We start from the raw sequence: 136,200 nt of genomic DNA on the forward strand, positions 1-136,200 counted from the left end.
ATGGTAGAGGGGAGCTCAGCTCCCATTTGTTTGTGGGGCACAAGGGACCCGCCTGAGCATAGCCCTCTTAAGTCACTCGTGAACAGTCCTTTATGAAACATGGGCTATGGGAACATTGCTCTGATCTGACATCTCTGACTGCGGAAGGATTCCTACTCATTGTGATGAATGCAATTAAAAGCTGCATGGGGTCGATGCTTGTAAATAGTCAATAATCATATTATCAATTATTAAGTAATACAACTGGACACAACATTTCACAGTTTGGACACACCTACTCATTCAAGGATTCTTCTTTATTTCAATGTTTTTCTACATTGTATAATAATAGTGAAGACATCAAAACTATGAAATAACACATATGGAATCATGTAGTAACCAAAACAGTGCTAAACAAATTTAAATATGTTTTAGATTTTTAGATTCTTTAAAGTAGCCACCCTTTGCCTTGATGACAGCTTTGCACACTCTTGGCATTCTCTCAACCAGCTTCATGAGGAATGCTTTTCCAACAGTCTTGAAGGAGTTCCCACATATGCTGAGTACTTGTTGGCGGCTTTTCCTTCACTCTGCGGTCCAACTCATCTCAAACCATCTCAATTGGGTTGAGGTCGGGTAATTGTGGAGGCTAGGTCATCTGATGCAGAACTCCATCACTCTCCTTCTTGGTCAGATAGCCCTTACACAGCCTGGAGGTGTGTTGAGTGATTGTCCTCTTGAAAATCATATGATAGTCCCCCTAAGCGCAAACCAGATGGGATAGTGCATTGCCGCAGAATGCTGTGGTAGCCATGCTGGTTAAGTGTGCCTTGAATTCTAAATGAATCACCAACAGTGTCACCAGCAAAGCACCCCCACACCATCACTCCTCCTCCATGCTTCACGGTGGGAACCACACGTGGAGATCATCCATTCACCTACCCGTCTCACAAAGACACAGCGGTTAGAACCAAAAATCTCAAATCTTGACTCATCAGACAAATTTCCACCAGTCTAATGTCCATTGCTCGTGTTTCTTGGCCCAAGCAAGTCTCTTCTTCTTATTGGTGTCCTTTAGTAGTGGTTTCATTGCAGCAATTTGACCATTAAGGCCTGATTCACGCAGTCTCCTCTGAACAGTTGATGTTGAGATGTGTCTGTTACTTGAACTCTGTGAAGCATTTATTTGGGCTGCAATCTGAGGCTGGTAACTCTAATGAATTTATCCTCTGCAGCAGAGGTACCTCTGGGTCTTCCTTTCCTGTGGCGGTCCTCATGAGAGCCAGTTTCATCATAGCGCTTGATGGGTTTTCGCTACTGCACAAATGTACGTATTGACTGACCTTCATGTCTTAAAGTAATGATGGACTGTAATTTCTCTTTGCTTATTTGAGCTGTTAATATGGATTTGGTCTTTTACCAAATAGGGCTATCTTCTGTGTACCACCACTACCTTGTCACAACACAACTGATTGGCTCAAACACATTAAGAAGGAAAGAAATTCCACAAATGAACTTTTAACAAGGCACACCTGCTAATTTAAATGCATTCCAGGTGACTACCTCATGAAGCTGGTTGAGATAATGCCAAGAGTGTGCCAAGCTGTCATCAAGGCAAAGGATGGCTACTTTGAAGAATCTCAAATCTAAATCATATTTTGATTTGTTCCTAACACTTTTTTGGTTGATACATGATTCCATATGTGTTATTTCATAGTTTTTATGTCTTCACTTTTACTCTACAATGTACAAAATAGCAAAAATAAAGAAAAACCCTTGAATGAGTGGATGTGTCTAAACTTTTGACTGGTACTGTACATGTATTTAAACAAATGTTTTATTAGTTACACTATTTTGATATTGGATTTACTGCCCTGTTGGGAAGAGCAAGTTAAGCATTTCCCTGTACGTGTGCAGGTGACAATAAAACTTGAACTTGATTCCAAGATGGGATGCCTGTGGACAGCTACTCGCTCTTTCATTATGTGATAGCAGAACCCCTGGAGAGGATGACTGTGGACAGCTACTCGCTCTTTCATTATGTGATAGCAGAACCCCTGGAGAGGATGCCTGTGGACAGCTACTCACTCTTTCATTATGTGATAGCAGAACCCCTGGAGAGGATGACTGTGGACAGCTACTCGCTCTTTCATTATGTGATAGCAGAACCCCTGGAGAGGATGCCTGTGGACAGCTACTCACTCTTTCATTATGTGATAGCAGAACCCCTGGAGAGGATGCCTGTGGACAGCTACTCGCTCTTTCATTATGTGATAGCAGAACCCCTGGAGAGGATGCCTGTGGACAGCTACTCGCTCTTTCATTATGTGATAGCAGAACCCCTGGAGAGGATGACTGTGGACAGCTACTCACTCTTTCATTATGTGATAGCAGAACCCCTGGAGAGGATGACTGTGGACAGCTACTCGCTCTTTCATTATGTGATAGCAGAACCCCTGGAGAGGATGAGTGTGGACAATGACATGATGATCAGAGGTCTCACAGGAAAAGGGATGTGTGCCAGCTGGGCGACTCCTTCCTTTGTAAGATAACAACCCTCACAGCTCAACGAGGAGAGCGAGCGAAAGAGGAGCTAGCTAATTAAAACGGCAGTTTATCATGTAGCTCACCCTCGTTTTCCTACTTATTCCAGTCCACATCTCACACTAGACACAAGCACAGTAATGGACACAGCAACAAGATGGCAGTTGCTGCCAGTTCAAATTGCATGACTATTGGATATGTTGTTTTCATTGCCATGGGAAACCTATAAACCACCTTCATCGCTTGAGCAAATACTATAAAATGCTCAGCTCAATGGTATAATGGCTGAGTAGGGACCTTTGTACTGGCAGGTGCTGTAAACGGCTTGTCTTATTGAATTGATAAATCAAGATGATGTTCTATCTCGGCTTGTCTTTCAATGAATATTGCAGTGGTATGCTGCTCCTTAACACTATGCGTATCTAAACCATTTCCCCTGCTCTGTTGCCATACTCCTAACCCTCCTCTCTATGCAACACATTTCTATAACAAAGAGAGAGAATTTGATTATATTCCACTAATAATGCAGCTTTAAAAGGCTTGAAGCCTGAGTCAATGTGCTGATTAGTTTAATTAAACCTGAGAATCTTTAAGGGACAAGAAAGATTTACACTCTCAACCCATTCCAATGAACCCCCCTCCCATTGATTATATATTAGCAACACACTAGGCGCTTCTGAGTGTGTACGTGTGCGATGGAGAGCTGTGTCTCTGTCTCTGTCTCTGTCTCTCTCTGTCTCTCTCTCTCTCTCTCTCTCTCTCTCTCTATCTCTCTCTTTCTCTCTCTCTCGCTTCTCTCTCTCTCTCTCTCTCTCTCTCTCTCTCTCTATCTCTCTCTTCTCTTCTCTCTCTCTCTCTCTCTCTCTATCCTCTCTCTCTCTCTCTCTCTCTCTCTCTCTCTCTCTCTCTCTCTCTCTCTCTCTCTCTCTCTCTCTCTCTCTCTCTCTCTCTCTCTCTCTCTCTCTCTCTCTCTCTCTCTCTCTCTCTCTCTCTCTCTCTCTCTCTCTCTCTCTCTCTCTCTCTCTCTCTCTCTCTCTCTCTCTCTCTCTCTCTCTCTCTCTCTCTCTCTCTCTCTCTCTCTCTCTCTCTCTCTCTCTCTCTCTCTCTCTCTCTCTCTCTCTCTCTCTCTCTCTCTGGGAGCTGGAGCCTTCATTTATTAAAGTCACTTTCCAAAATCGATCCCTCTCATTCTTATCCTCTCTCCACAAGTTAATGATTAACCTTCCCCAACCACTTCATCCCTCATGCCTCCTCCTCCGCTGCCCAGGCCTACCCTCAGCCTGAATGGGGGATGAGTGATTTCCTGCCTCCGCTTCCTTTTCTGCCAAGCCAAGCACAGATGCTAATTTCCACGTGCAATGTCAATCTCTCTCTGTGCATTGCATCACCCAGGCATTTAGCACCTGCCTGATTGCTACATGCGTGGGGGGAGAGTGGAGGGAGGGAGTGAGGGGGAAAGGAAGGAAGGCCCCATCGTACAGACACAACTGTATTTATTGCTACGGTTGAATCCCGAACTGAATGTTGAATCAGCAACTGATGAGGCAGGGTAATAGGGCACATTTCAAAAGAGATGGCCAAGCCAACAACAACAACACACCCTCTCCTCTCACCACTTCTACCTGCCCCAGCATGCCCTCTGTTTCACGCCAGTTCACGGTGCCATGACACAGACCTGCCTTCCCTGGCTGGGTTTTAAAGGCCAACATGTACACTGCTGCCCTGCCCAACTGCCTGAGCTCTGAGCCCTCTGAGGAGAGGAGAGTGTTGGCCTGGCTGGAGCCTGGCGCTGCGCCACCCTTGGATCAGGGAGGGCATCTGGCCGTCCCAGCCTCACACAGGGCAGAGGGACACTGCAATGCAAGTAGGGTGGTCGGGGGTAGAGGAGAGGGGGAGAGAAAGAGGGATAGAGAGAGAGAGAGGACAAGAGAGAAAGAGGGAGATAAAGAGAGTAGTTAAAGAGGAAGAGAGAGGGGATTCTCTCTACATAGTGACAGGCTGGTCAGCTGGTCATCCCAGCGATGCCCTGACCGGCCGGCCGGCCGGCTCCATCGGAGACAGAGAGAGAGCGAGAGGACAGAGGGAGAGAGTTCCCCCGTCCACTGTGCTGCATGCGGTCGGTCAGATAACAGCCAGAGGATTACAGAGCCATAATCCTGCCCACAGGATCAGCGACACCATCCAGAGGGTCCTGACTCAGAGAGCTACTGTACTGGAGCCATATGGAGTTTTAGCATGGCAGCAGGCAGGCACACACCTTTAAGCTTAAGGATGACATGCTGTAGTAGCTACAATTGATTCCTCAGACAATCAGTCGGCCGACTGACCACGGTGGATAGTGGTGTCTTTCATTCAATCCAGAGATGCGCTCTAGTGGATATCCTCCATCCAATGTAGTGTGAAGCCACAGGCTCACTTCAGTGTGAAGGAACGATGGGTTCAAATACTATTCTAAATCTTTCAAATATTTTAAGCGTTTGCTTTAGCCTGCCTGGAGTGCCAGATGGGCGGGGTCTGCAGCCTTTACGACTATTCTATTAGTTCCATGGCACCAGGCAAGCTCAATCCAACCCAGCTAAAGCATTTCATATAACTACAATACTACTTAAATCCAGGTCTGCTAGATTAGCACCTGGCAGCACTCAGAATGTATAATGCATTGTACAAATCCAGTGGTTGTAAATTTAACATAACACTGTATTACACAAGCACAGCACCCCCCGCCCCATGCTGTTCCTCCTCCTGTGTAGTCGTGTCTCTGTTGCCGTGTGGTTTTGTCCAGAACATCTGTATTCTCCCCCAAGCCAACCGCATTAGCATCACCACATCAGCTACTCCAACTCTCTGAGGAACTTTGTCTAGGTAGAGAATAAATCAGCAGAAAAATGACCGTCTATCTTCCATCCTTAACTCTACCTAAACTCTAGCCTGTCTAGGTCGATCATCTGCACAGAACTTTGTCACAGTCGGATGAAATGACCATCGCATCATCAATCATGGTGACTGTTCGTCTTGTAATGGTAAACGACGTCTCAACTGTGACAGTATTCACACTGCTGGACTATTTACACATTGTGTTGCGTTACAGCCTGAATGTAGATTTTGTGTCACTGAATTTGTTAGATTTGGTGTCATTACACACAATACCCCATAATGCCAGCGGAATTTTTTGGGGTGGGGACAACCGAATAGAAAATGAAAAGTATTCAACCACGTTGTTAGGGCAAAGCCTAAATCAGTTCAGGAGTACAAATGTGCTTAACAAGTCACATAATAAGTTGCACGGACTCATTCTGTGTTCAATAATAGTGGTAACATTTTTTGGGACGACTACCCCACTCTGTACCCCAAACATTTACAGAGTTTAATGGTTGTGATATGAGAAAACTGAGGATGGATCAACAACATTGTAGTTACTCCACAATAATAAAAGTGAAAAGAAAGAAGCCTGTACAGAATAACAAATGTTCCAAAACATGCATCCTGTTTGCAACAAGTTGGAAAATAAATGCATTTTTTGTCCTTAATACAAAGCGTTAAGTTTGGGGCAACTCCAACACAACACTTCACTGAGTACCACTCTTCATATTTTCAAGCATGGTGGTGGCTGCATCATGTTATGGGTATGCTTGTCACCGGCAAGGGAGTTTTGTTGGATAAAAATAAATGCAATACAGCTAAGCTCAGGAAAAAGTCTATAGGAAAACCTGTTTCAGTCTGCTTTCCAACAGACACTGGGAGACTAATTGATCTTTCAGCAGTACAAGAACCTAAATCACAAGGCCAGATCTACACTGGAGCTACTTACCAAGAGGACTGTGAATGTTCCTGAGTGGCCAAGTTACAGTTCAGATATAAATCTGCTTGATAATCTATGGCAAGACTTGAAAATGGCTATCTAGCAATGATCAACAAACAACTTGACAGAGCTCTTAGAGACTTACCCAAAAAGACTCACAGTTGTAATCGCTGCCAAAGGTGTTTCTAACATGTATTGACTCAAGGGGTTGATCAAGACATCGTAGTGTTTTATTTGAATTATTTTATCATCATTGTTCTTCTTTTTTTCTTCCACTGACATTACAGAGTATTATGTGTAGAACGATGACAACAAATCCATTTGAATTCCAATTTGTAACAACAAAATGTGGGAAAAGTCAAGGGGTGTGAACCCTTTCTGAACTGTGAGTATGTTGGAGTAACCAATGTTAGAAACCATCTGTGAAAATAGGCAGCTACTGCATGTATAAATGACTCACCTACGTTCATTCGTCAATGGATGATGAATATGCATGTACACTCAACCAGCCCCATGACATCAGCTGTGCCAATATAATGACTATGGTGGGAAGCAACTATAAAGCACATTTGAACCTGCAACCACTGAATTGAATCATCTCTATCCTATCTCACTGTAAGGCTACAAAACCCCACTATTACCAGTATAAATGTACATCAGCAGCACTGCATAGCGCAGTCCTTCTGTGTTGCCGATCAGTGTTGGACCGTGTGTTTTTGTGCATGTATGTGTGTGCGTTGGGTATATATTGTGTGTGTGTTGGGTATATATTGTGTGTGTGTTGGGTATATATTGTGTATGTGTTGGGTATATGTGTGTGTGTGTTGGGTATATATGTATGTGTGTGTGTGTGTGTATGTATGTGTGTGTGTGTGTGTGTGTGTGTAGCTCTGGCCCACAGTCTACTGAATCAGTGTCCCAGCCAGTGGGTCCCAGGAGGCCCGGCCCCATAGGCCCCATGCTGCCTTTAACCTGACTAATTACAGCTGACTGACACACCCACCACAGTTATTAGACACTCTCCCTCTCTCTCTTTCACACAGTCCTCCGCTCGCTCCACTAAGCTTCCTAACCTTTTTTTATGTAAATTATCCCTGTGGAACCAGGGGCTGTTTAGTGTAAAAGGGAAACTGTTTAAAACCGTGTCTCAAACATCCACATATTTTAGCCAGCATTACTGAACTGGAATGTCAGGGGGAGCCTGAACAAGTGTTTGGTTTAATGAGGGTTGCCTTCTTCAGAGAGAGCGAGAGAGAGAGAGGGGAAGAGAGGAAGAGAGGGGCAGAGAGAGAGAGTGAGGGGGGAGGAGAGAGAAACTGAGAGAGAGAGAGAGGGGGAGAGAGAAGGAGAGCAGCGTGTCTCTGTGTTTGGTGTGTTTGGGGAGAGGAGCGGGGTTACCATTGTGCCTTGTTGTTTTGGAGCCTCAGTTAAACAGATGGGTAGAGTGACATGGAAACCGGTCCAGAGAGAAGACAGATGGAGGAACGTTTTCAATTGGTGTTTCTAATTCATTTGTGCCAGCCGCATCTAAACAAATTAGGAGTTGTAAAATTGTAATGACTTGCACTCAGCGCACAGAGATATGTCTCCAGAGAAATAAATGTTCTGGCATACAGAGGGCTAGAGGCTTATTTTGCAGCGATATTGATTTGCTCACAATGGCTAACGGAGTTCATCTCTCTCTGTGATGCACTGAGACATGCACTTCCAGGGGTGTGGGTGGGCACAACATGGAGACTGGTGGATAATTGGATCAAGAATCAGGGGGATTCAACTCAATGAAGTGAATGGCATCAGCACAAATAGTTGAACACAGCCGACTGACCAGAAGCAGCTCTCCTGGAAAGTGGATTCAGAGAGAACAAGTCCAAAACAGGCATTAACCCAGAGGCTCGATCTTGATCCTGACCATATGTTGCATCTGATATATTTGTACTTCCGGCACAGTAAATGTCAGTCATGTGTAAAGCAGCCATCCGCCCCGCTGTATGCAGCCATCCGCCCCGCTGTATGCAGCCATCCGCCCCGCTGTATGCAGCCCACACAAGGAGGGGTATTTTTAGCGTATCACCCTGTCTTTGAGATGGAGCGCGTAACTCCCTCTCTGCAGGCTGAGGCTGCTGGGCTCTTTTATTTACATCCAAACTGGAAAGAGAGAGAGAGAGAGGGAGAGATGGAAGGAGAGATGGAGTGAGAGAGAGAGACGGAGGGAGGAAGACAGAGAGTGTGAGTCATCAAGAGCTACCTTTGTGTCACTGTCACTCTGTTTCTCTTCTTCACCATCTCTCCCTCAATTCATTCCTCCCTCATCTAACCATCTCTCCTTTCTCCGCTACTCTCTCTCTCTCTCTATCTCACATCTCTTATCTTAACCACCTCAATGCCGTCACATCAAAGTGAGATGCACACTAATACGACAATCTTAGCAATCGTCTAGTTAAACATATTTCATACCATGAAGGTGGATTCTAGGGTGCTAAGCTGAAGGTGGATTCTAGGGTGCTAAGCTGAAGGTGGATTCTAGGGTGCTAAGCTGAAGGTGGATTCTAGGGTGCTAAGCTGAAGGTGGATTCTAGGGTGCTAAGCTGATATTACAGATAATGACTGATATAATGTGACATAATAAGAAGCACCGGATAAGAAGCTGTAGGAAGATGATATTGATGGTTCCGCTCTCTATTTGCTCTTGGAGGAATACAAATTGCGGAACACCTCAAATGTGTATAAATATCTCTTCCTTACATCAAGATGTTGGTATTGCTTAACAGTATAGTAGACCTACATTCATTTAACAGGTACAGCCAAACAATATCATATTACAAATAGTCATAACTAAACCAGTAATAGCAGAACAATAGTGAGAACACAGTAACTATCCTTGATCGAGGTAAAACAGTCATTAGAGAAGGTAAAACTGGATTATCTGGTGGAATCATGTCCCTTTAAACTGCCTGGGAGCCACTCACACTGCACTCTCACAGGCTGAGACAGAGAGAGGAGAGAGAGGAGAGAGGAGAGAGAAGAGAGGAGCGAGAGAGGAGAGAGAAGAGAGAGAAGAGAGAGGAGAGAGAGAAGAGAGAGGAGAGAGAGGAGAGAGAGAGGAGAGAGGAGAGGAGAGAGGAGAGGAGAGAGAAGAGAGAGAAGAGAGGAGCGAGAAGAGAGAGAAGAGAGGAGAGAGAGGAGAGAGAGGAGAGAGGAGAGGAGAGAGGAGAGGAGAGGAGAGAGGAGAGAGAGAGAGAGGAGAGAGAGAGAGGAGAGAGAGAGAGAGAGGCGAGAGAGGAGAGAGAAGAGAGGAGAGAGGAGAGAGGAGAGGAGAGAGGAGAGAGAGAGAGAGGAGAGAGAGAGAGGAGAGAGAGAGAGAGAGAAGAGAGAGGAGAGAGAAGAGAGAGGAGAGAGAAGAGAGAGTAGAGAGAGGAGAGAGAAGAGAGAAGAGAGAGTAGAGAGAGGAGAGAGGAGAGAGAGAGAGAGGTGGGGATTGGCTGGTGTGGTAAGTGGGCCTCACCTGTCTGTCATTCTTATCACCGTTTTAATTAGTATATTTTCAATCTTAAGGTTTTTCTCCCTTTTTAGAAAAACAACAACAACTAATTTTAGACTTCAAATGTTTCCTAAATTGGACCAACATCAGAGCTGGTTGTTTTGAGCAGCAGGTGTCCTACTTCAACAAATAATAATGTTGTCCCTACACCTGTCCATAGTCAGGACCCGTCACTCACCTCTGTTTGACAAAGGCTAAGAAGCTCTAAAAGTCTGAATTCCTCAAGTGTTATTTTGGTATCGTCTTCCTGTCTGAAAGAAGACACAAATATAGTTTTTAGGGCTTGCTGTATATTTTGGCTTTGAAGAAACTGGCGGTGGTTTATATGCCGCAGCCGGTGAATCTACCATTTCATTTATCTGTGTTCTTGGTAAAACTTCTACATCTGTTTCCACAATCTCTCTTTAACAGTTGTCTCCTTCTCAACCACCATCCTGTCCCTCAAGTTCCCTCTTCCTCTTTCTCCTCCGTCTATCTTGTCTGCCATACAACCACACCTCTTTCACTATCATCATACCGTCCAGATTTCTCCTTGCTGCGATTGATGGATGTCCTTTCAATAGAGTTCAGCTGTGTGCTACATTCATGTAGAGAGACATCATATTTCTGGTCATCTGTAATGAGAAGGGGATGAAGGAGACAGATAGCTTATGCTGACTGGCCCGTGCTTAATGTCTGGCTGGCTGACTGGCAGGCTGGCTGAGAGCAGATCAGACTGGAACCAGGGAGCAGAGAGCACTGGTAATTAATGTTGAAATGAAGGGATGATGAGAGGCGATTTGCTCATGAGACCTGAGGTATGGTCGGAGGAGGAGGAGGAGCTTCAGTTCAACTAGAGACTCCACAAGTATAGTAACACCCAGGCAGGCGGGCGGGTAGGCAGGCAGGCGGGCAGGCAGGCAGACGGGCAAGCAGGCAGAATACATGGAAGTGGGTGTGGACTGCATGGTGTTGTGAATGAGCAGTATGTCCAAAACAGACTGGATGTCTCCCACACTACATGTCCCCAGACAGTCTCACAATAGCATGGCTCAAACACACAGGAACACAGACACTCAGCCAACATGGCTGTGCCATCGAGGAACTTACCCTGCATGGCATTCATAGTTTATGATTTAACAATAACATGACAAATGCCTTTACACTGAGGTATTTGTTACCTACCTCATACTAAAGACAGAATACAATCAAATAGAATCACTTTTCACAGAGGGAATTTGGTTGAACAAAGGCCAGTCCCATAGCGCTGACTGAGTACAACACACACCGGGGGAAATGTGAGAGCCTGTCGACAGTTTCATCTCTGAGGTTGCAAATACAACATCCCGATGGCAGAATGCTATAGTGACAAATGCTTTACCCTCATGACAAACATCTTTAGAAGATGTGCCATGCCCAGAGGGCTGCAAAATGAGGACATTACACACACATACACACACACACACACACACACTCTTTCTAATGCATATAGAGCACACACACACACGCATCAGCACACTCACTGACACACAAACAGATGATCCAAACGCAAATGATCAATCCACAATCTTCCTCCACTCATGCAACCGCAGCAGCCGACACAGTCAATATCTTGCGTGCACACATTGAAAAGCAGAAAGGAAGCAGAAATAAAGCTCAACCAACACTGGAAGCTGAAGCTGGTTGGGTTTAATCTCATTACAGTTGGAGCCTTGGGCCTCCTGTCTCCTCCTTCTATTTATAGCCCCCTCACAGAGAGGAGGGTGGGCCCTGACAAACTATGCTCCACTGGCTGGGGCTGATGTGGCCGGATTACTGACGGGCAACACAACCAATCACAGCTGGCTTGAGGTTCGGCTTCCTCTAATTTGAAGTGACAAAACGTGAGAGAGCCCCCGAAATCATTCATGACAACTGGGCCATGGTCTCCAGCCACGATCTCCTCCTCTCACCCTCTGTTAACCTCTCAGCTGGGCCATGGTCTCCAGCCACGATCTCCTCCTCTCACCCTCTGTTAACTTCTCAGCTGGGCCACGGTCTCCAGCCACGATCTCCTCCTCTCACCCTCTCTAGTCTGCCTATGCTCCCTCTCCCTGAGAGTCTCCGGTCCTCATCCCACCTGCCCTCCACAAAAGGCTGGGCTCCAGTGTCACCTTGGATGACAGCAAACAGGGTCTAAACACACAACGACATGTCCCTTCATCTGTCACTGGGAATAAAACTCTCAGGAGCAGAACTAGAGGAAGAAGGGGTGTGTGTGAGAGAGAGAGAGAGCGTGCGCATGGTGTTAACGTCACCCTCAAAGACACCTCATTAGGTTGTTACTGTAGGTTATGTTACTCAGCATGGCCAGAATTACACTGGAATATACTGTAGACTCCCCACCCGGACTGTTTTCACACTAAGTGTATGTGCATAAACTACATAAATCTCCAGCGTATTTGCATATGTGTGAGTCTGTGTGTGAGAGATGGGGGCAAGAGATATTTATGTAGTAGGATGGAGCTGAGAATGGACTGATAAAGGTCGAGAGATAGAGAGATAGAGAGATAGAGAGATAGATAGATAGATAGATAGAGAGAGAGAGAGAGAGAGAGAGAGAGAGAGAGAGAGAGAGAGAGAGAGAGAGAGAGAAAGAGAGAAAGAGAGAGAGAGAGAGAGAGAGGGAGAGCGAGAGAGAGAAAGAGATAGAGATAGAGAGAGAAAGAGTCAAGGCCAGGACGGCTCATCACTGTTATTAATTAATTTGCCAGTATAAAACCCAGCCTCTGGCCTCCCTCCGCCCTCCATGAATCCCATTCCAGCTTCGTGCTGATGACCTGCACTGACCGCCACTCACAGTGCACTGCAGCATATGGCCACAGCCCAAGAAACAGTCATGGTATTTTAAAGAGGATCCGGCTCTCAGACTGACAAGTCCAGTATCCACCGGGAATACCAGGTCCAGTCCGCAGGGACCCTTTGGCCAGCTAATGGCCTGGATGGTGATGAGCAGGATTTCTTATATTTTAGTCATTTAGCATACGCTCTTATCCAGAGCGATTTAGAGTAGTGAGTGCCTACATTTTCATACTTTCTTTCTGGATAAGTCTCTAAAATCTTTACAGACCTGGATTGTGCAACATATGCCCATTATTCTTTTCAAACTTGTTCAAGCTCTGTCAAATTGGTTGTTGATCAATTGGTTGTTGATCATTGCTAGACAACCATTTTCAGGTCTTGCCATAGATCTTCTAAGCAGATTTAAGAGAAAACTGTAACTCGGCCCACTCAGGAACATTCGGTGTCTTCTTGGTACGTGTAGATTTGGCCTTGGGTTTTAGCTTATTGCCCCGAATTCATCTCCCAGTGTCTGGTGGAAAGCAGACTGAACCAGGTTTTACTCTGACTTTCCCTGTGCTTAGCTAGATTCTGTTTCTTTTTTATCCTGAAAAACTCACCAGTCCTTAACGATTACAAGCATAACATGATGCAGCCACAGCAATGCTTGACAATATGATGATTGGTATTAAGTAATGTGTTGTATTGGACAACAAAAAATGTATTGCTTTTCCACATTTTTTGCAGTATTACTTTAGTGCCTTGTTGCAAAGAGGATGGTTGTTTTGGAATATTTTTATTCTGGTTCCTTCTTTCAAATAAGTTGGTATTGTGGAGTAAATACAAAGTTGATGATCCATTCTTAGTTTTCTCCCATCACAGCCATTAAAGTCTGTTTTAAAGTCACCATTGGCCTCATGGTGAAATCCCTGAGTGATTTCATTCCTCACCGGCACAGAGTAAGGAAGGATACCTGTATCTTTGTAGTGACTTTGGTGTATTGATACACAATCCAAAGTCTAATTAATTCTCAAAAGGATATTCAATTTCTGCTTCTTTTTAAAATCTTCTTTTTTGGACCAATCTACCAATAGGTGCCCTTCTTTGTGAGGCATTGGAAAACCTCCCTGGTCTTTGTGGTTGAATCTGTGTTTGAAATTCACTGAGGGCACATTTTTACTCCTAAACGTATTTAGGCTTGACATAACAAATGGTTTGAATACTTATTGACTCAACATTTCAACTTGTCCTTTTTATGAATTTGTAAAAAGAAATTAAAAACATTATTCCACTTTGACATTATCGGGTATTGTGTGTTGGCCAGTGACAACAACAAAAAATCTCAGTTTAATCCATTTTTAATTCAGGCTATAACAGGGGTGTGAACTTTCTGAAGGCACAGAACAGATAGACAGGGCACTGTGACAAAACAAGCTGTGTACCCACTTCCTGACCTCTGATCGAACAGAGGTCAGGAACTGTATAAATGAATCCTCTCTCCTGAGGCTGAGGGAGAGACCAAGCAGAATAGTGGTGTGCATTGCCAGGTTCCACTGTACACCCAACAGTGGGCTGTATGGCTATACATCACGACTTCTCATACATTATGTAGAAACCTTGAGTGTTTTCAATAACCTCGTCTTGGAAAATGCTGCTCTATATTCCAAAGCCATACATTGTGGTTTGTGCTTGGACGCCTTTTGCGGTAGAATTTCTCAGAATCATGCCTATGCTTTAGCAATAGCAATGACTTGTTTTGCTTGCTATGGATGTGGGATCTTAATTTGATCAGAGAAGCAAACACTAACTTGTAGCGTATTCAAGGTTTAAAAAGGCTTCTAAAGTTTGTAATTTACACTTTAAAATGTCAGACTTGATTTGCCCTGATGAAAAATGTATCAACCTCAACAAAAATAAATGTCTATTAATTATAATCCACATAATAATTCACATGTTCTGTTGGTGCAGGATTATTTTCCTGCTGTAGCAAACTGGCTCATATTAAGATCCTACATCTGTAGATGCTGCACTCATATATGCGTGCACATCCACCCACACAAACACTTACACACACACCAAACCCACAGACAGCCATCGACACTCAAAGTTGAAATATGATGAAAAAAAAGTACAATCAAATTCATGAAGCATTTCAATCCAGTCAGTGTTTCTACGTCAAACATCATTCAATTAAAAATACTAATATCTGCAAAAATCTCAAGTTCAGACACATCTATCTATAAATACCATAGCAAGTAGCACACTTCAACATTTCCTGGTGCCATCAACAAAATATATATTTGTGAACAAAATGTTATTTGTCTGGTGGTTATGTAAAGATGGTGAGTCAGAAACAGTTGCTTCCAGTTCAATTCCCATACAACCACAGCAGAGCAGAGCCAAGCAAGACAATTCCCATACAACCACAGCAGAGCAGAGCCAAGCAAGACAATTCCCATACAACCACAGCAGAGCAGAGCCAAGCAAGACAATTCCCATACAACCACAGCAGAGCAGAGCCAAGCAAGACAATTCCCATACAACCACAGCAGAGCAGAGCCAAGCAAGACAATTCCCATACAACCACAGCAGAGCAGAGCCAAGCAAGACAATTCCCATACAACCACAGCAGAGCAGAGCCAAGCAAGACAATTCCCATACAACCACAGCAGAGCAGAGCCAAGCAAGACAATTCCCATACAACCACAGCAGAGCAGAGCCAAGCAAGACAATTCCCATACAACCACGTAGAGCAGAGCCAAGCAAGACAATTCCCATACAACCACGCAGAGCAGAGCCAAGCAAGACAATTCCCATACAACCACAGCAGAGCAGAGCCAAGCAAGAAAATTCCCATACAACCACAGCAGAGCATAGCCAAGCAAGACAATTCCCATACAACCACAGCAGAGCAGAGCCAAGCAAGACAATTCCCATACAACCACAGCAGAGCAGAGCCAAGCAAGACAATTCCCATACAACCACAGCAGAGCAGAGCCAAGCAAGACAATTCCCATACAACCACGCAGAGCAGAGCCAAGCAAGACCATTCCCATACAACCACAGCAGAGCAGAGCCAAGCAAGACAATTCCCATACAACCACAGCAGAGCAGAGCCAAGCAAGACAATTCCCATACAACCACGCAGAGCAGAGCCAAGCAAGACAATTCCCATACAACCACGCAGAGCAGAGCCAAGCAAGACAATTCCCATACAACCACAGCAGAGCAGAGCCAAGCAAGACAATTCCCATACAACCACAGCAGAGCAGTGCCAAGCAAGACAATTCCCATACAACCACAGCAGAGCAGAGCCAAGCAAGACAATTCCCATACAACCACAGCAGAGCAGAGCCAAGCAAGACAATTCCCATACAACCACAGCAGAGCAGAGCCAAGTAAGACAATTCCCATACAACCACGCAGAGCAGAGCCAAGCAAGACCATTCCCATACAACCACAGCAGAGCAGAGCCAAGCAAGACAATTCCCATACAACCACAGCAGAGCAGAGCCAAGCAAGACAATTCCCATACAACCACAGCAGAGCAGAGCCAAGCAAGACAATTCCCATACAACCACAGCAGAGCAGAGCCAAGCAAGACAATTCCCATACAACCACAGGAGAGCAGAGCTAAGCAAGACAATTCCGATACAACCACAGCAGAGCAGAGGCAAGCAAGACCAAGACAGGCCAATTTCTCCTCCATCTCTACACACACACTCACCATCTCTCTCTCTGACTCGCTCTCTGACTCGCTCTCTCTCTCCCTAGAGAACACAACCTCTCCGTCATTTCGAAATCAACACATTAATCATGTCATAAGTCAGACGTGTTCTATTTTCTCAATCAGAATGTATTGCTAAATACTGTACATGGTGATATTATGGCAAAATGATCAACATGTATTATTTCCAATCCCATAGGGAAAAGAGGACATATAGACAAGGCACGGCTATGTATTGGCTCTGATGTACATTATGACAGTACAGTATGACAGTCAGTCAGTGACATATTCTGCTGCTTGCGATGGCTGCCATCTGTCCTTCCTCCCGGGACCCGGGTTTGCCACCTTCTTCTAATTATCCACTGAATTGGGAGTTTGAGATCCTGCCAGTAATTCTGGGAAAGATGTATCCCATGGGGCCTGGTGTATTAGGCAGGAGAACGACAGGAAGTAAAACTGCCGTTGCCTCAGCCTGCATACTCTATACAGATACACACAGGACTGACTCTCTCATGTCTGGCTGCATTCGCTGTGCTGTGGCTAGCCACATTCCATTCCCATGTGATGTCATTCACTCGGTTCTGCCCTGATTCGTGGCGAGTTGCTGACCTAAACGAGGTACTTTCTCCGCCTGTGTGTGTCTGGGTGTGTATGTGTGATCCCTGTTGTACCTTGCATTAGTTCTCCATTCTGCTCTGCTTCTTTCCCGTCTCCAGTATGACTACTAGGTTATTGATGGATGGGAGATGTGCTGTGACATCCAGTCTCTCCTCTTCAGTCAGGCAGCCTCTCCTCTGAGAGAGAGCAGCAGACTCCTAAAGCACCCTCCAGTGGATTGTCCTCTCGCCAAGCTGCTGTTGCATCTCTGCCCCCCCCCCCCCCCCCCCCCCCTGCCCACCCACCCGCCGCACCAGCATCACAATTTGACAATGGGATTGTGGGCCGCTGCGCTTCTGCTGGGATTAGAGTGGTCTCTCTAAAGTGTAGAGTCTAGTAGTTCACTGGGCAACATGGGGGAGAAAGAACTCTTCACACCTCTAAATTGCTGTGGAGTTTCTAAGATTGGGTGCTTGGCAGTGTCACACAAGGGAATCGAAATGATGAAATAATACTACAGGTCTCTCTCGGGAATATGACTTGGTCTCAGTAATAATACTACAGGTCTCTCTCAATAATATGACTTGGTCAAGTAATAATACTACAGGTCTCTCTCAGGAATATGACTTAGTCTCAGTAATAATACTACAGGTCTCTCTCAATAATATGACTTGGTCTCAGTAATAATACTACAGGTCTCTCTCAGGAATATGACTTGGTCTCAGTAATAATACTACAGGTCTCTCTCAATAATATGACTTGGTCTCAGTAATAATACTACAGGTCTCTCTCAATAATATGACTTGGTCTCAGTAATAATACTACAGGTCTCTCTCAATAATATGACTTGGTCTCAGTAATAATACTACAGGTCTCTCTCAATAATATGACTTGGTCTCAGTAATAATACTACAGGTCTCTCTCAGGAATATGACTTGGTCTCAGTAATAATACTACAGGTCTCTCTCAATAATATGACTTGGTCTCAGTAATAATACTACAGATCTCTCTCGGGAATATGACTTGGTCTCAGTAATAATACTACAGGTCTCTCTCGGGAATATGACTTGGTCTCAGTAATAATACTACAGGTCTCTCTCAATAATATGACTTGGTCTCAGTAATAATACTACAGGTCTCTCTCAATAATATGACTTGGTCTCAGTAATAATACTACAGGTCTCTCTCAGGAATATGACTTGGTCTCAATAATAATACTACAGGTCTCTCTCAGGAATATGACTTGGTCTCAGTAATAATACTACAGGTCTCTCTCAATAATATGACTTGGTCTCAGTAATAATACTACAGGTCTCTCTCAATAATATGACTTGGTCTCAGTAATAATACTACAGGTCTCTCTCAATAATATGACTTGGTCTCAGTAATAATACTACAGGTCTCTCTCAGGAATATGACTTGGTCTCAATAATAATACTACAGGTCTCTCTCAGGAATATGATTTGGTCTCAGTAATAATACTACAGGTCTCTCTCGGGAATATGACTTGGTCTCAGTAATAATACTACAGGTCTCTCTCAGGAATATGACTTGGTCTCAGTAATAATACTACAGGTCTCTCTCAGGAATATGACTTGGTCTCAGTAATAATACTACAGGTCTCTCTCAATAATATGACTTGGTCTCAGTAATAATACTACAGGTCTCTCTCAGGAATATGACTTGGTCTCAGTAATAATACTACAGGTCTCTCTCAATAATATGACTTGGTCTCAGTAATAATACTACAGGTCTCTCTCAATAATATGACTTGGTCTCAGTAATAATACTACAGGTCTCTCTCAATAATATGACTTGGTCTCAGTAATAATACTACAGGTCTCTCTCAGGAATATGACTTGGTCTCAGTAATAATACTACAGGTCTCTCTCAATAATATGACTTGGTCTCAGTAATAATACTACAGGTCTCTCTCAGGAATATGACTTGGTCTCAGTAATAATACTACAGGTCTCTCTCAGGAATATGACTTGGTCTCAGTAATAATACTACAGGTCTCTCTCAATAATATGACTTGGTCTCAGTAATAATACTACAGGTCTCTCTCAGGAATATGACTTGGTCTCAGTAATAAAAGGTACATGTTACTTACCAAGAAATCTAGAAAGTCAGGGACTGTAATGAATTTTAAAATATAAATATATTTTAAGGGTACACAAATATCACCCTGGCTGTGCTCGTCTAGACAGCAATTCTGTGACTCGAGTCCTGAATGGTACTGTCAAAGCATCATATTTCTGTGTCAGGAGATTAGATAAGATAATGCAGAGCACAATGTTAGTGGTGGGCAGCTCATCTCACCTGGGGAGATGGAGCGATGGAGAGGAGAGCGAGAGACATTGAGATTCAGAAAATGCACGGTGAACAGAAGAGATAGTCTGCTATCTAGATCACGGTGAACAGAAGAGATAGTCTGCTATCTAGATCACGGTGAACAGAAGAGATAGTCTGCTATCTATATCACGGTGAACAGAAGAGATAGTCCGCTATCTAGATCACGGTGAACAGAAGAGATAGTCTGCTATCTATATCACGGTGAACAGAAGAGATAGTCCGCTATCTAGATCACGGTGAACAGAAGAGATAGTCTGCTATCTAGATCACGGTGAACAGAAGAGATAGTCCGCTATCTAGATCACGGTGAACAGAAGAGATAGTCTGCTATCTAGATCACGGTGAACAGAAGAGATAGTCTGCTATCTATATCACGGTGAACAGAAGAGATAATCTGCTATCTAGATCACGGTGAACTTGGTGGACAAGAGGAGAGGGGGAGTGGGAAGGAGAAGAAATGAGAGAGTTAAGATAAAAGGGAGGGAACCGCCATGTGATTAACACAGCAGTTGGCAAGAGAGAGAACCTGAGAGGCATCAGGGATCTTATAAAGAGGACAGAACCACAGAATTGGGAGAGAAAGAGAGGAGAGAAAAGCCAATATTTCTACCATTTAACAGAGCTGATGGGAGAGTAGACCAGTGCTGGGAGACTTGCTGTGATCGAAGTTAGTCATTACAGTAGACAAGGAGTCCTATTAACAATATTATTATATAAGGAGAAATAGAAGAGTCGACAGGGCTTATCAAGAATAGCAAGCCAGCTGAGAGGATGATGGGGTGTGGAACACCTGATATTCTGGAGAGAGAGAGAGAGAGAGAGAGAGAGAGAGAGAGAGAGAGAGAGAGAGAGAGAGAGAGAAGGGGGAGAGGTATGGAAGGGGGAGAGAGAACGAGAGAAAAGGACAGTGAGAGAGAAATCACTGGAGACAGCTAAGTGGATTCAAGGCGCTTGAAGATAAAAGACGACGACTAACTGGAGGTCAAGTGTAAAACGCTGAATATCATAAAAGAAAAAATGTATTGAGAGTCATGCAGACTAAAGAAGATAACCAAACAGCAAGGTTATAAATAGCCGATATGCAGCAGAACGTCCAATAGACAGACAGCAGGGGAGATGGAGGCTCTGGTTAGCAGAGATGATGGATCTAGACTAGAGAGAGAGGGGGAACATGGAGGAAGCCAAAACAGAGCCTGCAGGTACTTGAGCAGAGGACATAGTAATGAGCAGGGAAAGCTACATCTGGAGGGGCCCTGAAGGACCCCTGTTTTACTCACTGGTCTGAGGTGGTGTGTAAAACAACCTGTTAGGTGTCAGTGGAGAACGCCTGAACGTCTGGCTTTTCTGGATCAGCCTGAGTGAACACTGAACAGATAGAGAACTCCGGATGTATGAGCAGCCATCAGACATGAATTAGTACCAAATGTTAACACGGAAACACACTGTATGTGCAGAGAAAAGACTAACCTGCATCTGAACCTAACCGTTGACACCACGTAAATGAAAAAGGACAAATTGTGGTTATCATACATTATGTATTGTTAGTATAATTCATGCACAGTACATGAACCGTATGTGGATATTTAGAGTATACGGTATGTGTTGCTGAGGCTGTATATCGACATTATGGGAACCTCACAATGCAGCTGGATGTGATCAACTGCAGGTCTATCTAATTAGGTGCTAAACGATTATGTCAGCGAGCCAATCAGCAGTTACAAGAGCAACCACAGAGTTTGACGCTCACTCCTGGATAGCGGCGGCATGGGAGGCGTAGGCGTAGGGAATGCCTCAAGCCGTAGGGGAGGGAGGGAGGGGTGGAAATGGTTGGAGACTCAGGCGAGTGAAAAAGATACTTTCAGAGCACTGTGGTTCAAAGGGCAAGGCTACAGAAAATCGTGATTCAGTTTCCACCACATCCCAACAGCACTCATAATGTATGTGTGGAGGTCATGTGCCGAAACATCACCCAGTAATACCCATCAGAGGCTGAGACTTTTTAGGTAAATGTAGCTGTTATACACATCCTTAAAACAAGTAACCATAGCAACAGGTTCCTCTTTCAGCATCTGTCATTCTTCTGGTAACTAACTTTCCAGAGTGTATTGGGCTTGGGACAGTGACTGATAGACTGAAAGACTGTCATACAAAGATGCAGAGAGAGAGAGAGAGAGAGAGAGAGAGAGAGAGAGAAAGAGAGAGAGAGAGAGAGAAAGAGAAAGAGAAAGAGAGAGAGAAAAAGAGAGAGAGAGAGAGAGAGAGAGAGAGAGAGAGAGAGAGAGAGAGAGAGAGAGAGAGAGAGAGAGAGGATGAACCGTCTGATACACATGGGGAGACACAGTCAGCCACTCAGACTCTGTTACAGGTTACATTATACAGCAAGGACAAGATAACTAGTTGAATTTGTAAAACATTTATGAAAGCAGTCTCTACTCAGGTTGACTGGCTGTTATAAAAATCTAACTTCCACACACGGCTGGTTTCCTCCACAGGTTGCTTACCTCAACATGTCGCCTGTATGCCACCCATGCACTAGGCTGGGCTACTCCCCACAGTGACGCTGTTTCTGTTAAACTAACCAATGTGATTCAAGCAAGCTATGACACAACGGTAATAGGGTCACCTTTGGGATCACAGTCCCATCTCATCTGACAAGAGGTCAGAGGGAATTGATTTTTGTCCTGAGCTGTCTCCAGGCTGGCCGATAGGTGAGAGGGCTGTCTGTCTGTGTGATGTTGATACACACACAAGAGTCAGCAGTACACTGATCCAGTCATGACCATACATTATCGACAGGAGGCTGGGGCCCCCAGGGGACCATGATGATCGACTGATGTGGTTTCCGTTCACTATCACGGACATCTAAGCTATAGCGTATGTATTTGAATTTTGCAGCACTATTTACTTATTAGTGTTGATGACCCCTAAGTAAAGTACTCTTGATGAGGAAGTAAAGTGCTTGTTCAAGCCACAGAGATGCCAAAAAGCAGGAAGTAAAAAGTATTACAGCCCCGATCTTTCCTGCATCTGATAGATGGAAAATAAGATAAGGGCAGAGGGATCCAACAATATAACTACATGTAAACATCCATTTACCAGTAAAGGTCTAAGCCTTTCAAGGGGGGTTCTACTAAGTTAACAAATGGAATTGTTTTAAGATGGTTATAACATGGATCGTTTTTCTATTTGATTTTCAATTTTAGTACCCCTGTAAGAACATTTCTTTGTTATTTTATTAAACATTGAATTTGGTCTTACTGCTGTTAGCCCACAGAAACGGATTGAATAACATGTTCATATTCACGCGTACAGCACCCGATGTCACAGGAAGTCCAAAAAGATCATCAAGGACATCAACCACCTGAGCCACTGCCTGTTCACCCCGCTATCATCCAGAAGGCGAGGTCAGTACAGGTGCATCAAAGCTGGGATCGAGAAACTGAAAAACAGCTTCTATCTCAAGGTCATTAGACTGTTAAACAGCCATCACTAGCCGGCTACCACCCAGTTACTCAATCCTGCACCTTAGAGGCTGCTGCCCTATATACATAGACATGGAATCACTGGTCACTTTAATAATGGAACACTAGTCACTTTAATAATGTTAACATAATGCTTTACTCATTTCATATGTATATACTGGATTCTATTCTACTGGGTTTTAGTCAATGCCACTCTGATATTGCTCATCCTAATATTTATATATTTCTTAACTCCATTCTTTTACTTTAGATCTCGCAATAACATCTGCTAAATATGTGTATGTGACCAATACAATTTTATTTTATTTGATACATGACAAAGCAGACAGTCCAAAAATAAATCAAAAGGAAGTTTGTTTTAAAGTCTGTTTCTTAGAGCTTTAAGAAATGTTTATGCATAATTAACCCTTTTCTTTGACACGGAACTACTTCCATATACGTATATCTCCATCCAGTTGTTCAACTGATACCGGGCTACATTCAGACGAGTCTTGTGGGCATCCTAGAGCTAAACAACCAACACGTATGTGTTTGTGAGTCTCACCTTTCGACAGTAGGGGTGCGTGGGTAAAATCGCTGGGGAAGCCAAGCCAGGAAAAAAAAGCCATATTACCACATATGTGCTGTGATAATTAACCTGTTAGTTCATATGCCTTGCCACCGTGATATGTAGGCCTAACAGCTGAGACAATAAGAAGACACAGTGGCAAAATTCAAACACACCTTTGTTTCATCACAAAACCGGAGAGCAACACCTGCCTGGGCGGAGTCCACAAAGCATATTGCATGTAACAAACAGTTACATGACCTACAGCATTCAGAAACAAGTTCATGTTTCTGAAATATTCGGACAACTAAACAACTACTGATTTAGAACACTGGAGAGTTCCCACAAGTCTCAAAGAAAACAGGCGCTGCCTCCACTATTCCAGCACCATTTCAACTTCAACATCATTAAATCAACTATGTTAATTCTAAAACAGTGACAACTAAAAGATTCCAAAAACAATTTAGTCCAATCAATGTAAGCTAAATATCATGTGGCTGTCCATGGTACTGATTTCTGTGTGTGTGTGCGTGCGTAAGTAGAAAAAACATGTTAACATGTAGAGAAACACCAATACCATTCTCCTCTCTTTCATGTTGCTGAAACAGTCTATGACGCTGTCATACATTACACACTTTTAGTTTTTGTTGTCCTAGGCTACCTGGCTCAAATGCTTGCTCACTAGCCTAACTTCCTTTCATGGGCAACAATTAGTCAGCTAGTTAACATTAGCCTACTACATCTAGCAACATATTAAACTTCCCTCCTCTCAGGCCAAAAACACAATGTGTTAATCTATGATTGGATCAGAATCCCCGTTACAATCAATGGCCAGTACAGAGAATTAAGTAAGTCCAAATCCCTATCTCCGTCCATGGCTAATTTAGGAAAGGGCCGCTAGCTAGCCAGAGGAGCACAACAACACAGTGAGATGCAACAATTCAAGTTTGTTTCTGTTAATGGCATTTGGCTTGATGTGATTGGTGTGAAGACAAATCCAAGCTGGCTTCACCAGGACCATTCACAGTTGAGCTCACTCAGTTTATCAAGGCCAAATGCTCGCTGGCTTCCTTTGCCTTCAATGCTACAGGCGGCAACAATATCATACACTTTTTGACCAGACAGCATCAGATAGATGGACGACACATAGAGAGACAGACGGGCGCTGTTTCGTTCGCTCGGGTGCTTTCTCCGGTGAAATACATTCAGCCTCTTGTGAATTGAAGGGAAATTATGAAACACAGAGAGACGAAAGAAACATTATTTTATATTTTTGGGAAGCCTGGCTTCCCTTGGCACCCATGGATACACGCCACTGCCTTTCAATGGTGTGGTCATATTAGTGTGCAGCCCCAATGTTCAGACTCTACAGACAGAAGTTGGCTCTTGGGGGGGTCAAATGGTCAAAGCGATAATTTTGCTAGGACTGTAGGAGTGGTCTGAGTGAGGGACCTAATGGGAGGGGCCTCATAGGATGGATATGTAACCTGAAAACTAGCTGTTGGTAGAGGGGTTTGGACCTCTCTTTGTGATTGGTCTATTAACTTATACCGCCTGGTGATGTTACCAAGCAAGCCAAAACTTAAGCCATGCAAAACCTGCTGATTAGAAGGTCCTGCAAAGATTGTATTTTCAACGAGCAGCTATCAGGAAATAACACATTTACAGTGTTAGAGTCATCAGCTGTTGTACAATATTTTATTAAAAAAATGGAAAAATTGATTTTTGACTGCACAGGGCCTTTAAAATGCTAGCATGTGTCATCAGCAGGACATCAGTAAGGGAAGGAGCAGATGTGTGTGAAGCTGTGTCCCCTTAGATACCATGGGCCTGAAGGAAGCTACACTAACCCTGGGTTACAGAGAGGGAGAGCTGCCTGCTAGAGACAAACTGTTAGTAATAAAGCTTGATAAATCCAGAGGGGGCCCAGGCACCTATCTCACAACTTTCATTATTATTCTGATGTCATATATGAAAAGAATGAAAATGGTGTGACCCCCCATCCCAACCCCCCTACGATATGAATGTAGATAAAACAAGCCTTATTACCATCCAGACACAGCTACCACACCATCCTGCCACCGACACAAACACACACAGCCACACATGCACAAACACAATTGATTAAACACACACCACTCCCATAATATTTATTCATACAAACTTATGCATATTCATACATACGCTGCCCTAATTGCAGACACCCACAAACAGATGCACACCATTTCACTAATGACCTAAAGTGCACACTTAGACACAGAGATATTTCTGACCTCACAAACACACTGTTGTGTACACACAAAATGTACACAGACACAGACACACACACACACACACACTCTACTTATCAGCCACCACTCACAAACCCCCTTATGCTGTGGCCAATTTTGCTGTGGCCAATTTTGTAACTAATTTGTATTTTTATATTTTGTATTATTATTATTATTATTATTATTATATATTTATGTATTTAATTGGGGGGGGGGGGGGGGTTCAGGTATATTATCCATTTAAAATTATATTTTTATAAAACATGTATCTGTAGGCAGCCACTCAAGCGAGGGAAAAAAAAGTATGAAATACATACAGAGTTTAAGCTATAATAGAACAGGAAAAGAAAGCAAAACATTTTTGGGCCTTCACCCTCAACCTCCCACCCCATTCCCCCAACCCCACTCAGCCAACACCCCAACCCAACTCCACCCAGCCAACACCCCAACCCAGCCCCACACAGCCAACACCCCAACACCCCAACCCCACCCCACCCAGCCAACACCCCAACCAACCCCACCCAGCCAAAACCCCAGCCCCACCCAGCCAACACCCCAACCCCACCCCACCCAGCCAACACCCCAACCCAACCCCACCCAGCCAAAACCCCAGCCCCACCCAGCCAACATACCACCCAGCCAACACCCCAACCCAACCCCACCCAGCCAACACCCCAACCCAACCCCACTCAGCCAACACCCCAACCCAACTCCACCCAGCCAACACCCCAACCCAGCCCCACACAGCCAACACCCCAACAGCCCAACCCAACTCCACTCAGCCAACACCCCAACCCAGCCCCACACAGCCAACACCCCAACCCAGCCCCACACAGCCAACACCCCAACACCCCAACCCAACTCCACCCAGCCAACACCCCAACCCAGCCCCACACAGCCAACACCCCAACACCCCAACCCCACCCCCACCCAGCCAACACCCCAACCCAACCCCACCCAGCCAAAACCCCAGCCCCACCCAGCCAACATACCACCCAGCCAACATGTCTCCACATAACCACCCCACCCAGCCAACACCCCAACCCCACCCAGCCAACACCTCCACACAACCACCCCACCCAGCCAACATGTCTCCACACAACCACCCCAATCCCACCCAGCCAACACCCCACCCAGCCAACATGTCTCCACATAACCACCCCACCCAGCCAACATGTCTCCATAAAACCACCCCAACCCCACCCAGCCAACATGTCTCCACACAAACACCCCAACCCCACCCAGCCAACATGTCTACACAAAACCATCCCAACCCCACCCAGCCAACATTTCTCCAAAAAACCATCCCAACCCCACCCAGCCAACATTTCTCCACAAAACCATCCAAACCCACCCAGCCAACATTTCTCCACAAAACCATCCCAACCCCACCCAGCCAACATTTCTCCACAAAACCATCCCAACCCCACCCAGCCAACATGTCTCCATACAACCACCCCAACCCCACCCAGCCAACATGTCTCCATACAACCACCCCAACCCCACCCAGGTTGCTCGTCAGTCACCCAGCAGTAATCGTCTATGATTGATTGAGAGATTCAAGGAGCTATCATTGTTAAGTAACATAATAGATGCAAAGCATTGAATATTTACATTCATGCACTTCAAAACGAATGTTGTAACTTTGCCCCAGAGGCATTTAACTGCAGGGCAGTTTTTACCAAAAAACATCTGATCTTTTCACATCAGATCTTTTTCAGAGCTGATCTGATTGGTCAAAAGACCAATTAGTGAAAAAAAAAATCTGAATTGGGCTGCCTGTCTAAACGCAGCCTTACACTCCGAACCGCCTGGGCTCACTCCCCCTCTCTCTCCATCTCTTTCTCTGCGCCTTGCCACCCACAGTAAGGGAGTAGGGTCAGACAGAGTTAGCCCTGCTGCACTAATGCTTGGACTGGCTGTGAGCATGTCCTGGAGACTTGAATACAAATCAGGCTATTCCACTCCAGTCAGTGTTGAGCTGGCCTTATTCCCAGGAGCCTGCCGTGCCGGCAGTCTGTGGCCCAGAAGAAACATGACAGGAAGGAAGCTAGGACAGGGCTCCCGGCTCCCCGCAGCCCGCAGGGGCCCACGACACTCACAGGACTCTGTTATTATTACTGTAATAATCACTGTCTTTACTGGACTACTGTTCTGGAAACCACCGATTTGGAGAGGGAGAGAGAGAGAGAGAGACAGAGAGACAGAGAGAGGGGGGCAGAGAGAGAGAGAGAGAGGGGGGGGCAGAGAGAGAGAGGGAGGGAGAAACCGAGAGAGAGGGAGGGAGAAACAAAGAGAGAGAGGGAGGGAGAAACAGAGAGGGGGGGGGCAGAGAGAGAGAGAGAGAGAGTGAGAAAGAGGGGGGGAAACAGAGAGAGGGGGGGGGACAGAGAGAGAGAGGGAGAGAGAGGGGGGGACAGAGAGAGAGAGAGAGGGGGGGGGGACAGAGAGAGAGAGAGAGGGAGGGAGAAACAGAGAGGGAGGGAGAAACAGAGAGAGAGAGAGAGAGGGGGGGACGACAGAGAGAGCGAGGGAGGGAGAAACAGAGAGAGAGAAAGGGAGGGAGAAACAGAGAGAGAGGGGGGGCAGAGAGAGAGGGAGGGAGAAACAGAGAGAGAGAGAGAGAGGGGGGGGGACAGAGAGAGCGAGGGAGGGAGAAACAGAGAGAGAGAGGGAGGGAGAAACAGAGAGAGAGAGGGGGGCAGAGAGAGAGAGGGGGGCAGAGAGAGAGGGGGGCAGAGAGAGAGGGAGGGAGAAACAGAGAGAGAGAGAGAGGGGGGGGCAGAGAGAGAGGGAGGGGGAAACAGAGAGAGAGGGAGGGAGAAACAGAGAGAGAGAGGGAGGGAGAAACAGAGAGAGGGAGGGAGAAACAGAGAGAGGGGGGCAGAGAGAGAGAGAGAGAAACAGAGAGAGGGGGCAGAGAGAGAGAGAGAGAAACAGAGAGAGGGAGGGGGGACAGAGAGAGAGAGGGAGGGAGAAACAGAGAGAGGGAGAAACAGAGGGAGGGAGAAACAGAGGGAGAGAGGGAGAAACAGAGGGAGGGAGAAACAGAGGGAGGGAGGGAGGGAGAAACAGAGAGAGAGAGGGAGAAACAGAGGGAGGGAGGGAGAAACAGAGGGAGGGAGAAACAGAGGGAGGGAGGGAGAAACAGAGGGAGGGAGGGAGGGAGAAACAGAGAGAGGGAGAAAACAGAGGGAGGGAGAAACAGAGGGAGGGAGGGAGAAACAGAGGGAGGGAGGGAGAAACAGAGGGAGGGAGGGAGAAACAGAGAGAGGGAGAAACAGAGGGAGGGAGAAACAGAGGGAGGGAGGGAGAAACAGAGGGAGGGAGGGAGAAAGAGCGAGAGAGGGAGGGAGAAACAGAGAAAGGGAGGGAGAAACAGAGAGAGGGAGAAACAGAGGGAGAGAGGGAGAAACAGAGGGAGAGAGGGAGAAACAGAGGGAGGGAGGGAGAAACAGAGGGAGGGAGGGAGAAACAGAGGGAGGGAGGGAGAAACAGAGGGAGGGAGGGAGGGAGAAACAGAGAGAGGGAGAAACAGAGGGAGGGAGAAACAGAGGGAGAGAGGGAGAAACAGAGGGAGGGAGGGAGGGAGAAAGAGCGAGAGAGGGAGAGAGGGAAGGAGAAACAGAGAGAGGGAGGGAGAAACAGAGAGAGGGAGGGAGAAACAGAGAGAGGGAGAAACAGAGGGAGGGAGGGAGAAAGAGCGAGAGAGGGAGTGAGAGAGAACCACAAACACCCCAACACACTCTTTCACGCCCACACACACACATTCAGGAGAAACATCTGGGGGTATCAGCATGTCACATGGGAGGAACAGCTTGGAATAACAGCATGAAGGCCTGTCTCTTTTTCTCACTCTAGCTTTCCTACACATAAACACAAACAGTACAAAGACACACACACACACACACATTATCTCTTATGCTTCTGTGTTGAATATGTGAAAATACAATTATACAACATGTGAGTCAGTCAAACAGAGGTGGTGTTCAGTTCTCCTTATTTTCCCCGTCCTTTAAACATTTGGGAAATAGCAGCTCAAAAGTTGCCAAAGAAGCCATAGTCATATTGATGAAGTTTAACATTGATATTGGACTGGGAGGACTTTTAATTGTTGTGAGAGAAACAACAGTCAGATATAGATTTTTGTCTGACTTGGCTCATCCAATTACAATGGTTCATTAGGAAAGCTTCAACAGAGTATAGCTTTCAACCCTGATGACGCTTTCCTGTGCAACTGTTACTATCTAGAAAAAAACCGAATGAATTATGTGGTAATTCTATCGCCATATTGGATTGAAGCATAATGCATCACTATTTCATAACCTGTGGGCTATATCTCTGTGCCACTGTGACAATCATAAAATGAAGCATTGTCAGTAATACCCAACCTAGCCTTGTCCAGAACCAAGCTTCCCGAATCAGAAAGCCTGTTGATGTCAATGGCCGTAATCGAGAGCGTCAAAACCGTGATGTATCATGGGTAAATTGTGACGGACTGACTGACTGATATCCAAAATAATATTGACTAGTTATTTAGGATGCAAGGTGATTTGTAGATCAGTCCGTCTGACCTCGCCTTTAACGTCAGCTCAAGTCACATTGTGTTTGTCACATTCTTTGTAAACAACAGGTGTAGACTAACAGTGAAATGCTTTCTAACGGCCACTTCCCTACAACGCAGAGAGAACAGAGAAATACTAGAAAGATAAGAACACAAGGAATAAATACACAATGAGTCGCGATAACTTGGCTATATACACTGAGTACCAGGACTGACTGGATGTGCAGGGGTACGATGTAATTGAGGTTGATTCTGTATGTACATGCAGGTAGGGGTAATGTGACGAGGCTACCGGATACACAATAAGTAGAAGCAATAGCGTATGTGATGAGTCAAAAGAGTTGGTGCTAAATGGGGTCAATGCAGACAGTTAGTTAACTATTTAGCAGAGGCATTGTCGTGCCTTCGTTCACCACTGTGTTGTTTGTTGTGTGTGGATCATGTTAATTCCTTAGTGATGTGGACACCGAAGAACTTGATGCTCTCGATCCCCTCCACTACAGCCCCGTCGATGTGGATGGGGGGGTGCTCGGCCCCGTCGATGTGGATGGGGGGGTGCTCGGCCCCGTCGATGTGGATGGGGGGGTGCTCGACCCCGTCGATGTGGATGGGGGGGGTGTTCGGCCCCGTCGATGTGGATGGGGGGAGGTGCTCGGCCCCGTCGATGTGGATGGGGGGGGTGCTCGGCCCCGTCTATGTGGATGGGGGGGGTGCTCAGCCCCGTCGATGTGGATGGGGGGAGGTGCTCGGCCCCGTCGATGTGGATGGGGGGGGGGGCTCTGCCCCGTCGATGTGGATGGGGGGGGGGGGGGGGGGTGCTCGGCCCCGTCGATGTGGATGGGGGGTGGGTGCTCGGCTCCGTCAATGTGGATGGGGGGGGGTGCTCGGCCCCGTCGATGTGGGTGGGGGGGGTGCTCGGCCCCGTCGATGTGGATGGGGGGGTGCTCGGCTCCGTCAATGTGGATGGGGGGGTGCTCGGCCCCGTCGATGTGGATGGGGGTGGGTGCTCGGCCCAGTCGATGTGGATGGGGGTGGGTGCTCGGCCCCGACGATGTGGATGGGGGTGGGTGCTCGGCCCCGTCGATGTGGATGGGGGGGGTGCTCGGCCCCGTCGATGTGGATGGGGGTGGGTGCTCGGCCCCGTCGATGTGGATGGGGGTGGGTGCTCGGCCCCGTCGATGTGGATGGGGGTGGGTGCTCGGCCCCGTCGATGTGGATGGGGGGGTGCTCGGCCCCGTCGATGTGGATGGGGGTGGGTGCTCGGCCCCGTCGATGTGGATGGGGGTGGGTGCTCGGCCCCGTCGATGTGGATGGGGGGGTGCTCGGCCCAGTCGATGTGGATGGGGGTGGGTGCTCGGCCCCGTCGATGTGGATGGTGGGGGTGCTCGGCCCCGTCGATGTGGATGGGGGGGAGGGGTGCTCGGCCTTCCATTTCCTGTAGTCCGTGATAAGCTTCTTTGTCTTACTGACATTGAGGGAAAGGTTGTTGTCCAGTCACCAAATTGCCAGGTCACTGACCTCTTCCCTATAGGCTGTCTCATCGTCATTGGTGATCAGGTCTATATATATATATATATATATATATATTTTTTTTTTTTTTATAAATATATATTTTTTTTAACATTCTGATGTTTCAGGGGATGCTGCAGCACCCTCAACACCCCTACTTCCTGCGGCTATGACGGTTTGTGTCAAGAACTGCAACGCTGCTGGGTTTTTCACGCTCAACAGTTTTCCGTGTATATCAAGAATGGTGCACCACCCAAAGGACATCCAGCCAACTTGACACAACTGTGGGAAGCATTGGAGTCAACATGGGCCAGCATCCCTGTGGACAGCTTCCGACACCTTGAGTCCATTCCCCGACAAATTGAGGATGTTTTGAGGGCGACTCAATATTAGCAAAGTGTTCCTAATGTTTGGTATAGTCAGTGTATGTGCATACTGTATTCTCGACATAGCTCATCCTATATAACTCCTGCAGTACATACCTTTTTCTTATTTATACAGTGAGCTCCAAAAGTATTAGAATAGGTTTTTTTCATTTTTTTAACTATGCAAGTCAATTAAGAACAAATTGTTATTTTCAATGACGGCTTAGGAACAGTGGGTTAACTGCCTTGTTCAGGGGCAGAAGGACAGATTTTTACCTTGGCAGCTCAGGGATTCGATCTTGCAATCTTTCGTTTACTAGTCCAACGCTCTAACCACTAGGCTACCTGCCACCCCAGTGACTTTTTCTGGGCTCCGTACTCCAGCACTTTTAATTTGAGGGTATTTTCATCCATATCGGTGAACAGTTTCAAAAGGTCAGCACTCTTATACATAGTCCCTCCATTTCAGGAGACCAAAAGTATTGGGACAAATTCACTTATGTGTTTATTAAAGTAGTCAAAATAGAAGTATTTGGTCCCATATTAATAGTACACAATGACTACATCAAACTTCTGACTCCACACATTTTCTGGATGCATTTGCTGTTTGTTTTGGATGTGTTTCAGATTATTTTGGGCCAAATTTAAATGAATGATACATAATGTATTGTGTCATTTTGGAATCACTTTTATTGTAAATAAGAATAGAATATGTTTATAAACACTTCTACATCCTCGAGGATCCTACAGATTATGCATAATCCTGAATGAATAATGAATAATGATGAGTGAGTAAATTCACCATTACAATTGCATAGGAGTACATGACAAATACACTTTTATATGATTTCTTGAAATGTAACATCCAATAAAAATGTAGCAGCTGGAAGCCAGCGTAACATTTGAGCCGTTTCGACTAATACAAAATTCCCCAGCCCTCCAAGGAGTCGTGACAACAGCGTGATTTTGAGGTATGGCTAAACTACCGCGACTATAGCCAACCCAAGCCAGGTCAGTTCCACCCTCCAGGGAAACAGAATCTGCTGGTTCTCATTTTAACCTTTAATTTGATTCAATTCAATAAGAAAGATGATATCATACTGAGGCACTCAAGCCCTGAAATGAGAACCACTGCCTGTAGGTGATGCACCTGACCTGTCCAGGTATGTTACATGGAGATGACCTCTATGTGAACTCTACCCATGGATAGCGTTTCAGCTATGCCAACATTGCCAAAAGCCGAACGCTTCAGCGGAAGATTATCTGAGTCAAGTATGCACGCACGAACGCACCCACTAGACCTTTGAAACCATTAGAAACGCGCAAAACAGATGTATTTCTGTTATCTATATGATATGTTTGTCATGGTCATATGTCAGGCCTAGGCTACTCTTAAAGCGTTATTGATATTCCCCTTGTTATTCCTGTTTTTGTGTGGGCGGGCGGGTTTACAGACAGTGCCAATCCGAGTGCTTAAACTCATGTTCTCTGACATGCCCAAGACGCATACAGCATCACCACCGAGAACCCACGCGTCCCGCCTCCCAATACCAAACACCTCATATCAGTTAACCCTTCCGGCATACTTTAACACAGAGCACCACCCACTCATTATTAGTGGCTCTATTTATGCATATGTGCTTCGATTATAATGTTTGGACATGTTTGTTGGATGCACGTCATACCGTCTATTTCCAACACAATTGCCGATGGAGGGGTTCGTGGTTCCTTGGAACGAGGATGGCCAGGACATCCGACACTTCCTAAGCCCCGGTCTGTCGCTCGTGTCCATGGCATTAGAGCGCTCTATCCCTCGGTGGTGTTTGCGGTCGGTGTCGGAGTATCCCCGGTGTTTGATTTTGATGGGGGTCCGTGGCTGCCTCCAAAGATGTTGCGGAGGCTTTAGGGTCGCCTGCTCCCGGGGAACGGGGAGCGAGAGAGAAAGGCTCTTTTTCGAGCATGGTGGTGGTACTTCCATCATAGTGCAAATTAAAATATCCCTTTTATATCTCAACTTATTGACACAAATAATAATATGGCTATATATTCTTTGACTTCAAATTACTAACCTATTAATGTCCATCATTGCCACTTAATCGTAGCCTACCCTGTGTACTTGGGTAGACAAAAGTGACCAAGTCAAGTGCAGTCCGATGTTATATGTAATATTCTAAATAATAACATGTAAACCTTTCGACAATTATCACAGTGGTACTGTCAGGCAGAGAATGTGACTAATTTCACCCAGAAAGTGTCTTTCTTTTTCCTACCGTTATCCAATTAAATTCCCAACCAAAAGTTAATCTCTCTTCTAAATGTAAAACGCTTCCCTTCTTTTTTGCTTAGAGCTTCGCCAATCGTTAATGTATCCGTCTGGTAGGTGACGATAGCCACTCGCCGGTGCTTCAACCTGAAGTTTGACGCCTTGTCGCCCATTGCGCACTGGATCACTTTAGTTACAGAACAATGTATTGCTTTTATCAGCTCCTTGTTGCAAAATCACAGACCGCTGGCTCCTGTGCGATGCGGGGTATTTTTGCTGCTCCCGACTGCACATGTCTGTTAAAGCTCGCTCGTAACCGCTCGGTCTCCAACTGTAGCCATAAAAAGTAACAATACCGTTGTGCATCTGGAACTACATAGGTTGAGCCGCACGCGCGGAGCCCACTGTCTCGACTTTCCCCTCAATTCAAATGTTTGATCCAATTATTTCAGTTTGAGAATAAATTAGACTTCGAACACTAGAACATCTCCATTAATTACATAATTTCGGTTGCCTTTGGAGTTGTGGTTGTGCCTGTATCCAAACCCCACGCGATGTTATTTTCTTTGCCGCTCTTCTTCGCACAATGCATTATCAAAATAAAAGGCTACCAGAAAAGCATTGACTGTCGAAGTCCTGTAGTCGCTGCTTCCATTATCTGTCCATTGTCACGTCTGAACTCCAGATAGACAAATGTTACATTAACCATAACGCATCATCAACCCCTCCAGTCCACCGCTCTCTCTCTCTCTTCTTTCTCGCTCGCTTTTTTCACTCCAGCAAGCCCACACCCGCCGCTCGGGTCCAGTTGGTTTATCTCTTTGGATTGAAAGGAATTTAATAATGAATTATTATTTCCCTCATGTTGCTTTCTTTTCTCGACAGTCAATTTTGTGCAAAGCGCATTTGACGGTATTCTCCTGAAAAGCCCTCGACATAAAATCAAAATAACTGATGTATTTTAATAGGGTACTAAATCGTTTTTCACCACTGTCTGCTTTTAGTGCACTGCCGACGTGGTCAAAAGTGTAAGCCGTAGTAAATGGATAACCACCTCTCACAAAACGCGCTATTTGTTGTATCCGTTTTAGCTATTTGTCGCAGTCGTTCCACTGATGCGAGCTGTCACTTAGATTTCTCTGACCGTTTTCAGCATAATTGGATCATATCTGGACACGCAGGGTTGAAACCAAGAGCAGTCTCAATGCAAGATGCGTTTGTAGAGCGCTTTCACAACTGCATTTCTACAACCTTCCGTTAATCATATTATCGTCTCATCTGCTGATGCATAATGATAAGGGATTCTCAGCTCCACTTTTTATACACAATCTCCGGGCAATGCTATGGCACCGTGAGCAATAGCATTAAGTATTTGTAATATCACATATGAGCACGTCTACTTACCCATAAAGGCATTAAACAATTAGATTTTTAATCTGCAGAAATTCTCTCACGTCAAACATCTTTTTTTGCTTATCAGTTAGATATTCTACAGCTATGGAGAGATGACTATAGGCTACGGGAATAATTTAAAGTCCCAGTGCAGTCAAAAACCGGATTTTCTGTGTTTCATATATATACAACATGACCAAAAGTATGTAGACACCTGTTTGTCAAACATCTCATTCCAAAATCATGGGTTATTAATATGGAGTTAGTTCGTTGCTGCTATAACAGCCTCCACTCCTCTGGGAAGGCTTTCCACTAAATATTGGACATTTGCTGAGGGGACTTGCTTCCATTCAGCTACAAGAGCATTTGTAAGGTCAGGCACTGATGTTGGGACTGATGTTGGGCGAATAGGCCTGGCTTGCAGTCAGCGTTTCAATTCAGACCATTGTTCCTCCCACCAAACATTACAGATGGCACTATGCATTGGGGCAGGTAGCGTTCTCCTGGCATCCGCCAAACCTACATTAATCTGTCAGACTGCCAGATGGTGAAGCGTGATTCATCACTCCAGAGAATACATTTCCACTGCTCCAGAGTCCAATGGCGGTGAGCTTTACACCACTCCAGCCAACGTTTGGCATTGCACATGGCGATCGTAGGCTTGTGTGCGCGGCTGCACGGCCATGGAAACCCATTTCATGAAGCTCCCGACGAACAGTTATTGTGCTGACGTTGCTTCCAGAGGCAGTTTGGAACTTGATAGTGAGTTTTGCAACTGAAGACAGCCAATTTTTACGAGTGTCAGCACTCGCCTGTCCCATTCTGTGAGCTTCTGTGGCTTACCACTTCGCGGCTGAACAGTTGTTGCTCCTAGACAATTCCACTACACAATAACAGCATTTACAGATTCAGATAACTTTTAATGTCCTCAGAGGCAATTCATCTTGCAGTAGTCATAACACATATCACATCTAAAAATGATAATAACTAGCAAAGGATATTTACAAACAAATAGGCAGGGTAAGTGCAGTTTCATAGTGCAAGTGCTAAGTGCAATTAGTCCAACATTTTCCGGGCCCGAAATTTGATGAACTGACTTGTTGGAAAGGTGGCATCCTATGACGTTGCCACATTGAAAGTCACTGAGCTCTTCAGTAAGGCCATTCTACTGCCAATGTTTGTCCATGGAGATTGCTCGGCTCTGTGCTCTAATTTATACACCTGTCAGCAACAGGTGTGGCTGAAATAGCCAAATCCACTAATTTGAAGGGGTATCCACATACTTTTGCATATATAGTGTATTTCCACACTGTGAGGATGGAATAGTACAGTGAAATTGTGAAAATGATGAAAATGCAGTTTAGTGTAAGAGCTGTTTGAAAAGAACACCTGAAATGTCTGCCTGTTTTGTTGAGATGAAGTTTTGGCCTGCAGTATAAGTTAATAGATCAATAACAAATGGAGTTTCAAACCTTTCAGGTTACATACCCCTCCCATTAGGCTTGTCCAATTAGGCCCCTCACTCAAACCACTCCCAGACAGTCCTAGCAAAATTCTTGCTTGAGAAATTGTTCTTTGCTAAGAAGATATTTTAGTTTATTTTTGTCTATAATTTTTAAATGTTTTATTAAACAGTAAGGTACTTAAATTGTTACCCAGAAATTATTTGATATTGAGATCAGTGGCAACTTGTCATTCAGGGCTGGTGGGACATATTTTTTGGGGGCGGGGAGCTTGACTGTTTTGCATGTTACTTTGGCATTAATACGAGTCAAACATCAGTTTGCAAACAATGTAAATATATATATTATATATAATTGAGTTAATAAAGCCGCATACAATCATGGTCTCTTTTTTGTTTTCTTGAGTAAGGCAGCTCCAAAATGCAGGTGTTTCAACCTAGCTCAGTGCTTTCTGTTGTGGTGGGGCAAGCCAGCAGAAAATAGGAGTGCTGTGCCGTGATTGGCTCAGTGTTCTGTCACTCATGGGGGAAACTAAGTCACCAGTCCTTAGTAAGAGTAAACATTGAAAATTCTAGCCCTATGCGTCCTGCCATATATGTACATTAGTAGTTCCCTTCCAAGAAGGCTCAAGGTCATTGGCCATAGATAAAATTACATCAAATTACGTTATATGTACAGCAGCTTTGATTGGACTGATCATGTCAACATCTTACTTTCAAAATCTTATCTAGCAGTCATCATCACGAATCAAGTTGACAATCTACTGGCAAATCCTGTTTAATCCTTGTCATATGAAGATAAAATGTATCGCTGCTCATCCACTGGACATAAACATTACACAACAAGTTGGAAATTGCAAATTCCACAATGAGTGGTTTGGAAGGAACCGGTGACCGTGGCTAACCGCATGCATTGCAACTGGGAAGTCGGGAATAAATTAGTTCTAACTGGGAAAATATGTTTTGAACAGTCATCCAACTCGGAATTGTCAATCTTTCTCTTTCTTTGATGACAAAATTTCCCCAAGAAGAACCCCTGCGCCATCTTCCTGTTTAAGTGAGCACATCACCACAACGTGCGTCCAAAAATGTCTTATATGCTGCTGCATAAATGATGTAACATGCCAGGGAGACATGTATACTGTAGCTAAGAAAGTAACACTAAGTATATGTTGTGTAGTAAGCTGTTAGTTTCCCATGTGCCTCACCCTAATAATTTGGTCTATTTTCACCTCTTAATTTCCCCTAACATTACCGTTCTGACTCAGTGGTGCACATATAGCCTATAATCTGTTTATGAGAAATATCATCATCTAATATTGTAAGAGCTTTCATTGTCTTCTTATTTGCCCCCTTTATTTATCCTATGGTTCTGACTTGGTGTACAGAGAAAATACTTTACGAGCAGCCCATGTTCTGCATTCTGTCGCTGTACATTTCAAAAGTGATGAACACATAGTTATATTTTTTATTTAACTAGGCAAGTCAGTCAAGAACAAATTCTTATTTACAATGACGGCCTACACCGGCCAAACCCGGACAAAGCTGGGCCAATTGTGTGCCGCCTTATGGGACTCCCAATCACGACCGGTTGTGATATATCCTGGAGGCTGTCTGTAGTGACGCCTCTAGCACAGAGATGCAGTGCCTTAGACCGATGTGCCATGTCCGTTTTAGCTCGCTTGTTAGTCTTAATTGAAAATACGGAATGCCTCTTATCCACTCATTGTTCCTTCGATTGTCAGTAGAAACCACATTTGTTTAAGCAAGTTAGCCATATCAGCTATGTTTAAAAAAAAGGCTGTAAACGAGGCTGAATTAATTGTTTCACTGCCAGACAAGGCTCCGCTGACAGCCAGGTGTAGCGGTGGTAAGGATTCACTCCATTGTGCTGGAAAGAAAGCTCTGCTATAGGGACAGCTTTATGTAGGCACTACCAGTTTGTGGGCACCGATTGTTGCCGTTATAGTGAAATTCATGTATTGTTTAGTGTTGTGTTGTGTAGTGGCTTTGCTGGCAAGCATCTAAAAAATGTGGGAGGAGTTTGCCCCACCAAGATTTACATGCTAAAATCGCCACTGATTGATATAAAAACAGCTGCATTGGGCCTTTAATACAAAAATAATGGAACTTTGTATATTCACAATTTACAAGTCTAAATGCATTCTCCAAATCATAACCAAGATACCTGAGCCCTGTAACCACAGGACAAGGAACCTACACAGAGTCAAAATAATTACCCAGGGATGCTAACCCAGATTGACTCCAATGCTTCCTACCGTTGCTGGATGTCCTTTGTGTGATGGACCATTCTTGATACACATAGGAAACTGTTAAGCAGTCATTGAACGCGAAGAACCCATCAGTGTTGCAGTTTAGTAATTTAGCAGACACTCTTATCCAGAGTAACTTACAGTAGTGAGTGAATACATTTTTCATACTTATCCCCCATGGGAATCGAACCCACAACCCTGGCGTTGCAAGTGCCATTCTCTACCAACTGACCCACACAGTACCAGGTCTTCACACAAACTGGTGCTTCTGGCACCTACTACCATAACCTGTTTACAGGCACTTAAATATTTTGTCTTGCCCATTCACCCTCTGAATGGCACACACACAATCCATGTCTCAATTGTCTTAAGGCTTAACAATCCTTCTTTAACTTGTCTCCTCCCCTTCATCTACACTGATTGAAGTGGATTCAATAAGGGACATCAATAAGGGATCATAGCTTTCACCTGGAAAGAGCAGGTGTTCTTAATGTTTTGAGTACTCAGTTTAAATACTATACCTGCTATGCTGATGAGGTAACATTATGAACACTACCATAGATACCTGATATACTTATGTCATGACGTTGCCCTCTTTGGGTACAGCAAGCACCATCCCCCGCTCTCTGCTTCTACAACCAGATGGCTGTGGTCAGAGTGAGGTCGTAAATTCCTAGGGAAGACCCTGCCATATAGTATAGAGAGAGTGAAGTTTCATAGAGAACAAAGGAATTTCTTCCACCTCACAGAACTTGAGGTCCGAACAACATTTACGTTCCGGAGAAGGTATAAAAGATCGGTGAAGAATCCAGCTACAAACTGGTCCATTTGTTACAACTTGGGGAAGCTCATGGGAGACGGTGCGACCACATTACCATAATGCTGTTTATATAATAGCCTCAGATATGAGGTTTACATCTAATTGTTGTATAAGATGAATGAGTGAGGATGATCCTGTTTGTAAAATGGTGTAATGTGATTTTGGACTGTTTAATGAAGGAAACTCCAATTCCCTTTTGAGTTGAACTAAATCAGAGGACCGCCCATGAGCCCAGTTGGGTTCAGGCATCCTGGGACAGCCCCTTTTCTGCAATTCCGAGTAAAACCCAACTTTGAGAAATTCTCAGTAGACCATGTTTCTCTCAATCACGGGAGGACAAAGGTTGCAGACCATTGCTGAATCTTTTAACCACCATACCACGTGGTTAAACTCTTAAGACTATCGATACCAACAGAATAAGAACAAGTCTTTGATATTAATTACTAGTCTACAGCTAGGAATTCGGTATCATTGAACGCGAAGAACGACAACCGCCGAAACACCCATTCTACAACAACATGAATGTCGCTCTGAAGTATCCCCTCTAACAGACAGAGAGAGATGGACAATTCTACAAAAGAAACAAACTTCTCAACAGCGATCAAGACAACACACTGAGCGTATATATATATATATATTGATTGCGATTGTTCCCGAATGAGTGAGCGTTCATGTGCAAAGGATTGGCATTTCAATTGTTATAATTATTAACTCTGTATTGACTTCTCAGTCGACCCCACTTCCCTTTTGTCTAACAAGCCGCCATGCCAGTTTAGCCCACTAGGGCACATTTCCCAATAATTTCTTGTAACTATATTGACTTTGTTTGTTTGTTTATGCATTTCTGTGAATTACTTAGTTAGTAATAAATACATGATTTAAGACAACTGATGTATGGACTCAGTGAAGACTGAGTTCGTGCAGATAACCAACAATTTACGACGTTTGGAATGAGACTAAGGTGAGGTAAAATAAATAAAATCAATCATTCGAAGACTAATTGATCAGATATAAAATATCTGAAAAGTTATTTAAGGAAATTATAACTTTGTAATCTGAATATTTTCCTTGGTGCCCCGACTTCCTATTTAATTAGTTACATGATTAAATCAGTTTAATCGCGTAATACTAATTACAGAGAATCTTTGATAAAAAAACTAAGTCTTCAATTTAATGATAGTAAAGACACGACACTTATGAGGAAATGTTATAATCATTACCATATAAATACCTGTTAAACTGATGAGGTGTCCTTATAAAAGCTAGCATATAAATGCTGGATGTGCTAATGAGGTACCATTATAAACACTACCCTATGAATACCGGCTATACTGATGAGGTAACGTTATATGAGGACACTACCGTATCGATAAATAACCTGCTGGTAAGTGAGATAGGAAGCCATGGGAATTATATGAGTTTACTAGATTAATGATAAGTGACGATCCATCCAGACCAGCCTTACTGACTGAACTTTCGTAAACTATATTACCTGCTGCTGGCGAAATACCATGAAGGTTATTCACATTTAGCCCCCTGTAGAAATCTCACATTAGTCCTCTGAATATAGTGTATGCATGTCTGTCTCTCTGTCTCTCTCTCTGTGAGAGTGAGCTCTCAACATAAACCTGTGCCTGCTGGGTATTTGATGTTTTGGAATATTGATATTAAGATGATTCCGGTAAAGGAGCGCTCTCTCTCTCTCTTTGATCACCAACACATGAAAGTCTCCTCTATTTATATCATGCCAAGAAAAGCCCTGTGTCTGTCTGGCCTCTGTCCCAAGCTGTGTGTAGTGTAACATAGTGTAGTGTGAGCACCAGGGAATTCTGGGAATTGGACCTCCTCTTATGGAGGACAATGAAACATTAATCCACACCACTTTTCTGACAGTGAAGAATAATCTTGCCTGGCCACTAACATTGTGTGTATCAGTAAATATGTGGTTGTTCATTTGTACTGTAGGACAATGGGTGGTGGAAGGTAGTCCATACATGCTCATATACCACCATGTCAATGCAGCCATGCATAACAATGTAATAATGGATTTTGGTGGAAGGTAAGTCCATACATGCTCATATACCACCATGTCAATGCAGCCATGCATAACGTAATAATGGATTTTGGTGGAAGGTAAGTCCATACATGCTCATATACCACCATGTCAATGCAGCCATGCATAACAATGTAATAATGGATTTTGGTGGAAGGTAAGTCCATACATGCTCAAATACCATGTCAATGCAGCCATGCATAACAATGTAATAATGGATTTTGGTGGAAGGTAAGTCCATACATGCTCATATACCACCATGTCAATGCAGCCATGCATAACAATGTAATAATGGATTTTGGTGGAAGGTGAGTCCATACATGCTCATATACCACCATGTCAATGCAGCCATGCATAACAATGTAATAATGGATTTTCTTCCAGCGGGGTATCTGATGTCATTTGTATAAACCTAGAAATAACCTCAGTGTCTACATTTTCTTTTTCTGCAGTGGTGGTGAAGGAGCGTGTTCATATTGGCTATGAGCCCGTTACTGACCGGCATCCTCCTTTAAACTCCATTTGAAACTGCACTGCAGTGTCCCTGTGTGTGTTTGTGTTCCAGGGCCGAGGTGGGAGAGAGAGAGAGAGATGACGTTATCTAATGTATTAGGAATGGGAGACCTTGAGACTGGTTTACTTTGGGGACCAGCAGAGCAACATTTATGACTTTAAAGTCCAGATAAGTAGATTTAGAAGCTTCTTAAGACCATATTGATGAGGCTGAGGGGCTGGAGAGGATATCTGAGAGCAAGATCCAGTAGCTGACCCTTCCGCAAGGCTGTCCAATTTCCTCACTGCCGCTCTCCCATCTCCCCATCCACTGCCATGGCTTCTGTTTCAAACACAATTAGTAGTGATGCTGATACTGCTTCTGTATGGAACATGGGCATTGGACACCACAGATGTGGCACCACTAAAATGGAGAGTACATGGCAAAGCAGTTGCTTATTTTAACTTAGGAACCAGAGGGGCTGGACCCATTGGCCACCACATAGATTCCTGATTAATAAAACATTGCAGGCAGCCTTACATTTTTCACATCGCCTACCAAAGCTTTTATACAGTCAGCGATGCAAGTGGAAAGGGTGGTTTAAGAGGTATTCATGCTAAAAACAGCTCCATTATTTGAACCCCCCCCCCCCCAAAAGTCTCTGGTTGATTAGGTGTTCAATTGTCATTTCACTATACTGATTATAAACCAAATTGATCCTGCAGAATAGGCACACTTCATGTCTAAGTGTAGCACAGGGAGAACATCTCTCTGCTGCTGATATTTACAGTGCAGTCCTCATAGCGCTTCTCCCACCCTCCTGTATTTTGGAAAATCACAGGTTTCTGCAGCAACTGTGTGCAGGGTGACTGCGTGGGTGGAAATATGACAGGCAGAAATCTAAATGTGTCTGACACACCGTCCACTGAGCCGCGTTTGGTGGTTCCCCCAGAGCGCTCTGGTTACAGACAGCAGGCACCACAAGAGAGATTAAAGGCACTAAAAGTATCAAATACACAAAATGGAGGTGTGCAGATTTGTTTCCAATATGCTAAAATGATGCAACCATCTGAGCAATGTTCCATTTCTATGGTAACATTTGTTTCCGTTGCATTAAAATTGATATGAACATTCCATTTAAACCATATGATAATGGTATTCAGCCAACATTCCCTGCCTAAATATAACAAACATTTCCTCTACATAGCATCTAATTGGTTTCATCTCAGTGCCCCAGTCATGAACACTGCTACTTCTAGCAGTTGTAACCAGGAGACAGTAACAGCCAATCAAAGTCACCTTGTAGCCTGATTACAGGATGGAGGAGGACCGGCCTCTTCAGTCCCCCTCGTTTCTTACAGTAGAGGAGCTGAGGGGGTGAAGGGCACCAACAGTAAAACATTTGACCACGGTGTGCCCTAAGACCACGGTGTGCCCGAACCCAACGGTTTCCACAAAAATCCCAGTGCTGGTGCCCTGGACCTCATCAGCACTTTTTCAGCTATAAGATGCAAAGGAAACAAAACTTTTATTTTTTATTTTTTTTTATGTGACAAGTTCAGGTAGTCATACGTCCATTTCGAAACATTTTCACCCTACTGAACACAACCATGTACCCTAAACACCAGTCAACTTCCCCTCCTATTAACCACTGACTACTCAGTTTTGTCCAGTTCTCACTCTAAGAGTTAACATTTTCACTCATGTCAGTCTCTCCATTTGAATTTCTCTCCATTTCATAATTGACATTTATCCTCCTCGCCACAAATGGCCATGGCTTTGGAGTCAAGCGGTGTCAGCCAGTATCAATTGCCAGCGCCACGTTCACAGAGTCTAAAGTAGACTAACATCTTTTCCATGTCTAACTCTGGGACTGTATTGTGCATGTGCGAGAGCTGCCTTGGGCCATAAAGCATAACAGACCCAGAAACAAGACAAACAACCATCCTCCCCCCTAACAGCAGAAGCCATACTTGGTCAGTTTGTATCTGTATTCTGAAGCCATCTATTGTATCATTGATTCACCTTGACAGTGGTTTCAAAGGCAGCCAACGAAAATTTCAGTTGATGAATATCAAAATATGTGGTTTACGAAAGACTATTGAAATGCAGTCCTTGTGGAGACCTACAACCAAAAATGAGTGATAGTTTGCATGCCAACTAATTGGTATTACGGGGTTGCTTTTGGCCAGTTATTATAACCCATTTGCATGAGTACAGGACTCCAAATGTATTCATTTTACAGTTAAGGTTTATGGAGGTATTGTTATAAATAACATGAACAACCCAAAAGGGGGACTGTAGAGAGCCATAAGAGTAACAATCATTTACTTATACGTTTGATCTGTGTTCCTCACTTATGAGAGGAGGCAGGGAGTCTCAGGTGTGGTGGCTGCATCCATGGCAACCGAACTTCGCAAGTCAGTGTTGTCCTGAGTTAACAGCATCAAAATATAACAACTGCTGTCTAACACAGCCAGCGTATTGACCATAGAAATGAATTGACCACAAAAAGATGAATTAAATAACATTTACTTGCTCCAAAACAGACATATGGCAGAACAGATGACAGAAGAGATGAGCTTCTTGTATGAGGAAAAACAAAAGCAATCTTCAGTCATGTCATACAGCAGCACATCTGGGTCTATACAGAACATGGGGAAATCTGCCATTGTGGCTGCACTTGATAAGTCACTAAAATATACACTAAGTATTGAGCAGCAGTTTCAATCTTAAAACAGACCAGAAGCCAAAGATATGATTGAGAAAACAAGAGTTTAGGACTCCGAGGAAATGTTCAAGCTTTAAAGTATGTACACGGCAAAAACAAAGGGGGGGGGGGGGGGGGGTAGTCAAAAAGCCCAGAGGGGGAAGATGAGATGACAGGGAAAAACTGTTAAGGCGCAAGTGTAATTGCAGTTCCCATCAGAAGTCAAGAGGTAATGGTGATCACAATCAAAATGTCAACCAGATTATTCTTCACAGACTAAGAACCCAATCACTGACCAATCATAAGCTTAATATCCATGCAAACCTCAGAGGAAGACAGAGTAAACACCGGTTAAGAGTCACTGGACACTCCCATCACAGTAACACTTCAGATAGGAAGTCAATTTCTCCTGGACTGGTACACTGGATGAAAATTCTACAACTGCCAAGCTTGATTAAATATCAGTTTAGCCCCTGAGGATAAACAGCCCCCCCTGCTGGTCTACAGGAGAGGGACAGCCACATGGGAGCCAACCTAGCCATGGCTCATTAATAAATGACAGTAGTTAATTCATGTTTAGGCTCTGAGTGGATAGAGGCCACAGGTGTCCCTGCTTACTGTTATAATCTCTAGATATTAAAGTCGGGATAAGGCACAGCAACCATCCCCTCCGAACAAATGAGCGCAAGTGCCATGGTGGTTGAGATGCAAATACTAACTCAGACAAAGAGCTCGTCAACACAGAATACACCGATTTGGCAGAGCACAGGTTGAAAAAAAAAATGAAAAAAGTGAGAACAGAAATTCAACAAAGCTGGAGAATTGTGACCCACCTGTGTCCTCCAAGTGCAACACTAAAACACTCAGTGCAGAGAACAGGCTCCCAAATGAGAAGGAGGGGTGGAAGAGTGAAGGGTTGAAAACAGCATATTCCAGACTAGTTTTTGGTAAGGCGACAGTTCTTCCAAAGGACGAAAGACAGAAAGGCAGTACTGCTACACAGATCTAAGTGAAGCCAAGTAAAGGCCTGAATCCTGTCCAGACAGTCAGTACATAACCCCTGTAGAAGGAAGGAGCGGGAAAAACACCATCCAAACAAACTAATGAACTATATACAAAAATATTGGGAGGCAAAACATTTTAAAATAAAAACCTGTTGACACCATCACAACAGGAAGAAAAAGCTCACGCAAAAAGATTTAAAAAACTAAAATTAAAATAGTGTTCAGCCAACCAATGAAGAGAATACACAGAAGAAAAAAAGACCTGAAATCAGATTTTACAATTATTTTCTTATAGTACAAGGTAACTCCCAGTTTTTAAACAAAAGGATTTCCTGAATGAAAAAAATACATTAAAAAAGATAAAACTTCATTTACAAGCACACTGAAATCATATTCACAAACTCCCATACACTGGCACGCATTGTTATGTCCTGATTAGCGACAGGCTGCACCCCCAGCGCCCTCCAGGGGTCGCTGGCAGGAACACAAGTGAGAGACCACTGGACCACCAAGCCCAAACCTAAAAGCTGATTGGAGGAGCTCCGGGGTGAAATGGAGCCATGAGCCACATCCTGGCTGTTAATTGGCAACTCATACAAGAAGCTTTGATTGGTTTACATTAGAAGATACGCTTGCGTTTCAGGTAGGAGTCAGCATAGTGGCCCCCAAGGCCCTGGGAGTGTTGTCCCACGTAGCCCCCTTCTGGGCTGGGCTCTGGAGACGGGATCAGACGCTTGTGACCACCAACGGGAGTCTACAGGGGGCAGAGACATAACCACTGTCAATGCGATGGTGAGAAATGGGGACAGAACAGGAAATGGCAGACAAACTTACAATGACAAAGAGGCACACTGACCTTCATCCCCAGACCAGATGGGTGTGTGTTAGAGTGGCTCACCGGAGGCATGCCCACAGCCTGAACAGACAAACAGTGTTCAGTGATCAAAACAGAACCACAAAGCATTGGTCTCATCTAAAAGGCACAATATGATTTCCAGTGAAGACGGCCAGCTTGGGTCTTTGTGAGTGTAAAACTAAAAAAAGGAACAAACAGGCACAGTAAAGCCTGATCTATCCTTTCAACTTTGACAGTCCACTCAAACAAAAATATGCAATATCGAATATCCGCATCTTCCTTCACAGGATTTCGCTACAAAATCTCTGCAGGGCAATTCTCCACCATTTTGTTTGTCATTGTTCTGCCAGCATGGCTACTGTGGTTATGCAACAATGCGCGGCTTCAAGCATATCAGATAATGTGTTGTCCGCATTCGTCTGAGTGGACCAAGGACACGCAGACTAAGTAAATCATTTCATTTAACATTTGCATCCCAACTGTTTCATATCGTTTAGAACTTAGATTGTCCCCAACATGATGGGTGCTACGAGCCAACAGCCGTCAAGACTAGAGGTCGACCGATTAGGATTTTTCAACGCCGATACCGATTATTGGAGGACCAAAAAGCCGATACGATTAATCAGCCGATTTAATATTTATTTTGTAATAATGACAATTACAACATTACTGAATGAACACTTATTTTAACTTAATATAAATCAATAAAATCAATTTAGCCTCAAATAAATAATGTAAAAACAAAGTGTTGGAGAAGAAAGTAATATGTGCCATATAAGAATATGTGCCATATAAGAATGTGTGCCATGTAAAAATGTGTGCCATGTAAAAAAAGCTAACATTTAAGTTCCTTGCTCAGAACATATGAAAGTTGGTGGTTCCTTTTAACATGAGACTTCAATATTCCAAGGTAAGAGATTTTAGGTTGTAGTTAATACAGTATTTATAGGACTATTTCTCTATACCATGTGTATTTCATATACCTTTGACTATTGGATGTTCTTATAGGCACTATAGTTTTGCCAGTGTAACAGTATAGCTTCCGTACCCCTCCTCGCCCCTACCTGGGGTCAAACCAGGAACACGTCGACAACAGCCACACTCAAAGCATCGTTACCCATCGCTCCACAAAAGCCACGGCCCTTGCAGCGCAAGGGGAATAACTACTCCAAATCTAAAAGCGAGTGACGTTTGAAACCGTATTAGCAGACACCCAGCTAACTAGCTAGCCATTTCACATTGGTTACACCAGCCATTAGGCTGATAGCGCTGTTTATGACTTCAAGCCTGTGCTTGCGAAGAGCTGCTTGAATGAATGATTACAGGCCTGCTGCTGCTCAGTCAGACTGCTCTATCAAATCAGACTTAATTATAACATAATAACACAGAAATACAAGCCTTTGGTCATTAATATGATCAAATCCAAAAACTAATTTCGAAAACAAAACGTTTATTTCAGTGAAATACGGAACCGGTCGGTATTTTATCTAACGGGTGGCAACCCTAAGTATAAATATTCTTCTTACATTGCACAACCTTCAATGTAGGTCATAATTACATAAAATTCTGGCAAATTAGTTCACAATGAGCCAGGCAGCCCAAACGGTTGCATATACCCTGACTCTGCGTGCAATGAACGCAAGACAAATGACACAATTTCACCTGGTTAATATTGCCTGCTAAACTGGATTAGTATTTTTACTAGTGATTATGATAGATTTTTTTTTATAAGATACATTTAATGCTAGCTAGCAATTTAGCTTGGCTTCTACTGCATTCACGCAACAGGCAGGCTACTCGTGGAGTGTAATGGTTAGAGCGTTGGACTAGTTAACTGTGCGGTTGCAAGATTGAAATCCCTGAGCTGACAAGGTGAAAATCTGTCGTTCTGGCCATGAACAAGGCAGTTAATCAACAGTTCCTAGGCAGTCATTGAAAATAAGAATGTGTTAACTGACTTGCCTAGTTAAATAAAAAAGGTATATAATAAAAAATCTATATATATAATTTGGAAATCGGAACCCAAAAATCGGCCTTTCCGATTAATCGGTCGAACGCTAGTCAAGACATCTCCGCTAAGTCTAAATAACAGAGGTCAACCTTTATATTTTGATCACACAATCATTAGATCGGTTGATTACATTGGGAAGAGGCAGAGAGAAAGTCTAAGCAGCATTGGGGGTGGGCATCAGTGTGGGCCTACCTTGTTGAGATGGCTGGAGGGGAGGCTGCCGGGGCCGGGTGCCACCGAGCTGTAGTAGGAAGATGAGGGCGGGCTGGGGGGGTAACTATAGTGGGAGGAGGCCTGCTCACTGTAGCCGGGGTGGCCAAACCGCTACAGAGACATTAATCATGTTATTCTATGCTGCATGTACAGTTCTACATGCATATATATATATTTTTTTTTAAAGACTACAAAGGGGAGTAGAGATTGAAAAGGCAAGAGATGCCTCAGTTTGAAGGCTGGATGTGAATAGTGGAGATGGTTTAGTGTCTTACCTGCTGTCCGAACCCTGCCAGAGCTCCAGTGTCCAGAGCCTCCTGCTGTTCATACAGATGGCCCAGAGGATCCTGGGGAGAAAGGAGCCATATGCCATTAAACCTACTGCTCATATAACCAAGTTAAGACTGTACCGTACACTTAAACCACAGCTTCAAGCTTTTTGGTGGCGCATCTGGCTAGTACATTGTCAAGAGGGCAGTCCCGTGTTTGTGAGGCAGAAGACCCTAGGTTCAAACCATTGTGAGGACAGGGTTGCTAGACAGGGAGAAAGTGGTGCTGATAAGCAGGCCCACTGTGTTCCATCACACTAGAAAAGTCCATGCACTGACCACTGGGCAGCCAGAGCTAGAAAACCCACCGGTGGCCACAATGACCTTAACCAAGACAGCAGTGTTCTCGGATATCAAATAAACATCAATGACCAGGCATTCTATCACAACATCAGATCAGCCATGCCAGGCAGTAGGCCTGGACAGTAAAGGTTAGAGGATAAGGGGGACCTACCTGGTGTATTGGGGGGTAGTCTGGGGTGTAGGACTCCTGGTAGCGCAGCCTGTAGTTACAGTGGATGTTCTGTGTGCGCTGGTTGGATGAGTTGCCTAGCGCTGGTCTCTTCCTGTAAGGGTGGGGCCTGCAGTTGGTGCCTGAGTGAATGACGGCAGGAATGGAAAATGTCAAAAACCCTACGGGTCAATACCGGGAAGGAATCAGTCAAACTTCACAGTATGCAGACAGTAGGAGGGGCAGCTCACCTGATGGGAACAGGCTGTGGACATTGAAGGGGTTCTGGGGAAGATTCACATCATTGGGAGGGTGTCCTAGTATGGACAACTATTGGAGAAGACAAAAATAAAACAAATATTAAATTAAAAATCCAGGGACTTGATGTTATGTAATGAGGCACAATGACTTGAGCATCCCTCCTAGTAGGGACAATATTAGAAAAGTATACAGAGTATTTTAATCATACCCCAGGTGCTGTAGGCCCCTCTGCCCCCATCACTCCACCCAGGTGGGAGATGGACATGCCCTGGAGAGTGGGGGAGGGGTTCTGGGAGAAGCTGGTGGGAGACTCTCTGCCCAGGGGTCGACCCATAGAGTGGGGGTTTATGGGTCCCATAAGGTCTGACTGGAGGCCCAGGGATGGAACCACAGCGCCTGGGGACAGGAGACAAACACCTTATTAATATAACAAACACCCCATCACTACACTGTAGAGAGCCCTGAGATCACAAAATCAATACACTGAAAATCAACACAACACAGTAAATAACCTAGATGTAATAAGTACTGCCCAAATCCACTACATGTGTAAAGAAGCTGTAATGTAAATCACTAACAGACCAGCAGGGCTAGCATAGCATGCATATGCTCAGCATCAATATAGAGCATTGCTGTATGTGATAAATAAATCAAACTAGAGAAACGGCCACTAGTGAGTTGTATTGGCAATACAAAATAGACTTGTCATGCCAATAAAGTCTTTTAAAATGAGATGAATGGAAGGTCAAACCTTGAGGCAGGTCTCCCAGCAGATGGACTCCCTGCTGGAGAGGCATAGCAGCCAGAAGGGTGTCCCCCATCAGTCCTGCCTGTAGGAGACACGAGTTAGACACACACACCTCAGTGACCCACAAGATGATAAAAACAGTCTACATACCAGATATTTACTGAACCAAAAATGTAATCACATTTAAGAATTGTCAGTCAACAGAATTCACAGTAAAACACTTAAAAACCAAACCATTAATATGACTAGAAAATCACCTCAAAAAGAACAGCAGAAAGAAACACTTTCCAGAGGAAGAGCATTTACCAGCTTTGGTTTAGGGAGCAGCCCCTTCACAACAAACCTATACCACACACACACTCAGTGATCACTCACACAGGGAAGTAGTCCATTCTCTTTACTGTGCAGCACCTGAGCCCAGAGAAGATGATTTCCCAATAAGGCTTGCTGATAGTAGAGGAGAGAATAAAGTAGGAGAAGTGTGGATGAGAGACTAATGAACCAACATAAGAGGGGAGAGGAGCTAGAGGAGAGAGGTGGTGAGTATGCAGGGCATGGTATGCAGGGTACCTGTTGAACTTGGGCCTGGTTCTGGAGGAGGAGCTGGAGCAGAGCAGCAGAGAGGGCGGGGTTAGCCAGCAGCGGCATGGTGGGAGCAGCACCAAGGAGACCTGCAGAGAGACCAATTGACCTTAGGACCTGACAACCTATTATTTCACCACGCATTAAAGGTGCAATATGCATCCTTTTTGCTAAAATTCTAATAATTTGCCTAATTTCAGTTTGTCACAAAACAAGCAAGTGTAGAGAATCATTGTGTGACCTAAACCGCTGTGAAATATATTTTCAGCTGGTGTACAAAACCGTAAGTGACAGACAAAAAAAAAAAACGATTGAGAAGCATAGAAATTGCGCACATAGAAAAAAAAATCTTTTCCCAGCCTTGCTTACAATGAGAATGACAGATCTTTAACTGACATTCTATGTGAATTTGGTCGGGTCCCCGAAAAAGTTAACCATTGCAGCTTAAAAACACGTGTCAATCTCATTCCACAGAATTTCTACAGGGTTTGGCTCCTTTGTACTTGCATGATGAATTAAAGTCACTAATTAGTAAGGAACTCCCCTCACCTGGTTGTCTAAGTCTTAATTGAAAGGAAAAACAGACACTATGCCCACCATTAAATTAGTTTGACACCCCTGCTTTAAATCATTAACACCAGGGTAAGAGACTCATACCATACATTGTCATCCTTTAGGAAATGGCCTGATCTTACTCACCTTGTTTCCTGCCCTGGGTGAGGGGGTTGAGCAGCATCTTGAGGGTGGCAGGGTTACTGAGGCCTGTGAGGATCTGCATGGCTGTGGGCTCAGGGAGGAGACCTTTCCCTCGGTTCAGGGCCTGTGGAGAGGGAAGAGGAGGACAGCCATTCAGAACAGTTGTTTTACCACAGTAACATAAGGGAGTAATAGTTCAAACGTCTGGTATGGCAACCAAGAAGTCTTTACCATGGTCTGGGCAGCGATGAGGGCAGCCAGCATGCTCCTTCCCGGGGGTCCAGGGGCACAGAAGGAGACCCGGATGTGGGTCCCACCTAGCGCCCTGCCGTCAGCCTCTCTCTGCACCTGCTCAGCCATCTCTGCCGAGGAGAACTCCAACACGGCAAACCGCCGGAAACTGTCATCCTGGCCCTGAGCCAACTGAATAAAGGAAAATTAAGTTAAATATGCATTTCTTATGCAATCAGTCCAAAACTAATGACTAAGCCTTGGTTCTGCCAAATCCACTACATTGTTTGCCATTGAAATAAGTTTACGCAGAGAATTCAGTAATATTAAACTTCTTGACATTGTTAAAAACACCATCCACCCAATGATAACTTTCCATACAGCAATTAGTAGAAAGGAGTATTTGATACGATGGTAGAGACAGTAGGTGGGATTAAACTGAATCTGCCCAGTGGCATTCTGTAATATAAAGAAGAAAATACTTCAGACTTCATGTCCAAATTTTTTCTCTAGTTTGCCACAGCTACGACTGGAGTCTCAACTTTTAAAAGCAATTACCAATCAATGATAAAAAATTTAAAAAGTAATAAACAATGCATCAAGCCCAAGTGAGCTATGGAAAAAAATCACGAGCTTCATATTCCTGAGTTGACCTGTTCAATAGTTAAATTACACAAGTGTTCTGCCAGACCTCAAACTACTGTGCCCTATAGGTATATGAATGAGTGTATGTGGTGCCAAAAGGACAGTGCTGTCTCATTCCAGAAAGGCCTGTAGGGCCAGAGGCCTGCTGACTGACACCACCTGGGAGTCAGGTGGTCATCACCATAGAAACCAGCAATGCTCATTGCTAAAGAAACAGAGTGGCCACAGGAAAAGCAGGTCAAAAGGTGAGGGCTCGAAAGACAGATTCATACAAAAATACTCAATCCATATCCACTCCTTTATGTGAACTTCCCAACACCCTGTCATCACTACAGATGCCCCATGTTACATGATAACACAGCTCTGCTACAAAGTTCAGATGGTTACCTCAAACAGATGTGTCAAACACACTTGCTCAGTGTAAAACAAAAGCAGTTGCCAGTGTTTCCCCTACATGAACTTAGCAGCAGTCCACCACCATTTTTAAATCATGGCCACCACTGAAGAAACGGAATATATAATACATAAAAATAATTCAGGACGGTAAAACATTCAGTGTAAACTTAAACCAGACAAAGTATGTAGACAAGACAATGGAGCTAATTTACACTGCTCAAAAAACACTAAAACATCCTAGATCTGAATGAAATAAATATTCTTATTAAATACTTTCTTTACATAGTTGAATGTGCTGACAACAAAATCACACAAATTATCAATGGAAATCAAATTTATCAACCCATTGAGGTCTGGATTTGGAGTCACACTCAAAATGAAAGTGGAAAACCACACTACAGGCTGATCCAACTGATGTAATGTCCTTAAAACAAGTCAAAATGAGGCTCAGTAGTGTGTGTGTGTGGCCTCCACGTGCCTGTATGACCTCCCTACAACGCCTGGGCATGCTCCTGATGAGGTGGCAGATGGTCTCCTGAGGGATCTCCTCCCAGACCTGGACTAAAGCATCCTCCAACTCCTGGACAGTGTGGTGCAACGTGGCGTTGGTGGATGGAGCGAGACATGATGTCCCAGATGTGCTCAATGGGATTCAGGTCTGGGGAACGGGCGGGCCAGTCCATAGCATCAATGCCTTCCTCTTGCAGGAACTGCTGACACACCAGCCACATGAGGTCTAGCATTAGGAGGAACCCAGGGCCAACCGCACCAGCATATGGTCTCACAACGGTTCTGAGGAGCTCATCTCGGTAACTAATGGCAGTCAGGCTACCTCTGGCGAGCACATGGAGGGCTGTGCGGCCCGCCAAAGAACCTGCTTTAATCAGTGAAGAGCACAGGGCGCCAGTGGCGAATTTGCCAATCTTGGTGTTCTCTGGCAAATGCCAAACGTCCTGCACGGTGTTGGGCTGTAAGCACAAACCCCACCTGTGGACGTCGGGCCCTCATACCACCCTCATGGAGTCTGTTTCTGACCGTTTGAGCAGACACATGCACATTTGTGGCCTGTTGAAGGTCATTTTGCAGGGCTCCTCCTTGCACAAAGGCGGAGGTAGCGGTCCTGCTGCTGGGTTGTTGCCCTCCTACGGCCTCCTCCACGTCTCCCGATGTACTGGCCTGTCGCCAGGTAGCGCCTCCATGCTCTGGACACTACGCTGACAGACACAGCAAATCTTGCCACAGCTCGCATTGATGTGCCATCCTGGATGAGCTGCACCACCTGAGCCACTTGTGTGGGTTGTAGACTCAGTCTCACGCTACCACTAGAGTGAAAACACCGCCAGCATTCAAAAGTGACCAAAACAGCCAGGAAGCATAGGAACTGAGAAGTGGTCTGTGGTCCCCACCTGCAGAACCACTCCTTTATTGGGGGTGTCTTGCTAATTGCCTATAATTTCCACCTGTTGTCTATTCCATTTGCACAACAGCATGTGAAATGTATTGTCAATCTGTGTTGCTTCCTAAGTGGACAGTTTGATTTCACAGAAGTGTGACTGACTTGGAGTTACATTGGGTTGTTTAAGTGTTCCCTTTATTTTTTTGAGCAGTGGGGCAAAAAAGTATTTAGTCATCCACCAATTGTGCAAGTTCTACCACTTAAAAAGATGAGGCCTGTAATATTCATCATAGGTACACTTCAACTATGACAGAGAAAATGAGAAAAAAAATACAGAAAATCACATTGTAGGATTTTTTATGAATTTAATTGCAAATTATGGTGGAAAATAAGTATTTGGTCACCTACAAACAAGATTTCTGGCTCTCACAGACCTGTAACAACTTCTTTAAGAGGCTCCTCTGTCCTCCACTCGTTACCTGTATTAATGGCACCTGTTTGAACTTGTTATCAGTATAAAAGACACCTGTCCACAACCTCAAACAGTCACACTCCAAACTCCACTATGGCCAAGACCAAAGAGCTGTCAAAGGACACCAGAAACAAAATTGTAGACCTGCACCAGGCTGGGAAGACGGAATCTGCAATAGGTAAGCAGCTTGGTTTGAAGAAATTAACTGTGGGAGCAATTATTAGGAAATGGAAGACATACAAGACCACTGATAATCTCCCTCGATCTGGGGCTCCACGCAAGATCTCACCCCGTGGGGTCAAAATGATCACCAGAACGGTGAGCAAAAATCCCAGATCCACACGGGGGGACCTAGTGAATGACCTGCAGAGAGCTGGGACCAAAGTAACAAAGCCTACCATCAGTAAACCACTACGCCGCCAGTGAATCAAATCCTGCAGTGCCAGACGTGTCCCCCTGCTTAAGCCAGTACATGTCCAGGCCCGTCTGAAGTTTGCTAGTGAGCATTTGGATGAGCCAGAAGAAGATTGTCATATGGTCAGATGAAACTTTTTTGGTAAAACTCAACTCATCATGTTTGAAGGACAAAGAATGATGAGTTGCATCCAAAGAACACCATACCTACTGTGAAGCATGGGGGTGGAAACATCATGCTTTGGGGCTGTTTTTCTGCAAAGGGACCAGGACGACTGATCCGTGTAAAGGAAAGAATGAATGGGGCCATGTATCGTGAGATTTTGAGTGAAAACCTCCTTCCATCAGCAAGGGCATTGAAGATGAAACGTGGCTGGGTCTTTCCGCATGACAATGATCCCAAACACACCGCCCGGGCAACGAAGGAGTGGCTTCATAAGAAGCATTTCAAGGTCCTGGAGTGGCCTAGTCAGTCTCCAGATCTCAACCCCATAGAAAATCTTTGGAGGGAGTTGAAAGTCCATGTTGCCCAGCAACAGCCCCAAAACATCACTTTACTAGAGGAGATCTGCATGGAGGAATGGGCCAAAATACCAGCAACAGTGTGTGAAAACCTTGTGAAGACTTACAGAAAACATTTGACCTCTGTCATTGCCAACAAAGGGTATATATATATATATATATATAAATAAAGTATTGAGAAACTTTTGCAGGTGACCAAATACTTATTTTCCACCATCATTTGCAAATAAATTCATTAAAAATCCTACAATGTGATTCTGGATTTTTTTCTTCTCATTTTGTCTGTCCTAGTTGAAGTGTACCTATGATAACTTACAGGCCTCATCTTTTTAAGTGGGAGAACTTGTACAATTGGTGGCTGACTAAATACTTTTTTGCCCCACTGTATATAAAACCAAGATCTTTAAGAACTAACAAGCAAAGTAAAAACAGTCCAGGACAATCTAAAACTCAATGTCATGGCGTTGGCCATCCATTGATTTTGTTATACGTTTGAGTCATCCAGATAGCATAAGAAAATTGTATAAGCAATGGCAAAGTGTATAATAGCTCTAAAACTGCTAATTTTCTCTGCCCAATGGCAGAATGTGTAGAACTGCAGGACATTAGCTTAAAACAAAATGGTGTTTGAGGCCAAGAGGGCATCTAATACCGTGCCATTAGCCATGCCCACACTAACTCTGTCACCACTGCTTTAAAAAAAACCTAGAGGTAAACAGTTGGAACAGCTTTCATAACAAAAGTAAAAGGTAGTGTCAAAAGTAAAGCAGGCATGTTCTGCTTGCTACTAGAGTATACTGGAGCCACAGATACAAATTGAACTGAGAAAAGCTACTAGATATATACTATTCATGAGAGCCAGATACACTGATATTTTCAGAGGATTTAACATGTGTAAGTTTGTGAGAGGGTGTTGCGTTCCTGTCCGCATGTGACTGACCTGGCAGAAGATGGGTGTGTGTGTGTCGGCCAGGGCATTGTTGAGGTCCTGGGCGGTCAGCAGGCTGGGGGGCAGACGGTCCACACAGAGACACCTGGAGTGCAGGAGGGGGTAGGTGAGGGAGCCCACCTCAGTCCAGTGGACGTACAGCATCCTTGAGCCCAGCTGCTTCCCCAGCAGCTCAGACTTAGCCCTAGCCGCAGAGTCCTTCTTCATGTACTCCACAAAGCCGTAGCCCTTGGAGTGGCCAGTGGAGGCACTGTGGACCAGGAAGCAGCGCTCTAGGTTGCCGAAGGGTCTCACCAGCTCCTCAAACTGCTGCTGGGAGAAAGCGTGGGGCAGGTTGGCGATGCACAGCAGCGCGTCGGTGGGCTGCAGCTGCACAGAGATCTCCCTCTCCCGGAGCATGTGCTGGTGGAACTCTTTGATGGCACATTGTGCCTGCTCCCCATGGAGCAGTGTGATGAAAGCTGAGGGAAGAGAACATGAGCTAAGACCTTGAAGAAATATGTGGAAGGTTACATTGCTCAAAATAGGAAGAGAGTTGAAGAATCTGTCTAGCTCAGTCAGAGAGCCTGCTGCATCCAATTAGTCTTACTGGGATTTATATTTTAGTCTTTGCTTTACTTACCTGTTCCCTTGTATTTGTCCACAAAGCAGTACTTCAAGTCATAGTTGCGCAACAGCTCATGAACCTCCTGAAAGGGAGAAAGTGTGGTTAGCTACAGTCAGTGTTTCCCCTATATCTTTTGCCACAGCATTCTCCAGCCAACATTTTTAAAAGCACTCCTTGGCCAGAGATAATTTTGCTTTTTTTTCTCCCCCCTGCAATTGTACACATCTTGCCTGGGCTTATGCGGTGTTATGCCATCTGAGTGACTCAAACATAATGCCATTTTAGATTCGCCCCATCTAGTTTTTAACTTTTGTGATTGTTGGTTCAATCACATTTTTGGGCATGGAAGCAACGATTTAGCAGTGATAGCCCACCGCTGCTAAACTAATAACTTAACCTAAATGAATACCATTACCTTGATACATTAATGTGTTATTCTTCTCCAACTACCACAGAACACTTAAAATGTGATATTCCCAGATTAGTACAGGTCTACTTTTTACCATACAATGGTGTAGTATTGTAGGCATAAATTAAGCTTAAAATTAAGTGTTAAACACTACAATCACTTGAGAGCATGACAAACTAATGTGATGTGTTAACATCCCTAATCTAAAGCATCTGTTGTGTAGCTCCATCTACATGTCTACTTTTATTCACTGACCAGCTTTCCATTATTTTTTTGAGGGGGTGGTCGAAACATGTTGCTATCAGTTTTTCTTAATGTCCAATTAGGGACAGTGTGATATTGGCAAGTGCTTTCCACAACAATATATGAGTATACACCATCTGTAGTGCCTGAATGCTCATCAGTATTGATTAAAAAATATATAGAATGATTGCTTGTATCAACATGTGTCTTTGCCAACATGTAACAAAAGCAAAGTCATCCCTAGCTATTGGGCAATGGTGGAAAACAGTTGCCCAGTCACTGTGATAGGAGAAATGGTTGTTCCACAACGCTTTGCCTGTTCCACAAACGAATCGCAATGCTGTCTAGCATTTTCTGAAAGCGGCTACGTTGCCTCTACACCTTCAACCCTTTGTCACTGCTACTCACGTTCCCATCTCGAACTCCCAATATGCACCCAGGCAAACAATGAAACGCGCACAGGCCACAGTTCCCCACGAGTCAAGCATGTTCCAACTTTTTTTTTCTCCAAAATGTTCCAGGGACATTAAGTTTGTTTCAATGCGGGAAATTAACTGAAAATATTTTTAAACGACACTTTTGAACCAGTCACATACAATGCATGTCAATCCATAGCCTGACAATGACTGGTCAAAACAAAACAAACAGTTTTGCTAACGTTAGCAACTAGCATTGCCTTTCCGCACGAGGATTTTAATTCTGCACTTTCAACTTGTCCAACAACCACGCGTGATGCTGGAGTGGGCAATTGCAGCCAGGCCGTGAATAACCACCAAACATCACCTACCACGTCCCAGATACGTTGAGACCTCAAAATGTATTCGCGACATAATTAGGAAAGATAATTAGTCAGCAAAGCATTGTTAGTTACTAGGAAACTATGCTAGCTAACTGTAAGAGAAGCTAGCTAGAATATAGAAATCACCAAAAGCCAGCGAACCCAGTTAAATTACTGGTTAAAAAAAAGCTAGATGTCAATTTCATGGCAAGGGTATGGTAATGTGTTTTTAATATTTATTAGATTCAACAGCTGCAGCCTGGGCTTGATGTGATCTGATGCAATTACTGACCCGCGTTAGCTTTCTAACGCTTGTGAAAACTAAAAGAAAGTTAAGGAAACTTACCTGATTGCTAACATCGGATGGCAGGTTTTTAATTATGATTTTCCGGCGATTGTAAAACTCTCGACGAGTTCTGTCCAAGCGACTCTCAATCTCTTCAGGGCTAAGCGTTGTCAACTCTTCATCGACCCTTCGCTGACACTTGTTGTCCGATGATGCATCCCCATCACTGGGCTCGAGTTCGGGATCCCTGGACACCCAATTATCGTGTTCGACTGCGGGGTCATAGTTTTCGTGAAATGGACGGCTAGCGAAATTGGGCCCTGCATTTGGATTTTCTTCTCTGGCAACTGCGCTAACGGACGCCGCGGCCTCCATCACTTTTGCTTGGGAAGTTTTCTGAAACTGACAACACCGTCAGATTTGAGCAGTTTAAACAATACACACATGGGCGCAACTCGGTTTCTAATTGGACGAGAGGATGCATTTTTTATAACACGTCATGAGCGGGGCGGGTAGTTGTACTGTAGCTTGCCTGTCATATATCAAAACCAGTGATGCCCACTGCAAGTTCAACAAACCCACATGATCCAGTATATTGAATTGAATTACCGGTATGAAAATATGGAGAAAATCAAATCACTAGATCATTTTTGATTCAATAGAAGTTGAGGTATTTTCATTATATTCAGCTGTGTATGTCCATGATTGACAGAGAAAAATGTACTTTATTTTAGAAAAGCTCAACTAATTGGGAAAATATTTAGGCATAAAATCAAATTAGCTTTCGCCTCTAGGCACACTGGACCTTAGCATTTTTATCTTATCCGACCTGAGTAGGCAGTTTGCTCAAGTTGACAAACACAAGAAAACTTCCCTTTGCTTTGCACTCAACACCCTTTTTTAAAATAAATACACAATTGGTCATTTACATTCAGTGAAAGTGTTATAAATGATGAGCTAACAATTTACAACCTGCATTTTTTGGACTTTGGTCAAATTGATTCAACACAGTGATACACAGGGATACAAATGCTTAATTTTCAACATTCGCCCACTCAAACATTTAATACATACAGACATAAGGAAAAACATATGATACAATAAAAACAGCAAATGTTGTGTAATATTTACATCAATACAGAAATAAAGAGAAACGGTTGGTAATATACATGCCTCAATTGAAGTGTTATATTAATCATGTGAACATTATGAGTGACAAATCATATTTCATATGATAGGGATCCTCCAACTCGGGCTAAAATGTAGCACCTAATTGGATCAGTCATGGAACATGGACCCGGTTCTCCTCCCGAGACAGCACTATAGCTGCCATTCAGGGAATTTCACACCTAAAAAAATACTATCTGTTGCATCAAAATAAAACAAGTGCCATCACTAAGGGCTCATCTATATGAATGAATAGATGGGAATTACTAAAAACCTGAGTTCCAATTTATTAATACAAAGAGCAGTCTACTCCTTCAGAACAGACAGAGGGCACTATGGTGCAGGGTGTGGTGTAGACTCTAGAGTAGACTTGTAGCAAAGTGCTGAGGCATACAGGAGTAAGGCCAGCTGGCCTGTGAAAAAGTACGGTTCTCATTGGCTCATTTGGGCCAGCCACATATTGGGTTGCCGTTCGTATGTCTTGCGAATCTCTTCGATGGACTCAATGAGGGATTTGAAAGATGGCCGTCTCGCGGGGTCAAAGTCCCAACAATGCTGCATCAACATGTGGACCTGTTGAAAACAAGACAGGTTCGTTTCCCTAGGTGCATTTGGCTTACAGAAATAATGAAGACTGTGTGAGAGTGTTTAGCTGTATGCTTGACCTCGCTAGGACAGTCTCGGGGGCAGGGCAACCTATTATGTTTCTCCAGCAGCTTGATCAGCACCATCACCGTCATCTGACCCTGCACGTTACCCATCATCTGAACAAACTTCTATAAAAAAACACATAAAAAAAGCACACATCACAATTAATACACTCAGCAAACCACACACTGACTGTCTCAGTATTATGCAAAAGGTTGGTGTCCTTGATTAAGTGGATCATGCAGATTTAGACTGAGCTAGTTTGAGAGAGATGGAGGGTGTCGTTTCGTACCACTGGAGGGCTCTGACGATGGTCACCGTGGGTCAGGACCTCATAGAGCGTCACGCCAAAGGACCAAATGTCTGAAGAGAAGGAAAACTTGCTCTCCTTCAGACACTCAATCGCATACCTGTAAAATAAGTCAAACACCTTTTTAATGCACACATCTGGACTCTAAATTAGCAGCCCAGAGTCCAGCAGGGAAGTAATGGCTCCAGGACTCACCAGTACACAGGACTGTCTCCATCCTCACGCACGCGGTAGTAAACATCTCCCTCTGGGATGTATTTGGTTAGGCCAAAGTCCCCGATCTTCACCAGATGCTCATTCTCCACCAGTACGTTCCGGGCAGCCAAGTCCCGGTGGATGTATCGCTTCGAGTGCAGGTAATCCATCCCCTTAAAAGGAAAAAAAGCAGAAGGAGCAGGAGGAGAGATGAGGGAGACCAAGGTGAAAGAGAGTAGTGGTTAGAGAAGAAAATAGAGTACTTTAATCTATTGTTGTATAAAACAATATTCCAATATTGGATAGCAAATCTTCAACTTGAACCCAAGCAGTGTACCAGCTACAGAACTAAACAGAACCCTAGAAATAATCTAGATTACATATACAGTTGAAGTTGGAAGTTAACATACACTTAGGTTGGAGTTATTAAAACTAATTTTTCAACCACTCCACAAATTTCTTGTTAACAAAACTATAGTTTTGTCAAGTCGGTTAGGACATCTACTTCGTGCATGGCAAGTAATTATTCCAACAATTGTTTACAGACAAGATTATTTCACTTATAATTCACTGTATCACAATTCCAGTGGGCCAGAAGTTTACATACACTAAGTTAACTGTGCCTTCAAACAACATGGAAAATTCCAGAAAATTATGTCATGGCTTTAGAAGCTTCTGATAGGCTAATTTACATAATTTTAGTCAATTGGAGGTGTACCCACGGATGTATTTCAAGGCCTACCTTCAAATTCAGTGCCTCTTTGCTTGACATCATGAGACAATCAAAAGAAATCAGCCAAGACCTCAGAAAAAATTGTAGACCTCCACAAGTCTGGATCATCCTTAGGAGCAATTTCCAAACGCCTGAAGGTACCATGTTCATCCGTACAAACAATAGTGAGCAAGTATAAACACCATGGGACCACGCAGCCGTGGGAAGGAGATGCGTTCTGTCTCCTAGAGATGAAAGTACTTTGATGCGAAACGTTACAATCAATCCCAGAACAACAGCAAAGGACCTTGTGAAGATGCTGGAGGAAACTGGTACAAAAGTATCTATATCCACAGTAAAACGAGTCCTATATCGACATAATCTGAATGGCCCCTAAGCAAGGAAGAAGCCACTGCTCCAAAACCGCCATAAAAAAAGCCGGACTGCGGTTTGCAACTGCACATGGGGACAAATATCATACTTTTTGGAGAAATGTCCTCTGGTCTGATGAAACGAAAATAGAACTGTTTGGCCATAATGACCATTGTTATGTTTGGAGGAAAAAGGGGGGTGCTTGCAAGCCGAAGAAAACCATCCCAACCGTGAAGCACGGGGGGTGGCAGCATCATGTTGTGGGGATGCTTTGCTGCAGGACGGACTAGTGCAACTTCACAAAATAGATGACATCATGAGGCAGGAAAATTATGTGGATATATTGAAGCAACATCTCAAGACATCAGTTAATGCTTGGTCACAAATGGGTCTTCCAAATGGACAATGACCCTAAGCATACTTCCACATTTGTGGCAAAATGGCTTAAGGACAACAAAGACAAGGTATTGGAGTGGCCATCACAAAGCCCTGAACCTCAACCCTATAGAAAATGTGTGGGCAGAACCGAAAAAGCATGTGTGAGCAAGGAGGCCTACAAACCTGACTCAGTTACACCAGCTCTGTCAGGAGGAATGGGCCAAAATTCATCCAACTTATTGTGGGAAGCTTGTGGAAGGCTACCCAAAACATTTGACCCAGGTTAAACAATTTAAAGGCAATGCTACCAAATACTAATTGAGTGTATGTAAACTTCTGACCCACTGGGAATGTGATGAAAGAAATAAAAGCTGAAATAAATGTAAATAAATTATCTTTCTTTCTCTCTCTTGGGGGACCTGAGCCCTACAACCATGCCTCAGGACTACCTGACATGATGACTCCTTGCTGTCCCCAGTCCACCTGGCCGTGCTGCTGCTCCAGTTTCAACTGTTCTGCCTTATTATTATTGGACCATGCTGGTCATTTATGAACATTTGAACACCTTGGCCATGTTCTGTTATAATCTCCACCCGGCACAGCCAGAAGAGGACTGGCCACCCCACATAGCCTGGTTCCTCTCTAGGTTTCTTCCTAGGTTTTGGCCTTTCTAGGGAGTTTTTCCTAGCCACCGTGCTTCTACACCTGCATTGCTTGCTGTTTGGGGTTTTAGGCTGGGTTTCTGTACAGCACTTTGAGATATCAGCTGAAGGGCTATATAAATACATTTTGATTTGATTTGATTTGAATAAATCATTCTCTACTATTATTCTGACATTTCACATACTTAAAATAAATGGGTGATCCTAACTGACCTAAGACAGGGAATTTTTACTAGGATTAAATGTAAGGAATTGTGAAAAACTGAGTTTAAATGTATTTGTCTAAGATGTATGTAAACTTCCGACTTCAACTGTATCTTTATATTACCAGCCCCCCGTGCAGTGCTCCTGTCTCACCTGGCAGATCTGCTGTGCAAAGAGGAGGCTGTGAGCCACGCCCAGGCGGTGTTTGGCTAGGTACTCTCTAAGGCTGCCCAGCGGTAGGAACTCCATAATCAGCTGCACCGTCTGCCCTCCTGTGGAGACAACGAAACAGGCATTTACAGCAGTCACTCATACATACAGACGCTACCCTACACATGTATATGTGAACAGATGCTGGAAAACCCACACACACGAACATGTAGGAAGGAGCCAAGCAAGAAACGTAATAAACAAGCATTGTATGAAAATGAGACAGCTAGTCATATACAGCAGGTGGATGACAGACAGGTGAGCTTGGCTGGATCACATGCCACTCACCCAGCTCAGAGCAGCAGCCCTTGTACTTGACTATGTTGCTGTGGTAAAGAGACTTGAGGATCTCAATCTCCTTCATCCAGCCTTCACGGAGATGGCTGCCTCCCTCATGCTTCAGGGCCTTCACTGCCACATAGTCCCCTGTCCCGTCGTTGACTGGGTCATACACATAGAGCATCACCTTCCCAAAGTGACCCTGGAGACAGAGCACAAAGCATTCTCTCAGTTAGAGGGAGGCCAGGGAATAATGTTTTACATAACGCCAGTAGATCACAAAGCACAACAGAAGATGAAGAGCACAGAGGGGTTTATAAGAGTCATGTTGTCCTGCGGGGAAATTAACTCACCTCCCCTAAGTCCCGGATCTTTTTCAAGTAGCGTTTGAGGAAAACGTTGGGGTCAGCGTCCGGGAGAGACTCCAGGGGGGATATGTCAGGATCTGATCAGAAACCAGGAGAGCAACATTAAAGCAACACTAATCAATCACGAAAATGTGGTCAATCTAAATGCTAGAAGAGGAAACGGAGAGGAACAGACTGATCCAAATAATAAAAGGAGAGGACATACTCTTGATCTGTAGTTCAGTGAGCTCTCGAAGCACAGTGCGGAAGGACGGCCTCTCCCGGGGTTCGTAGGTCAAACACATGCTAATGAAGCTGGCCAGTTCCTGCGACGAGGGCTCGGTGAGGCGACTCCGCGTCTCATAGAAACGCTCTTTCTGTTGGCAGGGTAGACGTCAGGGTTCAGTATGAATCACAGGCATGGTAAGAGGATGGCAGAAAAATGAGTTATGATTAGAGGGAGGAGAATTGAAGGGCAGTGACGATAGGACTGTAGGTACCTCAGTGAGCGTGCTGCCACTCATGGGCAAATCTCCATTGTTGCAGATCTCCAGCAGTGTGGCTCCAAAGCTCCACTGGTCAGCAGCTCTGCCGAATGGGGCACTGCTTGGCACACACTCCGGGGCGATCCATGGAATTCGCTCGACACGCTCTGTAGGGCATACAGACAGTCTAAGTCAGACCAGGCTATATAATACCACTACATTCAGTAGGTTCATGAATCACATGGTCTCACAGCACAAACTAAATAACCTCTATAGCCTTCCTGCTAAGTGTCAATATGATGATAAGTACAAGACAGCCAAAAAGTGGGCCTCACAGCAACCAGGAAGTGGTTTACACAGGGCTTCCTGTGACTCAATCTGATCTAAAAGAATGAAGATCAAACAAAATCACCAGAGACGGAAATTGAGGGTTGACAAAATAACTCACTGTGGAGAGATTCTATTTCTCATGTAGTGAGTGTTGCCCAAGATGGAAGTGGTCTGGTAGGAACCAACTGTTTTATTGGTCAAGTAGGAACTAACCTTCTCTGGACAGCACGTTGAGGGCAATGCCTGGATCGCTCAGCTTGACGAAGGGAAAGGTGCCCTCCTCCAGACCACGGCGAGCCACCAGAATGTTTTTGGCACAGACGTTACCATGTACCAGTTGTTTAGTCTCCTGTAGTAACCAGGTGGTAGAGGTAACAACATAAAGTACATTCAGGACACTCAATAGTGGGAGATGAGGGTTGGCAATACATTAACTATGGACACAAGGGTTTAGAGTTTGAAACGGAGGGACTATCACAGAAGACAAGAGATCAACATCCTAAAAGATCATTGTTTCATACAATGAGTGAGGAGTAATCTTAGTTTGTTGTGATGTGAGGGTATCAGGCTGACTTACAAGGTAGCTCAGGGCACTGGCCAGCTGTTTGGCTACAGTAAATTTCCACTGAGGGGTGACCAGCGCCCTTTCCCTTCGCAGGAACACATCCAGAGGCCCAAACTCCACAAACTCCTCCACCATGATGTCTGCACAGGTCAAAGACAAGGATTATTATCAAGGATCACACCACTTACTGTTAGAGATGAGCGACACTTCAATGTATTGATTCTAATAAAAGGGCTATGGTTTGGCTGAGAGTCAGGCTTGTGATTGCACTGTACACCAGTCCCGTTGCCTAGTAATTCAAACAACCAATACAATTAACCTTCTGAGAGGGAAGTGTCAGTGCTGAAGAAGGAAGTTGCACAGCTGAATGAGGAAGTGTGAGGTTGAGTAGTGCCATGGTGACTTACTCTCAGATCCTTTGACAGACACGCCGTGTACAAAGACCAGGTGACTGTGAGATACTTGGCTCATCAGACTGGCTGTTTCAAAGAACGCCTATGAGAGGACAGGAAAGAGGAAGGAATATCATGACATTGTAAACAAAGGTTCACATTCAACAGAGTTGAATTGGTGAAAACGGTAGTTTAGAACCAACAAGGTACTTAAGAAACCGTTGTGTGATTGTGGCAAACTGGGTTGGAACCTGGGATGGTGTTATCGCACAGAGCTAAAGTCCAGGCATTATCACACAGAGCTAAAGTCTTCAGGTCTCAGGTAAGGTTACTCATCACGCAATCAATTCCTGTAAGAGGATAATGATACAGTAATGGTAACTCACTAATGCTATGTCCTTGTGGCTCTGGTCCAAGATCTTAAGAACCACTCGGATCTCTTTGCGATCAGTAAGATTGTTGTTCCACTTGTCCTCCTCATCCTCCTCCTCTGCTCCGCCCCACACCAACAGACTGCCCGAGTAGATGTTGGTCCTGGTCCCACGGCCCAGATGCTGCTCCTAAGCACAGGGACAAACAGCCATTTTAGAAGTACTGGGTACAAACCGGACAAAGATAGAGAAGAACATCAGTGTTCAGTAGGGAAAAATGTATTGGAATTTAGTGAAACTGGGAGGTACTGTTGCAAAATGTTTCTCTACGGTGTGCCCTACTGAATATAACCCAGGTGAAACCTACACAAAGGAGGGCGCTGACAGAGAGATGTATAGAAGAGAAGAATGCCCTCTCTCTCACCTGGGTGATCTCCTTGTCTTTGATCTGATGGAACCTCAGCTGAGTCAGACAGAGGGCCACAGAGTCAGGTTGAACACACTGGTCCGCACCCTGCCTCATCACCAAGAGGTTGGACAGTTCTGCAGCACACAAACACTCATTTAAATACAGCATAGGAAAACATGGACACACAACACGACACTTCCTTACAGAATAACATCTCTGTACATATGTTGAGCTGTGGTATGTTAGGGGCAGAACAACACCAATGCACATCTATTAAAAAAAAACACATTACACACAAACTACCTGCAGGTCGGGGTAGGCAGCATTTCTTCACAGTGAAATTGTCCGTGCCAGACTTGAGCACAAAGGTCTTGAGACTGTCGGTGAGCTCCTTGACACTGGAGAACTCCCGGTCCCAGCCTTCCAGAGCAAACACTGAACCACTATGCAGGATCCTGAACTGCTTGTGGATTGCAGCTTGTCCATTCTATAGGAAGCCAGCAAAGACACACACATGCGTCCAAATATATAACTTCTAATGACATTGTATTGCTTTTTATATTTTTGGACTCAACATTTTCCATGTTCCTCGTCCTTCAGGGCTTGGTGCGGAGGCACGTTTACCTGACTCTTGTTTAGAACAGCTAATATGATGCGGTGGTAGTCGAGGACGCTCCAGCGCACAAGAAAGGCTCCCTCTTCAACTGCTTCCTTCCTCAGTCTCTGCAGCACAAAGTCATCACTGAAAAAGACAGTCAGATTTGCAGTGGGAGCCAGGGAAGTGTGTGTGTGTGTGTGTGTGTGTGTGTGTTACTCACTTCATTGGTCCATGGAGGCCATTGGTGGCACTAAGCACTACTCTGGGCGGAGCCACCTCGTGACACAGGTAGTGGTGTGCGTCTGCAGTAAGCCGGAAGTACCCGTCCAGCAGGGAGACGAAAGACAGAGCCTCAAGGCTGGAATTCATTTGAACCTCCTACACACATAAACATATCATCCTCGGAAAGCACCACCTACACGCATTTTGCAGTCAGATACTCCGCTTCCATACAGACATACATCATATAGTAAGATGCAACTTCACACACAAACCTAACTTGAGATCCGCACACTTGACTTAGGTTTTTGCATAAATCATGCACTATTGTCATTGGGGGATTTGCACAAAACATGGAGCTACGTGTGTGTATCTCAAGATAAGTTTGGAGCCCAACAGAAAGCAGTTGAGAGGCAGGTGCTCGAACCATAGAGAAGTTGTCCTGTTTAATGATGCTGACGTTGGCTCCAGTGATGGTGATGTGGGAGATTTCAGGGAAGTCGCAGAAAGATGTCCATGTGTCAGAGGATTTGGGTTCTTGCTGGAGGGGCGATTGCTTCACACTTTTCCGATTCCCTAAGTAATCGTTCCCAAAGTAACTGTTGGCCTGAGGCTAGAACAGATAGACACAACTTACAGAGCATCCTACAGAAGGCATACTACGAGAAACACACAAAGGCACAGTTCTAACTAGCAGTCAAAGAGCCTGATAAACATCCAATGGGACAGACATACGTTCTGCACTGTCATCTTCCTCCACTGAATCCCCTTGGTACCAGACACCATGACCTCATGCATGACCCGAGGGCCAACGTTCTCAGGGTCAGAGGCCCCGTGGGCGTGGCTGGTGTTGAGGTAGGAGCCGCTCCCGTCGCCCCCGTCCTTCCTCAGCTCCAGTTGGGCTGCGAGGAAGGTCTCGGTACCGAAATGGGGGGCTAGGTGCTCCAGAGTAGACAGGTATTTATACATGACCTCCTGGGAGCCCAGGCGTCCTACGTCCACAGTGTGCTCCTGGAAGGTCTTCACGAAGTCAGCAAACACACGCCGGATACGGATCTTGGTCAGGAAGTTGTCCCTCGCTATATGTTTGGAGAAGGATCTCGGAATGCAGCGCAGGAAGCTACAGTATGGCAAGGGGAATATGGAAGTCAATCAAAACATTACGGCTGCGTTTGTAAAGGCACTAGTTTCCCTCTATAATGCACTAGTTTTGATAGTGAATAAGGTGTCATTTTCAACACAGCCTCAACCTATAGTACTGTCTGAAACCTTGTCAAAGACCTTCCTGAAGCAATGCACCCATCCCCTCTGACTCATGGCTTACCTGACAGACTTGGCCACTTCCTGTAGCGTGCAGCCTGAGCGCAGGGCCTGGTGAGAGAGGTGCAGCACAGCCATCCCCAGACTCTCATTCTTAAAGCGACTCAACTCTTCCTTTCCTTGAGCATCCTCCATCGGCGTGACATCATTCACAAAATCAAACTTTGCCTAAGCGAAACAAAAGGGAAATTACTTATTTCACAATACGAAAACGTTTCGTGTGACACAGGAATATTATGTTAATGCACACTTCCACAGGAATATATGAATACAAACACATTTTGGATAAAACACGCCTCATTCTGAAACTCACCTGGCAGAAGAGGTATTCCAGGGAGGTCATTTCTAGTAGAGGTGAGCCCCTGTGCTCTGTCCCTGACGGTGGGGCATATCGCGCCACTGATGGCTCCTTCTCACTCAACCCATGCCAATTCCGAAAGTAAAACCTGGGAACAGAAAGAGAAAATTCCCTATATAAATATGCCTGTACACAAAAGTATACAGTGCATCGTCTCCCCATACAGACCAATACTAACTCTCTCTCTCACACACACACTATAAAAACAGTTGGCTGGTATGCCCTAGCCAGTCTGAGCGGTCGGCTCCCGCTAGCACAATTATGCTGACTGGGACTTGGGTTCTGATCCTCAACAGGATGTCCGTTCAGAACAATGCTGATACTTCTCTGGGTTCTGATCCTACACAGGATGTCCATTCAGAACAATGCTGATACTTCTCTGGGTTCTGGTCCTACACAGTATGACCCTCAGAACAATGCTGATGCTTCTCTGGGTTCTGATCCTCCACAGGATGTCCGTTCAGAACAATGCTGATTATTCTCTGGGTTCTGATCCTACACAGGATGTCCACTCAGAACAATGCTGATGCTTCTCTAGGTTCTGATCCTCCACAGGATGTCCGTTCAGAACAATGCTGATACTTCTCTGGGTTCTGGTCCTACACAGGATGTCCGTTCAGAACAATACTGATACTTCTCTGGGTTCTTGTCCTACCCAGGATGTCCACTCAGAACAAATACTTCTCTGGGTTCTGATCCTCCACAGGATGTCCGTTCAGAACAATGCTGATACTTCTCTGGGTTCTGGTCCTACACAGGATGTCCGTTCAGAACAATGCTGATGCTTCTCTGGGTTCTGACCCTACACAGGATGTTCGGGATAACTATGGTAGACTGAACAGCCAAACTAACGGGACTCAAGGGAAACTGAAGGGAGTGTGAGGGAAGTGTAGGTAGAGAGGAGGGGACGGATGGCCTTTTTTTTAAACACACACACACAAACTAACCTCATGCGATAATGGAGTGTCAGTCTTGTCTGCTCTTCTGAGTTGAAGAAATGGTTGGGACTGTACCAACAGTGGGATTCAGGGTCATACAGGGAAAACAGGACATGGCACAGTGGAGTGATACCTAGGGGGACAGATATAGGTCACGCACACCTTGGATTCACCCTTTCAATGACATACAGTGCATTCATAAAGTATTCAGACCCCTTCACCTTTTCCACATTTTGTTACGGTACAGCCGTATTCTAAAGTGGATTACATTTTTTTTTTAAATGTCCTCATCAATCTACACACAAAACCCCATTATGACAAAGTGAAAATAGGTTTTTAGAAAATTTTGTCAAAAAATAAAAAATAACTCTAAAACCTTATTTACATAAGTATTCAGATCCTTTGCGATGAGACTCGAAATTGAGCTCAGGTGCATCCTGTTTCCATTGATCATCTTTGAGAAGTTTTATACAACTTGATTGGAGTCCACCTGTAGTAAATTCAATTGATGGACATGATTTGGAAAGGCACACACCTGTCTATATAAGGTCCCACAGTTGACAGTGAATGTCAGAGCAAATACCAAGCAACAAGGTCGAAGGAATTGTACATAGACATGGTTGTGTCGAGGCACAGACCTGGGGAAGGGTACCAAAACTTTTCTGCAGCATTGAAGGTCCCAAAGAACACAGTGGCTTCCATCATTCTTAAACTGAAGAAGCTTGGAAATACCAAGACTCTTCCTAGATCTGGCCGCCCAGCCAAACTGAGCAATCAGGGAAGTAGGGCCTTGGTCAGGGAGGTGACCAAGAACCGTATGTTCACTTTGACAGAGCTCCAGAGTTCCTCTGTGGAGATGGGAGAACCTTCCAGAAAGACAACCATCTCTGCAGCACTCCACCAATTAGGCCTTGCTGGTAGAGTTGCCAGATGGAAGCCACTAAATAAAAGGCACATGGCAACCCACTTGGAGTTTGCCAAAAGGCATCTAAATGACTCTCAGACCATGAGAAACAAGATTCTCTAGTCAGATGAAACCAAAATTGAACTCTATGGCCTGAATGCCAAGCGTCACGTCTGGAGGAAACCAGGCACCTCTCATTACCTGGCAAATAACATCCCTACAGTTAATCATGGTGGTGGAAGCATCATGTGGTGAGGATGTTTTTCAGCCGCAGGGACTGGGAGACTAGTCAGGATCGAGGGAAAGATGAACAGAGCAAAGTACATTGTTGATGAAAACCTGCTCCAGAGCACTCAGGACCTCTGAAGCGAAGGTTCACCTTCCAACAGGACAACAACTCGAAGCATAAAGCCAAGACAACGCAGGAGTGTCTTCAGGACAAGTCTCTGTATGTCCCGATCTACCATTTCTGGAGAGACCTGAAAATAGCTGTTCAGCGACGCTCCCCATCCAACCTGACAGAGCTTGAGAGGATCTGCAGAAAAGAATGGGAGAAACTCCCCAGATACTGGTGTGTCACGCTTGTAGCGTCATACCCAAGAAGACTCAAGGCTGTAATCGCTGACAAAGGTACTTCAACAAAGTACTGAGTAAAGGGTCTGAATACTTACGTAAATATTTCAATTTTTAATACATTTGCAAGCATTTCTAAAAACCAGTTTTTGCTCAATCATTGTGGTAATGTGTGTAGATTGATGAGGAAAATAAACTATTTAATCAATTTTAGAATAAGGCTGTAATGTAAAAAAATGTGGAAATTGTGAAGGGGTCTGAATACTTTCCTGAATGCCCTGTAAAACCCAGATTCCTGTGGTAATCAACCCAAACACACCCTTATGTGGCAGGCTGCCAATGTCCTCAAACATGAGGTAAAAGAACCGAGTCCTAAATTCGGAGAGTCCTAAATTCTTTCTCAATACTCATACAAAATATTGTTTGTTTCATGAGAAAAAAAAATGGCACTTGTTCTTACCCACAGTCTGTGCTGCAGAGATGGAAAGCTCCTCAGCTGTCACTTTACCCTCTGTGTGGGTCAGATAGCGCTCCCCTGCCTTGGTCCAAAACAGATAGACATGGACGCCTGGTCCCTGAGGAGGCTCACACTGGCCTGTGGATGACCCTGTCCTGGTACTCTTGGAGCGGCCACGTCGAGACATCATGGACCAGGCTGGGTCACAACACCTGTCCCAGGTAGGAAGTAAGAGAAAAGTATTTCACTGTAATCCAGCATTTACCACAAGCAGTAATTCAATAGTGTCTTGCGGTGCAGAATCACTCATTGAAAAGGAAATTAGATAACAATTTAAGGACATACGTTTTATACATGGGTTTTGTTAATATCGACAAGAGAAATTATACTAAATTACAAAGTAAGCCTTATTGTAGCAAATAAACACATCTGGATCAAATAGATTTGTTACCATGTAATTGATCGGCATTATTACCATGTTCTGAGAACTCGCGATATGATTCAATATTTTCTAGTAAGGCCTTCCGGGTATTGCACATGAACATCGGTAAAGACGCAAATTTAACGATAACATGACATGAAAATCCGGATATAATTTATCCAATGTTTCCACATTTTAAAAATCTATTCTCACCAATACATTAATCACTTCGTCATCGAACTGATTGCTCGCGGATATGGTGGCATATAGCCTACTGTGTACTGTAAACAATTGTAAACCAGTAGCATAAAGCCCACTTCCTATAATACTGATATAGTATGCTTTACCCGCGAATGCTGGAATAAACCCGGGTATTTGTAAATTGTACTGCACATTTGTCAAACTACAGATGTCTTACCATTTAGTTGCGTCCCTAAAACGTATAGTTAGAAAACCCAATGCAGGTTGAACCGAAGTCCACTCTTCGTATGATTTCCTAATGCGTGTTTCCCCTACTCCTACGCATGCCGGTGAAGCGCATAGATGGAGAAGTCAGCTTCAAAATGAAAACACCGAAACCACTTTTGGCCACTCCCCTAGAACCAGCTGTACTACAGTAGGCTTGTGGGATAGATCAAATCAAATTGTATTTATCACATGCGCCGAATACAGCAGTTGTAGACCTTATCGTGAAATGCTTACTTACAAGCCCTTAACCAACATTGCAGTTCAAGAAATACACTACCATTCAAAAGTTTGAGGTCACTTAGAAATATCCTTGTTTTCCATGAAAACATGAAATTAGTTGCAAAATGAATATGAAATATAGTCAAGACGTCGACAAAGGTATAAATAATGATTGTTAATCGAAATAATAATTGTGTCCCTTCAAATTTTGCTTTCATCAAAGAATCCTCCATTTGCAGCAATTACAGCCTTGCAACCCCTTGGCATTCTAGTTGTCAATTTGTTGAGGTAATCTGAAGAGATTTCACCCCATGCTTCCTGAAGCACCTCTCACTAATTGGCTTGGTGGTAGCGATGGGCATTTCCGTCTCTTTTCAGTGAGCCGGCTCGTTCGGATCAGCTCACCAAAAAGAGCCGGCTCTTTTAAAAACATGTTTTGTATTTTTTCCAAGTCAAACAGTTTGCGATAGTTTGACTATGATTGTTAAAACAATTCGAATTAAATTATAAAATGAAGTCATTACTCTACCTTAACCACAATGTATTTAAAAATGCATGTTTTCTTATGTAAAAGAATGCAATTAAACATTTGTATTTAAAGTATACATTTTTTATGTATAATAACAAAGTGCATATAAATCGAACCATTCAAAACGAATACAATATGAACAGAATAATATATTACACCATATCATGGCAAAATAAATAACAATGTGCAAAACTGCAGCATCCCACTTAAAACATTAAACTAGTCCCTCTTTTCTCTCTCTTTATTGCCATGTTATAACCAGCATCACACAGCAATGCTGACCATATTTAGCTTTTGAGACATTTTCATTCAGAAATGCAAGCTGCCCCACTTTCGAGGGGCTGATGCGGTTTCTTCTCTGTAATTATTTGTCCCGTTTTCGAGAAGACCCTCTCAGAAGGGAACGGATGTGGCCACTATGCAGAGTCTCCCTGTCATGACTTTAGTAAGCTGTGGGTAGACAGAGGCCTTGTTCTTCCACCAGCTCAGGGGCTCCTCCAAATAGGATCGAACCTCTATTTATGGCATCTGCTGAGGGATTCCTTCGTGCTGCATCCCCAGTTGCTCTCTCGTCAAACAGCATCCAGCAGACGTTTGTGGCACTACTGCTGCTGGTGCTTCTGATCCCTCTTCTTCCTGGTGCCTGAGCCAGCTGACTGCTGGGGCTGTCCCTCCCTGCTGCTGAGGTTATTCTTTAAAGAGCCTCATCAATCGCTCTGGCATCACTGAAGGCTAACTTCTTATACCTGGGGTCAAGTGCAGCGGTTTCTGATAGCACATGATTATATTCCATTCTGTGGAATTTTCTGTCCATTGATGAACATAGGGTGTCCATCAACTCTGTCACATGTCACATGTCCTGTGGACGTGCTACCTGTCCCAGACCTGCTGTTTTCAACTCTCTAGAGACAGCAGGAGTGGTAGAGATACTCTTAATGATTGGCTATGAAAAGCCAACTGACATTTACTCCTGAGGTGCTGACTTGCTACACCCTCGACAACTACTGTGAATATTATTATTTGACCATGCTGGTCATTTATGAACATTTGAACATCTTGGCCATGTTGTTATAATCTCCACCCGGGAAACAGCCAGAAGAGGACTGGCCACCCCTCATAGCCTGGTTCCTCTCTAGGTTTCTTCCTAGGTTTTGGCCTTTCTAGGGAGTTTTTCCTAGCCACCGTGCTTCTACACCTGCATTGCTTGCTGTTTGGGGTTTTAGGCTGGGTTTCTGTACAGCACTTTGAGATATCAGCTGATGTACGAAGGGCTATATAAATACATTTGATTTGGTTACATTTGCTTCTCTCTGTCGACTGGCTGTGATTCACTGCAGACCCTTACACAGGAGTATCATTTTAGAGGCTGTCACATAGCTGAAAAGAGAGAACAGTAATGTATTAGTTCAGTTTAACATTTTGTCTACTGATACTACATTCTCATCTACATATATAATACTGGATTAAATAATGATGTAGTAATAACTGCTTACTGTACCTCTCCACTGATCTCCACAGTGACCTGCTCAAAGGGTTCCAGGACTCTGTCCACCACCTCCCATTCCTCTTTGATCAGAGCATCAACAGGTGCATTGACAATGACCAGGGTAGAGATGATGGCATCCTTGGACTCAGGAAACTGCTTCAACATATAAAATGTTGAATTCCACCTTGTAGTGTAGTGTAGTCTTGTTCAGGCCTCAGCTCAGGCATCCCCATCTGGCGTTGTGTAGACTTTAGTTTTTCAGTACCTACTGTGCTCCTGTGGAAGTATTCCACAGCTGCTTTCACTTTGTCCACAGTGGGCTTCATCTTCAGAGCATCTCTTACAATCAGGTTGATTGTGTGGGAAAGACATGGATGATAGGTCGGTCCATTTAAACATTTTCACGACTTTGGTTATGCTCGCTGCATTGTCGCTAACACAACAGACCACTTTTGCATCTACTTTCCACTCTCAACAACTCCTCTGACAAATTCTCTGAGGTGTGTCTGTCACTGAACTCAAAGCAGTCCAGAAGACAGCTCGACATGAAGAATCTTCAATGAAGTGACATGTAACCGACATGTAAGATGTGGTTACCCTTGATGTCCAGCAGTCAGTGGTAAGGCAAACTGCAGTAGCTTTTTGGACTCTTTCCCGCACTGAAGCCTGTGTACTCTTGTACAGTTTTGGAATAAGTGATTTTGAAAGGGTTTTCCTGCTTGGAACTGTGTACATTGGATTTAGACTATAGCTATAATTTCTAAAACCTCTGTCCTCCACGATTGAAAATGGCTGGAGGACAATCATTTTAGCCAATGCAATATCTATTTGGCCTTGTTTTGCTACAGACATAGACTTTGGCATAAACGGGTCCATAGAAGACTGCGTTGCTGTGGGTCGCGGAGTAGGCCTACTTGACTGAGTGGAAACATCTCCACTTGTGGAGGTGCTGGCTCCACCACTATCACTAGCAGGCCTGCTAGTTTCTCGAAGCTCCTCTACAGCTAGCTTCACAGTTGGGTGTAAAGTCTCATATGCCGGTGTAGGTTGTGCATTGAACCGGCTTTATATGAGATTTGGTTTGGCAAATTCTACTCCATGCTCTAACATTGTCTACATTATTAAAATGCATCCAAATGCTACTGTGCTTCCGACTCATTTTCCAGCTGTTGTTTTCAGTTATCCTTCCTCTCTCTCCTTCTCGGCAGCTAAGTGTGTGACTGTGAGTTAGTTGGCTCGAGCCTCCCTCACGCATCTTTGGTTCATTGGTTGACACTGTCTGATTGTCAGGAACAACAGGTGAGGCTGTTAATCTGAGCAGACAGTCAAAACGAATGTGTGCGCTTGAGCATTTAGGCCTATATTATTTTGTTTTTTGAATGAGTCAATTCTCATTATTTAAATATTTTTATTATTCACATCTTAATTTTTGTAGATTTTTATAAATAGATTTGGCTCTTCTGATATGCGAGCCAGCTCCCAACATTCACCTACAAGAGCCGGCTCTTAAGCGCCGACTCGTTGGCGAACGACCCATCACTACTTGATGGGAATTTCTTACAGTACCTTATGGTCAAGTGGCACCCATAACAGCTCAATAGGGTTGAGATCCGGTGACTGTGCTGGCCACTCCTTATAGACAGAATATCAGCTGACTGCTTCTTCCCTAAATAGGTATTGCATAGTTTGGAGCTGTGCTTTGGGTCATTGTCCTGTTGTAGGAAGAAATTGGCTCCAATTAAGCGCCGTCCACAGGGTACGGCATGGCGTTGAAAAATGGAGTGATAGCCTTCCTTCTTCAAGATTCCTTTTACCCAGTACAAATCTCCCACTTTACCACCACCAAAGCACCCCCAGACCATCACATTGCCTCCACCATGCTTGACAGATGGCGTCAAGCACTCCTCCTGCATCTTTCATTTCTTCTGCGTCTTACGAATGTTCTTCTTTGTGATTCCGAACACCTCAAACTGATATTCGTCTGTCCATAACACTTTTTTCCAATCTTCCTCTGTCCAGTGTCTGTTCTTTTGCCCATCTAAATCTTTTATTGGCCAGTCTCAGATATGGCTTTTTCTTTGCAACTCTGCCTAGAAGGCCAACATCCCGGAGTCGCCTCTTCACTGTTGACGTTGAGACTGGTGTTTTGCGGGTTCTATTTAATGAAGCTGCAAGTTGAGGATTTGTGAAGCTTCTGTTTCTCAAACTAGACACTCGAATGTACTTGTCCTCTTGCTCAGTTGTGCACCAGGGCCTCCCACTCCTCTTTCTATTCTGGTTAGAGCCAGTTTGCGCTGATCTTTGAAGGGAGTAGTACACAGCGTAGTACGAGATCTTCAGTAGACTGACAAGTTCCAGAAGAAAGTTCTTCGTTTCTGGCCATTTTGAGCCTGTAATTAAACCCACAAATGCTGATGCTCCAGATACTCAACTAGTCCAAAGAAGGCCAATTTAATGGCTTCTTTAAATCAGCACAACAGTTTTAATCTGTGCTAACATAATTGCAAAAGGGTTTTCTAATGATCAATTAGCCTTTTTAAAATGATAAACATGGATTAGCTAACACAACGTGCCATTGGAACACTGGAGTGGTGGTTGCTGATAATGGGCCTTGGTACGCCTATGTAGATATTCCATAAAAAATAAGCTGTTTCCAGCTACAATAGCCATTTACAACATTAACAATGTCTTCACTGTATTTCTGATCAACTTGATGTTATTTTAATGGACATAAAGTGATTTTCCTTCAAAAACAAGGCAATTTCTAAGTGACCCCAAACTTTTGAAAGGTAGTGTAGGTGCTTACTTACAAGCCCTTAACCAACAGCGCAGTTCAAGAAATAGAGTTAAGAAAATATTTACTAAATAAAATGGTAAAGATAAAGTAACACAGAATTACATAACAATAACAAGGCTATATACAGGAGGCACCGGTACTGAGTAAATGTGCGGGGGTACAGGTTAGTCAAGGTAATTTGTACATGTAGGTAGGGGAAAGGAACTATGCATAGATTATACAGTGAGTAGCAGCAGTGGGGGATCAATGTAAATAGTCCAGGTGGTCATTTGATTGATCTTATAGCTTGGGGATAGATGTTCAGGAGCCTTTTGGACCTAGACTTGGTGCTCCAGTATGACTTGGGTGACAGGAGTCTCTGACACCGCCTGGTATATAGATCCTGGACGGCAGGAAGCTTGGCCCCAGTGATATACTGGGCCGTACGCACTCCTCTGTAGCGCCTTATGGTCAGATACCGAGCAGTTGCCATACGAGGCCGTGAGGCAACCAGTCAGGATGCTCTCGATGGTGCAGCTGTATAACTTTTTGAGGATCTGGGAACCCATGCCAAACCATTTCAGTCTCCTGACAGGAAAAAGGTGGTGTCGTGCCCTCTTCACGACTGTCTTGGTGTGTTTGGACCATAATAGTTTGCTGCACTTAGCATTATTATGCAATGGAAGACAGGTGAAACAATCTAACAATATTTCTAATAAATCTAAATTTAAGAACACCCTATCCTGACACATGTAAACCAGTGTTATTTTTAATAGCAAATAATACTCAAAAGTGATTCTTCATCAACTTAAAAGTTGATGTGGGGTGACACCTGCTGGTCAAATGAAGGAGAGAACTATGAGCAAAAAGGTCGTAAGGGGCCAGTAGACTGGATTCAAAATGTCACATGTTGATATGATCCAATTTCAACCTCAGTTACTAGGCTATCCCACATTACATCACTATGTATAATTCTATCACATCAAGAACTGAAATCCTGCCTTGCCTTCCCTATACATGTAGAACCAGTAGTGAGAGTATTGAATGAAAAAGAGAAACTTGTTCCCCAGCAACTGAAAGCACACAAATACAAGGTAGACAACAGATTGGCTGGCTGACACACAGTGAACAGACACACATACACAAAGAGACTATGTACAGGCACACACACGTTTAAGAATACAGCTTTACTAATAAGGCCCAAGCAAGAATTGTTTAAAAAAAAGAAGAGCATTCAGCAAGTGATATTGGTGTGATATTATTGTCCACAAAGAGTGGACATCGCCACAGAGAGGTTACATTGTTCCAAAGCGTTAAGGAGAAATTCATGAAAAAACATTGGGAGTAGCAATAGAAGTGACGACTACATAGATGAAAATATCATTGTAAAGTCAATTCATGTCAATCATTCTATCTTCTGTTCGCCCATCTCCTTATTCAGCTCTTCATAAGTAGCGTCCTCCTCCTTGTCGTCTCCCTCGTCTGCCCGTGAGTTAGGGACCCACAGCCCAGAGTCAATGCATCTCTTCATGTGGACCTTAGCCTCCTGACGGGTGGGAACAATGACATTCAGAGCACCAGTTTATAACAACTTCAGGAGGTTTTATTCCACTATTCAGTGTGCCTTTACATTTGTAGAACAATGTATGTTGTCGGTATGCTTGCCCTGAGCATGTGGAAGACAATACAACAAAAGAAACACAGGAATGGATTGTTTTGTAACCTACCGTTGGGTCCAGCTTCGTGATGACAGTCTGCAACATGGCAATGTCCTTCTCGTCAAAACATTTCTGCATCTCCTACAAAAAGGACAAAATAAATGGCTTTGTTAACTTGCAAAAACAGAGCTAGGGATGATGATGGAAGGACGGTGCTAAATGGAGGAGGTGCAGCAGTAGATGTCCTGTACCTCAGGTAAGGACTCATACACCTCGGCAGGATCCAGTCCTCCGGGCCCCAGGCGTTTCTGTCTCTCCTCCTCTTCGTACTCCTTCATGGCCCTCTCGATGCGGATCTTGGCCCTGCCGCGCACCCTCTCCTTAAAGGACTCCAGCTCATCATTGAAGGCATCCTGATACTGCTGATCTGCAGTCTGAGAGAGGGAAATGTAAATGTTAGTCTATATACTTTGCTATTGAGTGCAAGTGGGAAACGTATCACCTTTACACGCAAACAAACCTTTATCTTGTCGAAGAACTGACGGAAGCAACCGCGGGGATCCACCTTCAGGCTCTTAGCCAACTCCAGGATGAACTGCATCACTATGGTCTGGTGGGCCACCTGCTCCATCAGCGCTTTCTTCTACAGGAGGAAAACATCAACAGGACACTGACATTAACCCTTGTCTATGCTCATCTGTATCAAGAAAAGGCAACTGCATGTTTGGGCAAATAAAGAGGATCAGACGATCACTTACTAACCTACTTCATAACCTTCTCTACACCAGGATTGTGTTAATTATGTACCAAATGTAAGAAAATGGACAAACAGGGAAGGACTACCTGGACTTGTTCAACAAGAAACACTATACTTTTCTGTTTCAAAACATTTTGCTACCCTGTGCCCTACTGAACATTACCCTGATGAGTGGTCTCGGGGGTAATGTATAGCGGATGAAATCCCTGATGGGTTATTAGTGGTTTGTCATATTACGGTTCTGTACTCACCTCCTCCACCTCCAGGTCAATGCACATGATGACTAGGTAGTTGGCCGTCTCCTCACACACCAGGTGAGGGTTGTCTGATAGGTACTTCTGGCTGTCGTCCCAGCGTTTCATCATACCTGACAACAGAGACAGATACCATGGCCATGACAACTACCCACCAAGAATGGGGACAACAAAGAATGGGAAAATTACTCACCAAAGTGTTTGATCTCTTTCTCATACTTCTCCACAAAGGTCTTGTGTTTCTGCTCTTTCTGCTCCTCGGTCTCCTCCTTCACATCTGGCTTAACATTCATAACACTCTAGGAGAGACAGAAGGAGTGAGAGAGAGATCGGAGTGGGACAGAAGGAGTGAGAGATCGGAGTGGGGGCAAGTCAAGTGGCATCAGCAAATAACCATCACCTGCAGCCAGGGTGCACCAGTGGTTCCACACACTTAACCCACCTTGCTGAAGCCCTCCTTGCAGAGTGTGTCTACATTCCATGGCATCTTCTTCTCTTCCCGCCGGTGGTCCTCCAGTTTCTTCTCCCAGTCTCGCTCCTCCTTCTTCAGCCTCTTCTCCTCGGCCTGTGCCTTGCTCAGCTCTGCTTTGGCATCGTCCGTGACTGAACTGGACAGATTCTTGGTCTTCTTCTGTGCTTCAGTCAACTTGCGCTTAGATTCAGCTAGCCCCTTCTCCAGGTCCTCCCCAGCCTTTATGAACTGGTCCATCCGTTCCACACGCGCCTAGGTGATGGTGGGGAGAGGGGTCAGGACAAAGATATCTCCTCGCGGATAACTACCTATACAACACAACGTCAAATGTTATGTTTATCTGCGATAGGAGGCTGTTTACATAACGCATCTAGAAAGCTAGCTAATTGGTCTCTGTAAATTAGCTATCTTTTTTTTTAATATACTTTTTACCTTTAACTAGGCAAGTCAGTTAAGAACAGGGTCTTATTTACAATGACGGCCTAGGAACAGTTGGTTAACTGCCTTGTTCAGGGGCAGAACGACACATTTTTTTTTACCTTGTCAGCTCGGATTCGATCTAGCAACCTTTCAGTTACTGGCCCAACACTCTAACCACTAGGCTACCTGCCGCCCCAAACTTTCGACAACGTTACCTCATGTCTCCATTTGAAAAGGCTGGGTGTATCGATGTTTGGATGAGTGTCATCTTCATCATCTGAAACCTCAATGTGGTCCCACACGCTGTAGTCTATCCTACTTGTCATTCTAGCTACCAAGCTAGCAGGCTAAAACGTTGCTTGCAGCAAGTGCACGTTAAAAGTGAAATTAACAGATGTGAGTCTAATGATACAACGTAACTATCTAACTTCAAACCTTGTTAGAAATTATATTGGTAGCTAATATATTTACTATTGCTAATCAACAATAGTGCACAATGTATCTTTAGCTTGCTATGGAGGAAACCCTAGACATTTCCGTTTAGACGTTTTCCACGTCTCTACGTAAACTCGTTATTGAAGAACGTCAAGGCAAAGGCATGTGGGTGGGGCATGAGATTTTTATAATAAAAAAAGAAATATAAAGATTATTCAGTAGTTTAAATAATAATAGCCTATCATCATTGATAATAATAAAAACCAACTGGCCATGTAAATATACATTTGTCATTTTATTAGTGTTTTTATGCATGTAAAAAAGAGAACATAAACAACAACGTAGATTTCCAAAATAAAGTTAATGGATAGCTTATTAATGGATATAATTATTCACACTACCTCTTGTTCTAGGGTTCTCCACACTGAAAGTGAACTGTATACCCTACATATATATTTAAACACATCAAAGTATACGTTATGTTGCAATAACAACCAGAATCAATCATAACACAATATGCTACTATTACATGACCAAAGTCTTTAAAAATGTAAGGCGATTCCTTTTTTTCTGTGCGATGGTCTGGCTGACAATGATGACATTCTCACACCTGTAACAAAACCATGCAATTTATATTAGAGACAGACAATATCTTCCCTCTGCTAATCCCCCAAATTTGGACTCTTGTTTTGTAAAGCCAACACTCCACTGTGGGAAAAGTCACATACTTCCGATGTGGCCCTTTGTACCTTAAAGAGACTCCTCACATTACATACCATAGAAAAATCAAATAAGAACAATGGCTTCTATAACAAGTGTGATGGTAGAGAGTGCTAGTTCTATCCTCTAAATGTGTGCATTTAACAATGTCCCCTTCACTGTGTCCTCCTACCTTAAGACTTAGTCTTGATGATGAATTGCTTACTCTTCTTGCCAATCTTATTAGAGGAAATGCAGGTGTAGGTCCCTGGAAGCAAGGAGGAAGAGGTAAAAAGAGGTAGGTCCTCCATCTTCTCTTTGGGATCTGAAGACTGCCAGCTGTACACAGGACTGGGGCTTCCTGTAGCCGTACAGTTTAATGTGATTTCATCCCCCATACCGATGTCCAGGGTCTCAGCCTCAGGACTGAGGAAGGATGGGGGGTCTGAGAAAATAAGGGAAAGGGATGGATATTGCATAAAAACAAATACACAATTCTATTTAATTGTTTCTCATGAAACTATTAATGGTTGGGTTGAGTGGATAGGCTCACAGTCCACAGAGACGTTGAGAGGCTCTGATGTCACTGAAGGAGGCGGTTGTGGTCCCTCTGGTCCCAAGTCCAGCTGAGCCACGCACTTGTACTGGGCTCCGTTATCAGCTTTGGTTGGGGTGATCAGGAGGATGGAGGATACTTGGACAGGGGAGGCTGGGGTCAGATCAGAGAAAGAGTGGTTGTAAACTTCAGTCTGCCCTCTGTACCACCTCAGGGTGAGGTATTGAACAGGGGCAATGTTCTGGACATCACAGAGCAACTGGTACTCTTTCCCCTCCAACATGGGACCAGTGTGGTTCGCTGAGCTGATAGTGACACTGTCTGGAGTCTCTGTGAAAGATCAGCTGGTTAGTGTGTCGAGCAAAACACGTACATTTAGTAGTAGTCGTCACAAATATAATGAATTATTATGAAGTATGGCCTGATGCATGTACAACAGCCATGCTCTGCCTTAAATTGTGCTAAGATAAAAAGCCAGCTTTATTTAGGCCAGGTTGACTCACTGTAATGAATGAGGTTGAGTTTCTCCTCACACTGTCTGGGTGCAGTGAAGAAGACTCCATAGCAGATAGGCTCCTCGATCCAGTCGATCAGACTGTCCACCTTCCATTGGACAGCACGGTCCTGTTGGGTGTGTGCTGCCCCGATGGCTGACTCCCAGCCTAAGACACGCACCGGACGAGAGGCCTCACAGCTGACGGAAACAGGCTCCCCAAACCCCACCACCACCCTGGAGGGCTTCAGCTCCAGAGAGCATCCTTCACCTGACACTGAGACATGGACAATATCATCATCGTTACATTGTCTTCATCCGCATCATTTTCACAATCTTTTTCATTATCATCATGATCATCACGTAAACTAATTAGAGAGTTATATTATTGCTGGCATATCCGCAACATTCATATTTGTTAAATAAAATCACATTTACAGATACAAAGAAAATGTTGCTTGCAGTGATTTGATTGTGTGACTTTAGCAGGTGTTTATGATCTGTTTTGTATCACTGTGGATATAAGATTGGGTGGGATGCAGGTTCCACTTTGCCATCCTCTCTGGGTTGCAAGTTTAATTTCAGTGGACAAAACACAGGTAAATAATTCACACACTCATACATGCAATATAATATAAGAGTATTTCGCCAAAGAGCTTTAAAACCATTTATGACCAATTCTATTGCCAAACACGTCTTCAAACTACAAACTCGTCGATACAATGGGGGCCTCTACTGCAGATGTCCCATATCCCTTGACTCTACAGAGAATAAGCAAATCTTATGAATAATAAAATGTTGTCTCTTGCAACATCTTACCGGTGCAGAACATGCAAAAGTTTAGGATCCATTTTAGAAAGTTGTTTTCCATCTTTTTGCAGACTTTGCTGAGGTCCACTATGGTCGGAGTTGAAAGGCGAGTGGAATTCCGACTTGGTCCTGCTTGGCAACTCCAAAGTGAACTGTGATTACTAACAAAAGCCCTCCCTCACCAAACGAGGGCTCTCATACCGTAGTCTGTGTCTGACTGCAGGGCCCCGAGGGAGAGAAGAGGGGGCTAAGGAAGTTTGACAGGCATCAAGGCCAGACCTCCTCAATGGTAACTCATTAGGCCTACATCCCAAATTCTTCCTTTAATCATTATTTGTGGTTTAGTTAGAATCTGTATTTTCATGTTCAATGAGAGTTAATATATCAGACCCATTATATATTTCAGCCCAAAATGTATTCATACTCCTAGAATCACAGGCTAGGTCTTTTGTAGTTCTGTTTGCTGTCATGTATTGTTACAGCAGCACAACCCCAAGCTATTCAGATGACATCTCTGTTCTGTTTTTAGAATATACCCATATAGAGTTCTATGACTTCAGAAGGGTACTACGGTTACAATTTTCAGTTCTTTAATCTGAAATTAAACCCCAATGACCTGTGTTAACTTGCCTCAAACTAAACAGTTCCCGTGTGACTGTGGATTCATATACATAGGTGGTTTGAGAGAACTCACATTGCAGTTCTACTCTCTTTTCTGCAGGCATGTTTGATTCCCATACGCACACTGCTTGGAGACCCCATGCTTTGTCAAGACTCAGCAGGTTGGATTGTTGGACTCGAGTTGTCCGGCATGTAGTGTGTAGGCCTCACACTGTGATCAGAATGTACCACCACTGCACAACAGCACCGGCCGTGACCAGGCTGCCAGAAACATTGCTCAGTAATTGGATGCTTATTGGGTGTATTTATAGGCTCAGCTGCCAATCCTCAGTGTCTACAGTATGTCGACTCTGTTTTGTGTTTCTACCCTGTGCCTTTGTTTGTTGTGGAAGTACACTACTGTACACTTGTTTCTGACAATGATCATGTGTGTATAATATAAAATGTTTTTCCTCAAGGGCTAAATGTGCTGGCAAATTGCCCTTATAAGTCTACACTGCAGCCAGGTTGTTATAGCAACAGTCAGGCTGCACACACAAAGTGTTTCTTGGCAAGGCAGAAGTCCCCTTCACCAGGATAAACCCGAGTGACACAAAAAGGACACACTCAATTCTGAAAAAGGAAGTATTTATATGAGCCACTGTAGGCAGGATAACAGAGGGACTTTCATGCTTCTCTTTAAATTGACCTTAGTTTGCACTGATTAGTATGGAGGTGTCAGTGTTACAGTGATGTATGAGAGAAAGGTTCCCAATGGCATACAAAAGACAGTAGAGGAACATGTCACAGTGAAAGACGACTGATTCTTTCAAAGCTTTAACTCAATGAGCATAACTGGTTGATGTTTGACCAGTGAATGCTGTGTATGCATGCATCACCTGCATTGTAGATGCAAAACTTTCAACCAATGTTGCAGCACTATTGAAATGAAAGACAGCATCAGTCTCACCTAAATAGGTTGCAGTAGAACACTTCCTGAAACGGAATCTCTGACACAATGCTGAGCCTGAGAGTATTGACATTCCGAAGAGAGAACTAAGTGTCTGAACGGAAGAGCAGTCAGATGGAAACACATCACAGGTCATATAAACATAAGCAAGCTGACAATTTTTTTAGAGAATGAGTGTTAGCGGCTGTTAAAGACGCCATATAACAACATTCAGTGCTGAAATCAAATGGACAATATACACATAGTTAGTTAGCGACACAATACACAAACATCACATGTAAAAAGCTAGTTTTACATCGGGCAACTCAAAATAGTGTTCTGTGCAACTTACAAGCACCATTTCCAACTGTACCAATGCTATTCCAGCCCTGTGCAATGTGAACTGAACATACTTTGCACTTAAAACTGTAAACAGACCTTGAAATATCTAGCATGAATTGGTTAAAAAAATGGTTATAAAAAATAAACCCAAATCTCTGATTGTGATTCAACAAAAAAATACAACTATTGAAGAACTGTGACACTGCACTCTTGTCAAAACAGAAAGAATTGGCAAGTAACAAAATCATCATCAGGGAATTGTTTCTACTTAACACAGTTTAGCAACTTCTTAAAGGACCATGTGAGCCACCTATGGTGATATATGACTGTGTAGCCTATTAAAATACCTGAGATGGATAAAAACACATTAGTGGCCTTTCTCTCCTCACAGGCCTGAGACTGCGTCCATGGGGTTCATGTCGGTATGTATGTCCACTTCCCTATGGTCCACGGATATAGGTTGAGAAAGTGAAAGACAAACGATTAAAGCTATCATCAAACATACTGACAATACTGAGAATCAAGGGTGCTGTGAAGGTAAAAGAGAGAGATAAAATGGAAGAGTGTGGGCAGAGAACAAAATGAGCAATAGTGAAGAGAAGCTTCCTGTGGCTCTTGGAACAGTAAACTTAAATCGGTTAAAAGGCTCTGGTAGCACCAATTGAGAGCAACAAGAAAATTAAAAAAGAATTAGATAGGAAGTGATGCATTGCATGGCTCATTTCTCATAGTATAGTCACATAAGATTACTTGTTGCTGTCATCAGACTACAGCGATCAGGCTAGCCTGTTTTCCCAGCCGCTTTACATCCGTGACAGAGACACAATGGCCGTGAGAAGAGAGACTACATTCAGACATGCTTGATAATAAAACAAATAATAAAACAGGACACACATGCCTGTGAATGAATGCTTTGTAGTATCGCGCCACATGTTCACACCGACACAGCCCAAGACTCATTCAAAACAACACCACATACAAATGGCACAAAGCTATTGGTTGGAGTAGGCTAATAGAAAGCACTCTTTGGATTTATAAGCCATGCAGGATTGGAGCGTTCCATCAGAATAATTCAGTAAACAACCATTCTTATTCATACAGTGTCTGTTGAGGAAGTCCTGCTGGTCACATTGACGATAGAAATTCTCTTCCTCTGGCCTGGTCAGATGATGGAGTTGGGACCTGCTCTCTGTTTGACAACGACATAGACAATCACGACTACAAAGGTCAGGCCCAGGCCCGATCCTATGATGACCCAGAACGTTGTTCTGCCCCCTGTGGGAAGAGGGTGTGGTTAATGAGGGTTTGATCAGCTGACTGTCCCAAGCTCCTCAGCCCCAGCAACAGCAGAGTTTATTTGTTTGTGGTGCACCACGCAGGCAGACACTAGAGCAAAAAAGCATGCACGACCACTACTATCCCTGCAGTGGTTCCACGACTGCCTGGAAAAACAGGAGCAATTTGGCAATATTAAACATTTAAATATACTGTCAATGGAGATATTTCACGGAGCAGTCTATATGGGAAATATTAAGAAAGTAACACGTGTACATGGTACGGAAAGAATGGGTCCCATTTCACATGAAGTGTCCTGAAATTATTTTTTCCATGGTAGTTAGTTTCGTATGTACAGTGTAGTAACAATGCAATAATTGCAAAGTAACAAAGTACTTGTGGTCACCTGATGATGCACCCGTACCAATGGACAGTCTCATTTAGGGAAAAGGGAACACGAATACCACTAGTGAGTTAAGGGGGAGCGAGAGAAGAAGAGGGAGGGGTAGTAGGAGAGAATAGAAGCATTTGTGAGAAAGATAAGACTAGGTACTAATTAGAAACATGATCCTACCTATAGGTTTGGGATTCACAGTGAAAGTCTTGCTGATCTTGCCTATCTGACTGGAGGCAGTGCAGGTGTAGGTTCCTGGGAGCTTGGAGGCGGGTGTGAAAAGAGCTTCTTGGACATGTGAAGACTGCCAGCTGTACAGAGGAGTGGGCTTTCCAGTAGCTGTGCAGTTTAAGGTGATTTCCTCCCCCACTCTGATGTCCAGGGTCTCAGCTTCAGGTCTGGAAAAGGTTGGGAGGGTCTGAAGAATGAGGAGAAATAAGAATCAATCAACATGGACTGTTCCCACAAGATTTAGTGTCTGGGGAGGGTGAAATTAGGAGATGAATGAGAACAGATTACTGGAAGAATCTGTTAAATATCATAGTAGGGTATCAGATCAAACTAAATGATCCGCTGTAAACATGAATGGAATGATTGAAAATAAGACTAGAGGGAACTTACAGTGCACAGTAATGCTGAGAGGTTCTGATGTCACTGTAGGATGGGGTTGTGGCCCCTCTGGTCCCAGGTCCAGTTCTGCTCTACATCTATACTGAGCTCCATCATCATCTCTACTGGGGCTGATCATCAGAGTATTTGACACATCCACTGGTGTCTTACTGACAGTACTGTAAGTTACATTATCTAAGGGTTCATTCCCTTTGTACCACTTCACAACCAGGTTCTGTAGAGGAGCGATGTTCTGGATGTCACACTGCAGCTGGTACTGTGTCCCCTCCACCATGGGACCAGAGTGTCTCAGAACAGAGATGGAGACGCTGTCTGGAGTGTCTGTAGAGGAGGTCAACAATATAAAAAACCCTCAATGCTGATATACAGTTAAATAGAAACATACCTTTCACATTCACAAGGAGGACAATACTCACTGTAGAGAATGACTGGAAGTACTTTTGAGGGTTGTTTGCTGTCAATGAGAGTAATGTAGCATGTAGGTTCTATTGTCCAATCAGTAAGGTTATCCACAGTCCAGGTGACAATGTTGACATCTTGTTCAAAACTTGTACCTCCGAATGTGTCCTCCCAGCCTATCCCCTCATGGTCTGTGGATGATGTGCTGCAGTTGACTGAGACTGAATCTCCATATCTCAACACCACTCTGGGAGGGTTGAGCACAAGAGAGGAGGCATGTGTTGGCCTACCTACCGGTCAGAGCACATGACATGTGAACAACATGGCAATGATTACATACAACCATAAAATAACACTGACATCACAATACAATGTCTGTCAAAAAATATATATTTGCTTGTATTTTTGCTGGTTTGTATTACAATCTCTCTGCTGGCCAAGACAACTGGTTTGACTAAGCAAACTGAATTTTTGAAGTGGCCATACATTTCACTATCAGAGGGTCAGAGGAAGTTGCCTATTGCTTCTGCTAGTTGTTAAAAAAGTTCACTCAGTCAAGTCAGGAACAAGGGAGTAAATGAATGAAACGTGTTTTAATATTAATAGTGCTCTAACTTTTGCACTCAGACCCCCCCTTCCAGCTTTGGGGAACATCACGTGCCACCCTGCGCACGAGCCATGTCTATTTCTATGAGCAAAAGCACTTTTCATGACAAAAACTGTTCACACCCCTCTTGTTGGTGAAGAGAAAATCTTGCAGGTTTAAAGTTTATTTTCTGCAATTCTACACATTTATTCATGAGGTGCAGAGAACATGTAAATGTACATTTTTATTCTATACATTTTGCCATGTCTAATGTGTATTTATGTGATATTTAAGTGGCTCAAACGTTAAAACAAAATCTATGGGGCAAAAAAACGGCAAAAAAAAACGTTAGCTGACGTGTCCCGAAAACTCAGGTTTTCAATTTATTAATGTGGCTGAGAGTTGTAACAGTAGAATGCACAAGGTGCATTTTTTACATGTGGTAGAGTATGGGAAGTTGTCCTCTTGTTATGTCATTCACTGACAGACATTAGAGATCTATTTCTAACATGTCAGTTATGTATAGTTGATCAACTAGCCCATGTTAGCTAGGTAGGTATGTTAGGCTAACCAGCTACAGTGGGGCAAAAAAGTATTTAGTCTGCCACCAATTGTGCAAGTTCTCCCACTTAAAAAGATGAGAGAGGCCTGTAATTTTCATCATAGGTACACTTCAACTATGATAGACAAAATTAGAAAAAAAATCCAGAAAATCACATTGTAGGATTTTTTATGAATCACACAGCAACAGGCTGCCTCACTGCCTGATAGTCAGCAGCAGATCCGCATAATTTATATATTTTTAACAAATGTCATGGCGGCCGCGGTGCAAACAAGAAGTAGCCCTAAAACCCGCAACCAATAGGTTACATTTTCACCCACTATATCGTTTTCAAAGTAGCCAAATAATACGAAAAGCACCTACATGGCAACCCTGAATCATCGCTCTCATGTCTGTGCAAGCAAGCTAGATAGTGCTACGTATCAACTGGGGCAAAAACCATAGTGAGCTTCGATTAGTCAATAGCAACGGGATGTCGTGTAAACGACGAGCTTTAACCTTTCCCAAAACTAATGGTTATACAGATTTAACTGAATTTTTGTCCCGCCCTGTTCACGATACCTCGCCAAATGCTCTCATCTCACAATGGTCGCTCCGCCCACTTCGCGTCCTTCTTTGAAAATGAATGGGCTTCCGTTTAATCCGGGATGACGGAGATCCCAAAGCTTTTAGCGAAATATCTGTTGTGCAAAATCAGAATAATGACCAGCTGTTTTGAAATCCTGTAGATTCTTCATATGACCAACGTACAAGAAAAATCAAGTTCTGCAAATCACACAACAAATCTTATGAGAGATTATTTGAAATGAACAACGTAGTGCGTGTTCGGGTCTCTTCTATAATTCATTAGGTTTAAGGATATGACTTTTTCAAAACAAAAAGCCTATTGAAATACTTCATATATTTTTCACGAGTTACATTTTAAATACTCAGAGCAGGTATTCCCAAATTGGGGACAATAGCAACGGGATGTCGTAACCCAGGTGTGCGAGCAATGCCGTCGGGGGTACGCCAAACAAAAATGTGATTCACATAAAAAAATATATAAAAATTTATTTTTGTGTCCCCCAAAACATTCTTCACATTTTCAAACAAACCATTTAAATTTTCCAGCTATACATTTGGGTGAGTTTTTTTTTCTCCTTAGTAGCCTCGTTTCAATGCCAAAAATAAAATTCAACCATCCAGTGTTCAGCAAAATAACAATACAATGTCAAATACAGGTAGCCTAGTCAAATAATTAACATTCAACCACATGAACTTTTACTCTCTTGCGGGAATTCCACTAGCGGTCTGTATGTAGCCAAGAGTTGCTGCTGCTCATTCCGTTTGCTCGAAAATTGATAAATGGTAAAAAAAAAGAAGAAAAGTAAGGCCCACATCAATAGAGACACATACCAGCTCTACTGGTAGTACTGCTACTACCAGCAGTACTACACCTGCACCTGTCAACGACACAAGTTGTTCACATCCAATGCAAGCATCAGAAATTCTACAGTAGTTGTTAGCCCAGCTAGCATGGACACTGATAGATGTGAATCTGATGCAGCCGAAGAGCTACTGCCCCCTTACCTGGGAAAGCACCAAACAGCAGACAGGGACATTGGACCATCGAAGAGGCACAAATATGATGAGAACTACATTGATTTGGGGTTCACTTATAGTGGGTGTAGTGCCTTTCCTCAGTCACAGTGTGTTATATGTGCAAAAGTACTATCTAACAACTTGATGAAACCTTCTGTCACGACTTCCACGACTTCCTCCGAAGTCGGTCTCTCTCCTTGTTCGGGCGACGTTCGGCGGTCGACGTCACTGGTCTTCTAGCCATCGCCGATCCACCTTTCATTTTCCATTTGTTTTGTCTTGTCTTCCCACACACCTGGTTTCAGTTACATCAATTACATGTTGTGTATTTAACCCTCTGTTCCCCCCATGTCCTTGTCCGGTATTGTTAATTGTAAGTGCTTGTGCACGTTATGTCTGGTTATTGATTGTTCTGTTCTCCGGTGGGTTTTTATTATTAAACTGCGTTGGAAACACAGTATTTTTCTCTCCTGCGTCTGACTTCTCTGCCGCCAGTACCCACCCCTTACAGAATACCGGATCAAACTTATGGAGTAGGCAGGAGCAGGTACCCCGGGTATAGGGGTGGAGGAGCGCGTCCAGGAGCACGCAGCAATGCTCCACCATCTTGGCACCGCGATGGACCACGTTGCCCAGACAATGGACCGCTGGGAGAGACAGGGAGTTCTCCCAGCACCTCCACCAGCACAGCCGGGATCTCCAATACACGCCCCTCTTTCTCCTGGTCCCAGTGGGATTCGTCTCTCCCTTCCCCAGGAATACAATGGGACGGCTGCGAACTGCCAGGGGTTCCTCTTGCAGCTGGACTTGTACCTGGCAACCATCCACCCGGCTCCTTCGGGCCATGAGAGGGTGTCCGCCCTCGTCTCGTGCCTCACCGGGAAAGCCCTGGAGTGGGCCAAAGCCGTATGGAGAGAGGGAGCTGTGGCGTTGGACCAGTTTGAGGAGTTCACCCGAAAAAAAAAGAGCCTATTCCATCTGAGACAGGGGACGAGGAGCGCCCAGGAGTTCGCCCTGGAGTTTCGGACCCTGGCTGCCAGCACGGGATGGAACGACAGGGCCCTGATTGACCATTATCGCTGCAGTTTGCGCGAGGACATCCGTCGGGAGTTGGCCTGCAGAGACACCATCCTCACATTCGACCAGCTGGTGGACCTGTCCATCCGTCTGGATAACCTGCTGGCTGCCCGCGGACGTTCAGATCGGGGTCTGTTGGTTCCATCCCCCCGCACCCCCTCTCCGATACCCATGAAGCTGGGAGGGGCGGTGCGCAGGGAGACCGGGGGGGGGGGGGGGGGGGTGCCAGCTCGTGCACCATCTGTGGCCACAGAGGTCACACTGCCGGTCAGTGCCGGGTTGGTTCCTCTGGGTATCAAGGCAGCAGACAGGGCGCTCTGGCGTCACCCCAGGTGAGCCGGCACCATTCTCACCCAGAGCCCTCTGTCGCACATATGTTTGTGTATGTCACTTTCTCTGAGTTTTCCCCGCATTCCCAGCATAAGGCGCTCGTCGATTCAGGCGCGGCTGGGAATTTTATAGATAGATCGTTTGCCAATAGTTTAGGTATCCTCATTGTTCCGGTGGCTGTGCCTTTCCCCGTTCATGCCTTAGATAGTCGACCATTAGGGTCAGGGTTGATCAGGGAGGCCACCTCTCCTCAGGGCATGGTGACGCAGGGAGACAATTAGTCTCTTCCTTAATGACTCTCCTGCGTTTCCAGTGGTGCTAGGCCTACACTGGTTAGTTTGTCATGACCCCACTGTTTCATTGCCACAGAGGGCTCTCACGGGGTAGACGCGAGAGTGCTCGGGGAGGTGTTTATGGGGTTCCGTTGGTGCTACTCTGGTGGAGAGTCCAGACCAGGTCTCCACCGTGCGCATTCCCCCTGAATATACCGATTTGGCTATCGCTTTCTCCAAAAAGAAGGCGACTCAATTACCACCCCATCGACGGGTCGATTGTGCAATGAATCTCCTGGTAGACTCTCCACTTCACAGGGGTCACGTGTATCCCCTCTCACAGGCGGAGACGGAGGCTATGGAAACATATGTCTCCAAATCCCTGCATCAGTGGTACATTTGGTCCTCCACTTCACCCAGCTCCTCAAGTTTTTTGGGGGGGAAGAAGAAGGAGGGAGGTCTGCGCCTGTGTATTGAATCAGGGTCTGAAACCAGATCACTATGAGGTATAGTTACCCCCTACCGCTCATAGCCACAGCGATTGAGTCAATGCACAGTGCGCGCTTCTTCACCAAACTAGATCTCAGGAGCGCTTACAACCTGGTGCGTATCCTGGAGGGAGACGAGTGGAAGAGCTCTCACGGGGTAGACGCGAGAGTGCTCGGGGAGGTGTTGAGAACTTGGTTGACTTGGAACATACCAGACAACTGGTACAGAGAGGCGGGAAACACAGGGATAAATACACTGGGGAAAATCAGCGACACCTGGAGGTGGTGGAGACAATCACAAGGACAGGTGAAACAGATCAGAGCGTGACAGTCTGACCGCTTGCATGATGATGAGTTTCTCACATGGCTGGCCAATCTGGGTGCTATTTTTTCTCGCCTGAATGATCTGAATCTAGGATTACATGGACTTTCAATGTGCGGGACAAAATTGAAGCTATGATTAAGAAGTTGGAGCTCTTCTCTGTCTGCATTAACAAGGACAACACAGATGTCTTTCAATTAGTGTATTATTTTTTTGTGTGCAAATGAACTCAAGCTTACGCACAATGTCAAATGTGATATAGCGAAGCACCTGAGTGAGTTGGGTGCCCAATTATGCAGGTACTTTTAAGACTGAGACTCTCTCCAATACAACCCAAAATTGCAGAGTTATGTGCATCCTTTCAAGCACACCCTTCTCATTAACCTGTGGTGAGTTACTCACAATTTTCGATTAACAAATAAGGTTTTATATATAAGATGGTTAAATAAAGAACAAAATGATTGATTATTATAAAATTATTATTTGTGCCCTGGTCCTATAAGAGCTCTTTGTCACTTCCCACGAACAGGGTTGTGACAAAAACTCACACTCCTTCTTATGTTGAATCAATGTATCGTGCCTCTCGGGTGGCGCAGTGGTTAAGGGCGCTGTACTGTACTCCAGAGTCTCTGGCGCGAACCCACCAGAGACTCTGGGTTCGCGCCCAGGCTCTGTCGTAAACGGCCGCGACGGGGGGTCCGTGGAGCGACGCACAATTGGCCTAGCGTCGTCCGGGTTAGGGAGGGCTTGGTCGGTAGGGATATCCTTGTCTTATCGCGCACCAGCGACTCCTGTGGCGGGTCGGGCGCAGTGAGCGCTAACCAAGGTTGCCAGGTGCACTGTGTTTCCTCCGACACATTGGTGCAGCTGGCTTCCGGGTTGGATGCGCGCTGTGTTAAGAAGCAGTGCGGCTTGGATGGGTTGTGTATCGTCTCTCCCGAGCCCGTACGGGAGTTGTAGCGATGAGACAAGATAGTAGCTACTAAAAAAAACGATTGAATACAATGAAAATTGGGGAGAAAAAGGGGTAAAAAAATTTTTTTTTAAATAAAATAAATAAAATGTATGGCAGACAATGATGGCAAAAAAACAACATTTGAGAGTGCGCTGACCCTGGTGCTAGAGGGGGTACGCAGTTGGAGGTTGAATGTTTGAAGTGGTACAGGACTATAAAAAGGAACCACTGACTCAGAGCATCATAAATTGATCTCCAGGGAGCATACACAATTCACAAAAGAAATATGGGGTATGTGGGGTATTCTCTAGGCCTATTGGGGCTATAAAAAGCCATAGGGCCTAATTTACATTTTGTGGCTAGAAATGTAAAATATATATATATAATTTACTTTCTGACAAGGAAATTCTGATATTTGTGTTAAATAAACAATTATTTTTTAGAAATATTAAACACATTTTGCTCAATTATTTGTTCAGTCATTTTCACAATACAACAATAATTATCGTCATAAAAAACTCAATATTTTAATGATAACTCAAAGCAATATTATACAAAAGATTAATACAAATTAATTTCTTAACTCAGGAGTATTTACATGAGAGGATTGTGAAACAAAAGATCTCCACAGACATTTGTGTAGACTACATACTGTGGTGAAAGGGGATCAGGGGAGAAACTCACTCTCCTAACAACCAGAGGACCAATATTGGTAGAAAATCTACACTGACCATCCCTTTGTACAATATTAATGGTTCTCTTCTTCCCTATAAGTCCCCCCCTTTGCAATCTATTCTCCACATACTCTATGGGCCCTTAAATGTAGAGGCACTCATTTTTACAGACTTTATTAAATATACAGTTCTATATTTTATATTACATACACAAAAGGCTTTGAGTTTACATGAAGTAGCCTAAAACGTATGCATTTACATTGCAGTTACATACACTCATTGGCCAGTTTATTAGGTACACCCATCTAGTTCAGAGTCAGATCCACTTTGCCTCCAGAACAGCCTGAATTATTCGGGACATGGATTCTACAAGTCAAAAGTGTTCCAAAGGGATGTTGGTCCGTGCTGACACGATGGCATCACGCAGTTGCTGCAGTTTGGACGGTGATACACCACCGTCACCAGCCTGTACTGTTGACACCAGGCAGGATGGGTCGTGGGCGCCCGTTTCTGAGATACTGGATTTGGTGTGCCATGCTCAAAGTCGTTTAGGTCACTCGTTTTTCCCATTCTAACGTTCAATCGAACATTAATTATATGCTTTGATGCCCATCTGCCTGATTTATATAGCAAGCCACAGCCAGGTGACTAACTGTCTGTAGGAGTGATCCATTTTCGTGAATTGGGTGGTGTACCTAATAAACTGTCCGGTGAGTGTATATGGGCACCTTGTAATTACAAAGTGTTACATACCTGTAACTGTATAACAAACCGGTATAACAGCTGTAAGTACTATGTAACAATGTAACTACCATGTAATTACAAAGGTTTTAGGCCACAATGTGCAGTGGGACCTAAAAAGTATTGACATTACTCTTGAGCTCCAGGTTTTCTCTTGACTCCTGCATTTGATAAGAATGGCTTGATTCAATCTGCTTACAGGAAGAGGCAACCACACACCAACTGCCCCTTCCACACCTTCAGAACTCACATGCAGTCAGGCATTACAGTGCTGCAGTTAAAACACTGAAGACTCCAGATGCAGTGGAACAGTGTAGAGTAGTAACAGAGTAGCTCTGACCCTCAAATGAGACATGAGCTCCCCTAAATAAGCTCACCGCTGGTTTAACCTGGTTCATGTTCTTTCAATCGCATTCATTCTCCACCTGTCTGCCTCTCTGATGTCTGTTTTGAGCTTTGCAACATTGTTTCAACTGGGCCCTCACATGAGCTTGGGACAGACAGCTGTAGTTATGTCCCGTACTTCAGCCCCTTTTCAGGTGTCCACATTTTTTTTTTTATGTACATTTGTCAGCAAGACTCATCAATGAATTCAGGCTACAAGAGTGTAGGCTTCCTTACAATCACTGAATGTCAGTACACTTTTTGGTCTTTTGTAACAGATGTCTCTTTCCCTTGGTGAAATGGCTGTTTGGAAGCTGGAATTATTTTGTGGACAAAAGTGCACAGGTAGCTTAATGCTTTTTGAAGGGATTTGTTTGAGAATCAGATGAAAACGTCATGACTGTTAGTGTTCATGCCACATTAAAAGGTAACACATGTTTACTGTAAAAATATATCTTTACTATTGGGCCCCCTCACCAATTTTCTTTTTTTAGGAAGTCGAAAAAAATGAAGACCCCTGAATGTCACGGAATAATTCACACTCTGGGGAAATAATACTTTTCACATGTAGGCTATATTAATTGGTTTCAGTGATCATTGTGCTCACAACCTAAATAAGTTGTGTGCATATACTGTAGCACAGGAGGTTGGTAGCACCTTAATTGGGGAGGACGGGCTCGTGGTAATAGCTGGAGTGGAATTAGTGGAATGGTATCAAATACATCAAACATGGTTTCCTTGTGTTTGATGCCATTCCATTCACGCCGTTCCAGCCATTATTATGAGCCGTCCTCCCCTCAGCAGCCTCCACTGTACTGCAGGTTACACTCCAAGCTTCTTGTCACGAGCAAGACATCACATCCAGGCAAAGGGAACATTCTCACAATTTCAATCATGTGCTGCTCTTCAAGCAATTGCATAATGTGACAGCAATTACATTGTCATCAGACCAAACAAAAAAAAGACATTCAAAATGACATAACAATGTCCTTGTTGGTGCTTATGCAATACAAACCAGTTTTTCCAAAACCAGTCATATAAAAAATACATTTCAATTAAGCCAATTTCCTAAGAGGGATTTCAACTTGTCCATTCGCTGCCACTTCTTCTTGTCCTTCAGAGAAAACATCTGCTGCACTTTGAATGTGTAGAATAGATCATAAAGCTCACACTAAAAACAGAGGTTATTCTACCTCATCAGGTTCTTCAGTAGAAGGGGAAATAGAGGGACTGATCTGTACTTAACATCTTAGTGCTAAAAAGGAAAGGGAGTGCATATGAAGCATAGGGAGGTTGGAGGAGAGTCAGGAGACACTCCCAACTATCACAATCCAGACCTGCATCTGACAGCTGAATGTGTTGTGACCAGCCCCTCAACCACCTCAACCACTTGGTCTCTCACTTAGTCACTTAGTCTCTCAGCGGGGAAAGAGTGGCTCATCCCAATAAAGCTTGTTCTCTTAAAAGTTGATGTTTGGCTGAGACAGTTTAGTCATCGGGAGCGGAGTGTCCCGGCCGCCGTTCTGCGCCACGTTGCCATTGGGCGTGCTGCTGAGCTTGGCCTTCTTCAGGCTGTAGCGGCCCATCTTGGTGTTCTTGTAGTAGATGGAGTAGATGAAGACGAAGATGACCGAGATGACCACGACCATGAAGGCCACGAAGCCCGCTATGAGGGGCAGGTAGTCCTCTGTGACAAGAGAGACAAAACAACAAACACCCATTAATCCATCACACTCTGTTAACGTTCTGGCGCCACCTCAGACTGAACCATTTTCACCATCAAATAGAGAAGTGTCAATACACTGATTTATTCCTACTTCTTTCAACGGGAAAGAATAAGCACGTATTACTTAACATAATATTACATGATCCCACCAGTCAGAGTAGACCTACAACATACCGTAAGAGTGGGGACATTGCTCAACTCTAACCTTGAAATAGTCTTCTACAAGGAAACAGTCAGTGCTGAGCTAAACTGCCAAATATTCAACAACTTTACCCAACACTCTTCAATGAACGATGGATGACGCTCAGTTCTACCTACCCTCACCAGGTGACCTTCCCAATGAGTTTGTTTCATGCCTGATTTTATATGTGTACAAAAATAAACTGTCCCCTCATCATCTCATGTTTTGCAGCTTTGGTTCAAACTCCCTCACACAACAGAGATGTACTACATGTATCTGACTACAGAACGTGGCAGGAGGAGAGCAGTTCAGAAACCAGTAACTAAGAGGTTTTGGATTGGTCAACGGGTAAAGGACATATGAGAAAAACTGCATAGTTAAAAGCTATTAATACAATTTGTTCAGAGAACATTAATCAGTCAACCAAAGAATAACAGACACAGAGAGAGAAAGGAGACCAGATAGATGGGAGGAGGAAGCAGACCAGCAAGAAGAAAACGTCCTACAAGACGTTCATAAACAGTAAACAATGGGTTACTAAAGGGTTTAATACAGTTTAATAAAGGTTCCATTACCATTTAAAACCACCTCTACGACAATGAAGCTCGTCTCCACAATGTTGGTGGCGGTGCAGTTGTAGAGCCCTGCCTCAAAGACAGTCAGGTTGCCTCCCGCCTCACTGACATGCTTCGCTGGGTCATAGACCCACTTTATCCTGGGCTGTGGGTAACCCTCAGCCTCACACACTAACTCCTCAGGATAGCCCCTGAACACAGGTATCCTCACTGGCAGTCGAGATGCATTGATGCATGGCTTATCTTAGAGAGAGGGAGGGAGTAAAAAGGCAGGTGGTGAAAATATGACAACACATTTCTTGAATGAATTACTGCAGTGAAGGAAACAAACACAATTGTAAGTTTGATTATTTTCTTCTAACATTAAAAGACAGTGGAGTGAGACTTCACCGTAGAACATTACGCACTTACGGAATGTGCATAGAGCTAATGTATTATCACACGTTATACAACGTTAGCATGGTTTGTATATATGAACAGTTCTCAGCAACTCACAGTGTACAGTAATGCTGAGAGGTTCTGATGTCACTGTATGCTGTGGTCCCTCTGGTCCCAGGTCCAGTTCTGCTCTACATCTATACTGAGCTCCATCATCATCTCTACTGGGGCTGATCATCAGAGTATCTGACACATCCACTGGTGTCTTACTGACAGTACTGTAAGTTACATTATCTAAGGGTTCATTCCCTTTGTACCACTTCACAACCAGGTTCTGTAGAGGAGCGATGTTCTGGATGTCACACTGCAGCTGGTACTTTGTCCCCTCCACCATGGGACCAGAGTGTCTCAGAACAGAGATGGAGACGCTGTCTGGAGTCTCTGTGGAAGACAATTTTCAGACTTATTAGTGTTTCAAGATGAAAACCATCCTTTAAAAACAACTAGAAGTTCATACAAAACAGTAAAAAAGAGACTGTAAATATGTGTAAGAGCATATGGTGAATAATAATGGTGTAACGGTTCACCAAACCCCCTCGGTAGGTGTTGCGGTTTTGGGGTCACAGATTGTTTTTTCTCTCGGTACAACAGGAACATGAAATGCCATTCACAATGTTCATATAATACAATATACAGTATAATATATTATACCAGCCAGATATAGAGGATACCCCTTATAGATAGAGACATTGTTCTTCTGACATAGAGAATGAGGAAGACAGCATCTTCACTTACTGTATACTGTGATGTGCAGAGGCTTACTGCATCTTCCAATCCCCTGAAAGGTTGCCTTACAACCAGGCCTTATGTCCCAGTCTAGGAGTTCCAAAACACTCCAGGTAGTGTCATTGACAACTTCTGGACCTGTGGTCCAGTAGATCTCTTCAACACTGGTTGTGTTTCTGCACGACACTGAGATTGGAGATCCATATTTCACAACCACACTCTCAGGGATCAGTTTGATAGGACATACCGGCTCCGCTCCTTACAGAGTTAGGAGAAAAGAGAGATAAGGAATTACATCATTTAAATACCTGGTAATATCCAACAATAAATCACATCATATTTCAATGAGCAGCAGCAAAAAAGGTAAAGGGTGGTCAAATGTCACATACAGCTGAAAGCCGCCAGTGACTCAGTAGACCAAAATACAGGAAAATGAGCCAGGAAGGATACACTTCCTTCACAAAAATTGAGCTTTTATGTCACTCTCCCTTCCCCTAATAAGCTCCATCAATAATGTAACCCACTTCACAACTAAATAACATACTTCACATGAAGCACATCTCTACGTAACTTCAATGTAACTTCAACTAGTTAAGCAATTATTTATTCAATGAACTGGGGTTTATTGTGTATGTGTGTGTGTGTGTGTGTGTGTGTGTGTGTGTGTGTGTGTGTGTGTGTGTGTGTGTGTGTGTGTGTGTGTGTGTGTGTGTGTGTGTTTGCGCACGCATTTCCGTGGTTCTTTAACACTATTGCTGGATTAAGGAATATGACTAAAATACCTAGGAATAGTATTTCTATACATGATGTTGACTCTCGGAATCAGAGAGCACAGAGCCAGGTTATAGCCAGGTTATGGCAAAAAAGCCAGTGTCTACCTTTGTAGCCTATTTCATCTCAACAATGTGCGTCTACTAGTGTGGTATTTTTTTCTCATCATATTTTAGAATAAACCAAATTAAGTTGTCAGGCAATTTGTATGACGATGAGCACGTTAACATGTTCTATAGTGGACACCACCGATCACTTCCCGTTCAGTGCGCTACAAAAACTTACTTGATTCTGATCCATTCAACAGCGACAACAGTTCCAAAGTCAAAGCCAATGAAATAAGGCGATTTAGGTACAAATCCTTCATTGCCTGAGCTCGAGGCTTTGTAAGCCGCCTGGATGTCTATCGGCCCGTTATTTAGCAGCCTCTGAATATATATATTCGAGTGCTTTTCTCTAGTTCATTGGAAGTTACAGCCGAGCGGCGCCGAATTGTTGACTTATTTAACGAAAGTGCAGCCAGCACAGCACATTCACTCTATCCCTCAACTCCACTCCCTCTTAAATATAATGGAAAACAACCCTCCCCCACAAGCACCAGGCCGTTTCTAAATGTGTTATTCTATTATGGAACGAGAAACCACATCAATAGCCTAGATAGGCTATACATAACGACATTTCAGAAAGCAGAGATTAATTTGGGAAAACAAAGCTGTAGGCATACTGTTTTTTTTCTCTCCAGTAAAATACTGGTTGAGCTCAGTTTTATTCCTGGTATTAAAGGGACAGTCCAGTAATATTGATTTCAATGCACGTTCCTCCTCATATTTGCTGTCACGAAATTGTGATAGTATCATATTATAATAGACTATCATATCCAAATGCGTCACTGAACAATGACATAATGTCCAGTAGGCATAAGCAATGATGACAAATGCAACTGTGAATACAGCACATAGAGTGTCCCCCTTACTATGTAAAGCGCTTTAAGCATCCGGACAGGCAAAATCCAATCTTTCATTATAATTGGTGAAGGTCTTACCTCTGACAGAGACCCTGGCTATTTTAAAGACCTTTCCCAGTGTATTACTGGCGTGGCATGTGTAAGTCCCAATGTTCTCCCCTGTGGTCTGCTCGATGGTCAGTAGGGACCCCCCATCATTGTTCTTCAATTTCACGTTGGGAGCCCGGTGATAAGTCCAGGAGTACTCTGGCCGGGGGTTCCCATCTGAGGAGCAATTCAGCCCAGTAGGGGAACCAACATCAACTTCCGTGTCCCTCAGCTCCAGAATGTTCTGTGGTGGGACTGGAGGCACGAGAGTGACATGAGCATAATAAGACCAAAATACAACAGACGATGATATAGAAAATACAAATATGGACAGAAGACCTGGGTTCAAAGAGTATTTTACATTTACATTAAAATACTTTGCATATTTGCTTGGGCCTGTCTGGATTGCTACATGGGTGGGGTTTGGACTTTTGGGACTATTACATTGATTCCATTGCACAGATAAGCTCAATCAAGCACAGCTAAATCAATTCAAAGTTGTTAAATTCTATTTGTATTGTACCAAATGACCTCAGGTACAGGATAACCCTCAACAGTGCAGCTCAGGCCATGGGTTGTGTACTCAGCTATGCTGTAATATTTTGGGCATTCAATAAGTATAGTAACAGTATTGGGGAAAATGACAGAGACCTTTCAGCAGGCTGGTAAATTAACAGTACAATGAAGGCTAATAGAAAGTTAGGAGAGACAAAAACACATGCAAATTGCTGTTGTGATCGTTTGGAATTTTGGATTTGTTTGAACACACTAATAGTCCGTACCTGACTACCCAAAATGCTACACCACTCCCACAGATGTTAGTTTCTCCTCCGCAATAAGTCTTGATCTGACTACCTCCCCGACGATTTGAGGAACGCAAATATATTCGAACTATTCTGATTGGTCCCAGAAACCAATGGGTTGGGCCAGAGCCAGAACAACACGTGGGTAAAGCGGTGTTTTGAAAATTGTTCATTGGCTTTGATACTCTGATTGGTTAGAGCTGATCCAATCGCTGATTACTTTGTTTGTAGAACACCCCTCATTTTGACGTCACTACAAACGACTTCAACAATGGCAGTTTTAGATGGAAGTTTGTAGCGAACATAGAGCAGTGGAAGAATTCAGTTTGAGTTGTCAGGCAATATGTGCAGACAAAAATAATGGCTGCCTTCCCCTTTAAGATGAGCCACCACAAGCTGTCATCCAGGCAGAACTACAGTTCCCCTCAGTCAGCACTCCCCACATCCTGCCGCTAGTTGCAATGGGTGCAGCAACCAAGGACTTCACAGCTGTTTTGGCTGATGACAGTTTTGCCATTGATACAGACTACAGGCACTGCAGACTGACGTTAACATCAAACAAAAGGGTCAATGACATCACTTTAGGATCGTTTGAAGAATGTGAAATGAAATAGTCCCTTAGGCCCAAAACACTTCAATTTTTTTGTTTCTACCTGGTTGCACTCACCTGTAAATTGTCCCGGGTCTGAATTAGTCCCTTGTTAGAAGGAGAGGATGAAAACCAGAAGTGCTTCGGCACTCCAGGACCAACATTGAACAGCCCCGCAGGGCCACCAACCCCAAAAAGAAAACAAAAAGACTTACAGTAAACAGCAAAATGAAGAGTCTGTGATGAGAGGACAGAAGCTAGAGGTCCCTTCGGTCCCAGGTCCAGCTCTGCCTCACATCTGTACTTTACTTCATCCTCAAATCTCCTGGGGGTGATGTTAAGCGTGGAGAACACATCCACTGGGATCCTTGTGGAGTTATGAAATGTTTCAGTTTTTACAGTTTCATTCCCTTTGTACCACTTCACAACCAGGCTCCGTAAAGGAGCAACGTTCTGGATGTCACACTGCAGCTGGTACTCTGTCCCCTCCACCATGGGACCAGAGTGGCTCTGAGGAGAGATGGAGACGCTGCCTGGAGTCTCTAGAGACAAAATAGTTATATATAGTGAGAGAAAAAAACTATTGTTTTCACTGACAAAACTCAGTACAAGACGCAAAAGAAAAACAACTTACTGTATAGAATGACAGGGAACTTTTTCAAACACTGCTCTCCATCTTTTTGTGTGAGGTAGCATACAGGTTGTATTGTCCAGTCTGTCAAATTCTCCACATTCCAGATGACATAGTTGACCTCTTCTAAAGCTGTACCTCCTAATGTGGCCTCCCAGCCCATCCCCTCATAGTCTATGGATGATGTGCTGCAGTTGACTGAGACTGAGTCTCCATATCTCACCACCAATGTGAGAGGGTTGAGCTCAATAGGACAGGCGGCATGTGTAGGCCCACCTACAGGTCAGACCACATGACAGAGACCATAATCAGCTCATTTGCATTCTCAAGCAGACATACTGTTTCTTTAAACATAAACGATCCCAAGTCTAAGCCTAGAATGCAGAATGGTAAACTAACAAGAGGTTAAAATTAGTTGCCTTTTTCAGAAGGCAGTTTCTAATCAGTAATCAAAATATAGGAAAAAAAGTTTACAACGTAGTATATTGAACAAAGACATAACCGTTATGACAAAAAAAATGACATTTTGTGTAATGTCACATAATCTTTACTGCGAGCATACAGATTTTATCCGCTACTACATTGCCCTCTCCTGGTTATTCCAAAACGTGTTATTGGTTCTTAGTTTATCTCTTTGGCCACTATGAAATACGATCCAGTTATTGCGGATTTTAATGCGAACCAAGGCGGCTATTGTTCTTATCCCTCTTAAAACTGGAATGTCAAATATTTTAGCGTTATCTGTGTTCCTATTCTGCTTGAAATTCTTACATTTTTCAATAACGGTATAACAGAACTAACTTTACCTGTCATCCAGAGAAGTAACGGAAACCCAAGAAAAATCCGACTAAATATTATTTCACACATTTTATATTAAACTAATGTTTCATTCCCAGAAAGACGTAGAAAATGTAGGTATTCCTTGTGGTCAGTGTCTGATGTCCAAATGTCCAGTCCCCACATGCACACAGCCCAACTCTTCAACAGGCGCAGCGGTCAGTTGTCTCACATTATATTTTGGCTCTGTATTGAATTACAAGAACAGGACCGAAAAATCGTGAGAAGTCACGTGCTCTTTACTGGAAGACCCCTTTGAACGATTTCAACCATCAAGCGCAAGAACCCGATCAATGTAACTTTAGGGAATTTCCATGGAACAGGACCCGGCACCTCGTTTTGGACTGTTTCATTCTGGAACCCATTTGCAAGGATGCGGTAGCTCTCTTTTATCATACATAATTTCCATTGTTTGCGATGTAAAAATGATAGTAAAAGCAATCAGAGTTCATTCAAGTTGCCTGCTGTGTATTTATCCTGCATCTAAAAAAGGGCCGGACAGAGTTTATGGTTTGCGCAACATTGTATCGCCTATAGACCAACGCGTGGCCATTGTTGTGGTTAAAAAAATAATTGCGCCTGTATCTCTCATAGAACTAGAATGACATTCACTTTCTGTGATCTCTCTCCCTCTGCTCTGACAGGCATGAGCCTGCAACTGTCATCTCTCCAGTGTTGCTCTTCATAATTTCTTTCACCGCTGAAACATTGAAATACATTTGCCAAAATTATAGAATTACTGTTGTCTGTTCAGAAAGAAATGAAACAATTCAGAGAACTACACCAGTAATAGGCATATAATTTAGCCAAAACTAAACAGATTTATGAAATATGACAAGTTAGAGATTTAAATAGCAATATTCATTTTTTTCTGAAAGGCTATATGTCTAAGCATCTGAGGTCACCAGCTCACAGTTTGACACCCACTCACTAGCATTAGACAATGTGATACAGTGTTTGTGTCCTTCCATTTCAAACAAAATTAACAGTTCCATCAAATTTACATAATAAGTCATTTGTCTTTTAATTTTGTTGTGTATATTATTTATTTCAGGGGAACAGTCGCTCAATTGATTGCATCGATTTAATTTCAGAATATTTATATTCATATTTTTATTATCATTTTTCATAGTGTTGAAATTAGCACAGTAGTGCGGAATCTGTGTGCATTCTAGAATTAACAGTTATTTCCAGCTTCTCTCTGCACTTTCCTGTCTATTTATGAGACTCGTGGAAAGTACTGAATATCTTGGTCATGTGATGTGTGCTCTGGTAGAGTGGATGCAGAACTGAGTGGTGAAGTGGTGATGATATAATAAGTCATCAGATGAGGGGGAGGTAGTGGGCGGTGGGATGGCTCCATCTACAAATAACATCTCTGTTGACTTAGACTGATATTTAGTTAGAATAGAGATGTTGAGAACACAGAAATGCCTCACTATCTTATACACTATACTGGCTTTATAGCAACCCACAGGTGGGCAAGTGCAGGTGGGAAGAAACTCAAGAGCTCCATCCAATCAAAAGGTGTATCTGCTACACGTCTGAATGGGTCCCTCGGTCTAGTCACAGTAGCCGTCTGGACTAGTACAATGGAATTATTTAGCTAAAGCTCAAGCCTTTTAGATTATTTATTAGCCCTACATCATCCATCAGCCCAGGTTTTGTCTGTGTTTAATAGATACTGGGGGGATAAGTCATACCAGGGGATCAGAACAAGAGGAGTATTTACAAAATACCAGCTGCTGCTATTTCTAAGCAGAGTTCTAGACTTGAGTTAGGGTCAGAGGCTGTTCTAACTAGTTGTCAGAGAAAGGGGAGGTGAAGGGAGAGGAGAGACGAAGTTATATACAGGGGAGGACTGGACTCCCCATAAGAACAAACAGTGTGTTCTTGTTGTAAAAACAAGTGTTTGAATTCCAGTCATGTCTCTGACACACTCCCTATTCAATAGTGCTCTCATACTGTAGTGCTCTGTGTTATATGTCCTGCATCCACATGTAAAGTCTCTAGTCAATGTCCAAAAACGCTATAGAAAGTTCATACACAGACACTCAATGTGAACAATAGTATTCAATGTAAATGGATAGATCAAAGATATTGTTATTGACCACCAGCCAAAAGGAAACTTTAATCTCCACACAGGGGCTCTGCATATCTAAGCAACAAGGTCAAAGGCAAAGTAAATAGTTACCAAATGGGACAGACATTTTCAGAGCTGTAGCTGAGGAAACCAACACTCAGCTTTCCTCCCGCTGCCCTTTGTCAGCCCTGTGTATGTTTTGATACTTTACCTCCAGCGCTCCTGTAGCTCCCCCTTATGTACGTTAAAGCAGAGAGACCTGGAGGGAGTTGACACGTTGCATTTTTGGTCAGACCTCAAACAGTTCAGTTTCCTGTGGATCGAAGGTTCAGTTTGCTCCTCAGTGTACTCAGATGTTTCAGAGAGCGACATTTCAAACCAACACAAGTACACTAGAGGATTTGAAACAGTAGCTTTTCTTTGAGTGTTCATCCCACACATGACTTCCTCTTAAGATGACACTTTCATTCCTTTCCTTTAGCAACTTTGACACCAGAACACGTGGAAACAGTGCCGCATTTGCAGGACAGTACATCCCTGCTGGCAACATAAAAAGAACAGAGAATGCACCAGACAAATGAATACACTAATACAGAGGAAAACAGTACAGTGTGTTCCAGAAGGTAGAAATTGGGGAAAAGGAAAATGTTGGCACCCTCTTTACACTGTATCTGAAATGTAGAATGTGGCCCCTTGTCCCCTGTGTCCCTCTGACAGTGTATTCATCTATTCACCCTTCTGCAGGCCTATCCCATTCCATTTCTCTCTCCTCACTGTTTCATTGCTCTCTGTGCCCCTCAGTATCTACATGCGTGCATGTGCGTGCGTGTGTGTGTGCGCACAGTCAGTGTGTGTCCCACTCCAAGGCCAGCCTCTGATAGCTTTGTAATGCTTTGAAACAGGACACTGATGGCGTGACCTTGTACCCTGTTGACAAACTAATGACCACGTCAGCTTTGGTGACCAGACTGTATTTTCTCACACTTCTGAGTACAGTCAACAGTCTCGTTGTTAACACAGTTCAGTAAGCTGTTTAAAAGTGTAAAAGATAGCAAGTAAAAATGCTTACATTTTGTGGAGCACATTAAAACAATATGGTTGTTGTTCATTTAATCCCTGACGCAAACCTCTGAAATATGATCATGTAGAATACATGAGCTCAACAAACGCCCCTCTGTGTCTACACATTCTTCATGGGGCTACTGGAATTTAGAAGCCATTCCCATAGCTTGCCAATTAAAATAAAGCCTGGTGAGTAAGTGGGTTGGGTACACTCTGAATAGGGGATATTTTCCTAAACAGTATTTAGAGTAGATTTTATATAGAGCATTTGCCACTCACTTCCTCAGTATACAATTGAAAGGGGGTTTCTAACTAAACACCTACAACAATGAATCAGGGTTCGTGAAACGCACATTATTCTCAGAACACACACTCACGAACACGTCTACTCATGCTCTATGTTGAGTCCTGAGTTTTAGAAAGATAAAAACAATTCAAGGGAATTCTCGTCCCAATTTAACCCTGACCTGTCAGCTGCCCCAGACTGGTCTCATAGACTAGACGTAACATAGTTAACGTCAAAGCTAGGACACACAAATTACTATGATATGTTACGTTTGGTACGGTTACATAAGATTGTAGGTTACTTATGACAAAAACGAAAGGATGATAGGTGGGCGTATAAAGCAAACGTCTAGCAACCCAAAGGTTGGGCATTCGAATATCATCACTTTGCATCAACTTACTACTTTTTAGCATGTTACCTAACCCTTCCTTTAACCCTAACCGTAACCCTTTAACCTAACTCCTAACCTTGACCCTAACCTTAAGCCTTAACCCATAGAGCTAGCTAAAGTAGTGTTAGCTGCCTAGCCATCTAGCTAACATTGGATTGGAATTGGAATTCATAACACATCATACATTTAGCAAATGTATAACATATTGTATGAATTGAATTTCGTACATATTCTATGAACTGCAATTCGTAACATATCAAACAAATTGTAATTCGTAAACTATCATACGAAATGGATGATGGACATCCACAAATGAATATTTACCATACGAAACATAACATAGTATACTAAATGGAGTGTCTCGGATTTACATAGAGAATGATATGAAATGCTCTGAGACCAGATTGCAGAAAGATGGCTGCCCAGAGGACTATAACTACTTCCATAATGTTTCTTGCCTGAAGACTCAAACTGAATTCTCCGCTGCTCTATGTTTGCTACATACAGTACTACATACAGCATTTTCAAAACGCCGCTTGCCCACGTGTGTTACGACTCTGGCTCGACCCATTGCCTTCTGGGACCAATCAGAACGGTTAGAATGTGAGTGCATTCTAGAAATCATTGGGGAGGTACTCAGATCCAGACTCATAACTGAGAAGAAACTAACATCAGTGGGCATATTATTTGACTGGAGCAAGGAGTTTGGGTAGCCAGGAAATAATGATTAATGATGACAACAGAACTGCAGTCTCGATCATCTGCAATGGTGTGATAGATATCAGCTAATCCTAGCTCAAATCAGTCACATACATGAATGTCCAGTAGGTCTACATGATTCACATGGCCATATTCTTATTCAAAGTTAACATGATTGCCATTAACATTTTTTATTTATTATTTTGTTTAAAAAAAGTTAACCTGTAAATGTAATTTGACATTGGTATGTCCTAGGGAGAGCACAAACAGCTGTTTTGGGGTTCTCTGATAGATTTGTCTTGGTAATAGTGAGGGGAGGCTGACGTGAGCCTGACATAGCCCCAACCTGAGTCTTATGGACTAGACAGGTTTGTCTGCTCCAATAAGGCATTTTGTGAAGTTACATTTATTTAATTTTTTTATTGTTTTGTAAATGTTGATATTTACAAAATACAATTACACATCTGAACCACCATCCTATTCTGTAAATAAAAGTCAACTTCTGCACAGGATTCTATCTGACTCCTGAAACTCTTCTGCTCTTATGCCTGCTACATGGTTCCTATTTTACAATGATGTAAACGCTTTCTCCTGATCATTCTTTCTCTGTCACACGCCTCTCAGTGCTTATGTAAGTTAACAAATATCCTGGCCAAAACCAGTCACTTGTTTTCCCTGATGGGTCCAATCTGGACTATGTACAGTATGAGCTCTGAGAGAAGGTATACTCTAATTCCATACAAACTGTTCTGGGAAGGATCTAACTATCCAGATGTTGCCGTTCTTTTTTTGCCAATCATCATGAGGAATAATTCAGGGAAAAATCACTCACGAAGAGCACTTTAGCCAGCACAATGTTTGAGTATTATAAATGAAAGATTGCTTGGCTGCGTTAACACAGGCAGACAAATGTAGATTTTTTTTCCACTAATGGATCTTTTGATGAATCAGATTAGCCCTTTTGACGATAATTTGGCAAAAGATCAGAATTGGGCTTCCTGTATAAATGCAGCCATAGAACATGAACTTGGTTCTGTCTGAACTTTTAAGAATTCTCGTATCACATGCTGATGACTAGATGTGTTTTTTTTAAATCATAAAGTATACTAGAGTCACATTCCAGAAGGGTTTAGCCATTACTCCCCATATCCACTCTAAATGTGGGTGGTCGTGGTTGTTGATTGTTCAATCATAGACTTCCCAGTCGGGATTCATTGAAGTCGTTATCAAAGTCACTTCCACTTTACCATTAATCTTAAAAGAAAAACCATTCAACACATTAAGAAACACTGTACATGTAACGGCTTTCTTCCTGGGAAGGAGAGGACCAAAGCGCAGCGTGGTGAGTGTTCATCTTATTTAATAAGAAATCCAAACTGAACACTTCAAATGACAAAATAACAAATGTGACAAAACCGAAACAGTCCTATCTGGTGCAGAGAACACAGAGACAGGAAACAACCACGCACAAAACAGGCTACCTAAATATGGTTCCCAATCAGAGACAATGACTAACACCTGCCTCTGATTGAGAACCATATCAGGCCACACATAGAAATAGACAAACTAGACATACAACATAGAATGCCCACCCAGCTCACGTCCTGACCAACACTAAACAAGGAAAACACAAAAGAACTATGGTCAGAACGTGACAGTACATTAAATAGATGGGTGGGGAACTTCCTACCCTCTGTCGTGTCTTTGGCTATGCCGGATTAAGTGATATGACATGCTATTCTATAAAATAATTTCTCCGTAATTAATATTACCTGATTGAGCTAATCATGTAAATGTAATTAACTAGAGAGTCGGGCACCATGAAATAATATTTATAGAGCTGTTATCTTCCGAATAAACTCTTAAAGACCTAGTAATATTTTACATCAAAGCAGTCAATATTAATCGTCATCTTAATTCAGTCTCATCTGAAAGTTGTAAATCCTGGGTTATCTGCACGAACCCTGGCTAACAAGTTGAATCAGCAATACAAAATTGGGTTTAATTGTTTATTTACTAAATACCTAACTAATCACACAGAATTACACATACACATATTTAAATCATAACTTGATTACAAATTACGTCATAAAGGAAAACGTCCCTAGCGGGCGGAACAGATATGACAGCTGGTTACACAAAAGAAATGGGGCTGGGTTTGAGTGAAAGAGCGGGAAGACTGAGGAACAAAGGGTGAATCGTAAATACAGTATCTTATGCATTCTAAATGACCGCCCATTTGGAAAAGGAAAATCCAATAAATATTTACACTGAGCTGCCCTTCGGTAGTTTGGTGGTAGATGGATGGCCGTGTTGCCCAACCGAGTCCTTTGTCCTTTGAAGAAGGTCTCTGCTTGTAAATTGAATACGTTGTAGTAACGTCGTTGTGTGGTAGACGGGATACACTGTCTGTTCCTTCCTAACCCTCGTTTGCAGCGGCTATTGCTAACTCAACGGCTAGGAGGTATCACTTCTGTAGTGAATAAGAGTTCAAAGTTCATACCATTCGCAACCAAAGCTCATGCTGATGTTGGCTTCGTTCTGTAGTTATTATCTGAACCATTCTGACATCGGACCGTCGTCCTCATGTCCTCGGAACAGGAGGTTATATTGTGGTCAAGGGCTTATATAGGAAGGGAGAGGAGGGTGTGTTTGAAAAGTTTTATAGCCCATGTCCCTTCACAGGGGCGGGCCCACTGATTGAGCAGAACCCTATCTTATGAAAACCCAAATCTCACATTTTAGAAGCTAAAATCACATTTCATCCCATCACGAATAATTTCATATTCAAACATTTAAATTGAACAACAATTCCTTGTGAATCTCTGATGTGTAGACTTTCCACTGTATAGTTTATGTCATCTTATCATTGATGAGAATGTCTCAGATGACAACCGAACTGACATTATATTCATTAAGGACCACCGCATATGTTCAGTTGGTCGGATTACCAGAATATAGTTAATTTCCCTCCACCTTCTGATGTTTCCAGAATCTCTATGTTAACCAAGGGTTTTGCAAATCTAACATCAGTAAGGTAGAGAGAGGAAAAAGGGGGGAAGAGGTATTTATGACTGTCATAAACCTACCCCCAGGCCAACGTCATGACACCTCTAATGGTCAAGGTACATAAGGAAATACAAGCAAAAAAACTGGAACCAGATAACAAACAGGAAATGTCTACAGTCATTGCCAAAAGTTTTGAGAATGACACAAATATTAATTTCCACAAAGTTTGCTGCTTCAGTGTCTTTAGATATTTTTGTCAGATGTTACTATGGAATACTGAAGTATAATTACAAGCATTTCACAAGTGTCAAAGGCTTTTAATGACAATTACATGAAGTTGATGCAAAGAGTCAATATTTGCAGTGTTGACCCTTCTTTTTCAAGACCTCTGCAATTAGCCCTGGCATACTGTCAATTAACTTATGGGCCACATCCTTACTAATGGCAGCCCATTCTTGCTTGGAGTTTGTCAGAATTTGTGTTTTTTTGTTTGTCCACCTGCCTCTTGAGGATTGACCACAAGTTCTCAATGGGATTAAGGTCTGGGGAGTTTCCTGTCCATGGACCCAAAGTATAGATGTTTTGTTCCCCGAGCCACTTAGTTATCATTTTTGCCTTATGGCGAGGTGCTCCATCATGCTGGAAAAGGCATTGTTCGTCACCAAACTGTTCCTGGATGGTTGGGAGAAGTTGCTCTCGGAAGATGTGTTGGTACCATTCTTTATTCATGGCTGTTTTCTTAGGCAAAATTGTGAGTGAGCCCACTCCTTTGGCTGAGAGGCAACCCCACAAATGAATGGTCTGAAGATGCTTTACTGTTGGCATGACACAGGACTGATGGTAGCGCTCACCTTGTCTTCTCAGGACAAGCTTTTATCCGGATACCCCAAACAATCTGAAAGGGGATTCATCAGAGAAAATGACTTTACCCCAGTCCTCAGCAGTCCAATTCCTGTACCTTTTGCATAATATCAGTCTGTCCCTGATGCTTTTCCTGGAGAGAAGTGGCTTCTTTGCTGCCCTTCCTGACACCAGGCCATCCTCCAAAAGTATTTGCCTCACTGTGCGTGCAGATACACTCTGTACTGGTAGTGCCCCAATCTTGCAGCTGAATCATCTTTAGGAGACGGTCCTGGCGCTTGCTGGACTTTCTTGGGCGCCCTGAAGCCTCCTTCACAACAATTGAACCGCTTTCCTTGAAGTTCTTGATGATCCGATAAATGGTTGATTTCGGTGCAATCTTACTGGCAGCAATATCCTTGCCTGTGAAGCCCTTTTTGTGGAAAGCAATGATGACGGCACGTGTTTCCTTGCAGGTAACCATGGCTGACAGAGGAAAAACAATGATTCTAAGCACCACCCTCCTTTTGAAGCTTCCAGTCTGTTATTCGAACTCAATCAGCATGACAGAGTGATGTCTTGCCTTGTCCTCATCAACACTCACACCTGTGTTAACGAGAGAATCACTGACATGATGTCAGCTGGTCCTTTTGTGGCAGGGCTGAAATGCAGTGGAAATGTTTTTGGGGGATTCAGTTCATTTGCATGGCAAATAGGGACTTTGCAATTAATTGCAATTCGTCTGATCACTCTTCATAACATTCTGGTGTATATGCAAATTGCCATCATACAAACTGAGGCAGCAGACTATGTGAAAATTTATATTCGTGTCATTCTCAAAACTTTTGGCCACGACTGTACTTTATGAGGATATTGTAAGGTGTTAAGGGATTTTTTTTTATCAATAATGACTAATTATGTATACATTTCAATCAGGACTGAATAGTCAGAATACTATTATGTTACTGTATAGATGTATGCATTTTCTTTTAATCCTCGTACTGAATAGAATGTGTGTAATTATAATCAAGAATTAGAACAATGACTGTCTGTTCCTTGGTAGAAATGAATGAACTTATCGTCAGACTGACTAGAATGCTTATCTACACATGAAAACCTTGGCTCGGTCATAAATGATCTAAATTGGTGGGAGAACTATACTGCCATTGTACCGGGTGTAGAAGAGACGGGACAGTTAGAAAACTAATGATGTCATTTTCAGTTTATAACCTGTGGTAAACTGTATCGTGTTCAGTACTCTCGAGAATAAACACTACTGATTGATTTTGAGACTGGTCTCTGTCCATGTTATGCAAATAAGGGTCTTACAAATTCTTAGGAGTGGACAGAGTGGTGAATTGAATTGGTTTAATAAAACATAAAGGACTTTAATTCCTGTAACAAAGGATAGGGAGGATAGGAGACATGGAGCATAAAGAGTCTCCTCCAACCAGAGTCAAATCAGGAGTTAAGTCATGAGCAGCAAAAATAGTCTAGTTATAGTTGATGTCACTGATGGAGGATACAGCTCTCTTCCTACTCTTATTTGTATCAGGGTTGGGCTCAATTCAGAATTGAAATCAGAATGCCTCATAAATTCCCATTTAATTCATGAATGGCAGTTAGCCTAGCGGTTTAGAGTGTTGGGCCTATAACTGAAAGGTTGCTGGTTTGAATCCCCGAGTTGACTAGGTGAAACATTTGTTGACGTGCCCTTTAGCAAGGCACTTAAGCCTAATTGCTCTGGATAAAAAATGTAAGTAGTAAACACGATACAGAATTTGAATGAAAGGAAATAGAATTCAATTCAATGAAATCCAAATGCCTCTTCTAATAAGGTTAGGGTTAGCTCTTCGACATCAACATCAAACATGTCATTATATACTGTACATATGTAACAGATGTCATCACACTCTGTAACTCTCTTGCGTTGTGTTTTAAAAAAAAGGCCTGTCCAGCCAGCAGTCCTAGGTGATTGAAGCACATCAGATGTGCAGGACAACAGTATGTTGATGGCTATAGATTTGTGATTCGTCTGTTAGCATGGAAATAACTGTGAATTAGCAGGGAGCTAATTAGAGCATGCTATCTAACTTGCTTAAAAAGCATTAACATAAAACACAAAAGCACATCCAAGGAAGCCCCCACCATTTAACAGGTACCGTACACATAATGCTTTATTTCAGAATGTGACCTACCGTTTGTATGTCAGTATCAGACTGGAAGGAATTGAAGTTTGTGATCTCCCCCTTCCTTATTTCACTCTGTCATTCAGGTTAGTATTGTGGATTAACTACATTGTTGATCCATCCTCAGTTTTCTCCTATCACAGACATTAAACTCTGTAATTGTTTAAAATCGCCATTGGCCTGATGGTGAAAACACTGAGCGGTTTCCTTCCTCTCCGGCAACTGAGTTATGAAGAATGTCTGTATCTTTGTAGTGACGATTGACCTGTACCCCTCGGTCCTCCCTGTATATCGCCTCCTTATTGTTATGTCCATTTATTGTTTTACCTATTGATTGATTAGATTTTTTAAATTTAGTTTATTTAGTAAATATTTTATTAAATATATTTCTTGAACTGCATTGTTGGTTAAGGGCTTGTAAGTAAGCATTTCACTATAAGGTATTTTGCAAATATGACAAATCAAGGGGTGTGAATACTTTCTAAAAGCACAGTATAAGGTACAGTCTAATATACAGTAACTGCATTGCTTGTTGTGAAAATATAATTGGCTCTTCTAAGCACTAAGGAGTTGTCACGTTCACTGTCTTCAAACTCCATGTCATAGATGAGCCAAGGTGCAGCGTGCATGTAATTCCACATCTTTAATAAAGTGAAACCTTCACCTTCACACAAAAAACGTCTCTCTAAGGTCAGGGCTTGACAGGAGTACATTAACATTGTTTTCAGAGGAAGTGAGTGATATAGTCTTTGGTATGAGGAAGTGTGCCCTGTTAGATTCAACAAAACTCTCATGTACTATGACTCAGTGTAATTTCTTTGAATTGCACTGAATTAAAAACGACTCCCTGTTACTCAAACTCTAATTCTAATTCTACATCCTGTGGGTTGTGGCTAATTCAATTCGAATTCAACTCATGAGTTGAATGGGAGTCAATTCCAAAATTCTGAATTGAGCCCCACCCTGAATCCTATAATTGAATGATCTTTCTGGATCCATCCTGAATGTGCCCCTTTCGCCTTCCTTGTTGTGTTTGTCTTTTGGTCTTGTTCAGTAATTTTCTATGTTGTCTGAGCCTTTTTCCTTCTTTCTCCTTCACTTTCACCATGTATGTGGTAAACCAATAAGGACCTGAGTTTCACAGGGAGAAAATATTTCATAATATTACACTTCAGCCCCTGTTCCCCAATTCAGATTGGGCTACCCTGAATATGAACAGGGCCGGTATTATGGGTGGGAACTAGAGGGGCTGGCCCACCCTACGTCCTTGCCGTCCAAATAAAATATTGAAATATTGATTATTTATTTGACCCGAGACGGCACTGTCAGAAAGACGCATCAATCTCAGATAAAGCATCCGAATGAGCAAAACGGCTCCCCTCTGTCGCGATATGTGTAGACCATGTATCTGATGCTGTCTGGACAAAATGAGCATGGCATGGCATCCTTTTTCTGTCCAGACAGCATCAGATAGTGACGAAGCGAGAGGGCTCACTCTCGACAAAATCTTTGCTCAATAAGCCCAATGCATTTCTATGGGCATAATACGCAGACCTAAGCTTGTTGCTTGCATTCCCGCCTTTGGGAAAACGAACACCATTGTTAGGGCGGAGACATGAGCTTCTCGTCATTATATGCAGATATCTGGTTTCAGCCAATTGCGCATTAAGAAAGGAAAATTGGTGGGTGAATGGTGCACTGTTCGGATGCTGGCTTCCCCTAAAGTAAATTGATGTTTTGCCAACATTATATAATGACTCCTGTCTAAATAAAATAATTAAAATTACTTTACCTTTTCAGATGGGATTTTAAACGGGTGTCCTGACTCTCTGTGATCATTAAAGATCCCATGGCACTTATTGTAAGAGTAGGGGTGTTAACCCTGGTGTCCTGGCTAAATTCCCATTCTGGCCCTCATACCATCACGGTCACCTAATTATCCCCAGTTTCCAATTGGCTCATTCATCTCCTCTGTAACTATCCCCCAAGTTGTTGCTGTAAATGAGAATGTGTTCTCAGTTAATTTACCGGGTAAAATAAAACAATTGTTTTTAAAAGTACATTTTGTCCTATGCCGAATTGTAGGTTAGAACACCTTTAATTGAATTACTACAGCACTAAAGAAATATGTAACCCGATGAGAAGTATTGATTTGGATGTATGTTTAAATACTTTCACGGTGTTTTTGATACTCACATGGATGACAATACTGAAGATCTATGATGGACAATGATATGCCTTGTGAACAATAAGATTTGAAAGAGAAGATGTATTATGACTATAAAAAAAACGTTTTGTCACCTCAAACATTATTTTAAATAAAACGGAATTAAAAAGAAGAAAAATGCTGGACACCAAAAAACAAGTTGACATACAAAAAATTCCATGAACACTATTAAATATGTAAATCATGTTAAGTAGCCTAATAAGGAATGTATTGATGTGGAAACAGATTTGTATTCATAATCATTCATGATATGTTTGAAAAATGTGAGATCAAACTTTAATAAAGATTATTTGAAAAAAAGCAAAGGCTGGTGCTCTTGCTCTTGCTTCAGTTGAATTTGAACTTTTTAAATTTGTATAATTTTAAGTAAGATTTTTTATGATTAACCATGTTGTTATTGAAATGAAACTGTTCCATGAAAATGTGCATTTCAAAATAATCATACACATGTGCAACACGCTGGTAAAACCTGACAAGACATGACGAACTGGCAACAGACAAACAGAGAACACATATATAAATACACCGGGGAAACAAGAGACAAAAGGCTGTGAGACATACTGTATGTTTAATTCTGGACACATGAAAAGTGGGATGTATACGGAGGGAAAGGGGCAACAGAAGACGAACAGCAGAGGGGCTAAGGAATTTAGAGATCGGGAAAGGACCAATAAAATGGGGGGAATGTTTGTGGGACTCCACCCAGAGGGGCAGGTCCCAAGTGGACAGCCATACCCGCTGCCCAAGACGGTAGCGGGGAGCAGGGGTCCGGTGGTGGTCCGCCTGTCGTCGGTACCTGGAGGGTGGCCCATGCTCTCTTCCAGGTACGGCGACAACGATCGATGAACACCTGGGCAGAAGGTGTGCGGACCTCTGCTTCTTGCTCCGGAAAGAGCGGTTCCTGATAACCTAGGGAACACTCAAAAGGCGAGAGACCCGTAGCAGAACAGGGAAGGGTGTTGCGAGCATATTCCAACCACACAAGTTGCTGGCTCCAGGTTGTAGGATTAGTGGAGACGAGGCAGCGAAGGGTCCTGATTGGCTCTCTCTGACTGGCCGTTGGACTGGTGATGAAAACCAGAGGACAGGCTGGCCGACAACACAATAAGGGTGCAGAACACCTTCCAGAACTGGGACGAGAACTGAGGACCGCAATCGGAGACCATGTCGACCGGCAGTTCATGGATCCGGAAGATGTGCTGCACCATGAGCTGGGCCGGCTCCTTAGCTGAGGGCAACTTTGGAAGGGGAATAAAATGGGCGGCTTTGGAAAACCGGTCCACCACCGTAAGGATGGTGGTGTTGCCATCAGACCGCAGAAGGCCCGTGACGAAGTCCAAGGATATATGGGATCAGGGATGGTGAGGGACAGGAAGTGGTTGAAGGAGGCCAGCCGGAGTCTTGTTCTGTGCACACACAGTTCAGGCGGCAGCAAATGCAGAGACATCAGGAACTATGGTGGGCCAACAAAAACGTTGTCGGACAAAATCAGAGGTTCGACGGGAGCCAGGATGACAGGTGAGTCTCGGGGAATATGCCCATTCCAGAACAGGAGCACGGGCAGAGTCCGCCACCAACATCTGGTTAGCTGCGGAAGAGGGACGCATAAATCCAGCAGTGAGAGAGTCCTCAACATACCCTTCCATCGCTTTGGTCTCTGGACCTGACAGGGAATAAAGTCACCCCTGAGGAGGTTTAGTGCCGATGGCACAGTCATAGGGCCGATGCGGAGGAAGCAAGCCTTGCAGAAAGCCTCCCGGAAGTACTGGTTTTCCGCAGGAATGGCGGAGAGGTTCAGGGCTTCTCCCAAGCCTGCAGGAAGAAGTCGCAGGGCAGGCAGCACCGACTTCAGGCAATGCACATGGCAAAACGGGCTCCAACCCAGGATAGAACCAGTAGCCCAGTCGATCAGAGGATTGTGCCTCTGGAGGCAGGAGCACCCCAAAACCACGGGTGCATGAGGGGATTCAATGGGAAGGAACTGCACACTCTCACTGTGATTGCCCGACACTCTCAGGTAATTGGGAAACGTAATGTGGGTGAGTCTGCCAATAGAGCGCCCATCCAACACTCTGATGTCTATGGGAATGGAGAGGTGTTGTGTGGGGATTCCCAGCTTCGACACCAGGGTAGCATCCATAAAGCTCTTGCCGGTCCAAGAGTCAATGAGCACCTAGAAAGATTTGTAGGCTGGGAAGAAACTCCACTGGTGGCGGGGTTGCTGAGAGTCTGGGGGATTACTGGTGTGGCCCACTGCCTAGTAGGGAATCTGGTATTGCTCCAGCAATGTATTAAACACCTGGTCATGGCGTTCTGCCAGGGTATGGAGTCCCTCCATAACTCCTCGTGTCATCCAATGGTGGCTCCTTGCTGGGAGACATCATTGTGGAGCTGGTCTGAGTCTGCTGGTTCAGTCATGGCTAGTTCATACTATCACGACTCAGGATATGACCCAAATGCAGACACAGGAGGTGGATAGCCAAGTTCTCAGATGATTAATTGTAAAAACAGGGCAGACAAAGGGAAGGTAGAGGACAGGCAGGGGTTCATGATCAGATCAGAGTCAGGCAGGTACAGGATGGCATGCAGGCTCCGGGTCAGAGCAGGCAGAGGTTCGTAATCAGGTCAGAGTCAGGGAGGTACAGGACGGCAGCCAGGCTTGGGGTCAGGGCAGACTGGAAAATACGCTGGTAAGACCTGACAAGACAAGATGAACTGGCAACAGACAAACAGAGAACACAGGTATAAATACACTGGGGATACTGGGGAAGATGGGCGACACCTGGAGGGGGTGGAGACAAGCACAAAGACAGGTGAAACAGATCAGGGTGTGACACCTATAGTCTTTATTATAACACCCAGCAGCGAATCGTTATTCAAGGCGAGCCCCACATTTTCAGCAAAATAATTGAAAATAATTTTATTTGTTATTTTTGGGGTGCTTGCCTGCTTTGCATGTTATTTTGGCATTAATACGTGTCACATATCAGTTTGCAAACAATGTAAAAATAATACATATAATTGAGTTAAGTAATAACGCCACATACAAACATGGTCTTTTTTTTGCTTTCTTGAGTAAGGCAGCTCCAAAATGCAGGTGTTTCAGCCTAGCTCAGTGCCTTCTGCGGTGGTGGGGCAAGCCAGCAGAAAATACGGAGCGCTGCACCGTGATTGGCTCAGTGTTTTGTCACTCATGGGGACTTTGCGTCACTGCCAAGTGTAAGAGGAGACATTGAAAATTCTAGCCCTTCAGCTGCTACCATAGAAGTGCCCATCCAAGAAGGCTCAAGGTCATTAGCCACAGATAAAATTATGTCAAGTCACGTTATATGTACAGTAGCTTTGATTGGACTGATCATATCAACATCATACTTTCACAATCTTAGCTAGCAGTCATCATCATGAATCAAGTCGACAATCTACTTGTAAATCTTTTTTAATCCTTGTCATATGAAGAGAAATAATGAAGAGAAATTATAGATGAAACATATCGGTGCTCATCGGCCACTGTACATAAACATTACACAACAAGTTGGAAATCGCAAATTCAACAAGTGGTTTGGAAGGAATCAGTGACAGTAGTTGTGTGGTCCCAAATCTGGGATTAAGGGGCTCTTTTCCAAGTTTAAAATGAAAAACATTCAACATTGGCCATGCTGTCAATGAAGCATGATTTGTGCCGTTCTCAAAACAACTGTTAACTCGGAGGACCGCCGCTCCACCTTCCTGTTCAAGTGAACCGAGTACAACAAGGTGAGTCCAAAAATGTATTGTATGCTGCTTCATAGATGATGTAATATGCCGGGGAGATATGTTACTGTAGCTAAGAAAGTAATACTAAGTGTATGTTGTGTAGTAAGCTTGGGTAGTAGCCCATGTGACTCACCCTAATAATTTGGTCTATTTACCCCTCTTAATTTTACCTACTGTTCTGACTGTTCTATTGTAGCCTATAACCTGTTTTAGAGAAATGTAATCAATGAATATTGTAAGAGCTTTCATTGTCTGCTTTTATGCCCCCTTTTATATCCTACAGTTATCCAAGTTCTAACTTGGTGTACAGGGAGAACACTGTAACGGCCCATGTTCTGAATTCTGTCGCTGTACATTTCAAAGGTGCTAAACAAATAGTTATATTAACTAATGTTTCGTCCGTCCTAGCTCGCTCATTGTCTTATTCTAAATGACTAATTGCCTCTTATCCGCTTGTCATCCCCATAGTTTGTGCATTTCAATTGTCATTTGAAACCACATTTGTTTAAGCAAGTCAGTCATATCAGCTATGTTTTTTTAAAGGCGGTTAATGAGGTTGAATGAACTGTTTCGCTGGCAGACAAGGCTCCGCTGATAGCCAGGTGTAGCAGTGGTAAGATGTAGGGACAGCTCTATGTAGGCCCTAACAGTTTGTGGGCACCGTTTGTCACCATTATAGTGCAATTAATGTATCGTTTAGTGTTTGCCCCACCAAGATTTACATGCTAAAATCGCCACTGATAACACCCACTAATTAGCAAGCTCATGCACACAGGATGTCCCATGAAAACAGACCGGCCTATAGAAACCAAATTCCAACGCCCTTCCAACCGATTCATTCTGGACCGGGCCCTGAATATGAATACATGTCTGGAACACCAGCATGACGTAAGCATTGGCTTGATGAATCAGAGGCTCATTCACCCTTTCTCCTGTCCTCGTTGCTTCTGCTCTTCCCCTCTCTTCTCTTATTATTGCCTCTCACGAGGAGGAGCTGGGGATGGGGGTAGTGATGGCTGTTGAGGGACTGGATTTCACAGGACCTCTTTCTCTCTGCTGAGTCATGGGAGAATGAATACTCCTGCATGAAGAATCTGCTCTCACTTTCCCACGTAGGAGTAAGCCCTCCTCCTTTTTCTCCTCCCTCATCTCCTCCTCACTGACAACAAGCAGATCCAGCCTGCACCTCCTGTGTGGTAGAGGAAGCACTCCATCATAAACTGTAGCTGCTGGCTGACTGGCTCTTATCATGTTATCATGTGACTGAATAGATCCAGTAACTATGTGCGTGGGGATGATATGTACGGATATGTATGGGTCCTCTGCTGTGTTATGTGAGATTGTGGAGGAATTATAACAGATTGTGTAATGCATTAGGGGATAATAAAGTGGAAATATTTTCAGTCAAGAGACCTTTCAATATCATCTGATGATGCTGCTCCTAGGAGAAATTCCAGCCCTGTTGCTTGAAATAATATATGCTTACATTCACTACACTTCACTCACAGGCACACAAGCACCCAGGTGCACAAACAAGCACGCACACGCCACAGCCAGCGCACAAATGAATCAGTAGGATGGGCATTTGATTTCTATTGGCGTCCCGTTTTTCTGCATAAAATGCCCATAGAAACGCATTGGGCTTATTAAGGACAGATTTTGGCGAGAGTGAGCCCTCTCGCTTCGCCTCTTCCTCTCTGCTGAAACTAGCGAGCAAAACAGCACCCCTCTGTATTACTACATCTAGCGCATGTATCTGAGTCTGTCTGGCCAGAAAATGTATGACATGCCATGCTCATTTATTCCAGACAGCATCAGATACATGGTCTATATATACAGAGATAGGGGGGTGCTGTTTCGCTCGCTCTGAAATGTTATCTGAGATTGATGCGTTGTTCTGTCAGTGCGCATCACGGTCAAATAAAACATCAATATTTCAATATTTTATTTGGACGGGCAAGGAGGTACGGTAGGGCGGGCCAGGCCCCCTAGTGGCAGCCCACAACTCCGACCCTGGCACACACACTTGTACACGCACATGCACGAGCGCGTGAGCACACACACACACACACACACACACACACACACACACACACACACACACACACACACACACACACACACACACACACACACACACACACACACACACACACACTAACATGATGTTCCTGTTTCTCACATTCACCTTGTAAGTAATGCACATATTGTGCAGTATACTGCTGTAGATGAACAATAGTGCAAATCAAGACTGTACAATAGTTCTCCTGGTTTAGAGTCATGTCCTCAGACATTGTAGTAGTGTGTCTATAACCACTAGATGGAAGTCTCTTATCATATCAAAGACCACAGCTAACCAGAAGCTAAAAACCTTTGCCATTAGGGTGTTTGTTTATCCTGGAGAAAGATTCATGTTGTTTCTTATTTTGTGTCAGCAAGCTGTTCTACTACTTGAGAAGGGGTTGTCGTGGTGGGTATGGGGAAGAGGGAAGGTGGTTCTCACAGCCAACAGTCTCATGTATCTTATGTATTTGGAAAAACTCAACAGTGGCGAAGACATAGACCACAGACAATCCCACTGTCATGTATGTAACACACACACACACACACACACACACACACACACACACACACACACACACACACACACACACACACACACACACACACACACACTAACATGATGTTCCTGTTTCTCACATTCACCTTGCATTCATCACTATTAGCAGAGGAATAGGAGAATGAGAAAGGGTCTCTGTTGTGGTCTCTTAATCTCTCCCTCTAACTGAAACCATTAGGCAATACACAATTATTCTCCTGTCATCAAACACTTCACTGATATAAAGAAATCTCTGAATAATGGTTCAACAGGACACAGGACAGGAAACATGATTGATATTTTCGGTGACATATTTCACCTGAAAGAGAGATAGAGATGTAAACAGTTGTTAGAAAGCTCCAAGGTGGTTTGCACATATGGTGCTGCTGGGTGGTTGTACATATGGTGCTGCTGGGTGGTTTGTACATGGTGCTGCTGGGGGGTTTGTACATATGATGCTGCTGGGTAGTTTGTACATATGGTGCTGCTGGGTGGTTTGTACATATGGTGCTGCTGGGTGGTTTGTGCATATGGTGCTGCTGGGTGGTTTGTACATATGGTGCTGCTGGGTGGTTTGTACATATGGTGCTGCTGGGTGGTTTGTACATGGTGCTGCTGGGTGGTTTGTACATATGGTGCTGCTGGATGGTTTGTACATATGGTGCTGCTGGGTGGTTTGTACATATGGTGCTGCTGGGTAGTTTGTACATATGGTGCTGCTGGGTAGTTTGTACATATGGTGCTGCTGGGTGGTTTGTACATATGGTGCTGCTGGGTGGTTTGTACATATGGTGCTGCTGGGTAATTTGTGCATATGGTGCTGCTGGATGGTTTGTACATATGGTGCTGCTGGGTGGTTTGTACATATGGTGCTGCTGGGTGGTTTGTACATATGGTGCTGCTGGGTGGTTTGTACATATGGTGCTGCTGTGTGGTTTGTACATGGTGCTTCTGGGTGGTTTGTACATATGGTGCTGCTGGGTGGTTTGTACATGGTGCTGCTGGGTTGTTTGTACATATGGTGCTGCTGGGTGGTTTGTACATATGGTGCTGCTGGGTAGTTTGTGCATATGGTGCTGCTGGGTGGTTTGTACATATGGTGCTGCTGGGTAGTTTGTGCATATGGTGCTGCTGGGTAGTTTGTACATATGGTGCTGCTGGGTGGTTTTTACATATGGTGCTGCTGGGTGGTTTGTACATATGGTGCTGCTGGGTGGTTTGTACATATGGTGCTGCTGGGTGGTTTGTACATATGGTGATGCTGGGTAATTTGTGCATATGGTGCTGCTGGGTGGTTTGTACATATGGTGCTGCTGGGTGGTTTGTACATATGGTGCTGCTGGGTGGTTTGTACATATGGTGCTGCTGTGTGGTTTGTACATGGTGCTTCTGGGTGGTTTGTACATATGGTGCTGCTGGGTGGTTTGTACATGGTGCTGCTGGGTTGTTTGTACATATGGTGCTGCTGGGTGGTTTGTACATATGGTGCTGCTGGGTAGTTTGTACATATGGTGCTGCTGGGTGGTTTGTACATATGGTGCTGATGGGTGGTTTGTACATATGGTGCTGCTGGACAGTTTGTACATATGGTGCTGCTGGGTGGTTTGTACATATGGTGCTGCTGGGTAGTTTGTGCATATGGTGCTGCTGGGTGGTTTGTGCATATGGTGCTGCTGGGTAGTTTGTGCATATGGTGCTGCTGGGTGGTTTGTACATATGGTGCTGCTGGGTAGTTTGTACATATGGTGCTGCTGGGTGGTTTGTACATATGGTGCTGCTTGGGGGGTTGTACATATGGTGCTGGTGGGTAGTTTGTACATATGGTGCTGCTGGGCAGTTTGTACATATGGTGCTGCTGGGTAGTTTGTACATATGGTGCTGCTGGGTAGTTTGTACATATGGTGCTGCTGGGTAGTTTGTCCATATGGTTCTGCTGGGTAGTTTGTACATATGGTGCTGCTGGGTGGTTTGTACATATGGTGCTGCTGGGTGGTTTGTACATATGGTGCTGCTGGGTAGTTTGTGCATATGGTGCTGCTGGGTGGTTTGTACATATGGTGCTGCTAGGTAGTTTGTGCATATGGTGCTGCTGGGTGGTTTGTACATATGGTGCTGCTGGGTAGTTTGCACATATGGTGCTGCTGGGTGGTTTGTACATATGGTGCTGCTGGGTGGTTTGTACATATGGTGCTGCTGGGTGGTTTGTACATATGGTGCTGCTGGGTGGTTTGTACATATGGTGCTGCTGGGTGGTTTGTACATATGGTGCTGCTGGGTGGTTTGTGCATATGGTGCTGCTGTGTGGTATGTACATATGGTGCTGCTGGGTAGTTTGTACATATGGTGCTGCTGGGTGGTTTGTACATATGGTGCTGCTGGGTGGTTTGTACATATGGTGCTGCTGGGGGGTTTGTACATATGGTGCTGCTGGGTAGTTTGTACCAATGGTGCTGCTGGGTGGTTTGTACATATGGTGCTGCTGGATGGTTGAAGAAAAAGCCACCACCTGTCAGAGTAAATGTATACCCCCAACAAGTCCTAGACATCAAGATCAAAAGTCTGAGCTGAAATGCAATCTACATTATGTCCAGAACAGAAACAACCTATATAATCCCATTTTTGCTCAATGATAGATACTCAACAACAGTGTATTATTACAGTACATGACAACAGACTGTTTAGCAAGACCATTGGCTGTATTGTGGTAGGATTTAGACAGCATTATTAGCCATTTCTCAGAGCTTTACAGACGGTATAACACAGTAATCCTCTGTTTGTGAGTACTTTAAACATGTCTTGCTGTGGTTTAATTTTAGTCTGTTTCTTTTGGGCGGCCTCCAGCGTATGCTGCAGATGGACACATTCTCACAGAACAGCTCCTCGGTCTGGAGACTGGAGTTTGTTCCCGCTCTCTGCTTTCTGCCCTCCGCCCTCCTCCCTCCGCCCTCCGCCCTCCCCCCTCCAGCCTGTCTCGTCTGGTTTGTGGCCCCAGCCATGCTCATGCCCCCTGGAGCCGCTAGAGCCGCTGGACTACCATGATGTTGTGTTGTCTAGTATCATGTCTCCGTGCCCCAGTTGTATACCGTCTTATTTCTGTGTTGTCTCTTTTTCTCCACCTCAGTGTGCCTGAGACTTACAGACTTACAGTCATTTTCCCCGTGTGTATATGTGGGTGTGTGTGCACTGCATGCGTGCATGTGTGTGTGTGCGTATGTGCCACAGCCATCCTTGATTTCAGTTCTGTACCATTCATATTCATATTTCCTCTTCCAACCACCCTAAGGTTGTCTAGCACAACAACATGAATAAAACACTCATTATAGTGGAGTCTGGCGGCCGATTGAGATGTCTCGTCCTTGTTTTAAAGAGGGGGATTTGAATTATAGACATGGGTTGGCTGGAGGGACTGGGGCTCTGGGGCTGGAGGGACTGGGGCTCTGGGGCTGGTGGGACTGGGGCTCTGGGGCTGGAGGGACTGGGGCTCTGTGGCAGGAGGGACTGGGGCTTTGTGGCAGGGTAGACTGGGGCTCTGTGGCAGGGGGGACTGGGGCTCTGGGGCTGGAGGGACTGGGGCTCTGTGGCAGGAGGGACTGGGGCTTTGTGGCAGGGGGGACTGGGGCTCTGTGGCAGGGGGGGACTGGGGCTCTGTGGCAGGGGGGACTGGGGCTCTGGGGCTGGAGGGACTAGGGCTCTGTGGCAGAAGGGACTGGGGCTCTGGGGTTGGAGGGCCTGTGACTCTGGGGCTGGAGGGACTGGGGCTGGAGGGACTGGGGCTCTGGAGCAAAAGGGACTGGGGCTCTGTGGCAGGAGGGACTGTAGCTCTGGGGCTGGAGGGACTGGGGCTCTGTGGCAGGAGGTACTGGGGCTCTGTGACTGGAGGGTCTGGGGCAGGAGGGTCTGAGGCTGGGGGGATTGGGGCTCTGGGACTGGAGGTTCTGGGGATCTGGGGCAGGAGGGACTGGGGCTGGGGGACTGTAGGGACTGGGGCTGGAGGGGCTGGGGGGACTGGAGGGACTGGGGCTGGAGGGGCTGGAGGGGCTGGGGCTCTGTGACAGGAGGGACTGGGCCTGGGGGGACTGGGGCTCTGGGGCTGGAGGGACTGGGGCTCTGGGGCAGAAGGGACTGGGGCTGGGGGGACTGGGGATCTGGGACTGGAGGGGCTGGGGCTCTGGGGCAGAAGGGACTGGGGCTGGATCCCTTGTGGCCCTTATGAGGTTACAGCATGTATCCCTGTATGACACACAGAGATCTAAGACGGAGGTTTAATCATACTGGTTTAATGATCCTCTCCCATTAGCAGGGTGTGGGGAGAGAGGGCAGTAAAACCAAACCAGCTTTTGAGACTAAACTGACTGGCCATTGATTTTCTACAGTGGATAGATGTTTATCATTCAGACTGGGCGATACAGTAAGAGGAACGAAGACAGAGGGAGCAAGGCACCTCGCTGAACAGCAGACTACCGACACCAGATACCCCACCATGGTTACAGCCAATAACCTAAACCCATCATCCAGTGGCTGCAGACAGTTGGAAACCCAATATGAACATCACTAACCATCTGGAGAAAGGACAGCAGTGGACTTTTCACATATGCTTTAGAGCTTATCTGTGTACTGAAATACTGTCAGAATGTCTTTCAACTCCGTCACAGCCATGTACTGTATGTAACCCTGCAGATCAGGGCAAAGAGACGACAGGTCAGGGATTACTTTGTGAAAGGGAAAGGAGGGAAGGGAACTGTTTTAAAAGCTCAATGGGAGCATGAAAGGGCTGCTGACCCCTTCCCCCTCTCAGAGGCCTCCTGGGCACCATTAACGCCTTGAGAGGGGGGCATTTCCAAAGTTGGGTAGGGGTGGAGAATATACAGCATCTGGAAAGCATTATGCTGTTACTGCCCAGGGGTGAGACATAGGAGGAATAAGAGCAGGGAGAATGTTTGTGTGTCTCAATGTGTGTGTGTGGTTTGGTTTTTACTATCCTTGTGGGGACCGCTTTTTTAGGCTTAGGGGTTAGGTTTAGGGCTAGGTTTAGTTTTAGTGTTAGGGTTAGGATTTTGGGGTAGGGTTAAAGTTAAGAGTTAGGGTTAAGGTCAGGGTAAATAGGATTTTGAATGTGAATTAATTGTTTGGTCCCCATAAGGATAGTAAAATGTGTGTGCGTGTGTGTGTGTGTGGGTGTGTGGGTGGGTGGGTGTGTGTGTAGTCAATTACATTTGTGGGTCAGAGAACGTTAGAGAAATTTTAAAAAGACACAGAGAGAGAGAGAGGGCGATGGAGGAGGCTGAGACGGAGAGAGGGAGGGGAGATAAGGGTGAAGGGACAGAGTGATAGTGTGTACATAGGCAGTGGGAATGTGAGAGTGTGTGACCTAGCGCCATGCAGTGTGCTCTATGAGTCTTTGTTCCTGATAGTCGTTTGAAGGCAGGATGTAGAGATCAGGAACCTTGGCAACAGAACAGTTCCATCTGGGCCTGGGCTAGAAACAAAATGGCTTTGTGTGAGTGTGTTAGAGAGAGACACCCTTATCCCATCCTCACCCCCAGCCGGCTCGGCCCAGCCTCAGGCAGGGTACACGAGGTGCTCCCCCCTCATCAGTCGTCCCAGCAGCCCAGGACCAGCCAGCTGCCCTGGGCTTGGGGAGAGGGAACAGAGTAGCTAATGGCTCACACACAGCACATGACCTTCACTGAGACACATGCAGACACAGAGCAGGTCCCACTCCAATCAGCAGCACACACTTATATAATCTAGAATTTCAGGGAGAAGGGGAAGCCAGCTGATTCAGAACAGATTGTAATACAACAGGTTACATAGGGGTTACATGAGACAGGGAGGGACATTTGATGTAATACTCATAGTTCCTTTTCCCCAAAGGAGCTATTGTTGGGATTTGGGGGTTGTCAGGAAGATATTATAGGTTGGTGAAAGGTTCAACATTGTCAGATACGAATGAAGCAGGCCCCAGGGAGAAGTAGAGCATGCTGGGTATTGGAGTATACTGATCCATATCTCTCTCTATAGGTCATAAGACTGATCACAAAGCAAATACTCCCCTAGTCTCCACTCACAGAGCAATTGACTGTTATAGAGCCATCTGTGATAAATGAAAAGAAGAGGGTTTCTCTGGCCAACTCTGGAACTCGCTCCCCCATTTCGTGAGATTTTCCTGGCTGTGGATTGTTCACACCCCCACTCCCCCAGAGTAATTTTTTAAGAGCTAGCCAAGCCTTCTCCATAACATGAGTACATGCTGTACTAGGCCAAGTGCCCGCGGCACGCTAGAGACAATAACTGGACGTTAAACCTACCTCCCCCTACCCCAGCACCACCAGCTCACTCCCCAGCCACCCTCCACTACCACATCACATCCCCAGAGTACTCTAGTCCTCTACCTCTCCCTGCCCATCTCTCTCCTCCACTCCCTCACTCTCTGACCCCCCCCCCCCCCCGCCTCCCTCTCCACCCCCTCCCTCTTCCACATACTTCTTTTCTCAACCCCCCTCTCTTTCCTCCACACCCTCCCTCTCTCCTCTCCTCCCTGCCATCCATCGCTTGGGCTGATATTGAGCATGTATTTCACAGACACTCCCTTAGAGACCGGTGACCTCATCACTGGGAAGGAAGTCAGGGGTTCGTGTTCCTCCTTTTGTGAAAGTAATCCCACACTTAATATTTTATTCAGGAGGGAATGGAGTGGAGAGAGTTCTGACGGAGGGAAGGAGGGGGTGTGGAGGCCCCTAACTCAGTTGATTCTCATTAGTGCTCACTGCTCATGCCACGTCCTTATGGTCGCACGTCTCTACTTATAGACTAGAGCTTTAACTGCATTGAAACCACAGGAGGCTGGTGAGGGGAGGACGGCTGATCATAGTGTCTGGAATGGAGTGAATGGAATTGGATCAAACACAGGGACCATGTGTTTGATACCGTTCCATTGATTCCATTCCAGCCATTACTATGAGCCTGTCCTCCACAATGAAGGTGCCAGCAGGAACCAAGAGGTCCTCTGTGAAAAGCATTTCTAGATCCAGGTCCAGGTGGCTTAACTTTCACAACTGGTCTAGACTGGACTGCAATGTGGCAGTGGAACACTGTGGAAGAGGATGGACTGAAACAGAAAAGCCACAGAAAATAAAAGAGAAGAAATATTCGACAAAGAGAAGAAAGATTCGAACAAAGACAAGATTTGACAAAGAGAAGAAAGATTAGACAAAGAGAAGTTGTAAATGAAGCACAAAATATCAAAAGGAATGGAGAACCGATCAGTCTGATTGGTTAGACACATGCTGTAGGCTACTGTATCTTTCTGTAAAAACCCAAGTCAATATGTCGTAAAAACATGGAGACAGAGAGACAAACTGACTGGAAACTTTTGTCCCTGATGTGAGTCAATGAATTGGACTGACGGTTTATTGCTGCCAGGGTGCTATTGCTATATTCTGATGACATCAAGGAAACGCCTAGGCAAGGCTGTAGCAGAGCTCAACTCTACAGCTGCTTCTCCTCAGGCAGCAGCAACAGGAACACATCCACCTGGCCTACTGCCTTATACACAGAGGAGGTGTGGGGGCAGGCATCAGCTCTTTCTCTCAGGGGGCCCTACTGTAGACTAGGAAGATCACACACATACGTGCACACACGCACAGACATATATGCACGTGCACATGGACACATATATATATATACACACACACACACACACAAACACACACACACACACACACACACACACACACACACACACACACACACACACACACACACACACACACACACACACACACACACACACACACACACACACACACACACACACACACACCTTTGACAATGTGAGTGTTTTTACTGCATTCTGGATAGAACCTCTGTCTTCTGGACAAGAAAACCATTCCCCATTTAGAGGAACGCTCGACCTGTGAAAAGAAAGATCATTCCAATCCATTCCAAATTTTAAGTGATTCTAAAGAAGGAATGGAAAGTACCTGAGTGGGTCCTCACCAGTGTGCACATTAGATTAGAGTAGAATAGATTATTCGTAACATGACATTTACACTACCAAACTCTTAGATTAGAATAAACACTGTCTGTAAAGGCTATCAAAGTAATTGGTTATTATGATTTTGGCTACGATTACATTAGCGGGAGTGTTTATTTTTGATGTGAAGTATCAATAGATACATTGCAACGGTTAGGCCTATTTAAATAACAGAGCACAACAAACATTAGGAACACCTTCCTAATATAGCTTTCACCTGGATTCACCTGGTCAGTCTATATCATGGCAAGAGTGTTCTTAATATTTTGTAGACTCATTGAATGTTACCTTATTATCATCAGGTCAAGCCCTGCAAGACAACCTTTCCTTTTCAATTTCTCACAATAAGTTTTATCTAAGAAAGGAGATTAGAGAGTGAAAAAGAAAGAGAGAGAGAAATGGATCAGGAGAGAGAGAAAGTAGTGAGAAAGCACATTTTTGATCAATGCCTACAGTGTGTTTCATCCAGCTGGCATGTGAGAGCTGCGAGCAGACATTCACGGCAGATCGATTCAGCACTGGGGGGCACAAGCATAGGATTTTGAGGTTAAACTTTGCACGCACAGTCACTCAAAAGAACAAAGTCAAACTGACACATACACTCACCTATCATTTATACCACTTTCACAGACACACCTGCATTCCCTCCTTCCCTCAGTCTCCAGGACAGTCATCCCCAGTGAGTCTGTACACGTCTGTTACCGCCTGGTCTGGCTTTCTGCTAACGGTGCACAAACACACACTGTTGCTCCAGAGGGGTGTGTTGGGGCCTGGCCACTCCCGGCCCTCACGACACAAAGACAGTAGCGCTGCCAGAAAGCAACACACAGCAGCTCCACAGAAAAGGAGAAAAACAGACAGAGCAGGCCAGGGAAAGAGGGGGGCAGAGAGGCGAGGGGTGGGGGTGAATTCACTGAGGAGGCTGTGGAGTCTGAGCACTCTGCCTGCAGGGACATTGGTGAGTCTGTGCCCAGATGTGAGGGAGGGGATGGATGGATGGATGAATGAATGGATGGATGGACACAGAAGTGACAGTAATATCCAGTGTGTCTGAATCCCTGCCAATCCCTCCAGTCATTCTCATGGTGCTGCTCTACTGCCTCTACAACAAATCTGTTATGTTTCCAGGACATTTCATTCCCCACCCGCTGCTGACTCTGGCACACACCCCCTTAGGGCCTTCTCACATATTATAGTGTTGGACACACACTCTTAGTACACACCACGCACGCACACACACAGCGAGTCAGTGGAACAGAAGGCAGCAGCAACACATACTCTGTCGTCCTCTATCTTCCAGAGGTATGCTAATTAGCAGTGACACAGTCGACCAGTGATAAGGAAGTACTATAAAAACAGTGCCTCATGTCTTAGGAAGTGCATGTCATCCGTTACGCTCTCAACCAGCCCTTTCTGCATTGTACTCGATGTGGAGTCCCTGTGGTTTGATAGCATTTCTCTCCTCCCCCTCTCTCTCTCTCCCTTTCCCTCTCTCTCGCTCTCTCTCTTTCTCTCTCTCTCTGTGCCATGATTCATGCTGTAGTGAAACAGAACTGCTAGGAGACTGGGAGGACATTCACAGATAAACTATGAACATACTCCTTACACAATAAGAACATTCAGACCTGCATTCAGAGAGGAACTGCACTCACTCACTGACACTCAGTCCAAGATGGTGCCTCGTCCACTGTTGGCCAAGTGGAGAGTCTGTGATTAGTACGTGCTTACCTCATTGGTTAGAAATCTAATGATGCCGTTACTGACATGAGATTGTCCAATTAGCATAGACGGCTTACCACGACCAAACCCTGACAATGCTGGGCCAATTGCGCCGACCTACGGGACTCCCAATCCCGGCCGGTTGTGATACAGCCTGGATTCGAACCAGGGTGTCTGTAGTGACGCCTCTAGCACTGAGATGCAGTGTCTTAGACCGCTGAGCGCATTATCTCACAAGCTGAAAAGCGTTACCTCAAAACTAGGTCAAGGAAAAATAGCACATAAGATGAAGAGCTTGCCAAGGGCCAGAGTGACACTAAAGTGTTACAGGGATGAAATAATCAGCAAGAGAAAAGGGGGTGAGGGAAGGAGTGGGTTAGGGAGGGAGGGAGGGAGGGAGGGAGGGAGGGAGGGAGGGAGGGAGGGAGGGAGGGCAAGAAAGAGAGCATGTAACTGTGAGGGGAGGAGCAGGGTCAAGGGGGAGATTGGGAGCGAGAGATAAGCAAAGGTTGGTGGGCGT

The 136,200-nt window shown here is 44.1% G+C and overlaps 6 protein-coding genes across 8 annotated transcripts; all 6 read right to left on the bottom strand.

Moving 5' to 3' along the window:
- Positions 1-45,347: 45,347 nt before the first annotated feature.
- On the bottom strand, positions 45,348-60,490 carry LOC109891977 (ribonucleoprotein PTB-binding 1). Its single transcript, XM_031827483.1, has 14 exons — positions 60,101-60,490; positions 58,340-58,406; positions 57,709-58,178; positions 52,924-53,115; positions 52,696-52,816; positions 51,985-52,085; positions 51,418-51,496; positions 50,875-51,062; positions 50,657-50,735; positions 50,409-50,548; positions 49,901-49,972; positions 49,605-49,736; positions 47,402-47,461; positions 45,348-47,299 (listed from the first exon to the last, which is right to left on the bottom strand). The coding sequence occupies exons 1-14, from the start codon at positions 60,413-60,415 to the stop codon at positions 47,165-47,167; spliced, it is 2,151 nt and encodes a 716-aa protein (XP_031683343.1). The 5' UTR covers positions 60,416-60,490; the 3' UTR covers positions 45,348-47,164.
- A 583-nt stretch (positions 60,491-61,073) lies between these two features.
- LOC109893483 (non-receptor tyrosine-protein kinase TYK2) lies at positions 61,074-74,423 on the bottom strand. The gene is made up of 24 exons (XM_020486714.2): positions 74,283-74,423; positions 73,447-73,655; positions 71,519-71,642; positions 70,527-70,659; positions 70,218-70,381; positions 69,629-70,013; positions 69,321-69,506; positions 68,895-69,052; positions 68,701-68,818; positions 68,380-68,563; positions 68,092-68,210; positions 67,683-67,856; positions 67,312-67,399; positions 66,917-67,044; positions 66,553-66,688; positions 66,025-66,176; positions 65,751-65,901; positions 65,531-65,622; positions 65,187-65,379; positions 64,842-64,960; positions 62,361-62,533; positions 62,148-62,265; positions 61,873-61,983; positions 61,074-61,780 (listed from the first exon to the last, which is right to left on the bottom strand). The coding sequence occupies exons 2-24, from the start codon at positions 73,631-73,633 to the stop codon at positions 61,640-61,642; spliced, it is 3,534 nt and encodes a 1,177-aa protein (XP_020342303.2). The 5' UTR covers positions 73,634-73,655; positions 74,283-74,423; the 3' UTR covers positions 61,074-61,639.
- Positions 74,424-80,498: 6,075 nt separating this feature from the next.
- Positions 80,499-83,475, bottom strand: LOC109893481 (hsp90 co-chaperone Cdc37). Its single transcript, XM_020486713.2, has 8 exons — positions 83,119-83,475; positions 82,454-82,735; positions 82,205-82,310; positions 82,009-82,124; positions 81,521-81,643; positions 81,252-81,434; positions 81,070-81,141; positions 80,499-80,888 (listed from the first exon to the last, which is right to left on the bottom strand). Exons 1-8 carry the CDS (start codon positions 83,227-83,229, stop codon positions 80,748-80,750), a joined length of 1,134 nt encoding a protein of 377 aa, XP_020342302.1. The 5' UTR covers positions 83,230-83,475; the 3' UTR covers positions 80,499-80,747.
- Positions 83,476-83,614: 139 nt separating this feature from the next.
- LOC116374462 (hemicentin-2-like) lies at positions 83,615-86,147 on the bottom strand. Of its 2 annotated transcripts, none has more exons than XM_031827490.1 (5): positions 85,906-86,147; positions 85,097-85,363; positions 84,591-84,746; positions 84,231-84,482; positions 83,615-83,948 (listed from the first exon to the last, which is right to left on the bottom strand). In XM_031827490.1, the coding sequence occupies exons 1-4, from the start codon at positions 85,955-85,957 to the stop codon at positions 84,232-84,234; spliced, it is 726 nt and encodes a 241-aa protein (XP_031683350.1). In that variant the 5' UTR covers positions 85,958-86,147; the 3' UTR covers positions 83,615-83,948; position 84,231. The 2 variants fall into 2 exon arrangements, with proteins under 2 accessions (XP_031683350.1, XP_031683349.1); XM_031827489.1 differs by having other exon boundaries at positions 84,591-84,923; positions 85,906-86,144.
- A 1,424-nt stretch (positions 86,148-87,571) lies between these two features.
- LOC116374328 (intercellular adhesion molecule 1-like) lies at positions 87,572-94,063 on the bottom strand. The gene is made up of 5 exons (XM_031825970.1): positions 93,769-94,063; positions 90,503-90,775; positions 90,078-90,407; positions 89,637-89,874; positions 87,572-89,062 (listed from the first exon to the last, which is right to left on the bottom strand). The coding sequence occupies exons 1-4, from the start codon at positions 94,061-94,063 to the stop codon at positions 89,849-89,851; spliced, it is 924 nt and encodes a 307-aa protein (XP_031681830.1). The 3' UTR covers positions 87,572-89,062; positions 89,637-89,848.
- A 3,100-nt stretch (positions 94,064-97,163) lies between these two features.
- Positions 97,164-109,260, bottom strand: LOC109891976 (hemicentin-1). Of its 2 annotated transcripts, none has more exons than XM_031827487.1 (8): positions 109,083-109,260; positions 105,955-106,227; positions 105,536-105,862; positions 103,920-104,183; positions 102,116-102,364; positions 101,438-101,761; positions 100,943-101,185; positions 97,164-100,147 (listed from the first exon to the last, which is right to left on the bottom strand). In XM_031827487.1, the coding sequence occupies exons 2-8, from the start codon at positions 106,112-106,114 to the stop codon at positions 99,921-99,923; spliced, it is 1,794 nt and encodes a 597-aa protein (XP_031683347.1). In that variant the 5' UTR covers positions 106,115-106,227; positions 109,083-109,260; the 3' UTR covers positions 97,164-99,920. The 2 variants fall into 2 exon arrangements, with proteins under 2 accessions (XP_031683347.1, XP_031683346.1); XM_031827486.1 differs by lacking the exon at positions 109,083-109,260 and adding an exon at positions 106,758-107,596.
- Positions 109,261-136,200: the final 26,940 nt, after the last annotated feature.

The sequence above is a fragment of the Oncorhynchus kisutch genome, linkage group LG6 (genome assembly GCF_002021735.2).
Source record: "Oncorhynchus kisutch isolate 150728-3 linkage group LG6, Okis_V2, whole genome shotgun sequence".
NCBI lineage: Eukaryota > Metazoa > Chordata > Actinopteri > Salmoniformes > Salmonidae > Oncorhynchus > Oncorhynchus kisutch.

Coding starts and splice junctions, on each gene's coding strand:
- LOC109893481 (XM_020486713.2), bottom strand. CDS start 83,229: ATGACAAGTAGGATAGACTACAGCGTGTGGGACCACATTGAGGTTTCA. Junction 82,311..82,453: donor GCAAGGAGGGCTTCAGCAAG/GTGGGTTAAGTG, acceptor TGTCTCTCCTAG/AGTGTTATGAATGTTAAGCC. Junction 81,435..81,520: donor AGTTCTTCGACAAGATAAAG/GTTTGTTTGCGT, acceptor TCCCTCTCTCAG/ACTGCAGATCAGCAGTATCA.
- LOC109891977 (XM_031827483.1), bottom strand. CDS start 60,415: ATGGAGGCCGCGGCGTCCGTTAGCGCAGTTGCCAGAGAAGAAAATCCA. Junction 53,116..57,708: donor ACACACCCATCTTCTGCCAG/GTCAGTCACATG, acceptor TCCTTTATTCAG/TTGGCTCAGGGCCAGGATGA. Junction 51,063..51,417: donor GCTGGGAGACCTGCCTCAAG/GTTTGACCTTCC, acceptor TCCTGTCCCCAG/GCGCTGTGGTTCCATCCCTG.
- LOC116374462 (XM_031827489.1), bottom strand. CDS start 85,957: ATGGAAAACAACTTTCTAAAATGGATCCTAAACTTTTGCATGTTCTGC. Junction 84,924..85,096: donor ACTCAACCTCATTCATTACA/GTGAGTCAACCT, acceptor GATCTTTCACAG/AGACTCCAGACAGTGTCACT. Junction 84,483..84,590: donor TCTCAACGTCTCTGTGGACT/GTGAGCCTATCC, acceptor TTATTTTCTCAG/ACCCCCCATCCTTCCTCAGT.
- LOC109893483 (XM_020486714.2), bottom strand. CDS start 73,633: ATGATGTCTCGACGTGGCCGCTCCAAGAGTACCAGGACAGGGTCATCC. Junction 64,961..65,186: donor GGGCTGCTGCTCTGAGCTGG/GTGAGTGGCATG, acceptor TTGTCTCCACAG/GAGGGCAGACGGTGCAGCTG. Junction 61,781..61,872: donor CCCGAGACTGTCCTAGCGAG/GTCAAGCATACA, acceptor TGTTTTCAACAG/GTCCACATGTTGATGCAGCA.
- LOC116374328 (XM_031825970.1), bottom strand. CDS start 94,063: ATGGCCCGAAGGAGCCGGGTGGATGGTTGCCAGGTACAAGTCCAGCTG. Junction 90,776..93,768: donor CCTCCACCCCTATACCCGGG/GTACCTGCTCCT, acceptor TCTGACCGGTAG/GTAGGCCAACACATGCCTCC. Junction 89,875..90,077: donor TCTCAGCATTACTGTGCACT/GTAAGTTCCCTC, acceptor CTCATTCTTCAG/ACCCTCCCAACCTTTTCCAG.
- LOC109891976 (XM_031827486.1), bottom strand. CDS start 106,818: ATGTGTGAAATAATATTTAGTCGGATTTTTCTTGGGTTTCCGTTACTT. Junction 105,863..105,954: donor GTTCCCTGTCATTCTATACA/GTAAGTTGTTTT, acceptor TTTTGTCTCTAG/AGACTCCAGGCAGCGTCTCC. Junction 102,365..103,919: donor AGCCAGGGTCTCTGTCAGAG/GTAAGACCTTCA, acceptor TAACTCTGTAAG/GAGCGGAGCCGGTATGTCCT.